The following is a 144,179-nucleotide window of genomic DNA, read 5'->3' as shown; positions in this document are numbered from 1 at the left end:
AGAACCTCTATGGAACTTGCTAAGGGATCGTTTTTGTATTAGCAATGGGCCACGAATTCAACAAATTAAGAGTGCTCTGGTTGATTGTCGACAATCAAAAACAACTAGTGTGATTGATTATTTTGGTAAATCACAGGTGCTGTGGGATGAAATGCCTTCATATGAGCCCATCTTCGCTTCCTTTTACGGTGGCTACACTTGTGGTGGGTGTAAGTGTGACTTCCCTAAACTTCTCCAAAAACGTTTAGATGAAGAACACTTTCATCAATTTTTGTATGGAATTAATAAGGAACTCTATGGTACATTAAGATCGAATTTACGGTCCCAATATCCTTTTCGTACTTTGGATCGTGCTTATCAAACTCTTATTCAAGAGGAAAGGCTTCGCAATTCCTCTTGGGTGCAATCTAATCGTGATGATGTCTTGACTTTTGCCGTTTGAGCTGATGGGAATCGTCATGGGAATACTCCCTATAATGGTAGAGACAAGTCTCAATTAAAGTACTCCTATTGTGATCGATACGGTCATGATATTAAGAATTGCTTTTCTAAAATGGGTACCCCGTATGGGGGGGGGGGGGTATAGACCACGTACCCCTGGCAGGGGGTCGGGGCGTGGGCATGTAGCTCCCTCCCAGTAGCAACAACACATGGCAGGAGCTTCTGGTAGGGGTAAATGAGGAGCTGAAGTGAGGGCTGTAGCTACTAATAGCCCTGGAGCCTCATCTAGCAGCGGTGACGGAAATATCACCTCTCTTCCTAGTATGACAGCAGCACAATGGCAGCAATTTCTTGATATGGTTGGTAATGCTAAGGTTATTCCTGATGAGCGTTTGATTGGTGAGTCTCTTGAAACCTCTTGGATAATAGACACAGGAGCATCAAATCATGTTACCTGTAATCTGAAATTTTTGAGTGATGTGGTGGAAATCTCATCTTGTCCTATTGGTCCTCCAAAATCTCATTCAACAAAGCAAGGCCAAGTTCGTCTTACTCAAGGCTTAACTTTGCATAATGTTCTCTATGTCCCTCAATTAAATTGCAACCTAATTTCTGTAACCCAATTGATTGATGATAGTAAATGTGTTGTATAATTCACCAATAATTTGTGCGTTATACAAGACCCAAACTAGAGGACACTGATTGGAGCAGGTGAACGAAGGGACGGACTCTACTACTTTTGTGATGTACCAAAGGTTCGTGCTTTAGCTGTGGGTGATCATTCTACATCAGAATTATGGCATCAGCGTTTGGGACATCCTTCTGACAAAGTGGTGCAGTTGCTTCCCGTAGTTGGTAAATCTAGTACTATTTTGGATAAAGCATGTGATGTATGCCATAAGGCAAAACAAACAAGAGATCCTTTTCCTATTAGTCATAGTAAAGCCTCTACAATTTTTGAGATGATACATTGATGTGATCTTTGAAGACCGTACACCACTCCCTCTTCTTGTGGTGCACGTTACTTTTTTACTCTTGTGGATGATTTTTCTAGAGCTGTCTAGGTTATTCTAGCTGTTGATTGATAAAATGGAAGTATATAAGATGTTTGTTGCCTTTTTTGCAATGATTGAAACACAGTTTAATGCACAATTGAAATTTGTTCGAAGTGATAATGGCACAGAATTTAATTGTATGAAAGATTATTTTGTTGAAAAAGGAAATATTTTTCAAACATCGATCTTGTGTAGGGACCCCACAACAAAAATGGTAGAGTGGAGAGAAAACACCATCATATTTTGAGTGTGGGGAGGGCTTTGCGATTTCAAGGTAATCTGCCTATTGATTTTTGGGGTGAATGTATTTTAGGTGCCGGTTACTTGATTAATAGACCGCCTTCTAGTGTTCTTAATTATAAAACCCCATATGAGATTTTGTTTGGTGCACCCCCTTCTTATAATAAATTACGTGTTTTTGGATGCTTGTGATATGCCCTTAACCAACGAGCTAAGGGTGATAATTTTGCTAGTAGGAGCCGGAAATGTATTTTTGTTGGATATCCTCATAGTAAGAAAGGTTGGAAATTATATTATCTTGAACGTAATGAGTTTTTTTTTTCACGTGATGTAAAGTTCTATGAGACAGAATTTCCTTATTTTCATGCTCTTAACCAAGATTCTTCTCCTAGTGTGGTTAATGTGTCATTTGGTGAACTTGATGATGATTTTGCTTATGAAATGCATAGTTATTAAAATGGGGATATACCTTCGCATGAGAACTCTCCAGATCATGACCCACGTGAGGTAGTTATGCACAATGACCCAATGTTGGATGAGGATGTTGATGTTGGTAGTCCACATGGTAGTTCACATGCTCGGGGTGTTGAAGTAGCAAGTGGGTCTACCACTACGGAGGTTTCAGTAGATAGTGAGGGGGAGGTTGTGGCTAGTGAACTGTGTAATGTAGATGGGCCGAGTGAGCAGAGTTTGGGGCGTGGTTTTCGTCCTAAAAAGCCATCGATATTATTGCGTGATTTTGTGACACATACGGTACAAAAGTTGAGTCCTTCCCAATGTTCACCCGCGCCCTCTCCATCCTCAGGTATGCCTTATCCTATAGCATATTTTGTGAATTATGACCATTTTTTGTGGGACATCGGAAATTTCTTGCATCTATGACTACAGGTATTGAGCCACGATCCTGTACGGAGGCTGTGAAAGATCCGAGTTGGAGAGAAGCAATGAAAAAGGAAATAAGAGCTCTAGAAGATAATGGCACATGGACTTTGGAGACTTTACCCCCTGGAAACGGGCTCTTGGTTGTCGATGGGTGTATAAGGTAAAATTTAACTCAGATGGTAGTATTAAGCGACTCAAGGCTAGATTGGTTATTTTTGGTAATCATCAAGTTGTAGGAATTGATTATACAGATACTACTTTTGCCCCGATGACAAAGATGACCACAGTTCGTGCCTTTTTAGCTGTTGCTACAGCTAAAAATTAGGAGTTGTATCAAATGGATGTTAATAATGCCTTCTTGCATGGTGATCTTTCAGAAGAGGTGTGCATGAAATTGCCCTCGGGTTTTGAGGCGACTCAACCAGGACGTGTGTGTAGATTGCAAAAATCCTTTTATGGCCTTAAACAGGACCCTCGTTGTTGGTTTGCAAAACTAGCAGCTTCCTCGAAGAATTATGGTTTTCAACAATCATGCTCTGAATACTCCTTATTTACCTTTCATCAAGGTAAGATTCAGATTAATGTGCTTATTTTTGTTGACGACTTGATTATATCTAGGAACAATTTTGCTGCACTTTTATCCTTTAAGTAAGTATCTCAGTGATTGTTTTCATATGAAAGATCTTGGTGTTTTGAAATATTTTTTGGGGATTGAAGTTGCTAGAAGTGAGGAAGGGATTTTCTTGTGTCAACGGAAGTACACGCAATCTTGATACTATTTCAGAGAGTGGATTGCTAAGGGCTAAGCCCACGTCTTTTCCCATGGAGCAAAACCATCAACTGGCTCGCTCGACAAGTCCTCTTTTAGTAGATGTTGAATCTTATAGACGTTTGGTGGGACGTTTGATTTACTTATCCTTCACTCAACCAGACTTGGCTTATGCTATACATATTTTGTCTCAATGTTTACATGAACCACGTCATGATCATATGGATGCGGCAATGAGAGTAGTGCGACATTTGAAGGGTGCTCCGGGACAAGGTATTCTTCTTCGCTCTGATTGTGATTTACATTTATGTAGATGGTGTGACTCCGATTAGGCAAGTTGCCCTCTTACTCGTAGGTCTTTGTTCGGCTGGCTTGTGTTCCTTGGTCGGTCTCCTATATCATGGAAAACTGAGAAACAGGTAACTATTTCCCGCTCTTCCGCCGAGCCTGAGTATAGATCCATGGCAGCACTAACTTGTGACTTAAAATGGCTTAAGGGCCTACTTGATAGTCTTGGCGTCCAACACCCACGTGATATGAGTTTGTATTGTGACAGTAAGTCTGCATTGTATATTTCTCAAAATCTAATTTTTCACGAGCGCACAAAACACATTGAAGTAGATTGTCATTTTTTGTGCGATGCTATTATAGATGGTACTATCAGTCCCTCACATGTTCCTACAAATGCACAACTGGCGGATATTTTCACGAAGGCACTTGGTAAAAGACAGTTTGATTTTCTCCTTCACAATTTGGGCATTTGTAACCTTCATGCTCCAACTTGAGGGGAGGTGTTGGGATTAATATCTATATGTACATTGTAGGCCTAAGTAGTTAAGTTATGGGATTTATTGTTTTGTTTTACTTGTAATTAGTCAAAGCCCATACTCCAATATTTTAGCTTGTATATATTTTTGCTGAGTGGAATTACAACCCTAAGGGAATTACCATTCTCTACATCTGACCTACAAAGATGGGAGAGGTGTTCCTCTCCCAAAGAAACCTATAAGAATCCAGGTGGCACTTGTAATTCCACATCATAAACCCTTGGAGTCCTAACCTTTTGAACATCCGACTTCAGGTTGTCACTAATAAATTGATGTGCCATGTTGAAATTAGAGAAAAAGGTTCTGAAATAACCATTATTCCTGTTAAAAACCCACTTATTTTGCGTCACTCGCCCAAAGTGACCAAAGCATGGCAACAAATTTTTGAGTTCGACTATTACATTCTATCTAATCTTAAAATAGCAGGGTATATGTTTGAATCCATTGTTGTAGGGAAGTAGATCCAGTTGGTTTTTAAGAGTTTGGAATACCACAGTTATTCCAAGCATGCAGAGCTATAGAGCAATCCATAAGTTGATGGTGAGCATCTTCTAAATTCACACCATAGTAACCATATTCCATGAAACGTGCAATCTTCTAATTTAATCAAAAGGTTCCATTCACTGGAAAATCATTGATTGCCTTCCATAAAAAGATACTCTACTTAGGTGAAATATCCAAATGTCAACTGATCTTATAAAAACCAAACATTTTTTTCCTATGATACAACTTGCTCTAAGCTTCCATTTAGACTTGTAAGTAAGGCATTGCCAGATTTGTATATTTACCTAAAGGAGGTTGGTGCCTATAAAGAAAGTCATCATGTTCCTAATCCGACAAGTCAACTGTGAACGCCTTTTGTGCACTATCCCACTCAAAACGTACCCTAACAAGTCTCGCATTCATGGTATGAGAGGGTTGATTAATAAAATAAAAAATAGTCCATCTTGCACTCTACCGTAGATTTTGATTAGATTTGACCACCAGAATAGTACCATGAACCCAATGCAAACTACTAGCTAAAATGTTCCTTCCATAACCAATCTTCGAAGTAAAACCCTTGCTAATTTTATAAGTGAGGTTATGCATATTATGTTGGACCCACGAAAAAAAAGAAGGGGTTTGTTAATATCCCGTACACAACAGACATGTATAGTTAACATTGTAGACCTTAGAAGCTAGAAGTTGTGGATTATTATGCATCCTGACCCGTGAACCTGTTTAATTAGCAAGCCATCATTATTGTATACACTCACTGAGCGATTCTTAGACCTCCCATGCCTTTAGGAAGTTGAACCTTTTGTCTATTCACCCAATGAACACCTTTGTCACCTTTTTTAACTCACCATAACCTAGTGATAAGGGGAACCAACTTATTTGCAATTGACAGTGGTAATTTGAAAGATTTCAGAATATGCGAAGAGAAACCCAAGAGAACAGAGTTGATGAGAGTTAACTTTGCGCTTTCACATAGTTTGCATTGCGCTCATGAGATAATCTTCTTTTTAATTTGTTCAAAAAGGTAGACGAAATGTTGAGTCTTTTTCCTTGTACTTCCTCTGTTCCCATTTGTTTTACATTTCTATTTAGGGTGTTCCTTTTTATTCTTTACATTTAGGACCTTTCCTTTTTAAGTCATTGTTTTTGGACAAAATTACCCTTGCTTTATAATATAAATACTCAATTGTCCTTCACTTTTCATGTGCAAATGTACTATTTATTATAATATTTTAATGGGTTTTTGATACTCATTATTACTTTCTCTCTCATCTCTCTTTTACTTTCTTCCTATTTTCTTTACCCCACATGTACAATATTCCTTTTTTAACTATACTTGTACTTTCAATGATTGATTTATGTCAATTAATCTCAACTTTACATAATTTCTTAACAGCCGCGCATAATTCCAAACGTAAATAACAAAAGAGAACGGTGGGAGTAAGATCTTCTAGAACCCTCGATGCTTCTGAATGTTATCAACCACTACAAATCTCATAATTTCATTAAAAGATTCTACCAAGTCTAGTGAAACTGAAGGGGTAAATTTAATCAAGGACTTGCTGAAATTTAATTTGTTGACCTGAAACCTTTCCAAACCTAGAAAGGATATCTGCTATAGTAATACAGGAATCCGTGTCGATTTTGAAAAAGAACACAGCATCATCCGCAAAGCAGAGATGCGATATAGACGATGCTCTTCTTGAAACTTTTAACTCCCTTTAGAGTCTTGATGTCTTTTGCTAAGGTAAGCCTAAGAGACAAAACATCCATTTAGAACAAAAGTAAGTAAGGTATTAGAGAGTCACCTTGCCTTAAACCACATATCGGTACGAAAGAATCTGAAGCCTTCCCATTCATAAGGGCTCAGAAAGAGACTATAGAAATGCATTGGGAGATTCGTTGTAACTATTTAACCGGGAAGCCATAAGTTTGCAGGGTGTTTAGAAGAAAGACCAAGTCCACCATGCCATAGACTTTTGAAATAGGGAATTTTGACTTTTACCAACAAAAAAAAATCAAAAAATTGTTTTTACCACCAAAACTTCTAAAACTTTTATTTTACCACAAAAAAAAAATTCTAAAAATTGTTTTTTACCACCTAACGTCAAAAAACCGTAAAATCAAAAGGTTTGAAAAAAAAAATTCTTTGAATTTCGTGCGTAAAATATGTTCTTCATAGGTTTAGGGAGGGCATTTTAGGCCTATGGGACCAATTTGAGGTCAGAAATGACAAAATAATGATCGCAGATGCCTCATTTTGAGTGTTTCACGCAAATCAAAATATTGCTAAACATACAAAACGAGATATTTCCGATCATTTTTGTCAATTCTGACATTAAATTAGTCTCAAAGGACCAAAATTTCCCTCAAAACCCCTAAAGACTATGTGTTTGTCATGAAAATCGAAAAATTTAAAAATTCTTATATATATATATATATATATATATATATATATATATATATATATATATATATATATATATATACACTTATGTGTAATATTGATGATTGGATAACCACTATAACATCGACTAAGTAATACTTGTAACACTGATAAGTAACCCCTTTTTAATTTATGAAGCAACCCCGTGATGGCCGGCGATCATGGGTTACTTCGTCATTGTTATAGGGTTACTCGATCAATGTTAAAGGAGTTACTTCATTAGTTTTATAATGGTTACTCAATCAGTATTACGCGGGTTACTCGAAAAATGTTACAGAGATTATTTTGTTATTTTATAAGTGGCTGCACCATGTGGCCAGCCGCACAAAAAACACACTGGATCAAATCAAATTATTCAAATAAATCAATAAAATATTTCAATAAGGAAATGTGATTACATGATACATCTAATATAGGAATCTGTAGACACCCATTTGTGTCTCCCCAAAACCAAACCCAGTGATGAATGCCTTTCACGTCGAACCATAATCGAATGAGGTGAAAGTGTGGAAAAGTCAAGTGTTGCGGTTAGTTTTTATTAAAATCCTTCTTTTGGTTTTCGAAAACCCACTCTATTTTATAAAAAACGTCCAATCCAGTTTAGTTTGGTCGACGATAAGGGTCCAATAATGGTGTAGTTGGACGGGGCTTTAAAAGACCTTTCCAACGATATATTATAAGCCCAATTCCGATGAATAATGAGGAATATATGGCCAAAATACTAAACTGGGCCCAAACCGGATTTTACCTACGACCCAATGATCATGAGGAGGGTCCAAAGATTTAATCCTATTCCTAAACTAATTAGGATTGATTAGAATCTTCTATAAGTTTCTAAAATATCTTAATTATCCTTTTTTGAAAAGATAAGATCATGGAATTTGAATTTAAATAAAACTTTCTTTTTTAAAAACTTTCCTAATTCTATTCAAATTTTTTAAAAAAGCCGGTGTTCATTAATTTAATGAATGGCGGAATTTTCGGACAAGCAACAACTACAATTTAGTGGGGATGCACGTGCGGTGTAATGATTGCTAAAATTGAATAAAGAAATAGAACTTTCTCTCTCCTCAATTTTCTCTCTTCATTCAAACACTATAGCTTTCTCTCTCCTCGTTTTTCTCTCTCTAAAAACCAGTTAACTGGCGATTTCAAGCGTGTTCTCTCTCCTCCATTGTTGCTTTTCGAGCTTTTTCTCTCTTTTCTTTCACTTGTGAAGTTGTTTATCGCTTAATTCTGGTTCGTTTACTTATTTTTTTTTGAGATTTTTGTTAGTTTAAATTGTTTTGGTTCTTCGATTTTTAGGTTTTTTGATTTTGATTTTGTTTTCGTTTTTTGTAGTGTTTGTTTCAGCAATGGTGAAGAAGATTACAAAGAAGGCTGTAGATGCTGAAGAAGGTGTGTTTATTTAAATTTTTCATCATTTTTTCGAATTTTCAATTGAATTTTCGCTTATATATGTCGAATTAGTAGTGCATGTTATTTTTTATAGTTTTCTGTTGATTTATTATGCATATTATGATAATTGAATTTCAATTTTGAAGTTATTATGTTTAATTTTGCTTTATTTTATTGTTCATTGTGATAATTGGTTCAAAATTTGTTATATATGTGTTGTGGTGTTGTTATATGTTAAACAAATTTTGCATGTTTGTTTTCAGAAGTTTTATTCATTATTCTTCAAATTTTGTATGTTAGGTTTAGTTAGATTATGAGAATAGTATGCATATCTGCATTGTGTTTGTGTATATGTGTTTGAGTACCAGTAATATGTGCATTGTGCATTGTGCATTGTGCATTGTGTGCGAGTAATATATACATATGTTATTTATATGCATGACAAAGGTTACTTTATGCTGTTAAAAGGGTCACTTTATGCTGTTAAAAGGGTCACTTTATTCTGTTAAAAGGGTCGCGTTTTTATTTAAAAGGGTTACTTGTTGTAGTTTAAAGGGTGACTTTATGCAGTGAAAAGGGTCACTTTATATAGTTAAAAGGGTCACTTTATGCTTGTTAAAGGGTTACTTTTTAGTTAAAAGGGTTACTTGTTGTATTTTAAGGGTGACTTTATGCAGTTAAAAGGGTCACTTTATTCATTTAAAAGGGTCACTTTTTGCATTTAAAAGGATTTTTATGCATATATTCTGAATTTTTCCATGAGTAATTTGTGAATTTGTAATTTATGGTTATCCTCTATATTAATTAGATATAGGTGGTTCAATAGGTGGATATCGTTATAAATCGCCTTCAAGGGGAAAAGCAATGGGTAAAGAGCCTGCTAAAAAGAACAAGACAGTTCCTGAGAAGGACAAACCAGAGTCTAAAACTGTGAAGGCTAAAACTGTTCCTAAGAAGGCCAAAGCAGAGCCTCAGAAGGTTAAAGCAGCTCCTAAGAAGTCTAAAATTGTATCTGAGAAGGCCAAAGCAGATTCTGAATTGCAAGTGGTTTCTGATTCTGATTCTGATACTGTTGTGTAAGTATAAATGTTTTTTGTTTTGCATTTTTTAATTATATATATCATGATTCTGATTCTGATTCTGATATTGTTTTACTTATATTATTATTATTTAGGGAAAAAAGACCCTTGATTGCAAGGTGCAGACCACACACATTGGAATTAATGATGAGTACTTTTAGTCCTAATCAACAAAAAGCTGTTGAAGAAATAGGTTTTGGTGGTTTATTACATCTGAAATTGAAAACTTTGAATCGTCAAATGCTACATTGGCTGGTTGAACACTTTAATGGTGGTAGCTGCATGTTCACTATTGCTGCTGGTAAAGAGTTTGTAGTTACTAAAAACGATATATGCGATGTCTTTGGCTTGCCTATGAGTGAGATTGCTGTTCCTGAACTTCAGAAGAATCCTGAAGAAGGTAGTGTAGATAAACGTATCATTCAGTCATGGAGACTTGATTATGGTCTTACTGAGAAGCAACCTCTGCATTTATCAAAAGTGGAGTCTAGGATGGTTGATTTAGATGATGGTGGGGAAGAATTCAAGAGATGTTTTGTGCTTCATGCTATGTCTAGCTTATTAGCTCCTACTACTAATAGGACTGTTTCATTGAAGTTGCTGAAGGCTGTGGAAAATGTTGATGAAATCAAAACATTTGATTGGTGTTCATATGTTTTGAAAAAATTAAAGAAGGCTGTTGTGAAGTATAAGAATGATGAAAATGCTCAAAATGTAAGTGGTTGTTTACTAGCTTTGCAAATTATGTATTTTCATCGATTAAATTTCCAAGGAGAAAAGGAAAGTAGTACCCTTCCTTTGATTCAACATTGGACTGATGCGAAGATTAAGAAGCGGATCAATTTGGAGATTAAAGCTGGTGATTTTGGGCAGGGACCATTGGATACCCTTACATATCCTGTTTCACAGCCTGAAGTTAGGGATCCTGTTGTTAAGCAAACTTGTGGTCAAGGGGCTTCTACAAGTGGTAGAAGTAGCTGCATTCTTGCATTTGATCTTCCAAAAAATGTGATGACTGATGATGAAATTAAAGAAATTTCAACTAATGTAAGTGTTCTTTTTTTTATTTAGTTATTATCTCTTTATATGCACTAAAGTTACCCTTTATGTGCACTAAAGTTACCCTTTTTGTGCACTAAAGTTACCCTAAATATTCAGTTATAAGGGTTACTTTATGCATTTAAAAGGGTAACTTTATGCATAATAAAGGGTAACTTTATGCATTTAAAAGGGTAACTTTATGCATATATCATGAATTTTCATTTTGTTTTTATTTTTATTTGTTACATTTGTATAGTTTCTTATTGGTTCATATGTTTGCAGGCTGTTCATGAAACATTTCTTTTGGTCAAAAGAAATATGGATGTATTATTGTTGGTTCTGTCACAGGGTTTTCAAGCCTTGAGTGATATGATTGCTTCTCGCAGAACTGAATCATTATCCTCTGATGATGCTGTTGTATTTTCTCAAACTCAACAGCTACTCTCTGATCCTCATTACCTGAAGCTTTTAGATGGTTTAATTGAGGAGTGTAACAAGATGAAGTCTGTTCATGAAATGTTTCGTGATTTTTATGAACCTGAAGGTCATAACAATGATGTTCCTGAAAATGAACCTGCAGAAGATTTGAATTTGAATAGGTCTGAGGATGATGTCAATGGTAAAGGAAAAAGTGTTTTGATGAATAGGTCTGAGGATGATGCTGGGCCTTCTGTAGCAAATGCTTCTAGACGTATCGTCAGAGGCAATAAATCTTTTTGCTCACTCGACTGTGGGCCAGTAGGTGTGGATGTTCCTTTTCTTACTCTGTTTTTGAGGGCTAATGCTCGGATTTTCAAGAATTTGCCTAAGTTACATTTGGAAATTCTTGATTATTGTTTACTGAAGGATGATTCAATGATGAGGAAGTTAAGTGTCATTTTTTATGATAATTATATTTTTATATGTTTTTTTTCCTTTATTTTTTTTAATGCTTATCTTATTTTTTATTGTTGCAGTGAGAACCTTGTTACTATTGGGATGAATTTTTTAATTCCAAGAGAAGACATGGTATCCCTGGTAGCTCCACTTAGAATTAGATGGTGCATCATTGATTGCTACTGTCTGTATTTGAACGAGAAGGCATGTTTTGATTCTGGTCCTCGAAAATTCTTCTTTGGTGTGAGGCAAAGTGTAAGTAATTTGATTTTTTTTTATATTTAGTAATTATCTCTTTATATGCACTAAAGTTACCCTTTATGTGCACAAAAGTTACCCTTTATGTGCACTAAAGTTATTATCTCTTTATATAAACAAGTTCTCATACTTTTAATAGTTTGCATTCTTGCATGTTTGTGAAAACATTGGCAAAGGTGAAGTTTCACAAGCTGTTAATGATTTGCACGATTTATGGGAAGGTTGGGTGAGCTATGAGAATCCTGAATGTGATATTATGGATGCTGAACTGGTATATTTCATGATAAATTACTATCAAAACTTTAAAAAAGTTCTGTTTTGTGTTAATCTGTCTAAATCAGTGTTTTAATTTTTTCTGTTTCAGATCTATTTTCCTGTTCTTATTGAGAATCACTACATTTTGTTTGTTATTGATCATACAAAAGAGGTGGTATATTATCTTGACAATATTATCTGGCGTGATGATGCTCTTGAATATACCAAAGAATTGTCTTCACACTTGGTATGTTTATGTTGATTCATTGTTATGTTTCTGTTTACTTATTGTTTCCATTAAATTTTTTTTTTCTTTTTTCTTGTTTTTATTTTATTCTAAACTTTTATATTTTATGTCAGTGTGATCAAATGGGTGTTTTTCTCGGAAAAAGAAATCATCCAAAGAGTTCTCAGCTACCTTCTTATAGGTTTCAAATTGTTGAGTTGGAATGGAAAAAAGAAAAAGTTGACAATTTGGACTGTGGGGTGTTTGTCATGTATCACATGCTCCATTTTGTTGGCGAATCGTTCAAATTAAATGAACTGAAAACAGTAATTATTCATCTATTTTGTATGTAGTTTTTCCCTTTCTAATGCTTTTATTAATTACATATTGATAAGTTTTTTTTTCTGTTGTGAGATTATTGGGAGAAAATTTCTGCGAGGTGAGATCTGTACGACACTGGTGCTGTGTGATTTGAATGAATCTAGGAATGATGTGTTGTCAGAATTAGAGAAGTTCAATGAGAAGAAGAAAGATCCTGCTTATTGCCAGGGAATTGAAATGAGAAGAAAGGATGCAATTGCTGCAAAGAAGAAGAAAGAAAATGAATAAAGAAAAATGGCAGCTGAAGCAGAAGCAAAGGCAGAGGCAGACGAAGAGAACCCCAAAGGAAAAAGGGCAAAAAAGAAGACAGACAAGTACACTCCTTCTAAAGGGTGAAATGATTGTTAGAAGCAAAGGTTGATTAGGTCTAGGAGTATTTTTTGAACAATGAAAAAACTTAATGTTTGTGCATATACATCAAGTTAAATGATGTAATTAAACTTAGTGGATAGTTTTTGGTTCTTTTGGAATACTGATGTATGTGCATACATTAAGTAATTTGAAAGGTTCTTGTGTATGTTTTTTTGGGGTCACTTTTGTGCATAAAAAGGGTTACTTTGTAGCATAAAAAGGGTTACTTTTTATACTTGATAAGGTATACTTTTTTGGGTAGATAGGGTAACTTTTATGCATGAAAAGGGTAACTTTTATTGACAAAAGAGGTAACTTTTATTACCAGAAAGGGTAACTATTAACAAAGAAAAGGTTGATTTAGTGGATAGAAAGGATAAGGTATACTTTTTTAGGTAGATAGAGTAACTTTTATGCATGAAAAGGGTAACTTTTATTGACAAAAGGGGTAACTTTTATTACCAGAAAGGGTAACTTTTAGTGGATAGAAAGGATAAATTTTATGCATGAAAAGGGTCACTTTTATTCATGAAAAGGGTTACTTTTATACGTTAAAAGGGTAACATAAGTTGATGTTTCCAATAATTAAACATCTGCTAATAAAAGTGTCAATCACATTTTCATTAAACTTGTCATAGAGTAAAAAAAACAAAAGAAAAATTGTTTAACAATACAAGGTATATTAATTTCGAAAAAAAAATGTTCTAAAAAAGATCTTAAAAGAGTCGTAAGTTAGGTGTCTTTGATCCAAATTCTGAATTTGGAGGTGGCAATGCTGGTTTTCTTTTTCTCTTGCTTTTTTCAAGTCCTCCTTTTTATCTCTTGCTTCTTCCTTTTGTTACAGCCCTTTTAGGATCAAGTATTTGTGGTACACTTGTGCTTGTACTCGATGCTGAAGAAACGTCAGTATTGCTTTGAGTGCTGTCTGCCACATCAGGAATGTTAGAAGCAGCTTATGCACTTTCTTTCTGAGCAGCACTAGCAAGTAAGTCTTCCACCATTTTAAGACTGTTTCTGAAGCTTTCTTCCATAAATGCTCTTGTCTCTTCATTTTCTTGACTTTTTAAGATTAGATTGTAGAATTTCCTCATCATTGTTTGCCTCCATGGAATATATTGTTGTTTAGGATCCTGATTCTTCAACCTATCCCATGCCTCTGTTTTTGCAAACTTAGTCCATCTTTTTGAAACATACTTATCTGGTATTCTTGTTACTGAATGCAAATGTAGAATTCTGATGCAATGATAATATAACCATCCAGATGCTTCAAAATTTTTGCAAGTGCACCATACAGTCTGGCTCTCATGTATATAGTTTACTTGATGTGCAAACCATGGCTTGTCTTCTAGTGTTACTTGATAAAGTAGGCATTCTTCATTACTGCCTAACATCTGAACAGTTGTTGCCATTGAGTATCCAAACTCCTCTTCAAAATCTCTAAAGAGTGATAAAGTGAAAACCTGTACATCAAAATCATGTAGGTTCATTTAAATTGCCATATATTAGGTGTAATTTATGTAGTTGTCAGTTAACTTTTTACCTGTGCAGCATGCTTTAGCATTCCAGACAGAGGCAATGAAGTGAATGCTATTGACTTGCTACAGGTAAACTCATCATATTTCTCTGTGCTTCTCCAACGATTGGTTGTCTTCTTAAATATGGTATAAAATTCTGTCAAAGTAGTTGCTTTACTTGCTCTGAATCCTATAGCATGATTAGTGCTTTCACTCCTTTGTGACGATAAGATTCCTGCTGAAAAGAAATCTCTACTAAGGGCAGGACACCATTTGTCTTTCAACTCATACACTCTTTTGTACCAAGAGTGTTCTGTCAACTCATATTTCTGCAACATTGCCTGCCACTTTTCTTCGAATTCTTGTTCTGTCATACATATCTTTAAGCACTGGTTGAATGCAAATTTGAATTCTTTGTCTTTTTTAAGAGCTCCAAATCTGGTTATGGCATTTTGCTCCAAATGCCATATACAAAATCTATGCCTTGTATTAGGAATCACCTGCATTGAAAATAAAGGGGTCACTTTATGCTGTTAAAAGGGTTACTTTATGCACTAAAAAGGGTAACATTATGCAGCTAAAAGGGTAACTTTTATGTGAAAAGAAAAACTTTATTGTCAGATCTCAAATCTGTAAGATGTCAATATAAATCTTTTACCTCCAGAATTGCATTTGCCATTGCTTGGTCCTGGTCAGTGAATATTGAAGTTGGTTTTCTATCCTCCATAGCTTTGAAGAAGGTTTGTAATAACCACACAAATGAATCTGTCGTTTCATCCCCAATAAAAGCACATGCAAACATACAATTATGCCAGTGGTTATTTATGCCAACAAATGGAGCACATATAAGATTATATCTGTTGGTTCTGTATGTTGTATCAAAGACAAGAACATCTCCATATATCCAATAGTCTTCTAGCATCATTGAATCTCTCCAAAAGATATTGCAAATTCTTCCTTCTTTGTCAAACTTCACTCTAAAAAAGAAGTTTAGATCCTCTGATTGTTCTTGACTTAAAATGTTCACTAAAGTTTGAGCATCTCCAGCCTCAATTTGTTCCATTCTTAACCTTGAGCAGAAATTCAGGTGATCTACAACACTATGGCCTACATGTTGTTCTCCTCCAGCCTCTGTAGCCATGTAATAGTAAGTGTCCATCGTAGTTAGACCTGAAGATTTCATTGTTTTGATTGCTTCAGCTTTTTCCTCTGTCATTTTTCTTTTAGAACGATGCAAATATTGCCACTGTGGCTTTGTTAGCTCGTGGTTATGCTGAATAACATGAGACACCACCTCAAACTGTCCTTCTTTATTCACTTTTGCTCTTATGCATGCCTTGCAATTTGATCTTGTAATGGCTACTTGTCTTGGCTTTCTTGCTTTTACATTTACATCCTCTTCATCAACCATTTCAACTAACTTTGTTTTCTTCTGACCTGAATGTCTCTTTCCCTCAGCAGAACACACATAGTTTTTCTCAGTTACTATTTTTGTGTGTTGTTTGAATCTAGTTGTATGTTTTCTTATTGAAAACCCCAGTATAGCAGCATGTTTTTCATACAATTCCAAAATTTCTTCAAAATTTTCTCTTACCACACCAACAAATGATCCTCTAAGATCTAAACCAGAAGCATCAATTGGATTTGTATTTGTTATTTAATACAAACAAATCAGATAATAACCACAGACAGCATAAAAAAAGGGTAACATTCGTGTGAAAATAGGGTAACTTTTATGCATGAAAAAGGTAACATTTAGGCATTCAAAGGGTTACTTTTTGCATACAATCTGGATTTTCAGCATACAATCTGAGTGTAACATTTGTGCATAAATAGGGTCACTTTTAAGCATGAAAAGGGTAACATTTAGTCATTCAAAGGGTTACTTTTTGCATACAATCTGAATTTTCAGCATACAATCTGAGTGTAACATTTGTGCATAAATAGGGTCACTTTTAAGCATGAAAAGGGTAACATTTAGGCATTCAAAGGGTTACTTTTTGCATGCAATCTCAAAAGTTCTGCATTCAATCTGAGGGTAACATTTAGGCATAAGTACGGTCACGTTTATGCATAAAAAGGGTAACAATTATGTATTCAAAGGGTTCTTTTTTGCATACAATCTCAAAAATTTATAGAAATTACCTTCAGTTGCATTTGTTTTGGTTGTTTGTTCTGAATTTGAATCAATTGATTTATCAGGAACCACTTGATTTTCAGCATTGTGAATTGCGTCTTCTGCATTCTCAATTGCTTCATTTGCATTATCAATTGCTTCATCTGCATTGTCTGGATGGTTGAATATTGGTACGAATTCATCTCCAAAACAATAAGTTTCTTCTTCTTCTATAATCGATCGATTTAAAACGATTTCAAATTCAGTCTCAATTTGCCTCTGTTTTTGTAGCAATTCGTGAATGAGATTGCTGCAATTTGTTGTATCGAAAGTCGAATTCTCCATTGATGATCGATTTCTGCAATTTGTAAGTTTTCTCACCTTTTTTCTCCTCGATTGATGATCGAATTCTTCTATTTGTGCGTTTTCTCACCTTTTTTCTCCTCGATTGATGATCGATTTCTACAATTTTTGCATTTTCTAACCTTTTTTCTCCTCGATTGATGATCGTTTTCTGCAATTTTTGCGATTTCTCACTTTCTCTCTCCTCAATGGATGATCGAGAGCTGCGTTTTCTCACTTTCTCTCTCCTCCATTGTTGTTCTGCGTTTTTTTGATTTTTAGGTATAAAATTCCGCGATTTAAAAAAAAACAATAAATAAGTTGCACGTGAGAAAAACCCGATGTACAGTAAAAATACTGTACACCGGGTACATGCAAATGGAATTGTGATTTTAAAGATGTTCAAAGATAGTCAGATATTATTTTCGTGCCTCATATTTTTTTATCCAAATTTTATATGGTTGGATAGATCTTGAAATTATCTTTCCAATGATATATTATAATAATAAATCTGAGCTATAACGAAAAAGATATTAAAGGAATACGAAACTCTATCCAAAACTGACACCCTTCCACTATTTCGGCCATATCTTTTTATCTACAAAATATTTTAATCTAATTCTAATTTCATTAGAAATTATACTTCAAGAGCTTTCCAACGACATATTATATGACTTATTTGGACTTCTGGATCAAAAGATATGATAAAAAAAAATCTGCAAAAACTGTTTCTGTCGCCAAACGACAGGTTTGTCGCCTCGCGACAGACTCTGTCGCCTCGCGACAAGATAAATTTCTGGCGACAGGTCTAGTTTTCTGGCGACATAGTGGAGTTTTATTCCTTATCAAATTCTATGATTTTCCGGACTGTTTTCCTATAAATAGGGTCTCAAACCTTTGTTTTTATTCATCAACTTTTATCAACTCTCAATCAACTCTCATCAAGAATTACTTAATTCTTATTCTCTCTCTCTCTTTCTAAACCAACCTTTTTACAAAACACAATTCCGCATTCATAAGACTTAGAGTCACTTAGCCAAGTTCGAAGTTGCCTTCGCCCTAGACGTGTAAGGTTTGATATTTCTGAGGGTTTGGTCCAAATCTAGGCAAAACTTTATTTAATTTGATTTCAATTTAATTATTTAATTGTTCTTTATTATTTTCATTGAAGTTTACTAACTTGTATATTTTGTTATTAGAAAGAGGTACGAGGCTTCAAAGTAAGTAGATTAGCTTACTCCCTATTTTATTAACAATGTAGAAAGCATGCTTATTGTTGTTTAATATTCCTAGTATCATGTTAGGATGTATTTAATTCCTAGTATCATGTTAGGATGTTATTTTATGCTTTCTAGTATCATGTTTAGGGTGCCTTTTATTATTTCTAATATCATGTTAGTACCATGTTAGGTTTAAAGCTTTGATCTTTAATGCTTAGTGACATGCTAGGATTTGTTATTAATCTTGTTAGTATCATGCCTAGGATCTTGCTATTATTATTAAGCTTTATTATTATTATGATTATAATGTTACCTTATTATTATGTTGCTTGATATATTTTATTGTTATTGCTTGATCACACCTTTTATGCTTGTTAAAGGGAATTTGTACTTGAAATCACGCTTAATAAGATAATTAATAATTTGGTTTAGGCTAATGTGATTTTAATTCAAGTGATCGCCAATAATAGAATTGTTTGTGCATTAATATTCAACCAACATAGATTAAACAGGTTAGGATTAACATAATGTTTGTATGTTATTCGAAAAGCGCACATGAATACGAGCAGAACGAAGTAGAGGCCTATTTTATAGGGCGGGTCCTTTCTTTTGTAGATTGGATTCATACCCTCATCCCCGAACCCTGTTTGGTTCAAGACCTTATGGAGTTGATGGTCCTTTTGGATTGTCTTTTGGGTTTACAAGTTCCTAAAACTTGTTGGCGACTCTTTTGCTCTCTTTTCCTTCCCTTTGGAACGCCACCATACTTTAGTGTATGATCACAGTGGGGTTCAAGTTTGGGATCGTAATGCTTGAAATATTCCCTACAGGATCAAATCAATTTAATCCTATAATCAATAAAATCTTTTAATAAAGGAAATGCAATTACATGATACATCCAATATTAGGATCAAATCAATTTATTTCTATAAATCAATAAAATCTTTTAATTAAGGAAATGTGATTACATGATACATCTAATATATTAGGATTAAATAAAATTAATCCTATAAATCAATAAAATATTTTATCAAAGGAAATTTGACTAACATTATAAGCAAATCATATCAATCATACTGTTCAGTAGTAGGATTTTTTTTTTATCATTTATGATATTAATGTTATGTATTATCTATTAATTATTACTACCACCGTTAACATTTAGTTGCAACTTTGTAATATTTTATATATATCTCTTAAATAATACCCCAAAGTTGCAACTAAAATTTAATGGAGGTAGTAATATTATTAATTTAATTAATTATCATTTATTATTTCTTAGTTTTTTTTAATTACTAATTTTGTTAATTAGAGCAGAGCATACCTGTATATGGTGGCTGAACTAAATTGGATACACAACAATAAAGCCCTATTCTTTTGAGCTTCTGGGTAGGGCAGAGCTGAATAAGGTTAGAGAAGAGAAGATTTCAGTAGAGCATAGCAGAGCTTCCAACTAGTGGCAGATGCAAGGCTATTTAGTGGGGTCCCTCGACCCCATTAGAATGTAAAAGAAAAACAATTCTAATCACTTTTTTTTCTATAGCTTTTTTTATATTTTAAATCAAATAATCTCATTAAAATTTATCAAATGTATTTTCACTCTGTTACATAGTTTTTCTAAACCCCCCACCGCTTCCAACATACTGTACAACAGATTTCAGCAAGGCTGAGCAGAGCATATTTAAGCAAAGTAGAGTAGGGCAGAGCAAGCAAAGTAGAGCTAAGCAAGGCGGAGCAGGATTACTTAAAAGAACAGTGCCTAAAAGTGGTAATTGGTGAGAATTCGATCAGGACATAACTTCACAAAACTAAATGATTACAACAGATAAATCAAAACAGATTCGATCTAGTTTTATAGTAATCTATATAATACTCTACTAGGTTAGTCTCATGAGATGCACGATTTTACAATAAGAAATGGATTATAGTTCTTTAGCTCATATTGAGAGAAGACAACCACTTCCTCTGTTTCCTTATTACTTTCTAATTAAATATGAAAATACAATTTCCAAACGTCCATTGTTTTCGTATTTAATTAGAAAAGATTAATTAAATATATTATTAACTATTTTTAACAACTACTCGTAAATAACTAAATAACATAATATGCATAGAAAATTCAAGTTAAAAATTCAAATTGAATGCTTTGTATATTTTCAAAGCAATGTTAAATGGGGTAGCTCAAATGAAAAAAAAAAAAAAAATATATGATATGATAATCATCCTTGCATTTTGGCAGGTTAAAAATTAAATGAGAAAGTGACACGCAAACACTAATGACATAAGCTATTGTTATTTTAGTAATAACTAGTTCTTTTGCCCGAGCAATGCTCGGATATTCACAAGTAAAAAAATAATAGGGAAATTCTCATTGGTAGCCTCGTACTTTTGCTTATTTCCATTGGTAGCCACTTTTTATATAAATTATCTTTGGTAGCCTTAAACTTTTAAAATTTTACTTCCGTAGCCATATTTACTATAAACCGTTAAGTGGGTGTTAAAATTTAACTAAAGTAATTTTAATTTAATATTTTTTGTTTTAAAAAAATAAGTTTTTAAATCCAAATCAAACCCACTAAATAAAAATTCAAAATTTTCACAAAATATCACTCACACCACTAAATAAAAACAAAGAGTTCGAGATCATTTATCATTACCAATGGGAACAAGATCCAAATTCTTATCAAAACAAAAAACATGAACCCTACTCCCAACTCCCAGCATCAAAGATCACAGCATATCAATTACCACGGTACCACCAACCATAACAGGACTACAAGTCTTCATCTTCCTAAGAGAGAACCCTTAATCAGTGGGACCCGACATCATATACAGAACAAACGAGATCAGCAAAAGGGGCAATGTAATGACAAGAATTATACCCTTATTACGGTAAATCTTGTCAGAAAAAGACTCTTGATCTTGATGATACTTGTTTTTCTTAAGCATTTTGTCGAACGAGTGGTGTGCGTCTTGTAAATGGGGTTGATCAGATGATGATGGGGAAGTTGATGAGTTAAACTTTTTTACAGGGGCTGGGGTTTTTGAGAATTAAGGCTGGGGTATCGGGAATTGGGCTTGGGTTGTCGGGAATTGGGCGCCGGTGGGAGGGGAAGCTTGGGCACCGGCGCCGTCGCCGGCAGTGGAGGTGGAGACGGGATGGGGTGGCTGATCTGGTTAGGGGAAAGTTGTTTTATTTTTATTTTTTTAACATTAATTTTTTTATGATATAACTAACCTTAGTTAAGTATTTTTTAATTATTATAAAACTAATCTCGGTTAAACTTAACAGTCATTTAACAGATTTAGCTAAATATGGCTACGGAAGTAAAATTTTAAAAGTATGAGGCTACCAAATATAATTCATATAAAAAGTGGCTACCAATGGAAATAAGCAAAAGTACGAGGCTACCAATGAGAATTTCCCTTATATTACTATAAGTTTGTACGGAGCATTTATTGTTTATAGATTGAGTATACAATTAATATTTTATTTAATTGAAGTTGTTATTGTTTTATTATTTAGGCTGTATAATCTTTTTTTTTTTTATCAATTATCTTACTTCCTCTGTTTTTTTTTTATTATTGCACCACTTGCCTTTTATGGAACTTTCACAAATATTGCACCATATCCATTTAAAGGAAACAAAATGTCTCTTTTCACACTGCAAATACCTAATACGCCCTTACTTTTAACACTTGATTCTTTAGTTTATACATCCTTCGTTCTGTTAATATTGCAACAATGGACTTTTTGCACTATTCATCACTCTTGTTTGACCATATAATATGATTTATACGTTAAGCAAAATATATTCATGTGGGATCTTGTTGTATTCGTCTCATAAAATACTTTCACAATATCAACTTTTTATAATTTTTACTCTTACACAATTATAGATGTTTAGCATATAAAATGTGCATAGGGATGCGTAATTTCCTCCTTGTTGCAATATTAATAGAACAGAGGAAGTACGTATTCACGTAGTTAATGATGTACTTCTACCCTTCTCTCTCTTTCTTTTTTCCACTGCCAAAAATATTGTGCCGAACCGACATGGTGCGATAATAAAAGAGCAGAGGAAGTGTTATTTTTACAGATAAAAAAAATTTGCTGGAAAAATTTTAATGTGGACGCGAGCACTCGACACATGTAGTTTTGGGATAATCTTGGTGATTACTTTAGTATGTAGTATACTAGATTAGCCCCGTGTGATGCACGACATTAAAAAAATTCTTTGAAATATGTAATATATATTTTATGTGTTCATATTACTTAATTACCTCATATAAGAAACATAGAGTATATATTTTATGTATATATTTTATGAAGCATAAGGGCCGGGAAAGAAACATTAGATATAGATAGTTGGTGATAGAAAGAAAATAAATAAATTAAACAGTATAAATAAATTGATAGGAGATGAAATTAAATTTGAAATTTAAAACCAAAGAAAAATATAATGACATCGTATTTTATTTAGGTGGAAATTTTTTTATTATAAAGCTGACATGTGGACAAAATGATGTTAGTGAGTGATAATTATAGATAGATTGATTATAGATACTAAACTCTATGTTATCATTTATTTTATTTTTTGGATTTTTACATGAATATTAATTTTTGTAGGAGTGTTAACATTTATATGTGGCTGAGATTACTTATTCAAGGGTTAGTTATTCTGAGGTTACTTATTCAGGGGTTATTCAGCTGGTCTGGGCTTTGGGGTTACTTCTTCAAGGGTTACTTACTCAGGGGTTACTCGTTCGATGAGGAATTACTTGGGCGGTTAGGGGTTACTCTCACACAATAAATGCGCTAACCGACTTAGTAACCCCAAAATAAGTAATCCTTAACCGACTGAATAACCCCTAAATAAGTAATCCGTGAATAAGTAACCCCAACCAAACGTGCTAAGTGACTGGGTAACCCAAGAATAAGTAACTCTAACCCCTGAATAAGTAAACCTGAACACAAGGTGTAGCCAATTACTAAGAAAAAACACCGATTATCTAATTATTTATTGTTATGCATATTTTTCTACCAACTTCAAATAAATTAACAAACTTTATTATTTATTTATTTGTAATTGACTATTGACTTACATTTATATGGAGACTTCACTATTTCAATTACTTTTCCGAAAGGGATTTTCGGTTGCTTAGGACTTCAGTTTACCAAAGTATTATAATGATAAAATTCATCTATTATTAACTACTGAATTTGTGTAAAAAATATAAATAAAAAAAAAAATTACTGAATTGTGGATGATCAGCCAATTGAATTGTTTAAAGACTTGAGTGATGGTGTTAAAACATGGATCAAATCACATTTAAGAATTTTTTTTAAGCTCCGTATATCACTATATGGCTAATAAAATTTAATATATCTTACTTTCCTTACCTTAGAAAAAAAAAACATATCTAATATATATACTTATATATGAGTTAAGGTCAAATACGGTCCCTAAACTAACGTATTTATAGTATTTTAGTCCCTCAACTATTGAGTGAGGCAAATTGGTCACTCAACCACCAAGGAGTACTATTTTCGGCTAAATAGTTTAGGGACCTTGCCTAGTCATCAATAGTTTAGGGACTATTTAAAATTATGTGGCAATATTTTTTTTTTCGACAAAGTGGTAAAATTTAATTATTATTTTATTATAATAGTTTAATGACTTGTAAAATCTAGGAAGCTAACATCAGGTGAAAGTAAGGGCCTGTTCATATTTACTGAATTGAGCTGAACTGATTGGAGCTTAACTGAACTGAACTGAACTGAATTGAGCTGAAATGAATATTTTATGTGAGAGGGAAATTAAGAGCTGAACTGAACTGAACTGAACTGATTGGAGCTGAACTGAACTGAAATTAAGTAAATGTGAACATGCCCTAAATTTATCCTCAATTTCATCATATTTTAATCTTTTTTCAGATTAAAAAAATTTAAAGATTGATAAACTCAAAAAATTCATGCTATTTATATCACAGTTCCTAATTGATGTAATTATATGTGTAGGTACTTGGTATTTGAATTCGTAATGCACTCGCACAAATTTTTTGAGCATATGAACTTTTTTTAATGATCAACAACAATACTAAAAACATACTTCAACAATTTTGTTTTTTATAATTACTTTTTTTTTTACATAACAAATTTTTGGATAATTTGTTGTACAAATATGTTGATACATTAAATGCAAATCCTTAAACTTTTAACTGATTTAATTTTTCACCATTTTTTTAATGTAATTATTAGGGAAGTCCCTAAACTATTGATGATTAGGCAGGGTCCCTAAACTATTGATGACTAGGCAGGGTCCCTAAACTATTTGGCTGGAAATAGTACTCCTAGCTTGGTGGTTGAGGGACTAATTTGTCTCACTCATTAGTTGATGGACTAAAATGCTACAAATACGTTAGTTTAGGACCGTATTGACATTGACTCACTTATATATTGTTATGAAGTATTATTTTTCCCCCGCAACAACAATTAGGAGGGGAATGTAACCTAACTACTCAAATTGATCCCTAGCTAAATTCGAATTAGCCCTAAGGGCGAAGCGGGTGAAACACCAAAAAAATATATTATTACTATTTTTGCATCAAAAGTAAATATATATTGTCACTATATACTAGTCTAGTCTTGCTGAGGCTAAAGGTACATATAACTATCTCCAAAATGATATACTCCGTATACATAGCAAAAACAAATAAATAAATAAAATAAAATAAACTTCACAATTTTACATCCACACAAGTTTTTTCCAAGTGGCTAGGTTTTATATACACCAATTAAAGAAATGTGTTGTTTAAATAATCTTAAACTAAGTATTTAATTAATATAGTATTCAAAAAGAAAAAAAAAAATTGATAAGCATCACTTTGAGATTCTGCCTAATTTACTAAGGATTGGAGCTGAGCTGAATTTACTAATTAACAAATAAAATGATAAAGTGATAAACCTCATGTGCATACTTTATATATAATCCGGTTATTAGGTTAAAAGCCATAAATGTGAACCATACATACTGCAAAATACATTCTATCACTCTCATTTTTTCACAACTAACTAACTAAAAGATAAAGCTATATCAAATGTTAAAATATTAATATTAATTTTAAAGACTTAATCTTTATTTTAGTCACACTCATTCACTCTATAAATACCCCTTAAGCTTCCTTCCAAACATCACACAACACATCCACACAAAAGAGAAAAAATAACCCTCATTCACTAACCAAAAAGAATGAAGATAATCGTTGCATTTCTCCTAACTCTTTTGGTGGCACAGTCAGCATTTGCCCTTGAACAAAAGCAAACTCAAGCTGCAAATCCTGAATGGGGGTTTGGCCGGCCTCAGTTCGGTTTCCCTGGGGTTAAGTTCCCAATTCCTGGTGCGCCAAGCTCTAGTCCTGGCTTCCCTGCATTCCCACACCCTGGCCCCGAGTTTAAGTTCCCATTCCCTGGTGCACCAAGCTCTGGCTTCCCTGCATTCCCACATCCTGGCCCCGGGTTTAAGTTCCCATTCCCTGGTGCACCAAGCTCTGGTCCCGGCCTCCCTTCATTTCCATTCCCACACCCTGGCCCCGGGTTTAAGTTCCCATTTCCTGGTGCACCAAGCTCCGGTCATCTCCCTTCATTTCCATTCCCACACCCTGGCCCCGAATTAAAGTTCCCATTTCCTGGTGCACCAAGCTCCGGTCATCTCCCTTCATTTCCATTCCCACACCCCGGCCCTGGGTTTAAGTTCCCATTCCCTGGTGCACCAAGCTCCGGTCATCTCCCTTCATTTCCATTCCCACACCCCGGCCCTGGGTTTAAGTTCCCATCTCCTGGTGCACCAAGCTCCGGTCCTCTCCCTTCATTTCCATTCCCACACCCTGGCCCCAAGTTTAAGTTCCCATTTCCCGGTGCACCAAGCTCTGGTCACGGCTTCCCTTCATTTCCATTCCCACACCCTAAATTCCCCATCTTCCCATGGCCCGGTGCACCAAGCTCTAGTCCAACCTCTGAAGATGTTGTGTCCGACGCTTCTTCCTTGAAGAATCTACAAGAACTTCTTAAGAAAGACAAGATTTCTTTCAATGCTGAATTTTGGTCAGGGCTTGAGAAAATCCAGAATTCACTTGTTCAGGCTCTTGTTAATGCTGAGTGCTCTAGTGCTACTCGTTCAACTATTGCTCATTAAGTATAGATTAGTATATATTTAATTAATTTACGATTTATTAGAGAGATTTGAATAAGCTTGTTAATACTATGACTCGTAGTACGATTAATTAGTAAGTTTGAAATAGTTACGTACCTTAATTAGGCCATTGTCGTCCTTAGTAGTAGTTCTTAAGGTTGCTTGTTTATTATTGAGTGCTATTTATTACTCCCTCCGTCCCTAAATTACATTCCTCCTTTCTATTTTTGGTATTTCAAAATTACATTCCTCCTTTCAAAATTTTCAATTAGGAGCATGTGATTGATCCTTTTTTTTTTGCAAAGGATTGATGACATGTCATGAGTAATAACTATTCTATCTTTGTACTTCCCATTGCATTATCTAATTATTGTTATTTGTCTTATTCTTCCCTCCTTAATACCCGTGTAAATTTCTAAAGAGAAATGTAATTTAGGGACGGAGGGAGTAGCATTATAATGATTTTTTGTTTCTTTTAGTATGATATTATTATTTCTTAATTATTAGTATTGTTTAATTTGTTTACAGATTAAGTTGCATTTATTCTTTAGCCTCGAAATGATGTTTCTCCGCATTGCTAAAGCAGTAATACCAATACAAACGAACTTAAAACATACGAGTATATTTTTGACTTTCTAAATGATATTATTCCATTATATTATGAAATGGAGGTAGTATTTACATTTAACATAGCTTTCCATGAATATAATGACCATTAAGAGAATCTATTTAAAATATAGCATGATTTATGAGATGATTAAAGTTATACTCTCAAATTTAGACTAATGTAATTACTAATTAGCTTTAATTAATAAGGTATTATAAGTCCCAAACATATCCAAAATCAATTTCAATAAACTTAATTGAGTTATTAGTTAAGTTTAAATAAGTTCCAATAAGTTAAACCACATTCCCGCTAAACAATTCTACTCGATTTATATGAAGTAAATTTGGAGCAAAAATGGAGCCATCACCTTTCCCCTAGAAATATAGACGAGTAATTATGGTTAGTGTCCCTTAAGTGGTTAATTTTATACACAATAAACCTTATAATAATCCCCCATTATTTTTCTTTAATGGCTTGCTCTCTTCATATAAAATTAAAGTGTTCTTGTCTAATATTATTATTTCTAACCTAGTCCGGTAAATTTTTTTTATTTTTTTTTTTTTTTTTTTTTGGGTGAAGACCTAGTCCGGTATGATAAATTGGTTAATATATTTATCTTTTCACACATCTATATCTTAGTCGATTGATTAAAAAGAACAACCACGCTCATCAAATTCATTATTTCTTATAGGGATATCATAATATAAATTTGACATTATCTTAATGTTTGTTTTATTATAGACTAAGGCCGTGCTCTCTTCAATTCATTTTTTTGTCAAATTGAAATTATTTTATTGAACTACTCAATCAATGGTTAGTCAGTATTATAGGGGTTAGTTGCACACTAAATACACTAATTGGTTTTTACTGAAATTATTTTTATAAAACTGAACTTATTTTACTGAATAGTATATAACTTCATAGAATAATAATAATAATAATCATACAGTAACAATTTTACTTTTGTATTATTTATATACTTACTTTAACTATATTGTTTACCTATATATAAAAACATAAGTTTTAATGTACTCCGTAACACATATTATTGAATTAGTCTTTCTATATGTTTTTAGTTTTTTTTTTTTGGGTGAAACCGAGGGGCAAGCCCCATACAAGAACAAAATAAATAAATAAAATAAAATAAAAAACAAACGAACGAAATAAAAACCAGCAAAAACTACAAAGAAAACTACTAGATAACAATGGTCTCCTCAACTCGGCACCTTACGAGGAGTCGCCACCCCAACCAAATCCTCCAATAAAACGTCACAAAGATCCACCAAGATCAGATCAGCTTTTGCTCTAGAGTTGTACCAAAATTTGCCAACCCACATTGTTCGATTTACTATAACAGTGTTTGACCACGATGCTCCATCCCTCTCTAGCCATAAGGGACTTACATTTGCGGATAATGTTGATATAAGGAGAGTTGTGTTAGGGCCTATATATATTGTGTATATTATGTATAGCTAATGGGCCAATCTTATGTGCCCTAATCTCTTGTTAGGTTGTATAAATATACTTGCTCATACTCTCATAGAAGCTACGGAAAATTATTTCGTCACATGGTATCGGAGCCTCTATACTCTACACACTTTCTCTACTAAAAATCTCTGAATTTTTTTTCTCTACTCTAATTCACTACACGATTGTTTGAGATGACTAATGATGGCAAACTCAATCCTTCTTCTCCTTTTTATCTTGGTGCCGGCGATCAACCCAGGAACTTGATCACACATGTAGTTTTGAATGGTGATAATACGGTTTCATTGATGGAATAATATCTAAACCCTCGGAGAAAAAGAAGTCTCTTGATTAGGAGACGGTTAATTGGATTATGGTTTCTTCAATCTTATGGCTGTCGATCCTAAGCTTGCGGCATCTTTTCCCTATTTCGAAGAAGCCAGGAAGCTCTAGACATACTTGGAGAAGAGATTATGTGAAGCAAACGGCCCTCAACTTCAAAAACTCTAGAATGCTATCACCGATTCCAAGCAGCCTTAATCCATGAGCATCGAGAATTATTATACTACACTTATGGGCCTCTTTGATGATTTGAATTGTCTCAAACCCCCTCATGGCTGTGAATACAGCAATTGTACTTGCAATGTAGCCGAAAAAATATGAACTTGATAAGGAAGAAGAAAAATTGCATCAATTTTTTATTGGTGTTTATGATGATAAGTATGTTGTGGTGAGGACAAATTTGCTATCTTAGCAGCCCCCTACGACTCTAGATCGAGCTTATCACGCATTTCTTCAAGAAGAACACTCTTGTGGCATTGCTCAAGGCATGGTGCATAAGGAGAAGGAAGAAGCTGATCATGTATTTGCTGCTGCCTCTTTGGGACAGCAATCTTCCATGCACATCAGCAGGTCTTCTGCACCCCTTGTTGTTGCTGCTGCCTCTTTAGATCACGGCAAGCGTGCGGTTGAGGCTTATACCGTAGGCACTACTCTTGGTGACACTCTCTCTACCTCTTTGCCTTCGCATGAAACACTATTTAACTTATCTGCTTTACAACCTGAGCATGTCCGTGCTTTAATGACAATGGTTAATAATCAAAACCAAGATAAGATGAGTAGTGAGCCCCTTTCCTTGTCTTGGATTATTGACACCGGCGCATTACACCATGCTACCGGTGATGACACTTGCTTGTTTGATGAAAATTTCATTCAACCGTGCCCAGTTAGATTTCCTGATGGTGCTAACGCCCTTGCTACAAAGGAGGGGCGTGTGTATTTGGCTGAGGATATTATTCTTGATCATGTTTTATTTGTTCCTCAACTAACTTGCAATCTAATTTCGGTTTCTAAGATGATTGATGATTTTCACTGTTTTGTCCAATTCACTGGTTCTTTATGTTCTATACAGGACCAACACTCGAGGAGCTTGATTGGAGGTGGTGAATGGATAGATGGACTATACTACTTTTGGTGGGTTCTTAAAGTGTGTGCGGTGACACATCCGATTTTTTCAACATTCGAGCTATGGCATCGTCGTATTGGGGCATCTGTCAGACAAGATTGTCAATTTAGTACCTGTTGTAAGTGCTAGTTCTAGTAGCAATATTTTAAATAAACCATTTGAAGTTTGTCTGCAAGCTAAATACTCTCGAGATAGTTTCCCCAATAGTGATAGTAGGGCTAGTCGTATTTTTGAGATGATACATTGTGATTTATGGGGGTTTTATAAGACGCCATCTACTTGTGGCGCTCATTATTTTTTAACTATTGTTGATGATTTTTCACGTAGTGTTAAGATTTATTTATTGAATGACAAAACTAAAGTTTATTCTTCTTTTTTGTCTTTCTTTGCTATGGTTAAATGTCAATTTGATTTCAATATTAATTGTGTGCGGAGTGACAATGGTACAGAATTCAAACCCATTGTCCCATATTTTAATGACATGACAATGGCATTCTCTTTCAAACCTCTTGTGTTGATACACCTCAGCAAAATGGTCGGGTATAGCGTAAACACCAACATATATTAAATGTGAGTCGTGCATTGATGCTTCAAGGCAATTTGCCGATTACCTTTTGGGCGGGTGTGTGTCCTTGGGGCGGGTTATCTCATTAATCGTACTCTTGCTTCTTTGCTAGCTAATAAAACTCCGTATGAAATTCTCTTTGCTAAACCACCAAATTTTGATGAATTGCGTGTCTTTGTGTGTTTGTGTTTTGTTCATAACCAAAAAGAAAAGTGTGACAAATTTGCACCTAGGAGTAGAAAATGTGTTTTTGTGGGTTACCCTCATGGCAAGAATGATTGGAAATTGTATGATTTAGAAACCGACGAAATTTTTGTCTCTCATGATGTCAAGTTTCATGAGAATGTTTTTCCATTTATGACTAATAATGGGAAGTCGAGTGATACTACTGTGGGTCTTAATGGGGTGTCAATTGACAATTTTGGGGTTGATAGCGATTTTTTAGATGATTTGGAATATGTTTTGGAGGTTGGTGAGGAGTCTCTTGTGCCTGAAACTCTGGCTAGCCCTGACCACAGCATCCCCGTGGCAACAACAACTTTCCCGTGGTTCCTCCTGTTGGGTTTCGTGATGTTCGACACCACACTAGTAGAAAAAACTAAATGGGAAGCCCCAAATGGCAAGCGGTTATTGAATTCCGCTTCCAATAACACCAAAAAAAAAAAAAAAAAAAAAAAAAAAAAAAGAAAAAGCAAATGACAAGCGGTTTTGGGGTGAACCGCTTGCCAAAATGTAAATGGCAAGCAGTTTGATCATTGAACCGCTTGCCATTTACATTTTGGTAAGCGGTTCACCCAAATACCGCTTGCCATTCCTTAAAAAAAAAAACCCTACCTTCACATTCTCACGCCTCCCTCTATTTCTCACTCTCTCTCCTCTCATATCAGAATTTATCACTCCTCTCCATTTCTCATCTATTTCCTCTCCATTTCTCACTTTTTCACTCTCTCACGCCTCCCTCCCTCTCACTCTCCTCTCTCCATTTCTCAAGCCTCCCCTCATTTTCGAGCAAAAATCCGAACCAAAAATCGAGCTTTTTCAAGTTACTTGGTGGTGGTGGTGATAGGAGTACATGCGAGCCAAATTCGAACCTTAATTTCAAGTAAAAATCGGGGTTATACCCAAATTAATGGTTTTAAGGTCAAGTTCAACCATAAAAACTCTAGATCTAGGGTTTTTATGGTCGAATTTGGCCTTATATAACCAATTTCAAGGCTAAATATGGTGGATTGTGTTGGAATTCTAGGTAAGTTATTGTTTTAATTTTGTTTTCGAATTTTTTGTGGTTGGTGGTGGTGGTTTTAGTCGTGGGTTTTGTGGTGGTTGTGAGTTTTGTGGTGGTTGTGGGTTTTAAAAATCGGGGTTGTAGTCTTGGGTTTTGTGGTGGTTGTATTGGCGGGTTTTAATTTCCAGATCTAAGGGTTTTCGTGGGATTGGTTGTTGTGTTGGTGGTCCTGGTTTTCGTGGGTTGGTGGTGGTGGTCGTGGACGTGGTTTTTGCGGGATTGTTGGTGGTCGTGGGTTGGTGGTGGTGGTCGTAGTTGTGGGTATGCCGAGTTGGTGGTGGTAGTGGTATTGGTGGGTTTTGTGGGTTTTAATTAATTTCAAATTTCACGATCTATTTGCATGTATAAATTTTTTGAGCTACTTTTTTAATTGTTCCAGGTGGCGTCAGTTGCGGTGGTGGGTTGATGGCGTCGATTGTGGTGGCGGTGGTGGGCTGGTGGCGTCGATTGTGGTGGTGGCGATGGCAGTGCGTGTGGTTGATTGTGGTGGCAGTTCATCACTTTGTATTAATTTTTTTGAATATGTATTTTTGATGAACATGTAATATTACAACAATTAATTAATGAAAATATTAAATTTTTTATATATATTTTGATTGTTTATCAATTTAAGTGAAAAAAACCCAAAAAAAAAAAAAAAATTATTTTTTATAGCCCAAATGGGTAGCGGGTTTGGCGTCAAAACCGCAGCCCTTTCTCTTCAAATGGCAAGCGGATCTGAACCGCTTGCCAATTAAATGGACATTATTGGAAAGCTCCCCAAGAGGGAGCGGTTCAAAACCGCTTGCCATTGGGGGGTTTGAACCGCTTGCCATTTTGTTTTTTCTACTAGTGCCACGCGGAACTAAAACCTATCCCTAAGACCCGCACATAAATTAAAGCAACTAAAAGATGCATATTAATTAACAATATAATTGATAACATAAATAATTAACAAGAAATGGAAAGATGAAATCACCCTCGAAGCGTGCTTCTCTCACTAAGAGCTCTTACTTGAAAGCTAGCTGAGCTTCGCACTTGCAAGAACCTCTGACGACTTAAACCCTCAAGACTGACCCGTACGGCCCCTACCCCGGAGCTTAGCCGGGGCTAGACCAAGAAACTTACAGTATTAAGAGCGAAAGTATTCACGCCTTTGGTGATTCTTTCAAGCTCACAAATCAAAGTGGATTTTCTCAATTCCCAAGGTTGGGTATTTACAGAGAAAATCCCTTGAACATTTCTCTCTTCCATCAATGTGGGAGAGTTTGTAAAATCCCCTTTTCCAATTTAATTTAAACCACAAATAAAGAAAAAAGGCCAAAACAATCAACAATCAACAAGTGTGACAATATGACAAAGGGACTAGGTGAGGACCACAAGGAGGACTACAAGGCCTCCTTGTTCCCCAAGCTTCCCCTCAAGAAAACCAGCCCCAACAACAATGCGCCACGCGGCACCAACCTGATGCTTGGCCATGCCTTCCAGCATGTGCGTGTGCGAGGATTTCCCAGCAGCCGCGCCAGCACGCACAGCACACAGCCCGGGTGTGCGCGCAAGCCCAGCAAGCATTGCTTGCTTGTGCGGGCTGCTATGCGTGCAGCACTAGTAGCAGCAAGCAAGGCCCAACATGATTTTGGCCTACTAGCGCTACTAGCTTGCTAGCATACTAGCTGCGTGCATTACGCGCCAACATGGCTACCATGCCCGCACCAGCCAGCTAGCAAGCGCTGCTAGCTTGGCATGGTGTGGTTGTCATGCTAAGTCACGTACGACCGTACCCTTAGCCCTCAAAGTGCTTGGGGCATTCCAAGGCTAAGGCGGTACTTGCAACTTCTTGATTGCTTAATTTTACCGTCGCGTCGTTTCCTAAATCCGACTCGACTTGAGACTCTCAGTTTCGACGCTCCTAGCTCGATATCTGACGTCTATGCTCATATTACTTTAACGACTCATTAATTCCTTAAGATTAATTCGTCGTATCGGATTGAATAATTGATTGGGTGTGACCCGTTGAGTTCAGTCAAGATTAAGTTGTAATATTAATTATACATTAATATTACTAATCGGAAGTGGCCTCCAGCTAGGCATTCCGATCACTTGTCCTCACTAAATAATTGGCCTTCTAATAATTCTGAACCCTCTATCGGAATAATACACTTGTTCGAAGGAAACCATTCCAATCACCTCTTGCCACAGCCACTAATCACAGCAGCCCGGCCGCGGCCCACTTGCGGCTTCTAGTGCTGACTGCAACTCCCTTGCGAAGTCTTCTGCTACTACTACTGTTTCAACAAGCCATGTGATGTGGCTGCTCCGAACTTCACTGACTCTTCTTCTCTTGTGTTGGACCGTAGTTAACGTCCAAGGCAAGCTCCGGGGTGGCACTGCGATTATGTGGCACACATTATTTCTTTACTGAGTCCATCCATCTCCCAATGTTCATCATCTACTCCAAGATCCTCAGGTACTCCCTATCCTTTAGCACATTTTGTGAATTGTGATAAATTTTCAGTACGACACCGTGTAATTATTGCAGCTATAGATACGGCTGTTGAGCCTAGTAATTTCAAGGAGGCCATGCATATTTAGGGGTGAAGAGAGGCGATGCAAAAAGAAATATCTGCATGGGAAAACAATGAAACATGGGAGATTGAAAATTTTACTCTGCATAAAAAAGCTCTTGGGTGTAGATGGGTTTACAGTCAAGCTAAGCTTAATTCCGATGGCACACTTGAGAGATTGAAGGCTCATCTTGGTATATTTTGTAATCATCAGGTTGAGAGTATCGATTATAACGAGACTTTTGCTCCCGTTGCTAAAATAATAATCGTTCGTGCTTTTCTTGTTGTTGCTACTACTAAGAATATGAAATTGCATCAAATGGATGTCCACAATGCATTCCTTCACGGTGATCTTGATGAGGAGATTCATATGAAGCCTCCTCCTTGGTTTCATGGCATTCAACCTAGTATGGTGTGTTGTCTTCGGAGGTCTTTGCATGGTCTTCGACAAGCACCTCGCTGTTGGTTTTCTAAATTGGTCACATCTATTAAAAGGTACGGGTTTTTACAATCGTACTCTGACTAAGCTACTCTCTACTTACTCTGAATACTGGGGCTATTCAACTTAGTTTTCTGGAGTATGTTGATGATATAATTATCTCTAGTAATGATTCTTCTACAATTTCAACATTCAAATCATATTTGAGTGATTGCTTTCATATGAAAGATTTGGGTGTGTTGAAGTACTTTCTTGGTATTGAGGTTGCACGGAGTCTAGAAGGCAAATTTTTATGTCAACGGAAATATACACTTAATATTATTGCAGATTCTAGTTTGCTAGGGGCACGTCCGGGAGGTACTCCTATTCAGCAGAATCATACTCTGGCTAAATCAGAGTCACCTCTTATTTCTGATCCTGAAATGTATCGGCGGCTTGTGGGTCGTTTGATTTATTTGTCTTTTACTAGACCTGATTTAGCTTATACGGTTCATATCTTATCTCAATTTATGCAACAACCACGACAGGATCATTGGGAGGCCACCATTCATACAGTGTGGTACTTGAAAGGAGGTACGGGTCAAGGAATCCTATTGAGTTCAGATTGTAACTTACATTTGACAGGTTGGTGTGACTCGGATTGGGCTAGTTATCCTTTTTTGATGAGACATTCGCTTTCTGGTTGGTGTGTGTTTCTTGGTGGATCCCCTATTTCTTAGAAGACTAAGAAGCAAGATATTATTGTTTCTAAATCTTCTACAGAGACAAAGTATCGTTCGATGTCTAAAATCACTGATGAGATGAAATGGTTGAAGGCTCTACTTCACAGTTTAGTAGTCTCGCATCTACATACAATGAGCTTGTTTTGTGATAGTCAATCAGCGTTATATATCGCCCTAAATCCGGTCTTCCATGAACGTACTAAGCATACTGAAGTTTATTATCATTATGTTACGGAAGTTTATCTTATGTGAAGACAACTGATCAACTCGCAGATATATTCATCAAGGCCTTAAGTATAAAATACTTGGCAAATTGGGCTTTTTTGGTTTGCATGCTCCAACTTGAGGGGGGTGTTAGGGCCTATATATATTGTGTATATTATGTATAGCTAATGGGACTATCTTATGTGCCCTAATCTCTTGTTAGGTTGTACCACCGTTGTATAAATATACTTGCTCATACTCTAATAGAAACTACGAAAAATTATTTTGTGACAAGTTGGGTGGAGTATCCTCACTCAACAGACGAACAACTTCAAAATCTACTCGAACATATACCTGCCTATATCCTCCATTCCATGCGATAGCCAACCCACAAAGAACAACTAATAATTTAGCCCTTGTACAAGTACACTTCCCAAAATTCATAGCAAAGTTTTCATGGATTATGGTTTTACTATGTTAACCTATGTGTTTTTATTATGTTAACCTTTTATACTTTTTATAAATATATACAAGAGTAAATATGGATATTTTGACATTAAGCATCTACAATAGCTATCATTTTAGGAATTATCTCCTTCAATATATTTCTATATTACCTTTAAAAACATCTTTTCTAAGAATTTGATTTGTGTAGACACCTACTTTTGGCCTCTTGTCCCGAAAAGGAAGTGCGATGATGTTACAAAAACCTGTTCTTCATGCTAGATCAAATTTTAATTGTTTATGGACTATGAAAAGCATTATGAAGTAAGTTAAAACCTATATTTGAGATCAAGTTATCTTAGATCCTTGTCCGATTACTAATTAGGCCTAAAACGTGTTCATACATGTTTAAATTTGATTAGTAACAGACCCAAATGCGTCAAATGCAATGATTAGATTCAATGGAACCTATATTGTTGAAAACCGAGCCAAACAGATAAACCAAATATCAAATTCCCATCCAAGTCCAATACAGAAGGATAGACCTTTCAAAGAGCTTTCCAACGGTATATTATAAGCCCAATTCCGAGCCAAAACGAAGAAGTTATGATCAATACTATACACTAAACCGGGCTCAAAACCGACACTCTTGCACTCCAACGGCCATAACTTTTGATCCATAACATATTTTAACCTAATTCTAACTGCATTGGAAATCAGACATCCAGAGCTTTCTAATGATATCTTACACGCCTAAATCCTACTTTGCAATCAAAAGTTATGGAAGTTTTAAAAACGCATTTTTGTATAACACAAACCGCAAACCAGCGCAACTCAATAAGTTGCGCGGGCCTGGCGCGAGCGACTCATTGAGATGCGCGCGGCACCCCAGCGGAACTCAGAGAGTTGCGCGCGCCACCTGACGCCGCAACTCTAAAACCCTAAACCTAGATTCCTACGCCTATAAAAAGTAGTCTTCGTTCAGCACTAAACACACAGAAAAATCAGAATTCTAAAGCCTAGCATTCTTAAAACCCTAATCTCTCAAGTTCTCTTACTATCTGTAGGCGTCGTTTGAAGTGCGCCTACGTTAAAGCATGTTGTGAATATGCTTGGCACTCATAGGAAGTGGGAATTGACATATACGATAAGGGACACGATTAGGGACAAAGAAAGTAGGGAGCCGCCAACAAGTTTTTAAGGAACTTGTAAACTGTTCATGGATCATAAAAGGCAACCATGAATAGGGACAACGAAGGCAACAACGATTGACACGTGAAGGTTACACCCCATTCATAATCCATGAGATTACTAACTCCATATGGTTCGGAACCACAAAAGGAGGATCGGGGATGATGGTACGAAATGAGTCATGGAGTCACATTCGTCTGTATTGGCCTCTACTCGATTCTTATTGTGAAAAATATTCTTGCGATCTCAAAGGCATACAAACAAAATATTCAATTCGCTCCAAACTATTATTAAGCTAAACTTGTTGAATATTAATGCAACACATAATTCTAAAATATTCATGATCACTTGATTTAATAACAAGATTAAAGGAACCTAAACCGGTCGTCCAAATTATCTTATTAGTCGTGATTTTCAATTACATATTCCCTTTTAAACATGCAATATCGTAATCAATAAATAATAATAGAATAGACATTAATATTGGAAGCAATTCAACAATAATAGCGTTAGTCCAATCAAATAATAATAACCCTAATCATGTTACTAGCAATAAGAACAAAATAAGTAATTAAATTAATTACTCACATTTCGCGCGTTCCTTTAAATTGCTACATCATGAATAAATTGTTAGTAACTTCAATAAATATAAAACAAATTGAAATAATTAAATTAAATTAAAGTAGAGTTGATTTGGTCCAAACCCTCAGTTATTTGTACTTTTCATGCCTTGGTTTAAGGACGTAACCTCGGGTGTTGTATGGACTCCTTGGAGTGCTTAAGGGAAGAATAGGGTTTAAGAATATAGGTTTATAAGGTTTAGAGAAAGAGAGAGAGAAAATGATCTCTGGTGTAAAAGAGAGGAAGAGAGAATGATTTGGTGCCCCGAACTGCAGAAAGGGGGGTCCTATTTATAGGGAAAATGAGCAGAGGGAACGCACGGAACCCTAAAATGCGGATAAAAACCCTAAAAATTCCACCGCAACACGGCAGAAGGCACCGTGACACGGTGCCTGGTACCGTCAGACGGGACAAGTTCCCATGACACGGTGGGCAGCTATGTGACGCAGGAACCATTTAAGGTACGGGGAACCAGAAAAGACACGGAATTGCTCCGTGTCACACCAAAGGCACCGTGTCGCGGGCAATCCCTGTGACACGGTGGACAAATGCCGTGACGCGGGATTTATTTAGGGTACGAGGAACGCAGAAAGGACACGAAATTGTCTTGTGTCACAGCAAAGGCACCGTGTCACGGGGAATCCCACCGTCAGACGGGGCAAACTCCCGTGACACGGTGCTTTTGCACTGTGCGTGGTGATTCCAGGTTTTTTCCCATTTTTAAAATCATCATAACTTTCGATCTGTATCTCGGAATAAGTCATATAATATATCATTGGAAATCTTATCAAGTCTACTTTCCAACCCAATTAGAATCAGGTCAAAATGATTTGTAGATTTTAAGATATGGCCATTTTAGTGGAAGGGTGACGGTTTTGGGCCGAGTTTAGTGTTTTGCTCATATCTTTTTCGTTATAGCTTGGAATTGGGCTTATGATATATGGTTGGAAAGCTTATTAAAATTCCTATCCGACAAAATAATAATTGGATCAAAATTATATAGCCATAAAATCATTTCAGCTCAGTTTTGCAATGTAGTTACGAAAAGTGGAAAATAGGTTATGGTTTAGGGAAATGAGCTAGGAAATGGATTGGTTTATGAAATGTATTGGATAGAACATAGATTTAAGCACTCCAAAGATTAAAAACTCAACCCGACCAATAATGATGGTGAAAAGTGTTCATCATCGGGTTTGGTTTTGGGGAGACATTTTCAGGTGTCTACACTATCATACTACTTTTCCTTCTTTCTTCCCAATTAACTACTATTCAACCCTAATCCATCCATTGAAACTCTTGAAGGTACGAAGAAGAAAAAAATTCCATAAACGCATAAGACGGAGATTTAGCATAAAAGAAGAACGGTTAGTTTCCTGAGCACTTAGATAAATCACTTTTCTTTTATTGTTTAAATAACTTTAATTGATAAATTAGTGTTGTTTGATCACTTTAAACAAACTTTTAATTAATTAATTCACATAGTACTCTTTCGTTAATAAAGACTATAATTTGAATATATAATTGTTGCTTTATCACTTAAGACAAGGCGAATATTGTTTATTTCTTGTTTTCTTCACGAATTTCATTAAATAAGAATAACGACTTTTGCAATGTAATTCCTACATGATTAACGTATGTAAATAAAATCAACTAACTTATTCTTAGGTATCACGTTGCGTATATTGTTTGGTGATGAAATTGTGAAAAAAGAAGAGCTAGTAGAGGCCGCACTAGGGCTAGAATAGCGATTCCTCCCTGAAAGAAACGTTATTTTAGTACCCTCGCTCCCGAACTCATTTCTGGTTTATGTAGACCAATTTGGGCATGGGTAAACTTACGATTCGTGCTAATTATTCCATGAACTCCACATGGAAGAAAGGCATGAACGATTTCCTAAAACTCATTGGCGACTCCCTACTTGTTTCTTATAAAAAAGCGTGATGACAAGATCAATTCTAATTCAAGGTCTCCCAAATAGTCATGAATTCAAATTCTAATACACCCTAACAAGTGTAAAGTCCTAGGCTTTTAAAGGGCCATGGGCATTTAAGGAGAAGGATCCCCTACGATGGGAACACCCTCCTTACAGTGGCGACTCCACTAGGGACTTAGAGGTTACAAGATTAGTTCTTAGTTATAGTCCAAGGTTTCCAACACCAGGTTACCTATGGGTTGTAACGATGTCTAACTTGGATAATCTCTAGTTAGAGAGCGAGACTTGAACGCAAAATATCTTCCTTTTCACAAAAGTAAAAACCAAACAAGCAACATTGCATCATGCATAACAGCATAAGCATAGCACACTTTAACCATTGGGGATTGGCTCATTGATTAGGGGCTGCCAACACTAAGCTTCTATCCCGAAATCAATAACAATCATCCCACCCATATCGCCAACAAAATGTTGGGAGGGCTATGTCATGGGTCAACACGTTGAGTGATTGATTCGTGCATCGTCTCTTAAAATATGGTACCCTTGGACACCCAAGCCTTGACCTTAGAATAACATTGTATGCTTTAACGGTTCCTTTTATCTGATTATGTGACTACATGAATATGTGCTAAGAATCATCCTTCTTATAATCAACTAAATACACTCTCTTGAGCCATATTTTTTTAATCTCCCTCCTCTTCTGCTATTTTATCTTTTAAATTAAAGCAAACATATACAAGTAGAATCCATATTAAATTTGGGGTGACACATCACTAGCTCTAGCTTAGAGAGAAACTATCTCTTATTTTAGAAGCTCTATTTACAAACTCTAAATTAAACACTCTCATTTCTTACATAAGAATTAAGCTCTCAAAATTTCTCTACTTAAAAACCCTCCATTATTAATGCTCTTATTGTTGCATACTACCTCCTTTCTTTTTAGTTGACACGTATTCCTTTTTAGGAAGTTTCTTTTTAGTTGACACGTTTCCTTTTTAGGTAAATTTTTTACCTTGAATTTACAAGCTACCCCACTTGCTTTTTTATTCTCTATCACTCTCTCTCTCCTCTCCTTAATATATGTGCCTAAATCAAACGTGTCAACTAAATAGAAACGGAGGAAGTATAATTTATTTGTTTGATGAAATGATGCACATATCTATACCTAGTATTTAAAAACTCTAACCACAAATTCATACTAAGCCACATGTCACCAATCACTCATATGCCACATGTCACCTTCCTTAATTTTTCAATAGAGTAAAATAAATAATGTTTTAAGTCTTTATGCATTCCAAGACTTGCAAATTTAAGTAATAAGAAAATGAAGAGTTCCATTTCTATCATGATAAACTAAAGTTAAACTAATTACATAGACAATAAAATAATATTTTCATCTCCTAAACTTAAAATATAACTTAAATCAATAAGTCATTTCATACCACGCAATATCTATGTATATATATATACCTAACTAAAATCCAAAACAACATCGACACATATAACATAAATATATATGCAACACATTTCAACAAAAATAACTAGCCCGTGCATCGAACGGGCTAAAATACTAGTTAAACATAAGGTATGGTGTACACTATCACTAGTGAATTTCCATGACGTGGGTCGGCTCTACGTGTTAAGCTGTTAACCAAACACAAGTGCAGTCAGCCGTCACTCGCCCGCCGGTCCCACCCCACTTAATATTGTTTAGGTATTTACTAATTTTACTTGATCTAATTTTGCAAACTTTAATTTAATAATTTGTTGCCAATAATTGCAAAAACCAACACCACAGATTTGACTTTCATGGCCACGTTGTTCATGCTTTCTCAAATATTTAATCACAATTTTTTTATCTTCCCAACAAAAATACAAATTACTCATAAAACCACCAATTTCCACCCACTTTCTTTCCTGTCATTATTCATCACTTTATAAACCAAAAACACACTTCCAATTTTTCTCATCAAAGCTACAAGCTAAAACACTCTCTAGAATCACTCTAAAACTCTTACTCCTAATTCCAGCACTTCAAAATCTAAGAATCTGCAAGATGAGGTATATGCAAAGATGTATCGAGGTCGTTCCGACACCGGCTTCTGATGTTCGGAGACAGAGGAAGTGTTCAAGTCCTCCAAAGTTAGAGACCATTTTTGAGGAAGATACTGCTCTTTTTGTTGATATGCCTAAAGGAGCTGTTTATCTTGTACGAATACCTGTTTAGATTTCACTCGTCACTTATACATTTTTACTATTATCTCGAGGTTTTAACTTTTAAGGGGTTAGATTTTATATGGTTGTATTTGATGTAGAAATGAATTGAAATTTTGGAAAATTCCAAATCAATGTTGATTTCTGTTCTGTAAACTGTAAGTTTATGTCATAGATATAGGATGATCTTAACCAATGTTGTACTAATGCTATAATGTGTATATAAAGAAATTTATGTTCCATCTCAACTTTCCACATTTTTTTTTCTTACTGTATTTCTTAACATGAAGAAAATTGCTTCTACTTATGTTAGCTTTACTCAGCGGACTCATAGCCAATCTGCAGCACGATTAACTTCACGAAAAATCAAGTTAGTGCACGACTCCCCTACAGGCCACAGTAACAAGACCTCTGGCCATCTCCATTCTCCAAGCCCCTTGCCAATGCCATAATTTCCCAACCGAAGTACTGAATACTAAAATTAACAACAATCTTATAACAAAATAACACCATCAAAATAGAAACTTCCTAATACAATATTAGTAATCAATAATCAAGGTGCAAGTTTCCCATATGTAACAATTGTAGCAAGCTCCATTAAATTTATGTTACTGTTTTATCTGATTTTAAGCAGGAATGACATTAAAGAACCAAGTTATGAAAATTTTCGATGTGTCGGTGGCAGAAGGATGGTCAGACAAATGTAATTAAGTGTAAAAGCAACCGATAATTAACTTCCTTTATCATTCAGGTATCATATTAGATCCCGACTAAACTATTACTCCCTCCGTCCCCTTTTGATAGTCTCTTTGGGCAAATTTTAGTCTCAAAATGTTCCCCCATTTGCTTTTTCCAACAACCATAAATATTAATTTTTTACCAAACTTCCCTCCAATTGTGCAAATTTATATTTTCCATGTAAATTTTGTTTTCCCATGTACTTTAATTACTTTCTCTCTCTACTTTTTTGCATACCAAATGTCAATTTATTTTTTCTCTCTCTACTTTTTTGCATACCAAATGTCAATTTATTTTTTCAATGTACTTTAATTATTCTTATTTGTGTTTATTAATTCCCGTAAAAAATGTCCATAAGGGACTATCAAAAGGGGACGGAGGTAGTATTAGTTTATTATTAGTTTGTTCACGTATCATATTAGATTTCGACTAATCTGAATAAAAATCGAGACCACAAAAAGACAATAATAGCAAATGATAGGTTGGCACCTGTCAGTACCTGACATTACACGCCTGCATACAGTACATACACTGTAGTGATTTTCCTGACGCGGATTCAGAATTCAGATCCACGTGTTAAAACAATCAACTTCATTGTTCACCCCACCAAAGATTGGCAACAGATTTGTTACACAGCTAACCAACATTTCCTTTTATTGAATTAAATTCATAATTTAAATCTTATTTGGCAGTTTTGTCACCAATAATTGCATAAAACAAAACCATCAATTTAAGCAACCAATTTCATTTTACTCGGTTAAGCAATTTGCCCGCGTTGTTGTTGCTTCTCAATAATTCACACTTTATAATTGTGCATAAATTATAACCACCACTTTCTTCCTACTATACTCATCACTTTATATATATACCCCCAAACAACACAAACTTGTTTTCCATAGCAAGCAAACACATCCATCCATCAATCTCTTTACTTCTCCAAGTCTAGTCTTGTTCATCGGTTTGGCGAATTATCCGAGTAAGAAAAAGCTCGAGTCGAGGAACACACAGTAAGTTCAGTGATGAGGCATATGCAAAACCACATCGAGGTTGTTCCAACAATTCGAAGAAGAATCAGGAAGTGTTCAACTCCCCCTAAATTGGAGACCATTTTCGAGGAAGACATTGTTGATGTTTATATGCCTAACGGAGTTGTTTATCTTTTACCCGTATTTATTTCACTCTTTACCTTTTATTTTCTCTCCAATTGCATTGTCGCTTGAGGATTATGAGTTCTTAGAAGTTACATAATAGATGCAGATATCAATGTATAAATTTAGTAATTTCAGATCAGCTTTTGATTATTATGCTGTAAAGTCATTCATAGATAATGCATTCACATATGAAATTTTAAAGTTTTGGCTATATCTTCGAGTCAATTAGCTTTTCGCTCAGCTTCAGTTTCATCAGGTAAAGTAAGAATCCATAACAAGCAGCGACAGTAGATTTCTGTTAATATTAGAAATATAATCTGTTTTGATTACAAAGTTGAGGTTTTTTCTTCCAATTCATTGGAATAAATGGAATTACGACATAGGGTAATTTACCTAGCTTCGGAATACTGCTTGAGTCTCAATAAACTATTGTAGGTCTCATTTAGCAGGTTGAAGAGGCATCACCAAGTCATATACTCATACTAAAGATTTCAATGTGATATTCAGTATAATTTTCACCATTAGCAAACATAAAACTGTGTTATCCAAAATGAATAGGAAATGTTCAGCTTGAAAAGCAACAATTGATTTCATGATTCTGTATTATAAAAAAAATAGTATGAGATCTAAGAGAAAAGGTCGACCAACAAAGCATCAACTATCAAGCGCTCATCCATAAATTAACACAATTCAATTACAGAATCATAAGATTTTATCAAAGCAGCTATTGCTAAGAAAGACATACATTCTATAACTAAGTTACAGCATTCAAACTAAAGCTCTAAAAGAGCTCATAAAACTATATAAAAAAAATTAATCCAAATGCAAAATTCCTAAATTCCAAATTGCCGCTATTGTTTCCGCTCAAAATTGGATCGATGAGCACATCTGATCATGCTCTGCAGCTCTACAGATTATATAATACTTACACAAATTTAGACTTATAAAGTAACAAAGCTATCCACTCACCATTATGCCACACTATGATTCTTCCATTTCTACAGCATTCGTCTCAGGAGAATCTTTTGTCGCCTGTGATTTTTTCAAAGCTGAAAAGCATAACAGGAAAACTTTAATTTTAAGAAAGCATGAAGATTCAGAAAGTACGACTAATGTACAAAAATTGTGCCAAATCTTCACATACATTCTAGTAGGTTACATTTCACCAAAATTATTTGTGCCCGTATTTGAGTATTGATCAAACAGAGCAGCAAACATGAAATTTTACTGGAATAAAACAAAGTGAACAATTCAAAATCCAACTTAACAGCTCAACTCTATCCCATCCATTGTCTCCTAGACCCCAAGGAAATCGCTTAGTTATACTTCATCCGTCCCCAAATGATAGTCCCTTATGGCCTATTTTTAGTCCCAAATTGATAGTCCCATTTGCTTTTTTCAAAGTACCATTAATATCAATTTTTTATCAAAATTTCCTCCAATTACAACAATATTTGTGCAAATTTAACTTTCCCATATAAATTTTGTTTTTCAATGTACTTTTATTACTTTCTCTCTCTACTATTTTACATACCCAATGTAAATTTATATTTTCAATGTATTTTACAACTTTTATTTAAGTTTCTTAATTCCCGTGATTTTTGCCCATAAGGGACTATCATTTGGGGACGGAGGGAGTATATTATTCCGTAGTAAGCAAGTAAAAGGGTTAAAAGTCTAATGAAGCAAACTCTACAATTTCTGAAACAGTAATAGATTGGTAACCGGTTAGCAAGTGGAGGATTCCTATCCTCAAATTGTCAGATTTCACTTAATTGAAGATTCAATTAACCATTAAATTGATCCAATTTGAAAGTAAAATGGTTATATTAAGACACAACACAACCCTCAAACCCAATTGTAAGTGAGTGCAGATTAATTATATAAAACTATAGAAGTGTTCAAGAAACAACTGAAATAACAACTTGCTCAAATAGATAGACTAAGGGCCTATTCTGCCTGAACTGAACTTAACTTATTGGAGCTGAACTTATTGGAGCTAAGCTGAACTGAATATTTTATGAGAGAAAGAAATTGAGATAAGAACTGATCTGAACTTATTGGAGCTGAAATGAAATGAACTGAACTGAAAATAAGCTAAAGAGAACAGGCCCCAACATGGTTTTCCTTTAATGAGTTCCTGAATTGCTGGCAGCTAAATAATTAGGCCTAGTGTTTTACATTCCACAGCTACAATCGATCCTTGTTACTGTATCCTTTTCCATTTCAGACACATTGTTACTGTTTGCATTATACACATTATTAATGCAACATGCCATCTACAAAGAGTAACAAGGGGCAGCTGGGTTTGTCAGGTATCATGGTAAGGTAAAAGCTGCATATTACGACCACTCCATGACTCCATCAGCTACCATATACAAAAAAACTTACACAATCACCACTAGAGCATCCTAGCAAGATATGCCAGCATATTTACCATAAGCCCACTACAGTTTCATGCCCCATCAAAACACAAGATTTGAGCACAATTGATAGCACCAGTCCTACATTTCTTAAATACTCAACAAAATTTTACATAGCTACTTCATCACCAACCATATTGCTCCTGGTTATTATTTCAAAAGGGTTTACGTACCTAAGCTAACAAATTCTGGTTCATCTATTGGTTTAACTAACAAAAACTTCACATTTTCAGTAACAGCTTCGAGTAATTTAATCTCCAATTCAAGCTAGGAAAAAGAAACTGTTAAAATGTGTGCCAACATATCCATTTTAGGCTGCCTCTTTATTTTTTGCTCCAAACTGAAATAAGCATTCCAAAAAATGACTCGATTACAATATGCATATAAAAAGATATACATGACAAAATGTGCATAAAGAGGGGAAAAGAATACTAAGGGTAAATGAAATTTATTTAATCACCAATGACAAAAATTATATGAAGCATTGAATCATCCTGACCACCGGATAAAATGGACCTAAGCAGTAAGCACCAGTTCTACCAAAAATAGTTGAGATGTTACTGATACAATGAAGGTTTTACTCATACAGACGAATAGTGAAGTGTTGATGGATCAGGAGGTATGCATCAAGTTCAGGCAGAAAAGGCCTTTGGTATCAACAACCACTGCCAGACATTAAATCATTCATTAGAGCACCACAGGGTCAGACAACTAAGTTCAAAGCAGGTAATCTATATGTAAGTTGATATTGCAGCAAATTTATACAGGGCTACAAAAGTTATCATCTCTTCCAGTACCAAATGGATGGTTTCCAGCCATGGAGCTTTAGATTTTCATTCTGGACTAAATTTGATCAGAATGTGTTGAACTTGAGCAGCAGGTGGTTTTAAAACTTTATGAAGAATGAACTACAAGATAACAAGCCAATAGGGATTCTTTTTTCCTTTGGAGTATTCTTTTTCTCCATTCAGCTCCTGTCATATTACTCGGTCATTTTTTAACAGACTAATATTATACTCAACTCAAACACATGATAGTTGGGTTCCTAGCAAACCTTCCCACGAAATAAATAAACTCCTTAGAAATGTTAATATTCAGGCTATGCAAGTTCTAAGCTATATCTTTCTAATGACATGTTGGTATAATATCACAATTACATTCTTTACAAAATACTACATACTCACTTAAGATATAAATCGGTATCATCCAAAAAAGGAATTATCTTTCCAACCTTCGATTTAACTATTTTGAAAATAGGAGCATAAAAGAAATTGACACGATATATGTTGGCGTATGAGACAGAGACAGGAAGTTGGCAGCAAACAAACTATTAGAAAATAAGCAAGTAAAAAGCACGAGGAAAAAACTCACATTTAATAGATGAACCAGCTAGACATGTTAGACGTGACTTTGTATTGGCCTCAGACAATGGCTTTGACTTTTCTTTGTTGGTAACACGGACATCCCAAACACGGATCACTCCATCTGAAGATGCAGAAGCCAATAAATAAGGATTTTCAGTAGCTCCAGAATTTCCATCCCTAGAGAGCACAACAATTCCTTTCACTCGGGACTTGTGTGCATCGTCTATGCTGTAGGCAACCTTCCCACTAACTGTGTCCCATGCTGTGATTGCACGGTCTTCACCACCAGTAAAAATAAGCCCGTTCTGCAAAAATTAGTTTGAAGCCATCAATCAAAAGTACACCTTAAGTAAAGCCTTATTTCCCCTATGCTAATTCTACAATCCATCCATTTTTTTAATAGTTGCTGGATCACAATTGAGACAGAACACTAATGTAACTTCAAGTGGAAAAAACAAAGACTTGGAGCTCAAATGTGTTATTGATTTTGAGCTTGGCTTGATCACCAATAACCCATCAACAAGAAACCAATCACAAATATATGAAATTCATACATTATTTATAGCAAAATAAAACCTTAGCTACAGTGACTCGTCCTAGAGTTTAAAATGTGACTGACATATTAACTGGAATTTAAGGGTGCTGAACAGATTAAAAAAGCCACTAAACATTGCTTCTTTTTAATCAACTTTCCAACTTCCCCACCTCAACACAAATAAACAGCACAATAATTAAAATTTCTGCATCCAAAAAACACACATTCTTTCAAAGTTAAGGTCCACATTTAAATAACTAGAAAGAATTTATCAACTTCACATATCATTTTTCCAAAACTCTATCATAGAACAAACTATAACATAATAACATAATCAATACTAATACCACAAAGCAGCTCAAAACTTGAACTTAAACAGGGGAGAAACACGAACCTCGCCGGGGGCGGCACAAAGAACACGCTTAGCACTATCAAATTCCCCAACAATCTTGGCATCTTCAGCCTCATGAAGAGTAATTTTTTCATCAGAAACCATAAAAAACCTACCCCCGCCAGAACAATACTCAACAATATTAGCTTCCTTCTCTAACCTACAAATAAAACTCCTCCTTCCTCTAACCAAATTAACCATTGCCAAGCAACAATCTCTCCCAACAGTCAACCCCAATTTCCCAGAAGGATGAACACACAAATCATTGATCCCCTTCTTATGAACCTGAATCGTCTTGAGAAGAACAAAAGGGTCAACATCGAAGATCGAGAAGGACCCATCATCGGAAGCAGCGAAGAGATTGCGAGGGAAAGAGGAGAGAGAAGGAGGGGTGAAGAAGGAGAGAGAGGTGACAGAAGTTTCGAGAAGGAGGGAGCCAAGTTCGGAGGAGGTTGCGAGGTCGTAGAGTTTGACGGTGTCGTCGCCGGCGGAAGAGGCGGCGACGAAGCCGGAGACGGCGACGGATTTGATGGGGGAAAGGTGGGCGGCGTAGGAGAATTGGGGATTTAGGGTTAGGGTTTGGTCGGATGAGGTGGATTTGGGTTGCCGGAGTTTGTAGCCCCAGATGAATTTTTCATAGGAACCGGCAATTAGAGACATTTTTAGCGATGTGTGTGGTGGATGTGCCGATGGCTGCCGGGGAGTTTATGGTGGGCTGTTGAGTGTTGACAGAGTGCAGGGGAAGAGGAAGGAAGAGTTTTTCTAAACCCCTAATTCAGGGTTTATGCCTTAAATGCTTGACCCAAAAACCTAAGGCCCTAAACATTTTTTTTTAAAAATAATAGTGATTATCTATTAATTAATCATCTCTAGTTCTTTGCTTGAGCAATGCTCGAATGTTCTTCTAAAGAAAAAAAAAAGGTTTGTTTATATTATCAAATTAATATAAACAAATTACGGTAATGTAGAGTACAGTACTTATGTTTGATTTTAGTTTGCTGCCATGTTATGAATTTGAAATTAAGTGAAAATCCTTTTTTAAAGTTTTTTTTTTTTTTTTGGTGAAAGAGAGGGGCAAAGCCCCTAAAAGAAACAAACTAGAAAAACACACACAAACCAACAGAAAGAAAGCAACAAACGAAAACAAAAAGCAAAACACCTACTATGAAGCTAACACAATGCCATAAGGGCACAGCTAGTTCACTTATTTTGTGGAACCATCCGAGGCAACGCAACTCCCCCCCAAATCCTCCAATAAAATGGTCTGAAGATCCCTATGGACCGCTTCAAAGAGAGTGAAATTTTGTGTTGCATTCACCCCATAATTTGCAAGCCAGTCAGCAGCTCGGTTGGCTTCGCGAAAGCAGTGAGTAATAGCAACCTCCCAATCCCTCTCGTAGATCAGGGCCTTGCATTTGCGCAGTATATGAATGTATGGATAATTAGGAGGTGTCTCATTCTCCAGCAGTCTAGCAACAACCTCCGAATCAATGGATAATTGGACCTTCCTATGTCCACCATCCCAGGCAACCATTAAACCTCTCATCACAGCCATGAGCTCAGCCTTAGTGCACGAGCATATGCCACAATTTAGAGCAAAGCATTCGAATAATTCTCCACTACTTCCTCTAATTATACCACCTGCTCCTGCAGCCCCGGGATTACCTTTAGATGCTCCATCAGTGTTCAATTTGACCCATCCTATATTAGGAGTTGTCCACCGAATATACATCATCTCCCTTTTGCGTTTACCTCTTGCTTGAGCCATCATAACACTGTTCTCCATAGCTTGCTTAATCAAGCCTACTCTTGCAAAAATAAAAGTCACCTGATCAATTGGGATGTTGGGTTCCGCATTAAAAGCTCTCTCATTCCTCAATCTCCATAACCACCAACGAGTAACTGCGAACACCCTTGGCCATTCTTCTCCCCTCACTTCATCTCCCTCAGCAATTTGTTCAAGAATCCAATTTGCAATCGGAGTAGAATCAGCAATGCCATCATCACGCACCCCAAGCTTACGCCAAATCATCCTTACTGCAGGACACAACTTGAGAATATGCTCTGTTGTCTCTTCAACTGCTCCGCACGCAAGGCACCTAGGATCTTCAGTGAGGTTGCGCACAAACCTGTTTCTATTAGTCATTTATCTGTCCTGAGTCGCAAGCCAAAGGAAGAATCTAATTCGTTGGGGAACTGGCAGCCTCCAAATGAAATTCCACCCTTGAAAACCATGAGTATCAACCTCCACTTCTTCTCGAATAATAGAGATGGCTGACTTAATTGGAAAGCCACCAGATGGGGTGCCTTTCCAAAATATTTCATCCACTGTCTCTTCATCATTAATCACTGAATGAGCTGCAATTTCACCTAGAATTCTCTCAGAAAAATAATCCGCAAACAATTCTAGCTTCCGACCTGTGTTACAATCCCACATTTCTTTGACCGTCATGTCTTGCATAGCTAAGGGAGGTTCACGGTTTGCAATCTCAATAAGGGGTTGCTCCGTCGCCCATCTATGATGCCAGAAGAAAGTCCTCGAGCCATTCCCAACTGCCATGTTAACCCCCTTTCGAACAATGTCAATGCTAGACAGAATACCCTTCCAAGTACTCGAAGCATTCGGTTTGTCTCGAAACATATCAAGGTCACACCTATTGTCACAATATTTTGCTCGCAACAATCTAGACCACAAGGCATCTGGTTCAGCTAGAATACGCCACCCAAGCTTCGCTAAGAAGGCTTTGTTTGCATCTCTCATCGAGTTGAAACCCAACCCACCACAATCTTTCGGCCTTGTGATGTTATCCCAGGAAACAAGATGTACCTTCCTTTGTCCATCTTTATCTCCCCACAAAAAATTCCTATTTTTCCTGTCTATCTCGTCACATGTTGATCTAGGAAGCTTGCAAGATTGCATCGTGTAAGACGGGATTGTACTCAATGTTTATTGAATCAGTGTTGCACGTCCTGCCATAGAGAGAGTTTTAATTTTCCATCCTGACAATTTATCATTTACCTTGTCGACAAGGTATTGATATTCTCTTTTAGAGGTCCTTCCGTTGATGGTCGGCACTCCCAAATATTTGCCAAAGTCAGCTGTTGCTTCCATCTCAAGGCATTCACAAACTCTATCTCTTATATCAAGGTTGGTGTTGTTTGAAAAATACACTTTTGATTTTTCAACACTAACTTTGCTTCCGGAAGCTTCACAGAATTGATCTAGGCAATGTTTCATGACCCGAGCTTGCTCAATCGAAGCCTCACAAAACAGAATCAAATCATCCGCAAAGGCTAAATTAGCAATTGGGGGTCCATTTCGACTAGCTCTCACCGGTTTCCAACACCCCAACCTAACTTCCCGATCTATCAAATGAGCCAATCGTTCCATGCAAATCACATAGATATACGGTGAAAGGGGATCTCCTTGTCGTATACCTCGTGAGGGACTAAAAGCTTCCATCGGTTCTCCATTCCAAAGGATTTTTAACTCCGCCGAAGTAATGCACTGCATAGTTATATCCACCATCAATTGCGGTAAACGAAGCTCCATAAGGGATTCTCTAATGAATTTCCTTCTTAACCTATCATACGCTTTCTCAAAATCGATTGTCACCGCCATATAGCCCACTTTTCCTTGCTTTCCCCTCATAGTATGCAGCATTTCTTGGACAATGATTACATTATCCGTAATTTGTCTTTTTGGCACGAAGCTACATTGAGTCGGGGCAATAAGAGTAGGAAGGATAGGTTTTAGCCGATTAACTATGACCTTGGTCACAATTTTGTAGGTTATATTACACAACCCTATCGGTCTAAAATGCTTAGCCGTTTCTGGAGTTTCAATCTTTGGAATTAAAACCAAAAAAGCATCATTTAATCCCTTAGGGAAGTCACGTCCTTCTAGCACATCTTTTACCATACGGACTAAGCTAGGACTCACAACCTCCCAAAATTTCTGATAGAATAAAGGTTGGAAGCCATCGGGTCCTGGCGCCTTATATGGTTTCATACTTTTCAAAGCCAACACCACCGCACTGGTGCTAAAAGGACGGCCCAAAGTTTCCAGATCCGAAGAATTAATTTCTGGAAAATAGTCATGTAATAGCTGCGTATTCACATGACCTTGCACCTCTTCTTGAAACAGATTCTTCCAGTAAGATAGGATTTCATGCTTCACTAAATTCGGATCAGAAATCCATTCACCATCATTATTCTTCAAGGTCTCGATACGGTTCCTTCTTCTTCGAATGATAGTCGAAAGGTGAAATTACCTCGTATTTCGATCTCCATCACAAATTGCATCGGCTCTCGATTTCTAGAACCAAAGTAATTCTTCAGCATTGAGAACATCTTCCATTTGTTGTTTCAACTCTGCTTCTAAACTCAACAGATGGGCTTGTCTTCCCTTCGATAACTCTTTTTGAATCCCCTCAAGCCTCGCCCAAAGCTCAGATTTTTTTCGAAAGATGTTGTAGAACTCCTCCTTACTCCATCTCTCAAGCTTATCCGCAAAAACATTCAAGAACGACACAACTGGAACATCATTCTACCAATTCGAACACACAAAATCCTCGAATTTCTGGTGCATTAACCACGCAGCTTGAAAACGAAATAGCTTCAAACTTCTTGGGATCGGAGCAAATCCCGAGGTACTGATTAAAATGGGGCAGTGATCCGAGGTTAGATTTGGTAAATTCCTAACAGCCCCTTCATCGAACCTTACTCTCCAAGCTTCATTCGAAAGACCTCTATCCAATCTTGCACTCTTAAAAGTGGCAGGGGTCAAGCCTCGAAACCAAGTATGGGCTGGGCCCGAGCACCCAAGATCAACGAGTTCATTGTTTTCAACCCAGTTCGAGAATTCCCTACATCTCCTTTGCATCTCATGGCCTCCATTACCATTTCTTTCTTCCATATTCATCGTTTCATTAAAGTCTCCTGCTAATAGCCACGGGCCATCATAAGAGTCTCGAATGCGCTCCAACTCTCTCCATAAGTCATTTCTCAAAATACTTCCCGGACTAGCATAGATAGCCGAGAATAGCCAAGGATCTTCTCCTGCCTTCTTCAATTCCACAGTCAGATGTTGTGAGTGCTCACCATATACTGAAACAGAGATTTTGTCCATCCTCCAAAATAGCCAAATCCCTCCACTAAAGCCTTGGGCTTCGACACGACGTTGGCCAGCGAAACCAATTTTATTACAAATTTGCTGTGCATTCGCACCACTCATATGAGTTTCAACCAAAACTAAGATTGTCGGATCATTAATTCTAACAAGTTCCTTAATGATAGACAATTTATTCCCTACTCCCTGAACATTCCAACTTAAAATTTTAATAGACATATTAAAACTATTAAAATTTGGATACCTATCACACACGTTCACAGACGTTAGACACCAAGCTTAGGAAAGCTTGTCGAAGGGCTTTCATAGGCCCCTCCGTCTCCATCGGCAGAAAGAAATTCACCATCATACTCGGGGGGTCGTGCTCCGGCTGGATATAGGTGTTGAATTGAATCGTTGCCTTGTTCGCCACTGGATGCACAGTTATTAGATATGGTCCCTCCGTCGGGTAATCCATAAACATCTCGAAGCTGGGGGGGATCCTCAACTCCATAGTTACTGGTACTTGACTTGGATTCATTGTTTCCAACTAGAGTCACACTCTTGAGATTTTCCTTCCCTTTACTGCCAATTAGCTTCGAATAAGGAGAAGCCGAGGCAGAATTTTTAAATTTGGACTTGGAAGAATTAATCACTCTATTTTTATTAGCCAAAGGCGGTCTATCATCTTTTCCAAACTTATCATTACTTAAATTTGGTAAGATAATATTCTCAAGATTATCTTTGGCAATATCTCCTAAGATATTATTATTATTTAATATCTTATCATGGACCAAATCAACATGGGTTTCCTTAACAGAATTAATTCCTTCCAAATCATCAAGATTTTCATCCTCTAACATATCATCTTCCTTATCAAAATTTTCCAAATTCAAAACAGAATTACCTCCTTCCACAAAATCCTCCTCCATTTGATTCTTTTCCGTATCCCTCTCGACACTTTCCCCAATTTTCTCATTATTCCCCAAGTTGTTACCCTTGCCAGCTGGCAGCTTTTTCCGGTGCACTTTTGCCTTCGAAGTAACCACTGCTTCTTGGTTGTTTCCGGCAGGCACATCCTCCGTGACTTCAATGTTATCTAGGAAATTAAACCTTGAACCTCCATTAGACCCATTCGAAACTTTATTCGAGACTTTCTTGAGAACATTCTGTCCCTTAGAACTTCCAGCCTGCTCACTTTGCTTCGATTTGCTCAGTTCTTGAACCTTCTTTAACCCATCATCTCTGTTCTTATTAGGGGCTCTTCTGGCTGGTTTCTGGACGATCATCCACGCCCCGTACTTATCCTTCACTTCCGGTCTGCTACCCTGAACTTGATTCTTATCAAAGATGCCTTGCTCTGTTCTATTCACAGGATTAGTCACATTTTCCTGAGCTACGTTCTGCTTGAATTTCTGACATTCATCCTCCTTATGTCCCAGACATCCACACTTAAAGCAAATCAATCTTAAGCCCTCATATTGGACTCTCCAGACCCTCCCATTCAGTTTGAATCTCGATAGCAATGGCTTCGTAAGATCAACCTCGATACAGAACCTTACATACTGTCCTCTGTCTTTGGACTCTGTATTTCGATCGATCTTAATGACTTTTCCAATATTCGATCCAATCTTTAACAAGAACTCTCTATCAAAATATTCAACCGAAAGTTGAGGAATGCGAACCCAAGCTGTCAATTTCTTTATAGGTTCTTCATCTGAAATAAAATTAGGAACCCATTTGCAGATAGTTAAGTAACTATCTCCAATCATCCACGGGCCTTCTGTCATAACGAATTCATAGTCCTCCATATTGCTGAATCTGACCAAATACCTCATAACTCATTCTTCTATCGAACAGTTTGATGATAATAGCATCCCTCCAAGGACGGCGCAACCTCATTTTCTCTTCTTTTGTCAAATAAATATTCGGGCAACTTTCATCATCCGAATCGCAATCCAAGGGAACATCATCATCCGATTCAAAATCATCATCATGAATGATGCCATCATACAAAGGATTCACACTCCTATCGAATCCCTTTGCCATTTGACTATAGGATACAGGGTTGTGGGGCCTAAACCCTAGCCCTCCTGTTTCAGGAACAAAAGACACCTCCTCCATCGTGGCATCTCCAGTGGATTGATTATCCATTCCATTTCCAGATTGATCTTGTGTCGATTGAACCCTTTTGAATTTCTTATTTGATCTTTGAAGGAGATCGTTTTCCTCGCTCGAAAGACTTTTCTCTCTATCGCCCTCTTTTTCTCTCATTCCGTTTACCTCTTTTGTCTATAAATCCTTTTTTAAAGTTGAAAACAAACAATACATAGATTCTAGGGAATATCCTGGCTATATATAAAGTGAAAGGGGTTTTGGATGATAAATTTCACTTTCCCAAAATACCCCTCTCATTTTTGTCTTTCTGTTTTTTTATTAAAAAAATAAAAATAAAATAAAAAATTATAATAAAAACAAAAAGCCTAACATTTGGAAAAAAAAAAAAAACTTCCATTTGAAAAAAAAGAGAGACTTAAACTTGATACATTCACAAGCACGAATTTTCTACGTCTCTTAACTTGTATATATAATACATTTTATAGATTAACGATTAAATTTTATATTTATTTATTTAAGTTTATTGTTCTATTTTTTAGGTTGATTATTTTGTATATTCTCTTTTTTTTTAATTTATTATTATTAGCTATTTTATGAAAGAAAAAAAAAGGAAAAAAAGGATTTTTGCAGAAATTTTTTAATGTGAGCACGACACGTGTACTTTGGGGATAATGCTGGTGATTACTTTAGTATATAGTATTGAATTAATTCGACCAAGGTGGCAATTCGATTCAATAAGTATAATATGGGTTTCGACTTTTGATTTGGTTTTGGGTTGATTTCATGTTATATTCAATGTATTTGCCGATATAATTACTCTATATTTGTTTTACTCTAATATATGCGTCTAACTCATACAATGAGTACAAGTAAAATTATTTGTATACCCTTTGAATGTTGTAGTATGTTCATCAATTTATGCAAACAAACAGTGTGTACATGAAGTAGAAAAAACTTAGAACGCTGATAAAAACAAACCTTTTGTAAAAATGTAAGTTATTTATAATTTAATTAGTAGGGACGTAAATTGTAGCCTTACAATTAATATTAGTATATTTTTTTTTACAACAAAGATAGCATAAAACAAACAACGAACGAGCTAGTCTTCTCTTACAGATATAGTAGTCAGGCCATGAGCACTAGTGAACTTTTTTTATATATTTATTTTGAATAGAGCACTAGTTAAAGAAGAAACATAACCTTGGTACATGACATTATGAATATTATACATTAGCCTTTTCTTGGATGATTGAAGACATATGGTAGAAGGGGAACAATTTTCAACTACTAGGGCAGCTAATAACTCGCTTTGTGCTCACACCATAGCCAGCCATGTTCGGAGAGCTCTTTCGATTTGGCCTTATGTTACAACTATCTGTATTGCCAGCATTCACGAGGGGAGATGGGTAAACAAATATATTTAAAGGATAAATGTTCGCACACTATGTTTAAGAGTTAAAAAAAAAAACAATTTTCATTAATAAGGACATATAAGTAAATAAAGTAAATAAACATATTAAAGGCTTTAATTGTCCAAATACTATTCATAAAGTTATCTTAAACTTTTTAAAAGGTTATGACGAGACATCAACTCAGAACCACTTGGTCAAGGTTAGAGAGAATAGAGGGATTTAGCTTCCTTCTTTGGAATCTTCTTCTACGGTGCGAAGATATCATGACTATTTCCCATTCCCGGCCCTAAAACTCTTCCTCCTTAAATTTTTGATTTTAACTTGAGGTTGGACAAAACCTGGCTACAATCTTGAAGAACCTCTGTCCCAATTTTGTTCTATCAAGGTCATCCATTTGATTGTTTTGTTGAAAGAGAGGGGGATTTGATTCTTGCACTTTTACACGAACTAGATGAAGATGTCTCAATTGCTCTTATATTTACAAGTGATCCCAATTTTGAGTCAAAATAACTAAGAAACTCCCCGTAGCTCAACAATTAATGCTCTACATATATGCTCCCTAACAAAATGATAATCAATTTTAATATGCATGCTTCAATCAACTAGGTTACATCGCAAAATAAGGCACGAAACATGTTTACAATATACATGACAAGTCCTAACTCAACTGGCATGCAACAAGTCTAAATAGTGTCCAATACTGTGTACGCAGCAAAATAATACTACACTTCTGTGGAATCCTTGGAAACTATGGATTGTTTCTTTAAGCGCCAAAAATTAAGATTGTCCTCGAGATAAGTAGCATAATCCTTGGAAAAACGACAGCTATCAAGGCAACTTGCCCAATTTACATCTAAGTATGCAATCATAATGAATATATTCTTTGAAGGGCAAAGCTATATTTCAAAGTTTAAAGCATTTTGCGAGTACTTATATACTATACTTTATAGTCAATTACTGCAAATCACCAACCATAAAATGAAATATGAGATACTCAATTGGATAAGGAATATAGTGTATCAATTTTTAGCTTCCTTTATGCATCACTTAGAACATACACCTACCACTTCTTACCTATCTTTATCCATTAAAACTAAGTTGCACTCATTTTTTTAACAATCCTGTATAATATTTGTACTTTCATCATGTATTTGACAGGCATACCACATTTGATTAGGTTAATATTTTGAGATAGACAAATAGAGGGATTAATAACAATTCCCGATCAAGAGATCACTCTGCACATACATCCAAAAAACTTAAAACGCTATTGTGACAAACCTTTTGTACTTCAAAAGATGTTCTATTACCATATATTTGGAAATCACTAGTACTATTGACTTGACTCCCAAATAAAGGAACGGGGGAATTAATTAAAGGGCAATCGAACCGAAGTTGCGGGCAGCATACTACATACTGGCAACTGGCTTAACTGTGGTAAGTTCGAAGTTGGTGAACTCCTTACTCTGCTTAACCACCCTATTAGGGTTTGTAAAACCCTCTCAATTTCACCAATTTTTCCCCCAAAAATCAACCTCTACTTTCTCAAACTATACGAATTACACCTCTTTCTGTGTAATTCTCATCTTAATTTCTAGTTTTGTTGATTGAAATTTTGTAGGAAATTGGAAAAAATGGCTGCAAGAGATGGTTATCGTATTTTTATCGGAGGATTAGGTTGGAATACTTCGCAAAGGCACTTAGAAGATGCATTTATTCGTTATGGCAAAATCCTTGATTGTTTGGTAATTGCTAACAACTCGCCTTTTTGTTTCTTTAATGGTTTATTTTATTTTATTTTATTTTATTTTATTTGATTGTAATTGTTTATTAGCAATTTTGCCTCGCAATTGTGATTTATACCTAAATTATTGTTTCGTAGTTCATTATGTTTAGCTTATTTTGGTTGATTATTGTGAATTAGTGGATGTATGAACTTATTTGGGCCAGAAACTATAGATAAATATCGGGTTATGAGTCTCGAACACGAGTTTTAGGCATATTGTTGGCTGTTTGATTACAAAAATTTATGTCAAATTGGTGAGGATAATCTTTCTGTCTGTTGGGTTTGTGGAGTGATGATTGGAATGCAACTGTTGTTAAGTTTCGTTGAACTTGTCCGAACCGCAAAAAAACTCACTTTGGACGTGCTTACTAGATATAGTTTTCCAATTTTATAACTTTGTACAAGTGGTTGGAAAGATTGTAATTGGTACAAGCTAGGTCTATGTGTGAATACTTGGATATAAGGGAAACTATGTTCTGATTTTGGTTGATTTAATTTTGGAAATTAGGCTTTTCGTTTATTTTATGTAGGTAATTGCATCGGTATTGTTCATTCAGGCTTTTCTTGTAAGTACAAGTAACTGATGCATTGCATTGAATGTATGTCTAATATTAATTGAAATTTTCTGATATTTATTAGAGGTATCTACTGAAATGAGAATTTAATAACTCCAGAAATGCTTTTGTGATTTAATTTGCATTTAGAAGTTGAAGCATAACATAGATAGATACCATAAAAGCAGGTGACCAGCTGAGGGTCCAATCATATGGTTTTTTGGGCCATGTATGGATAATTTGTTTCGTCATTTGACTCTATTTTTCATCCTAACTTGTCAATTGTTATGTATTCGTACAATGAAATTAGATTGTTGAACTGAACTATGATCTTATGAGTTATGAATGAAATGTATTCTGATCCTATGTAGTTTGTACAAGAATTTGGCTGGTTCCATTAAGAAACTTTCAGTATTGGTTCAGTTGCCTATACTATACTTCGAGGCTTGTGAGAAAACGAATGGGAACCAACCTCTGTTCTTTTTTACATGAAAACTCTCTACCTGATCTGAGCTTATCTTCAATTATGAATTGAACATGGTAATCTTCATTTGAATTTACCTCTTTTAAAGATGAGAATAATAGAGCATTTGTGGGGTTAGTTTATACTGCCCAAAGATTGTGTTATGCTTGTTTGTAGATGTGAATATTAGATAGATGTTACAGGTCCATTCACATATTCATTATAGTTGCAACTCTTGTCCCCTAATGCCGTAGATTTTCGTGTCTTTGTTGCATTATGTTTTATACAGAATGGTGAAGTGATAAATTTGTTTTATACACGATTTATGACATAAATCTCATAGATTTTCAATATGATTTTCATAGAGAAGGAAAAAAGTGGGTTGGTTAAGCGACAATCAGTTCTGTTTCAAATTATAAAACACCCTTTCATTATTTTAAATCTGTAATGTATGATTTATGGTAACTTGTGAACCGGATGCTCATGTAACTAGCGAATTATGATCTCACGGTAATGTGAGATTTGATTTGAACTTTATCTTAACTTGTCTTAGATCATCTCGAGTGTGCTACTTTTATATCTGAAATCTTTAGATTTATGTAGCATGATATATCAATATATTGTGATCCCTTCATTAAGTAGTTTGTTATTTTTACTGAATATTTGGACATGCTGTTTGATTTTTCATTTGTAAGTGTTAGGTAGTACAGGCTGGTTGTCACTGAGTTATGTTCTCATTTATTTGTAAATATATGTGAACCATGCAAAATAAAACCTCTGCATTGGTGATTCTTTTCTTAGACATCAAACTATTACTTGGCTCTTATATTGTATTGTGTCTAGTATACCCCTTTTACATGTGCTATCATATTGAACCATTGGCTATCAGCTTTATCAAATGGGTGTTATAAGATAGAACCTATTATAAAATTAGTGCACAACTGCACATTGTCGTTTGGTTGCTTTTTCTCCTTTGTCCTTGTAGAGGTTTCTATTTGAACCTTGTTCACTTTGGTATAATGTCATCAAGAGCAAGTATAGCTTATGTCAAAATGGGTGGGAGGCTCGGGAAACTGGAAGAAGCTGGAATTTTTCTCACACGTGCTCCACTTTTCAATCCTTCGGCAAGGATCTAATTAGGAAATGGAAAGCGGAATTTCTTCTGGGAGTTGTTGGTTGCCATTATGTGTCCGTTATCCACTGCTATTCTGTTTATCTTCTCTACATGGTGTTTCAGAGTCTGCATTTTATCGTGGCAGCATATGGGATTTGCAATTTTGAAGAAATACCTATGAGCAAGAACTAGAGGAGCTTGCTTATGTGTGTAACCACTTAATTTTTGAGTATTGAAAGTAGCATATATTTGGGTATGGATGGAAAATCTTTTACTAGGCAAGAGTTAGTGAGACTTAAAAAAATAAACAGAGAATCATGGTTTTTTCTTTGGTCATATAACACACATTATTGATTCTGTCTCGTGTTTGTAAGTATGCTTGTGTGCATGTGCGTGTGCGCCTGGTGCTTTTTTTTCCCCACCATAAAAGCATTTATTTTTTCTCTTTTAAAAAAAATTGTTTCTACTATGTACTAGTGCATGGCAAAATACAACATTTTTCAGTACTTGTGGAAATATTCAATTAATAAACTGATTTAGCATGTCAAGAATTGTGTGTGTGTTTTTTTAACCTTCATTCTGTGAGATGTGGGACAGTGAGACTGTGGGAGTATAAAGGGCATACATAAAAAATTAAATAAATAAATATCATTAGATTGGATGCTGACAATTGCATTTTTGCTAATATACTTTTATTTGATAGAAAGATGCACTATATGGATGTTAAATTTGTGAAGAAGACTATTGCAGAAAAATGCACTATATGGATGTTAAAGATGTGTTATATTTTGACTCTTCACTTCTTTAGTTGGCATAAATGTATGTGTGAATGGTTATGTGCAGAGATCCTAGAAAATTGGGTGGTTCTGGTCTCTGTTGATCGACTTGAAGCTCTACGATTTTGGGGGTTGTAGATTTTGTGCTTGTCTTGTGACCTTTGTCCATATATGATACAAGCTTTATGACTTAGCATTGCAAATATTTTGCCTTCTGTTATTCGGAGTATAAGAATTCAAGATACCTTTTTTATTTTTATTATGTTTATGCATAGTCATTTTTATTTGTCCCATGCTTTAATCTTATTGATGATTTTATTATTAAATTAACATAACTATAAATCTTGAATGTTATCAAGATGCTGGCAAACCAAAATTTTGCCTGTGTTTCAAGTTTATTCCAAATATTTAGGTTAACTACAATAAACATTTTGTAATGTTCGTAATATGATAAATACATTGTCATTTTAGGTGATGGTGGACAGGGAGACTGGCCGTCCTCGTGGATTTGGATTTATAACATATGCTGACCGCAGAGCCATGGAAGATGCCATAAGGGGTATGCATGGTAGAGAGTTGGATGGCCGGGTTATCTCAGTGAACAAAGCAGAGCCACGATTGGGAGCTGAAGATCCTTATGATGCTTATGGTGGAGATCGTAGATCAGGTGTTAGGGAGAGCTACAGAGGAGATAGACTAGGGGATCGATCTGACGAGTGCTTTAAGTGTGGTCGTGCAGGGCACTGGGCTAGGGATTGCCCTTCGAGCGGTGGTGGTGGTGGTGGTGGTGGCGGCAGGTATTCTTCACAATCTGATTTTGGTAGATCTGGTCTGCAGGGGGATCGTGATTATGATCGTTATTATGATCGTGCTGCTGGGGGGCGCTATGACAGTAGAGATCGTTTGGAGAACAGAGATGGGTATGGGTCCCGTGATCGCTACAGCACTGAAAGGTACCCGCCTGCTGGTGATCGTTTTGGAAGTGATAGATATGTGGATCGATATCCCCAAAATGGATATGGTCGGGATAGGGATTATGAAAGGGATGGAGGTGTTAGAGGCGGTGATAGGTATGCTGCTGGTGGACCAACTCGCTATGACAAAGGAAGCTTTAGAGACCGGGCTCATCCTTATGATGCTCCTCGGAGAAACAGCAGGCGTTGATATCATTGTTGGTTTTGCTCAAATGCTGTGCAAAGTGTTATTTATCTGAATTACTCAGTTTAGAGCTTTGTTTGCTAAGTTGCTGCAGAAATGTTGGATATCGTTTCCTATGCTTGGTTTACATCTGTTCAGATTCTGCCTAGATAAGCTGTGTGTTCTGCAGAGTTTTTTTTTTTCGACGTTTTTGGATAATTCAGCAGCATTTGATAGCAAAGATGCAACACATGGAAGCAGTTGAGTGTACTTCCAACACTTCTAGCTGTCAGCATTGACTGGTAAAACACAATTAATGTAGTTTTTCTGCCCATGACTGGATATTCTGCATCAGGAGTGTGTCTGAGATAGTTGAGACTCTTTTGTATCTTCTTTGAAATTGCTATTTCTATAGTATGCATGAGTAGCTGTCTTTTGAATTTGAAGTTGCAACTATTCCTGTTATGGCTATATTATATGGTGGCGAAGTATTAGCTCACAGTTGCTGCCACCAACATTTTCTGAAGGTGATGGCTGTGGTCCAATATTGTCATTGCTGCTGCCAGTTAGAGGGGAGGCAGAGGTTTTGACAGGCTTTTGCTTTATTCGTTTTTCAACGTGTATATATGTGAAGCTTTTGTGCAGCCAAGCTGATGAAAATCCTCTCTGGTAGTTAGTTTTTCACATTTTTGGCCTTCATTGCCCTTGTTATTCATTCATCAGTGGCGAACTTGCATACTGGCCTTATTATTTTGCTTCTAATGGCACGGGAGGAAATGGCCGCTGATAAGATCTGGGATTTGAGACAGCCTAGAAGTAAATACTGCTCTCAGTGTGACATGAGGAGTATTGGTGTTAAGGTTGATGAATTTGAATGTGCTTGCGTCAGAAAGTAAGAGTAGCAGCTATGATCTATGATGTCCCTGGGTCCGAGTTGGAGAAGTGACCCTTGGTCATTTTCTGGGGATAAAAAGCAGCATAAGATTTGTGGACTTTAGATTGGTAGCTGCAGGGGACAGGCAGCTGCTTGTTCTGTTTCTTATTTTTGCCGACCTATTAAGCATGTGATTGAAAAGCTTGGTTTGTCGCATTCAGTGGTGCCATGAATTTTTTGAGTATAGGAATATCGTTGCTGAGAAGCAGCAGTTATAGAGCCTTCCTTATGGGTCCGAAACAATCTTGAGGCCTTTTTTACTCAGATTGCTCTTTTATAACCCAAGAAGCTGAGACCCTTTTTGTGTTTAGGATCAATAATCTGTAGAACTTATTAGTAGACCGGTAGGAGTATTTACTGGGAGACTACTTGAGTACAGAATTATAATGTTTTAGTAGAATGTAAGAATAGATAGGTTTGCACATGGATCAGTTTGATTTCTTTTGGCGGGCGTAGATCAATTTTTTGGAGCTTCTTCAAGTAGCACATTAAGCAGCTTTCTGTGTGTTCTTAATTTCTTATATTCAACAATCTAAATGTCCCTCTAGAACACTGGTGTGATATGATGTCGTAATGACCCAATAAAATACGGTGAGAATCAATGTTTAGTCGCGGTCAATTCGTGACTTGGTAGTTGGTACTCAATTATACTCAAGCTTATAGATCACATTCTTTTTATTTGATTCTTTCATCCTTCAAGAAATGCATACAAAGTTGTATAGCACACTTGGGGCGGTGTGGAACTGAAAGTAGGGATGGCTAGGGTTATCTCTCGTCCTGCTTTCATCTCACCCTTCTATGACCTCCATCTTTACAATTTCTTTCTGACCCAAATATGTAATGCTAGGTTCAATCTCTACTAGGAATACTTTAAGAATAGAAACTCCCTTACTCTCATTCTCAAAGTGTCTAGCCTGCTAACTCAGGCCGAATTGAGTTATGAGAATAAAACCTCACTAATACACTTTTCACTCTTCTTTGCCAACGATGTTTTACTTTTTTTAGCCACTTGTCTTCTTTTGCATGTTGTCTCTGTTTTCAATTTTTCTTTGGCCCTGCTTGGTAGTAAGCTTATTGGGGGTATATTAGCTTATTGGGGGTATACTAGCTTATTTGACTAACTTTAGCTGATTGACTAGTCAAACAAGCTAATACAAGTGTTTGGTAGTAAGCTTATTGAAAGAGCTTATTCCACTAAATAAGCTCTTTTTGAAAAAGCTCACTTTAGGAGCTTTTTCAATTAACTTATTCATTAATTATTGTGAAATGTCACTTATAACCTCATTTAATTTAAAATCCTATCTAAACTACCTACCCCACAATTAGCTTATTGGTCCTTTCACATACTCAATCACCTTTAAGATATCAGCTATTTACCAAACACTTGTATATAATCAGTTAATACAATAAGTTAGTCAAATCAGTTAATAAAATCAGCTAGTCAAAATCAGCTAACTCAATCAATTTTAGCTTTTAGTTTTCTCCCAAACAGAGCTTTTTTTTTTTTTTTTTTTTTCAACTTGCACATGGTACGAACATGGCCATCCCCTACCGAACAGGCGTCTGTCATTCCTTGCATTTAGGGTTGGTAGGTAAGAGTTAGGATATGAAAGCATTACAATTGTACTGTCACACCATATTTGACTTACATTTGACTTTCTAAAGTAGGATCTAATCCTAAAGATTCCTTGGAATCATTTCCACTTTCCACGTGAGAGGTGGTTGTGCTTGTGTGTAAAATATGTATGGGTGTCCGTGCATGTCACGTGTATTAACAAGGCTATATCAGTATGTCTATGTTACATGCCTCGGGAACGGGTGTCGGATACGAGCACGTATCCAAGTGTCCGATTTGACAAGTTTCAAAATTTTAGGACACGAGGACTCTGCTTGATATTTGGACACGAGTACAGGAACATGTCAATACGTCACTTAAATTTATATAAATATAAATTATATATTATAAAACCTTTAAATACTTCATTATGTCTACTCCTATTTTTTTTTTTTTTTTTTAATTCTTTCCTCGATAAATTCTCCTAATAAATGAGAACCTTCTTATCTCCATCTTCTCTATAATAATGGTGGTTTTTGAACAATATACTTTTATCTTTCATGTTTCTTCTCTTTTTTCCTCTCCACTCCAAGTGCACATTGAAGGATTGGACACGTGTCATGTGTCTGTATCCGTGAAATGTCCTGTCGACATGAATACTTCGTGATATTAGCCGTGCATAGCAGTATGCCAGTATGTCACTCACAAAACCAACATTTAATAAGCCTCCTCTCCCTCCATGCTCTGAGTAACTTCTCATTGATTGAGTGGAATCAAATTTGGAGTCTAATTTACAAGTCATGAGATTCACGAGACTATGGCAGTAATGAGTCCCGATGTTTATGACACATCAGTGGTCACAATTTTCGGTGGTGATAGAAACTGTTAAAATCGTGAACTAGATCGTAGGAAACTACAGTATTATTTAAATTTAGTTAATGATCTAGATCTCATGTAGACTTGTTACTTAACTGGAATCAGTACAATACCATTTAGGATGGCTTATAAATAACTTAAGGATTACTTATAATCCATTTGTATACATAGGCCTTATTTGGCAATTGGCTATTGACTGTTGGCTGCTGGCTGTTTAACTTGGCTTGTTTGACTGGTCGTTATTTGGCTGTTTGTAGTGGTTGTTTGACTATTTATTGCATGTAAACATGTTTGGTAAAATCAGCTGTTAGATATTGGCTGTAACTATGCAAAACAACCTTAAAGGGCATTATTATGTATTCTTATACATTTATTATCAGTATTATTAATTACTAATACAAAATAACTACTAATTTATATTTACTTATTATTAATTATAAAATACTAGTTATTAAGTACTAATTACTAATTATTAAGCACTTATTATTAATTACATATTACTAACAATTGTTAATTACTAGTAATTAATAATTAAGTACTAATAATTACTAATTACGGAGTACTAACTATTAATTTTTAAGTACTTATAACTACTAATTTACTAATTATTAAATAATTATTATTATTAATTACTAATAATAGATTATTAATTACTAATTATAAATTATTAATTAATAATTTTTTATTACTAATTACTAATTATAAATTATTAATTAATAAGTATTGATTATGAATTACTAATTATAAATTATTAACTATTGATTATTGATTATTAATTACTAATTATAAATTATTAATTACTAATTATTAATAATTAATTATTAATTACTGATTATTAATTATTAATTATAGATTAATAATTATTAATTATTAATTACTGATTATCAATTACTAATTACAAATTAATAATTAATTATTAATTAATTATCAATTACTAATTGCTGATTATTAATTATTAATTACTAATTACTGATTATTAATAGTTATTAATTATTAATTATAAGTAATTTGTTTGATAAAAAGCCAAAAGCCAAAACCCAAAACCAAAAAGCTTTTTTGTCTTTGGCGGAATAGCCGGCTTTTTCACCTAGCTGAAAAGCCATTTACCAAACAAGTATTTTGGCTGTTTGATCAAAAGAAAAAGCCAAAAGCCAACCAAAAAGTCAGCTAAAAGCCATTTACCAAATAAGGCCGTTTTTTCCTTTTTGGGATTTCAAAAGTGCGTTTCATAATCGGCATCATCAGCAAATCACTATCAAAACTCATAAAAATCTGAATAGATAGGACTCAAAAACTAGCTCCTCAATATGATAACACCTATCTTGTTCCGTGTACGTTAAGGGGGTTTTTTTCGTGCATTTTATCAGTTTTGCTCACTCGAAGAATATTAAATGAATAAAACTAATAAAATGGGGGTCGGGGATCTTTCGTAGGTATTAGGTACATGAAAACAACAAAGAATTTGAAGACAAACATGTAAAAAAAATCATTTTCCCATATATTGCATGCACAACAAAACAATATACAAGCAAAGCATAGTCAGCAGGATGCATGCCTTTGGCCAAGAACCTTTCTACCTCTCCTTCCAAAAAAGAGAAGAAAAAGAAACATAATATTTTGAGCAATGGCACTACATCTTCCCCCCTCCTACTTTTACGCATGAAATTACTTTCTCTGAGGCTAATCGACTAATCCTAATCGTCTCTGCTCTCTATCTCTATCTCCTTCATGGCTTCATCCATCCGTAGCTCTCTTCTTCCCTGCTACTTAAGCTTACATGAACTAATGAACTATACATCAAGTCAGAACACAGTAGGTAATGGTAAGATTGGTAATGCTTTACAAGTAAAATACAACACTAGTGTATATGTACAGATTCCAAGGCATGCCTTTAGGCAAAAAGATGATGAATACCCATTATTCCCAGCCCATTAATGTGTTCCATACCCTCTCTTCAATTTTATTCCTAGAAACTGATAAGCAGTCCCCTTCCTGGAGCAAGAACCGGTAAACTTCACATTCACGATGCTCAATGACATGCCTCACGATCTCAGCCTGGAAAATTGCAAGTAAATGCTTTTGTCAGTGATCTGAATATGGTCTATGAAGAAAACACAAGTTTTGAGAACCTTTTGCGTGCTATCGGTGAGTAATACCCCACCCCCAATACCTTCCTGTGTTTTTATTATTCATACAATAATCAAGACTTGTTCTCTACACTAGTCAACACTACTTCCTCTTAGATGTAAAAAGGCAAGGGTACATAGCTAAACTTAAGATGTATGAACAAGATGAATGAATATGATCAAAGTGAGTACCGAGAAGATGCATAAATTCAGCATTTTCAGAGCAAGGGTGACATCGTAGAAGACTCCAGGCCTCCCCCTTCCAGATATCTCCACTGGATTTGCAACCAGTAACTCTGTATCAGGGCCACGGCTGACAACAGCAACTCTAAGTGGTCGAGCTAGTTCTATCAACAGACGAGAGCGCAAAGCGTTTTGCTTGCTAGGGTCAACTATCTTCTTTCCATCAGCTTGCATAATGAATAAATCAATCTCGCAGTTCTTTTTCTGCTTCATGGTGCCTCGTCCATAAGAGATCTATTAACCAAAATAATAAATTATACTATTATATATCCATCAGTAATTTTTAACATTACTCTAGCTCCAATCCAATTTGTTATGTACTCCCTGCAGTCCATTACATGATCTATATCTGTTGTTTAAAAAGAAATAACAGGCACTAAATCTTTTATTTAGATTTAAAAGCTAAATCAGCAATATTGCATATTCAAACAAAATTATACGGAGTAGTATGTTAATATTTCTATATAACATATAATATGAAATGAGAAAAGTTAGCCAAGTTGTCACAACTCACAATATTTATTCACAAGGAGTAAGAAGCATTTGTTTTACCTGGATGTTATAATCCTTGAATGTACGCATCAGGTCATAAAGAAGACCTCTATAATCTCGGCAAGCAATTTGGACAAGAGTATGAGAAGGACTAAGAGTGTTATCTATAGTGACGGATACACAGTTGGTAAGACCAGTTCCATTGCAGTATTTATCGGGTATCTCAGAGTGAAAAGTGTCGTCCGTGATTGCAGAAGGAAGAAGTGGAGATGCTTGTGAGCAGGCAGTAACTTCTAAGCTGACCTTTTCTATGTCACACATCACTTCATCTCCAAGAGTCTCTCTTAAATGATCTTTGGTATCCTCTTGTCTCTTTTTTGTATGCAGTAGTTCCCTGCACATTAATTTACAATTACGTTTGCTTTGATTATTTAAGAGCTCCAAATAACAGATAAACAAGATAGTCACTAGCTTTTAAAAATATTTTATAAAGCATAATAGAATAGTGGTAGTTATTGAGTAATACATCAGTAAAAGAACAGGCAAACAGGATAGTTTATGAGCCGTTTTAGGCGAGTAAACATCAAAAATCAAACAAAATGAAGTGAAGTCCTCCAAACCTGGTGTCTGTAATAAAAAAGAGGTCCAACACTTTCCCATCTGGAGTTGTGGATACCTTCACTCTCTGTATATTGAGCTCGAGCTCACACAAAATCTCAGTGACATCTTCCATGAAACAATCAGATATAAAAGTTAGAGAATAGCACCACTCATGTCAAAGAACAATAAATACAATTACCATCAGAAATTCAGAATAGTGAGAACACCATTGAACTAACACTAACAAGTATCTCTATATCAGAGCCACAAGGGCATTACAAATAACAAATGGGGGAGTGGGGATTTGAACCTGCCACCTATCGTACACAAGCCTTTAGCCTTTACCACTAGGCCAAGACCTCATAAGCCTACGACCTCTATAATCCATATTGATTAGACACTGACACATTGTGCCTTATGGAAAAGCTCATGCTACATATTTTTAATGCAACAAACTCAAGAATTAAGGTTGGAAATCAAAAATCCAACTTAAACTAAACTGAAATACTTGATCAATTGGACAACTGATCACCAAATTGAAAATTAGGACTTCTACATTGTATTAGACCAAAAAAAATTCTCATAAAGCTGCGATCATCACTTTTTCGCTCTAAATCTCAGGCATATGTAGATAATACAAACCAAGGACCCATGACTCTATCCATGATCCACCTACCAACAACACAATTACACAAACATATCACAAAATTTACAAAGAAAATCGAATAAAAGCAGAATAAAAATTGCTGCAAAGCAATTTGTCCAGCAACATCAGACTGTATTACCAATTAATTTCGAAATCAGACAAACAAAAAATAAAGATGTACCATGTAATAGCCCTCTTCTATCATGGCAGCATAACTTCAATAAAAACACATCAGGAGGTTTAGGAGGCTGCAACAACTCAGCTCTGTAATAAGAAATCCCAGAAGCTGAAAAACAAGAAGGGCATGCTGCAACCAATCTCTTCTTCACCAAACCCCATTTTGTTGTTGGTTTCCCCATCACCCATAACACTATGTAGCACCATTTTCCATCTGTTGCAAAATCTTCATCAAAAAATAATAAAGATTAATTAGAAACCCAAAACAAAACTTTGATTTGATCTAGCAACAATAAAACAACACATTAGCATTTACTTACAAAAACCCCTGAAAAAAAAAAAAAAATCATTTGCACTAAACTTAATTGGAAATTAGAAATATTAATTTTCTCAATAAGAAATACTCAAAATGCAATGTATTTATTTGACATTTCAAAACACTTGGAAACTGAAAAAAGTCACAATCTATTTTTTCTTAATAAAAATACAAAATTCCCCCCCAAATAAATCAAACTATAAATTACCCATGAAGAAATTTATTAAATATGACCCAAAAACCACAATATTTAGTCAAATTAAGACAATATTAAAGATTATAAAAATACAAAAATAAAAATAAATAAATAAATAAACACTTTATTATTATTCATGGATTTAAAGGACTTACCAACTCTTGTAATACAGAATCCAAAGAAGAGGAGGATGCGGCAAAGATCACAACCTAAACCAAGTTTATCAGGGCAATTAACAGTAATTACAGTTGGGTCTCCTTCTTTCTCTGGTGCCTTTAAAATCACAACATCATCTTGTAATATACCCATAATTTTCTCCCACTACTTAGAAATTATCAAGTATTTAAGCAAAAATATGTAAATTTCTTAATTAATGGGTTAATACCTAATAAATTGATAAGGATAGAGAAGATAACATAAAAGTTGTCTACTTTGAGAGAAGCCTATTAGCCTAAGAGAGGGGGCTGCAAATGAGGAAACAAACATGTGCTGTAAACTTGTAGGGGGATTGAGAAAGAGAAAGGGAGAAAGTGGGCTGCTACTTTTTCTTGTAATTTACTTAGTTTAATCTTTGAAGCTTGCTTGATTGTGACACTCTCTATGTTTAGTGTTGTTCCATTTTCAAAATTTGAATATTCAGAAATGATTTGGTCTGAATTTTATTTTTTTTTTTCATTCATTTATTTCCATTCATTTTGGAAAGTGATGCAAATATTGATAAGGTTAATTGGAAAATATATGAAGTTTGGAAGTAAATACTCCTTTCATTCTAAAAATTATTTGGTTATATGGTCTATAGTACTACTGGTTATACTTCATCCATATTTTATTATGAAGTATTTGTTTTATTTATCCTAAATACGTATATCGATGCAAATCTTTGATCAGTTGCATTCTTTTGTTTTTTTGAATGATCAGTAACATATTTAATCATCAATAAATGTTAGTGTATAGCAATTGAAAATTAACAATCTATTTATTGAGACGATTTTAACAAGTACCCACAAGTAGGGCTGCAAACGATCCGAGTTGAGTCGAGTTTTAGTTTGTTCTAAAAAAGCTTGATAAGAAAATTTAGTGTTCGAGCTTGAACGAGCTTTCAAAAATCTTGTTCAAGCTTGGCTCGTAAGGATTTGGCATGTTCGAACTTTGTTCACAAACGTGCTTATTTGTATTTCGAGTTTAAGGTCAAACTAGAACGAACTTTATTCAATAAACGAGCCCAGTGTATCATTAAACTTTTAAATTTAATGTATCTACTTAATTTTATATGAGAAGTTTTCATTTTTTCTATAGTAAAAAGGTGATCCTAAAGTTTTCATGCTTATATAAGATGTAATAATTTGTAAATTTAATAATTTATAATTTTTACAAATAAATATGAGTAAAAGATATATAAATAAACTAAAGTAGTTTTAAATGTAATAGAGATTTTTTGAGCTTGAGCAAGCTTTGACCGAGTTATAATCGAACGTGAACATAAATGTGCATAAACGAGTTGTTCACGAACATTTTTGAGCCGAACATGTTGTTCGAGCTTTGTTCATTTATTTGATGAGCTTAAGATTTTTGTTCAAGCTTGTTTGTTACTTAATAAACGAGTTTTGACCGAGCTTTGACCGACTTTGTTCGTGAATAATTCATCAACGTATCGGCTCATTTACATCCATACCCACAAGGGTATTTTTTTTTCCCCCTTACATATACATTTCAAATATTAAAGTCACATAGTGCAAAAAGTGCAAATGAAGCAAGTAAATAAAATACTCCCATTTTTAAATACTTGCTCCATTTTTCACTGTTGACCGTTTTTAAATAATTGCTTTATATCCTTATTTGGAAAACTTTTACAATATTTAGGACTCATTTGGTTGCAATGGGAATTAACTTCCCAATGGTAATTTCCAATTCATGGGAAATTATTTCCCTCCTCAAATTCCTAGGAAGTTGCTTTGGTTTGTTTGGTTAGCATTTGCAAATTTTTGGTTAACCAAACAACACTCCATCAATGTATTTCCTACTCCCTCCGTCCCAAAAAGAACGACTCATTTGGGTTGATTATGCGGGTATTAAGTAAGTTAAGTAAAAAAAAGTAAAAGTATATTGGAAAGATAAATTTACATGGAGTTTGTAAAAAACTAGAGAGAGAAAGTAATAAAATAACATGAAAAATCAAATTTTTATATGGAGAAGCTAATTTTGCACAAATATTGTAGCAAATTGGTGGGTGTTTTAATGCAAATGGGTCATTCTTTTTGGGACAAAGTTTTGGCCAAATGGGTCGTTCTTTTTGGGACGGAGGGAGTAGTAATTTTCAGTGCCTACATGATATTGATGCAACCAAACAAGGCCTTAATCCATTCCTCTCAACTAGTGGACCCAACATAAATCATATTTTATTAATTATATATTCTCTCTACTTCAATTCTCTCAAATACTTTTGCTTTTTACAATTTTTTTTAATTTTTTCACATATCCCACTACCACCATATTTTATTACTTTCTCCAATTTCTTCCAAAACTCCGCATATGGAGAAATGGAGCAAATATTTAAAAAAGGAGGGAGTACAACGAAAGGGAGTAACCTGGGGTATCACGCTGGACTACACACTAATTAGTACTCCCTCCGTTTTTAAATACTTGCTCCACTTTTCTTTTTCAGTCGTTTTTAAATACTTGCTCCATTTCTTTATTTGGAAAACTTTTACAATATTTAATTATTTTCTCTCACCTAGTGGATCCAACATATATTCTTTCTCTTTCAATTCTCTCCACTACTTTTACTTTATACAATTTTTTATTCTTCCAACCACCCCACTACCACCATATTTATTACTTTCTTCAATTTCTCTTAAAACTCCACGCATGGAGAAGGAGCAAGTATTTAAAAACGGAGGGAGTAGTACTCTGTAATAAAATATTTTAAATTTAATATGAGCATATTGCATATACGGAGAAATTCATACGATAGAATTTCCAAGAAGATATATCCTTAGCAAACACGTGTTATCTAAGGTTGTATAATTATTACTCCCTCCGTTTTTAAATACTTGCGCCACTTTATTTTTCTTGTCGTTTTTAAATACTTGCTCCATTTCCTTTCTTGAAAAACTTTTACAATATTTAATTCATTTATCACATTTAGTGGACCCAATATAATATTCTCTCTCCTACTATTCTTCCACTACTTTTGTTTTTTTTAATATTTTTTATTTTCTCAACTACCCCACTATCTCCATATCTTATTACTTTTTCCAATTTCTCATAAAACTCCGGGCATAACGGAGGTATTTTTTTCCCGAGTGATCAAATGTACTCCAATTCTTCAAATTTAAGTGAAGGAAAGAAAATGATGTGTGAAATACGAAGTACTCCCTCCCGTTTTTTTTTTTATATGCATCACTTTCCTTTTATGGGTGTTTTTTTTATATGCATCACTTTTATATTTGGTAAAGTTATACTATATTTTATTATTTCTCTCTCTTACTTTAAACCCCACTCAAATTATTTAATCATTTCTCTTTGTACTATGTACCCACTTAAATAATAAAATATTTATTCTCTCTCTCGTACTTCTCTTTCATGGTCCCCATTATACTTTTATTATAATAATTTATTCACCCACTCACAGTATAATATTTATCTCCTAAAACTATGTGCATTCCCAAGTGATGCATATAAAAAAAACGGAGGGAAGTGCTGTCAAATTTCAAACCGAAACCGTTTAACTGTCCGAAACGAATCGACCTAAATGAGAACCGAACCGATTAATTAAAAACCGTTTTTATTTAAACCGAAAATCGGCCCGAACCGTATGTGAATAAACCCAAAACCGAACCGATCCAAATAACGTTGCACCATATAAGAACCGAACCCGTTAATGAACCGAACCAGTTTTAAACCGAACTGAAATCAAACCGAACCGAAAAAGAACCGAACTGTTTCTAACCCGAAACCGCTTTCAACCCAAAACCGTATGAACCGGGATAAAAACCGTTTACACCGAACCGTTAACAACCCGCAACCCGTTTGCACCGAACTGTTTATAACCGAACCATTTATAAACCGAACTATTTACAAACCGAATCGTTTATGAACCGGATCGCTTATAAACGAATCGGCTACAAATTGCTTACTATAAAGAGAATATTAAAATCAAGTAAAAAGGTGTTTTAAATGAAATTTAATTGTGCACACATGTTTACTACTGATCGAGCATTAAAGAACCGAACTAGTTATAAAGTGAGCCGATAAAGAACCGAACTAGTTATAAACTAAACCGAAAAAGAGCCGAACCAGTCATAAACTGAACCGAAAAAGAACCGAACTAGTTATAAACTGAACCGAAAAAGAACCGAACTGTTTCTAACCCAAACCGTTCCCAACCCGAAACTGTTTGAACCGAGATAAAAACCATTTACACCGAACCGTTAACAAACCGCAACCTGTCTGCACCGAACCGTTTAAAACCCAAAACTGTTTACAACCCGAACCGAATTAAAAACCGTTCAAGAATAAACCGAAACCGAATCGAACCGATAACTATTTTAATCGAGCTGAAACCGACCCGCGAAATACTTAAACCGATTTCAAACTGACCCGATTTAATACCAAACCAATATCAAACCGAACCGAACCTGAACTGTCAAACCGTTTTGACAGTGCTAGGAGCGAGTAATAGAAATGAAGAGAGTGGGAGGGCTCATCCATATTTTGGAGGACAGTAAAGTAAAATTTGTTTGTTTAGGCGTTGTTGTGTCAAGTTTTCAACTTCCAACTGTAGGTAGTTGGACTATGACCAGTTGACCAATAGGACTCATCAAAGTGTTGTTTGTCCATCAAATTTTAGGATTTTTAACACGCAATTTCCATTTTCTTGACGCGGTTGGTACGAGGCCTACGAGCATATTATTATCGTGACATGACTAGATGACATGTTATTTTACTCTTTCCGTTTCGTAATAATTGCAACAATTTAAATTTTGTATTATTTATATGTCCATCAAATTTTAGGATTTTTAACACGCAATTTCCATTTTCTTGACGCGGTTGGTACGAGGCCTACGAGCATATTATTATCGTGACATGACCAGATGACATGTTATTTTACTCTTTCCATTTCGTAATAATTGCAACACTTTAAATTTTGTATTATTTATATGCTTATTTTTTTATTATGATTTATATCAACATATATATAAAAAGTTGTATATCAGCATGTGTATTAGTCAAATTGTTATAATTATTATGAAATGGATGAAGTATGTTATAATTGTAATTTACTCATGTCATATTTATATAAATAAAAAAAGGGAAATTCTACATAATACCCCTTAGGTATTGACTATTCCACGTTGTGCTCCTCCTTTGAAAAGTTTCATGCTGTAACCTCAAGGTCCCAAAAGTGATTAAAATGTACCCTTGTCGTTACTCCTCCGTTACATGTTGCCGTTAGTGGGGTCCACATTACACTAATTTATTTTTTTCTCTCGATTTTCGTGTTAAAAAATGTCTCATTAAAGGTTTAGGGGTTATTTTAGTTCTAAGGGATCCAAATTGAGTTCGAATTTGCAAAAAAATAACATAAAAGCCCCATTTTATGAATTTTAAATTTAATTATGGGAATTCGAATTCACAAAACGAGGCTTTTACATTATTTTTTTGCAAAATCCGAGCTCAATTTGGGTCCTTCAAGGCTAAAATGACCCCTAAAACCTTTAATGGGACTTTTTTTAGCCCGAAAATCGAGGAAAAAAATAAAATAGGTGTAAAGTTGGCCCCACTAACGGCAACATGTAACGGAAGGATAATGGCAGGGGTACAGCTTAATCACTTTTGGAACCTTGAGGTTACATCGTGGAACTTTTCAAAGGGATGGGTACAATGTGGAATAGTCAATACCTCAGGGGTATTTTGTAGAATTTCCCATAAAAAATTATTTTTTTTAATTAAATATAGTGAAATTAGCATGCATGGCACGACAACTAGTTTAGTCTATAATAATTGATACATTTTGACTTTATTTTCACTATTTATATACCGTACTAAATTTGACTATAGGTTAGTTGATTTAAATCTTTGGAGTTAATACCCAAGACCGGGATTTAAATCTCTTTTACATCATTGTTCTTGTGTCTCTTTTTATACCATAAAATATAAGAGTGCACCATGAAATTTAAGAGTGCTAAACTCTCGATGAATTCTATCTCCACCTTGAAATAGCCATAACGGTAGAGTAATTAAAGCTATTTTATTTTGACCGCATAAAAAAATGTATACCTGGCTTGATTGCCTAGACCCATGAGGTTGCATGATGAGCAAATCTCTGCATTCCAACATCAAACTAATTAACCTAAACACATAATCATAACTCAAGCAAGTATACACTGATAAATGATAATAATATTAGCACGATTTTCATACTCCAGTCGCAAACCCAAGTGAGAAGTTGACAAGCTTAGAGCCTATACTATGTTTGGATAACAAAAGTGAAGGGAAAGTAAAGGGAAGGAAAAAGAGTGAAAGGAAAGGGAGGTGAGGGAAGGGAGAAGGTGACCTTCCATTTTGCTCTCAAATCTCTCCAACAATCGAGGGATTTGGTTTATTAAAAGGGGAAGGAAAATGGATCCTTCCAATTCCCTCCCCTTTCTTCCTTGCATTAGATATCCAAACAAAGGATAATGCACCCCTGACCCCTCCTTTTCTCTTCTCTTCCTTTCCCTCAATTCTCTCTATCCAAACATTGTATTAAACACTATTTGTCCTCGACTCTATGGCAAATGTGGTAGCATAAGAGATCTACGAATTTAATATTACCAACACCAACAGCACTTAAATATCACAAATATGTAGCATAGACTTCAATATTACATATCCATAGCTCTGAAGATTCAACATACATGAAATGATAGGCAGCTTAGACAACTTACGGAGTACAGAGTAATAGATAAGTACAAAAGGAAGCGATTCATCTAAGTCTAAATGCTCGATTTTATTATATTGGCAAAATATATGAAGTACTCCAAATTCCACCTTCTATCAATTCCATTGCCATTGATCCTCTCCATTATTCTGCATCAATCTGACAAACAGGAAATAACATGAAAAAAGGTCAGTGCAAGTGAATTTCCCATTTAGCTGAAGGCATAATCTGACTGTCAAAATAGCTCCAAGCTTCAAAAAGAAACTTCTCCAGCTAACCACTCGCATTTGCGAGTTAAAGGATGTGTTCATATAGTAAGTAGGCCGGTCTCTTAATGATTAAAATGCGCTCATCTTATATGAGAATTTATGTTTCCCCATATCAATATTACAGACTCCAAACCTCCAACAGACCATCAAGCAAAGACAGAAATGTACAGAGTAAAGATTCGTACAATAAATACATATTACACACATATGTCTTACTGCATTATAACTATCTGTAAGATAATTGGATTCAAACATGACTATTTGAGAGATCAAAGGCGCCAAGGGGGCAAGGAGGATTGCAGCAAAGAGGAATATTTCACTCAAACCAATATTGATATTAGAATTTCTAGTAACTTAGCACAAGTATTAGTCCAAAAAAAAAAAGGTCACAATCACTGAATCACCCTGATACATGTTTCCAGAGTTGCAACAAAAAATTAAGGCCTTGAAAAATTTGAATGAAGCCAAAATAAGGTAAAATGCCAAACCTGAAGTCTAAAAATTGGTCAGAAAAGAAAAGGAAAAGTCTAAATTGTAATCAATTAACGTCAGTTAAAAGGGTATATCACTATATCACATGAAATTAAAATCTTAAAATGTTTTCCTAACAAGTTGTTTTTGTAAATTGTAATAAGCAATTTCTTTTTTGTTCCTTTCTATGACTATTGACTTATATGATATGATCATTTAAGACATACTGAGTATTAAAAAAATTTCCATGGAAAATCTTACTTTCTCCTCTAGAGCAACCAAATGCTCTAGAATTAACTATTAAGAATAAAAACATGTTCAATCCAACAACAGTCACCCCATGATAATTCTCATCTTCAGACAAGACGATATGTTAATTATGAACTTTGACAGCAAGATAATTGTACTTGTAGTAGAAATATCAAGAACACCAACCAACAAAAAGAGCAAAATGCATTAATAAAACTAGCTTTCGAATCAGTTAATTTTCTTACCCACTTCACCCATCATCTTCAGCATCATTGTGATCAAAGTTAAGATTATTATCTTTAACATCATCATCTTCAATAACATCACCTAATATTGGTTCTCCCTCGCTGAAAAGTCCTAAACTTTCCTCATAAGAAGCCAAATAGCATTCTCTAAGTGGCTCTGTAACCACTCCTAATTCCTCCATTTTTTCACCAATTATCTGAGCAGAAAGCATTATATTATCTCTAACTTTGAAATTCTCAAAAGCACGAAACCTCGCCCTAATATTTTCTATGGTGACATCTTGGTTGTCCCAAAACAACTCATATTTTTTCGTTAACATTAAAATATCCCTGTTTTTTCTGATACTTATTGCTGGCATAATTGGACGCAAGGTCGGATGATTATATGTAAACAACTTAGTCCATGAATCCGCAACACCATACTCTTTCATCACCCATATTTGACCACAACTTGAATTCACTTGAATTAAAGCAAGCATGTCCCAACAAACTCTACTGATCAATTTCCTAAAATTAGATTTAGACCCTTCTAAAGAAGCTGGTAACTTCACCTCACCAAAACACTCATCCACCAAATCAAAAGTCACAATGGCACTTAAACCACGGTTAAGCCGGTCATGCCCCATCCAATGTATAGCGCCTTTGAAGAAACATTGCGTAGATTGTTGCATTTGAAGTAAATGGTTAGGACTCGAGTTCTCAATGTATCTCCATGACCCAGCACTCACAGAGTAAACCTCCACAAGAACAGGTGCTTCCTCAACCAAGCCAATTCGATGAATGTAAACGACCCTAATGATCTTATAATCGTTGGCAAGCTCATTAAACCCGAACCCTAAACACACATTATTAAACCTGCCATGAGTCGTGTACATGACATTCGGATTGGGGACATGTATGTATTTCCTTATGGAAGGATTCCACAGATAAATGATATAATTTGTTGCACTAGAGTTGCAAGTCAAGCAAATAACACCATTACAAGAATCCACAATTCTATAAAAATCAGAATCATAACATTTCATAGGCAAATTCTTCACCTTAAAATCCTTAACATTTAAAGAATTGTCATCTGGGTGTAACCAGAAATATTCATTGATCCTTTTGATGTCTTTTCCTATTGAATCAGTGTGGTACTTGAGAAAAACAAATGGATTTTGTTTGGATTTGTTGGTGTGAGCAGCTATGAAATCGGGGCTAGTTATGAAAGATTTTAGGGTTTTGCAAGTACAAATGCAAATTACAAGGGTTTTGACAGGCAATCTTAACAAAATGTTGAGCAATAATTCATAAATCAAGCAATCAAACATGTTTGCTACAATCAAATTATCAAGAAATTTTATGAATAACAAGGAGAAGATTAGGGAATTGCCTGAATTTCCGGTGGAAACTGCTACAGAGAAGGGGCTGAATGAAAGCTGGCTGTTGGTGGCAGAGAAAGGGTTTAAGTGTGATGTCTTTTCTTTTATATGTGTCGGGTTTAGTTGGGCTGGGTCATTTTCCGTATCAATAGTGCTAAATTATTGGGTTGGATCAAAGTGTAGATCGGTTCACTTTGGATTTGGTCGGGTCAGTTTTTAGCATCTCGACTTTCGGGTTTTATCAATCCTTTCCTAGTAATTCTTGCTTCATGATTTTGCTACCAACATTAATATTTTCCAATGCATTGAAATAATTTATGTTAGTCCAAATTCAGTCCTTACATGTAGGCATGTAGCAATCTCAGACTATATTAAGTTAATATCTTAGGCAATCAAAGCTATGTTTGTTGCAGCTGAATACTTTGAAGAGACTTTATATGGAATTTTACTGTGTTTGAATTACCTCACAGGCTTGAGAAAACTGACCATTTTGGAAGATTTTCTGTCTGGTTAGAAAAACGGCCGGCGAAATTTCCTCCCGAGTAGTATAGCCTAGAGGAGACATTAAGCTTGATGATTCTTGAGAGTAGTAGCTAGTAACTGAAACAAATTAAGTTAGTTCACATAAAATTAAGTCATCAGATATTTGTTGTGTTTACATAATTGCATGCTTCCTTCTGCACCTAAGAGGAAGTATTAGTATATACCAGTATGGGGCATTGGAGGCAAACCGGCAAATTCCAGAATATTAACAGTAAATCCGCTTATCTCTACTACTAGTTTGGGCAAGGAATTAAATATACCTCAAACTAATTGCAGAAATAGCATTTAAATAGACAACTTCAAGACAACAATTAAAGAACAATGAAGATATCAAATTTCCAAATTTTCTTTGCTTTGAAATAAATCTCCACATTACATTTATCATTCTTTTTCAAGTCTATCTTGTGTGTTAACTGTTTAATGCTGCAAGCTGAAAGAAGTTTTACAATCAACAATTTAACAGCATTCAAAAGTATGTATAAAGTGATTGGTTTACATGTCACAAAATAGTAGGATATAAATGACCCGAGCTGGATAGATCAGGTTTATGAACACATTGTCTTCAAGCTTAGATGTCCACCCTACACAATTTCAGCCTTGCAGGGATTATCAGTGCAGCGGCAAACAGGTCTACCAGCTGCTTCCCAACCATTGAAGCCACGTTCTAGAACCATTACATTTTTTATTCCAGCATCTAGAGTTGCTTCAGCAAGATATTCTGACAGCCTCCGTGCACATTTTGGGCCACGAACCTAAAGACCATATAAGACCAATAGATCATTATTCATTAATCAGCCGGTCTGACACCTACGCTTGAAGAATGAAGAATACCAGCAGACAATTTTAAGATGGTAAAATGTCTAGATCATCTTATGGATAGTAGATATGGAAACAAAGTCACTATACAGATCAAGCCACTCCCACCTTATCTTTTTGACTAAACTTCCTATACTGCCACATTCAACATTGATGGTCTATATTACTATCCAAGTAAGTAGCATGCCCTATTTGGTTAACTTCCTTCCATCTCCCCTTCACCATTATTTTCTATTACATTACTCCATTGAGACATCCAAAATAGACAGGAGCAGTACTCTGAATAAATAAAATAAAACAAATTTCAAGCTAACTAAAGAACAGGCTCTCTTCAACTTTTTTCATAAATTTATTACTTATTCTTGTCGGAATCAGATTATGTTAGAAAAGACTAGACCACACCAGAACTTTTATTTTACATTTACTTAATACTATAATTGCGTTGAAACAAAAATTATGAAAATTACATATTTGCAAAATGCGCGTCGAGATGAATCTTACAAAATCCAAATATGACTGAAAAATACAATACACTAGATAAGAAATAAGGTCAATGCCAGCCTACAAACACTAGTAATTATGTAAATACCAACTTAAAAGTGCCATGTTCTGTTTTGTATCATAAAGGCAATTCAAGGTTCTTCTTTTATTGTTTGAGAAGGGGGAAGCCAAATTCTAAAATTAACTTATATGTGCATGATCTGAAAATCTTGTGCAACTCTTGCCAACATACCAAGCCTACAGACTCAAATAGACAATTTTGTATATAGTACGTGGTGTAGTACTGTAGTGTCACGGTGTCACCCACCCCAAGATATTCCTAGGAGGGTTAGGACAGGGGATGGTGCCAGGAGGAAACAAGAGTCATATCCCATAGCCTGCCCAGATAATATGCCGCCACTCACAGGCCACAGCCCACCAATAAGTCAATAACAGGATATGTGTATATGAGAATCACACGTATATTCCTTGTTAATAGATCAGTATGGCCCATGCGAGGAGCATAAAATGATTGAACATCCAGGGGACAAAATCTGATAATCAACACCATAGCATAATAGCTTTACATAGTTTACAATCAGAATGAAGGGATCAGATTATACTGTCAAGGAATATATGAGGTGTTACTATAAGTGGACCAATAATCTGGCTTCAAATATACTTCCTCCGTTTCTTTATAGTTGCAACACACACTTTATCACGGTATTTAAGAAAAGTGGACCTCACATGTTATAATACACATAAAATGGGGTTAAAAGGTTGTTCAGAGTATAATTAAGTGGGCCATGTGCTTTAATTAAAGGTAATAGTACAATTTTCACCATAAAAACCTTCCTTTAATGGAGTGTTGCAACTATTGTGGCATTTCCATTTTAAGGAAGTGTTGCAACTATAAAAAAACTGAGGAAGTATTGTCTAATGTATAAACTCAGCATGGTTATGTACTCATTACACTTGTTCTCTCTATTTAATGCCCCCCATCTATGGAACACAGAAGCCAAGTATTTTACAGCAACTGTTTTAATTGTCACTACTAGAAAAAGGGTCTAGTATCAGAAAATTTAGAATCAGTAAATTTTTCCAATAATACAAGATTTAATAGTATCGGATAATTTTTCTTCGACACTACTTCTTGGGTTTTGCCTCAAACTCAATATTAGACTGTACTATAGAGTCCGAAATATTAGTGTCTGATACTACTCGTAGTATCAGAAATATTCCGACACTTATAGGTTTTTTTACTATCATAATTAATTCTGTTACAAATAGGCACCTATAGTAACAAATTATTCCGATACTAAAGCCCATTAGTACATTTAATGAAAAATTTACAAACTTGGCGATGGCAGTACATAAAAATTTTAGGGAAAATTCAAAAAAAATTCATCTCTAAAATTTTGCCTCGGTAATGTAACCAAAACCAAATTCAAAATGAAGAAAGATCCTTCCTCTTTCCTCTCAATTCACCAGTAAAAATAAAATAAAATAAAAAAATAAAAAAATAAAAAATAAATAAAAAAAAAAACAAACAAAAAAACTTATGAGCAGTTGAGCATTCTTAGCTCCTTCCTCCATTTCATGAAAGGCTAGGGTTTACACCAAAACCCAATTTGCTCAAATTCACGAACTACTCATTATGCTCGAAGTTTAGATCATTTTCTGAAAAACAATATTTGCTGCTCATACTATTACTCAATTTATGCATCAAATGGGATTTGCTACTCAACTTCTACGGTTCTACCAAAATCTCAACTAATATTGGCTGGTGGTATTTGGTAAGTTGACTCACTAATTTACTTAGAATTCTATTTACTTTAAACTTATTGGGTCAGAAATCGTTCAGTATATATAAACTTCGTAAAATAGGCATAACTGGAGTTTCTTGATTAATTCCATTGTTAAGGGCAACAAAACTCTGTCGAAAAGTTTGATATATTTTAGCATAACATTGAAAAAAAATGAGCAATATTATTGGTTTGGGCTAATACTAGAACTTTGGAATAAAAATTCAATGAGGAATTTTTTTTATCTATTTGAGTTTCAATTCAGAATTGAATTTGGATATTGGAAATGATAAGATTGAGTAAATAAATTCGTCATTGCTAGAAATGTGTTTTTTTTTGCTGTTTTGAGCTTCAAATTTGCTGCGGGTTGGATGAATTTGAATGAAAAATACATAGTATTACTAGAGACGTGTAATTGTTGCTGAGTATAGTGTTGGCTAGTGCAAAGACAAATTTTATATTCATTGTTAAAGGCTGAAGGTGGGTTAGATTTGATTAGTTTTTTCTATTATCTATTGCCACTATTGGTTTATCTCAAACTTCAATGTCTCATGAAATAGAGATAAGTTCATTGAATTTTGGTACTTAGTTATCTCCTTATTTCCTATATATGTTTTGGATTTTTTATAAATATCTTAAAGAAACTTGCCAAATTTTGGTGCAGATAATAAAGGAGGGGATCAAATGAGGTTTAGTTTAAGCTTTAAGGAGTAAGTGTGGGAGGAAGGAGCAAATGAAGGAAAGAATGTACGAACAACCTTCCCCTGCTAATGACTATAAATTGGGTAAGCCATGGTATTGAGGTATACAATATTACTTATACTTCTTATTTAATGGTATTTTGTTTGATACATTATAAAGTATTCAGGTAATTGTGTTTTTTTTTTTTTTTTGGAGAAATGTTATTGGGTACTGGGTTTAAGTTACTTGTTTGGAGACTTTGGACTGTGATTATTGTTATTGTGCTTTTGAAATTACTTTCTTTTTATGTACTAGGGTAACATATCTTTGAGTTGTTAAAATGGTAAACGATGGTTTGAGTTTTGCGTGCTTAAGCTACTAGATTGGAGACTTTGGGTCGTGATTATTGTTGTTGTGCCTTTGAATTTACTTTCTTTTTATGTACTTAGGTAACATATCTTTGAGTTGTTAAATGATAAACGATGGTTTGAGTTTCAGGTGTCTGTCATTTTTTGATCTATTTGTGAAGTGTAATCATACTTATAGTGTAAATCGCTAATAAAGGATACAAGATAGTAATCCTTGATATTAATTGGGTAATTCTCATGTATAATTCACTCATCGTTTGTTAGATAACATAAGGAGTTTAACCGGTTCATTACATTTTTAATGTGACACACTATTCTAGTTGTCATTAATAATTCCCGTGATCCACCTGTTTTGTAATCTGCCTAATCTCATGCTTCTACTCGCTCACATCCGAGTCTTTGAGATGGTGGTTAATTTAGTATCTTGTGTTTTACTCGTATAGGCTACTTTTTGCTTCAATCTTTTGAATATCAAATGTTGTGTTTTGTGTGTGGGTTTGTGGGTTAATGTAGAAATCATTGCTGCTCAGACTTTTCAGTTCAACTATTGTATTTGGCATTTGGAAATGACAAACATTAATCCTAAGATACAATATATGATTTAAGATATATAGATAACGATAAAAATTGATTTAAGGTTAATAAGCAATTTTAAAGTTAATTTGCAATTTTTTTTTTTTGTAGCGGAAATTTTATTGGATTTAAATAGCTTTAATTTGTTGTTTTAAGTTTTTCTTGATCAAATTGATATGCAATATTGAATTTTTCTCACTAACTTTGTTATGTCTGCTATTATTCTGATTGAATCAGCTTAATTTGTTTTTTTGGGTTTGTGCTGTATGTGAGTCGTTAGGATCTTAATTGATACAATTTAATTTTTGTATGTTATTTTTTACACAAAACTTTGGAGAGTTTGGACCTTGGCCTTTTGGCTTTAATATAGGTTAGTGAAGTTGACCCTAAGATATAAAGTTGTCTAGAAAAAATAGCAACAACATCTTGTGCATTTATTCTTGAAGCTTATGCTCTGTTTATCTGATAACCTGTCAATGTTGGAGATAATATGTTTTCAGTACCTGGGATTCCTTATTTAATTAATAAAATGCTTCAAATAAGCCATGTTGGCTGGGTTGCATACAACTTTCTGTGTAATTCACTAGTACATCAGTTGTATAGCTTTGCAGGTTATTGGACTTGTTCATTTAGATTTCTCTCGATTAGGGTGCTTACTCGGAAATCGTGGAGGGGGTTGTAATAGACCAGAGTTCGCTCACAGAAATTAAGCACAATTAACACTAATTTAAAGCGAAAGCTTGAGTGTTAAATTGATAATGACTTTCGAATTACAAACTAAGAAGGATAACTATAGCTTTAGACTGTACATCTTGAGGTAGCTTGAGGCTACTACTCTCATAAGAACTCACTAAACTCACTCAATTTTCTGGATTATTCAACTACTAAGCTTACTACTACATTTATACTCAAGCTTCTAAGGAACAATTAGCCTTCATGTGACTACTTAAACAACATAGCTAAACCAACCTAAAACATTGCTACCGCTTGTTGCTTGCTTTCCCTAACTTCTCCTTAATGAGTTTTGTCACTTTGCTCTTTGTTGCTTGTTGACTCAAGTTTCCCTTTTCGTTGCTTCTGCTGACCCCTTCTCATCGGTTGCCGCATCTTGACTGTTGACCTTCGTGTGGTGATCCATTAAAGGGGTTCTATTGATCTAGTGACTTTGACAACTCACTACTCATATAAAACTAAGAAATGGTTGTGTAGATAAGAAAGGTGTGGGTTTCAACTCTGTATTAACCTGTAGCTTTTAAATTCTAAATAAAGAAAAGGTGTGAGCAATTTACTTAAATTAGTTGATTCATTTGATTCACCTTTGGACCTTCATTAATGATTGCCTTAATCTGGCCTAATTATTTACAGTAAAAACCACCATCATCGGTTTGTAAAATATAATGAGAAGCTTTCATTGCATGATGCTTAAGATTAAGTCATAATTGGAGGCTCATACATGTAACGCTTTTTCTTTTTTTCTGTGAGCAGATTAACTTTGTAATGGTCTAGACTCTCGAATGTCCAAGCTTGAAGATTGTTGATGCCTGTGTATTGAGACAAGTGTATATCTTGAATAGAGGTGGTGATAATGTACAATGCACTTTTTTAAGAGATGTAAAGTGCACTTTGTATTACAAGCATGCAGACACCAATTTTTTGTACTTTAAGTATCAACTACATTATGAGAATTATGGATAGATATAAAATGAAATTCTTTTGTACAAGAATTTTAATTAAGTAATTAATTTTAAATCATACACTTGTATATATTAGTCAAACATGATTCTTTAGTTAATAACAATATTAAAGACATTGATACTAAAGAGTCTTCAATATTTGAACATTCCAATACAAGAGTACTTTTGTTAATTGAAGTCTATCTTTAGTATCGGAAAATTTTAATACTAAAGGGATTATCTGAAGCTAGGGAAAACTATTGTAACAGTAATTTCAGACTCTATAGTGATTATTTGGTATCAAAAACCAATCTGATACCAAAGATCTAACTCTTTTGTACCGTTTATTTCCAACACCACAATATACATATAGTAGCGGAAGATTTATAATACCAAATGATATGATAGTTGTATCGAAATTTCTGTTACTAATTATCCGATATTTCTGATACTAAAGGTACCCCCTTTTAGTATCGGTTTGAAGAATAGATACCAACATATTTAGCCACATAGGTACTAGTATCGGTTCAATGTCGGAAAATATTTCTAATACTAATGACCTTTGGTATCATTAGTATATATCTTGAAAATTGGAAATATTTTTATATGTCAAAAAAAAATGGAAAGATTTCAAAAGGAAATTGACAGCCACAAAACTTAATACAGAGTAGCACATAACATATGATGCCTTATTAATACCTTGATTATACTCACCATTAATACCTTGTTTATACTCACCATTACCCTTCCATATTGGCAATATCTATCTTTCCTTCACTCGTCTAGAATCCCTATTGTCATTTTCTCTTTTATTACCTGAAAACCTCCTAACTTAATATAGAATAACACAGAAAATACGAATCTAACTAATTAAATACCTTATTTTTACTCACTATTTTCCATCCATGTTAAATCCAACCATTCTCCTTCCTTCATTCACTTTACTTCCTTTGTAGATACAATGACATATCACTCCCTTTCTGATGTATAATCAAATCAGTGCTAATTGTCCTTTCCCTTTATGCAATGTAGCCTTAATATAGCAAGATTCTTTCAAGTTATTCCCCAAAACTATTACGAGTAGAGTGGAATGTCTAACACAGTGGACCCAAATCCCTCAACAAAATATAAGTGCCAAGAGATTGTAACCTAACAAATGCATGCTAGGTCAAGGTAAGCTACCGAAAATTCAAAGGATTGCAAATTAGCTGCTCTAATGATCATGATTAGGCAATTTGGACTTGCAAAACAAATTGATGGGATAAAGACCAAAGGTAGAGCCAAGTCCCAAGATTCATACATGAAAAGTATGTCATCAACTCATAAAATTGGTAAACCTTCCGCCCGCCTTAGTAACCTCAAGCCAAGGGAAACTAATCCCTCTAAAGTGTTTCATAACTCATAGCATTGTAATTACGCATAATTGGATTTGTTTAACATAACCAATTATGATCGAATTAGACGAGGCAAATGCTATAGCTACTAAATCATCAAACCGAGATGGCAATAGGGTTTTTTTAAGGATTTTTTGACTTTTGCTACCTGTGAAACAACTCGATTTCAATTTTGCTACCCATCAAAACTTTTATTTTATTTTACTACCTAACATATGCACTTTTTTTCAATTTTGCTACCCATTAACGGAATCTGTAAGAATTCCGTTAAGTTTATAATTTTTTTTTTAAAAAAATAATAATAAATTCAAAATTAAACAAAAAAAAAAAAGCCACCCCTCAACCGCCACCTATTCTCTCCCCCCTGCCGGCGGCCGGCACCCAGAGTTTCGGCCGGCGCCGGCGCACGAACCCACCCCCTCCCTACGCAGCCCCCCTTCTCCCCCACCCCTACGCAGCCCCGACCCCCTTTCCCTACGCAGCCCCGACCCCATGAACCAAAACCACCCCCCTTTCCCCTTCCCTCACCGGAATCCGCCCCCAGCCTCGTTTCCCCTCACCGAAATCGACCCCCCCCCCTTCCCCTACCGTTTTCGGCCTCCCCTAACCCTAAACCACCACCCCAAAACCACCAAAAACGAATTTAGGGTTTCGTTTTGGGGTGGTGGTTTAGGGTTAGGGGAGGCCGAAAACGATAGGGGAAGGGGAGGGGGGTCGATTTCGGTGGGGGGAAATGGGGGTGGGGCGGATTCCGGTGGAGGGAGGGAAAATAAGGTGGATTTCGGTTTGGGGTGGTGGTCGGGGCAGCGAGAACGGGGGGGAAAGGGAAGGGGGCTGCGTAGGGTGGGGGGAAGGGAGGGGAATGGGTTTGCGCCGGCGCCGGCCGAAGCTCTGAGCGCCGGCCGCCGGCAGTGGGGGGGGAGGGAAGGGGTGGCGGGTTAGGGGAGGGGTGGCTGGTTTGAGGCATTTAGGGTGGCTAAGGAGGGAGTGGTGGCCGGAAGGTGGTAATGAGGGTGGCTTGATCTCACTAACGGAATTATAAACGGATTCCGTTAACTGGTAGCGAAATTTAAAAAACGGGATTTGATAGGTAGTAAAATAAAATAAAAGTTTTCATGGGTAGCAAAAGTGAAATCGCGTTTTTAACGGGTAGCAAAAGTCAATTTTTCCTTTTTTTAATTAGTGTCACAAACACTACCAAAAAAAAGCTACAACATCAATAACCCATGAATAATTGCATTCAAAAACAATAATCATATAATAATAGCTGATAAATAATGCTATAATAATTCACCAAAAATTCCCACAATTATTAACACAAATCAATAATAATTACCTGGCTAAGAGCACAGTGGAAGATGAGGGTATCTTTGCCTTGAACTTGTTGAACAAGATTAGGGATTTTATCCAAGAAAGTATCGCTAGCAAAATGAAGGGATCCAGCAATATGACCATCATAAATTCTCTCATCGTCCCTGCAATTGAATATACAAAATCAAGAATACTATCACAATTGTTCGACATTCGAAAGCGATTGGATGGAAATGGAGGAGAGAGAGAAAAGGGTGTTACCGAACGTCAACAATGGCGATGTTGGGGCGTTGTTTGATGGAGAAGAGCTGTGAGCCGGTGATGTAGGAGATTGAGCGCGCCATAGCTACTTTCACAAATTCCACTCTGCCCCTTTTTTATTCTTTTGGTTTACCTTTCTATATCAAGTTATCAACACTAGGTAGCTAAAAGTCGAATCTGGTCAATAAAGTTTTGTTCGTTGTTGGCTAATTAGTCAAACGGAGTTCTTCACTGTGTATGATCATTAATTCATTAAATATATACTTATGGGTTGGAAGGGGGGGGATTTGACCTTTCTATCCCCATCCCCATCCCCACCTAACATTTTCATTTTTATCCTCGCGATGGGTCCAAATTCAGCTCTGTCCCATCCCAGCGAGTATAATTCCGAAATCATATCGCCCCACCTCTTACTTAGATATCTACATCCACCTAATCCCCATCCAAGATATGTCTAATCTTCGCCTTCTAAATACAACATTATGCGACGGACTAGTGTGATGCACAAGAAAATAAGGTCAAATGATTGTTTGATTGATAAAGCTTAAAGTTTGCGAAATAACGTCAATAGCTTTGGGCCATTACTCTCCAAGTTCTTACTATAATTTTTCTGGATAAACTTCTTTGTTCTAGACCACTACTACTTATACTACTACTACATTGCAAGGGCCGGGAACAAGGCCTTAATTGCTACAAGTACTACTCGTCTTCAATCTAATTTACCACAGAAACAAACAAATAGCCAATGTTGCTTGTCTGCTTTTTTTAACGGTCCTCTATCTAACCATGTGGTGGTCACGGCTTGTTGTTGTTGTTGGTGTTAGGGGTGAGCAAAAATTCCGGGTACCCGGTTCCAGAACTGGAATTGGTTTGGACCCGGTGGGTCTGGACCCGGAACTGGTTTAACTGGATCCAAGTCCAATTCCAAAAATACGGACCCGGTTAAAACTGGTTCCAATTCCAAGTACTGGATTTTTGGACCCGGTACCCACTGGGTACCCGATTAAATCAGGTGTATGTATTAGAATTGAGCATTTTAGTAAAGAAAAATTAAAAAAATTTCACAGCCCGTGTAATATTAGGCCCAATCCCAAACATAAACCCTTAAAACTCTCAATCTCCATCGCTCTATATTCTCATGCACTCTCTCTCTTGTTTTCTCTCATTTTTTCCTTCCTCTTGCTTCAATTTTCCACTACTCTAAAACTATAATTTCTCTCTCTTTAATTTTATTACTTTTTCATCCTTGTATCTTCTTTCTTTTTGTTTCACTTGTTTTGATAGTATGAGATTATGAGGGATTAATTTCTTTTTTATTTCCAACACATTTAGATATGAAAGGGAATGGCGATATGAAATATACTCTTTGTGGGTTCTTGATTTACTGATTGAATTTGTAATTGCTTGCTAATTTTTGATGTGACAATAAAATCTAGCAAGAAATTTAAGCCAATATAGTTGTTGTCGTTGAGAAACCGGGTACCCGGTTTTGGAACTGGTTCCCACCAATTCCGGGACCAATTCCATAATTGTTGGACCTGGTTAAAACCAATTCCAAGACCAGTTCCATAATCTCGAACCCGGTACTAACCAGGTCCATTGTTTTTGACCGGGTACCCGGTCTTGCTCCCCCCTAGTTGGTGTTGCTGCTGCTGCTTCTTGTGTAGCCTGCTATATGTTAATAAAGTAGGAGGTAGTGGTGGGTTCGTTGCACATTACTACATACTTATAATTACTATGAGTACTTTATTTTACTTATTTTTTTTAAAAAAAAAAATATAGGTAGATAGTATGGGGCAAATACAAATTAAAGCGAGACAAGTGGGACGGGATGGGTATGCAATGGGGTGGGTGGGGGCGAGTACAACCTAAAATCCACCCTTGCCCCATCACCCATGGAAGATATGGTTTTTATACCCATACCCGCGCCCCATCACCACCAACCCAAGACCCATTAGGGTGAGGACAAAGCAGGTCTCCTAATTGACTCACCCCATTGTCATCTCTAACCTATTGGGTATGAGCGCAAAACTCAAATATGGAGGAGTGATAGTCGCTAATAGGTACGGATGCCCTTGTCCAATACCGGGGGCATAATCGACATTTCCACATTGAGGGACAAAAACTTTATTAATAATACCAAGTGGATTGGCTGTAAACAAGAACTTCATCAGAATATTCGTTAAATATTCTTTGATTTTTTAATTATTTGAACTTAAGATAATGTTTTCAAGATATTATTTAAACTTAAGATAATTTTTCAATTTTATTCAAACAAAACTTGAGGCACAAATCATGTATTTTGCACGCCCGGACCACAAACTAATATATATTATAAAACCAAATATCAAGTATTTTGAACGCCAACTGAGGACTTTTTTCCTCTTCACCATGAGGAATCCAACCTTTCTTGTTGTTAAAAAGATACTTTTTGCATTATCAACAATAAGAGCATGAAACTCTTGTTGGGAGACTCACCTACCATAAGCCAAGTGTGCTACCCGAGTCGGATCCAGATGTAATCGAAGCTAAGCTCCGGTGAACCGGGTGGGCAACCTTAAAAAAAACAATAAGAGCATGAATATTGGAGAGGATATATGTCCTCTTGTACGGTACTTTTGCTGATTTGGAGTAATCCTCTTTGATGTTAGGTAGTGTAGAGGATCCTCAAAGGGAAGAAGATTCTCATTCATACTCATCTGGTGAAGGATTATTCACCTCGTCCTTTGTGCCAAGAGGATGGAGCAAAAACTAACTGTTTGAGCAATTTTGTTTCACAAACGGCAACGTTTTGCTCAGAAAAAAAAAAAAGAAATTGAAAACTTACTGACATATAGCAGAAACTTGAAAGTAGCAAAAGCAAGTGTAAGGGCTAGAATTTCAATTTGGTCTCCAATTGCTTGACAAGTGTCAACCTTTTATTTGTTTATTTTATACATAATTTTACTAGCTCAAAATATTTATAACGGTAATTAGTGAAAAACGGTAACTTATTTTTAAAAACTGATTTCACCAACGACTTTATTTTTTTTTTCTCTATAAAATGAACCTAATTTTGGCCATTTTTTATGCACTTTAATTTTTTTACCTTTTTCACTCCTTTCTCTTTTTCATCTCTTTTTATAATTTTCTTTTGTAATGGATGGAAATAATCATAATTATGGAAGAAATATTAATTTTCCAAATTCTCAATACAATTCAAACACTCCCCCTTTTGATCCAAATATATTCAATAATCCACAATTTTAAGCTGCTTTGCAATGGTTTGGTAGCCACCAAAGACCTATAAACCCGAATTATACATCCCAAATTCCTCACCAATTTCATGGGGTTCATCTTCACAAAATGTCCCATCATTTCCCATGTCCCAACATTTTACCCAACCCATGGATCAATCTCCAAGAGTAAATGTTAGTAGCACTGCTTCTCCAATAGAAGATGTGCGAGAAGCGCAACATCTAGAAGATCTCGATGATGATGTTGTTGACATTATTGGAGAAGACCCCAATGATTAAAAAGCTATTTCATGGAGTATAGCTGAGAATAAGGCGCTTGTTTCAGGCTACATCAATGCCGGTGAGAATGTTACCATAAATACAAAACGAACTAAAGCCGGTTTATGGGCTGCAATTGGGAAGTTATACGAAGAGGCACGGGTAGAGAACCTTGAAGAGATAAAAGAACGGACCATTAAGTCCATGCAACAACGTTGGGATTTTATCAACAAATGGGTTATGGCGTACATTTATATCCTACGGCACCCGAAAAGTGGAAACTCAGGCGGAGACGCTGTCCAAAGTGCCCATGAGTATATTATGCAAAACTCAATCATGGAAAACACTTTACTTTGATGCATTGTTTTGAAACAATGCAAAATTTTCCTAAATAGGACCCACATATGGTCCAACAGCTTCCTTTGGAGAGCGAGGGAAGTGTGAAACGATCCGAACCAGAATCTCCAAGTGTGGGTGCTGGAAGAAAGCGGCCTCTGGGTATAAAAAAATCAAAGAGTTTAGCTGCAGAAAGTAGTAATTCTTCTACATCGATAAACCTTGAAGCTTTCAACACAACTCTTGACGAAACTAGTGATAAGCGGCTTGATCAAGGAGAACGAATGATCGACTTGATAAGTAAAAGGAGCGAAGATAGGAAAAAGCTAAAGGAGGAGGAGATGAAATTCAGTATGTTACGTTCATTGATGGCAAAACCCATCCTCAATGAATTTGAAGTCAAAATGTACAAGAAGCTTAGAGAGGAGTTTAGTAACAGGTTTTTTTTAGAGATATTAGTTAAGTACTAGTTATTTTTTATGTATTAAGTATTTAATCTTTTAGTTTCTGTATCAAGAGTTTATCTTTTATCTAACAACATTATGTTTAAGATTTGTTGTAGTATTTAAGATGTAATCGTACGTAGTAGTAATTTTAATCGTTTGTATTTTTATTTGATATTAGATGTTGTAATCTTATGTGTTGGAGTAATAATATTATGTTTCTTTTTTTTTAAAAAAAAAAAAAGCATGTAATTTTCTATCTTATCTACCAAAAATCTTATTCCTCTGCTAAAAATCTTATCTTTTGTTAAAAAATCTCATTTTATCTACCAATAAATCTTATCTTATCTGCCACAAAATCTAACCTTATCTACCAAAAATCTTATCCCTCTGCTAAAAATCTTATCCTCTGTTAAAAAATCTCATTTTATCTGTTTAAATCTTATCCACTCTTTAAAAAATCTTATCTTCTGCTAGAAAATCATATCTTCTGGTAAAAATCTTATCTTACCAGATTGCAAATTATATTTTGTAACTTTTATCTCAATTGCCTATAAATTGACCTATTTCACTTACAACACTTCCACTATCACAACTACAACTACATTTTAATTATTTTAAAATGAGTAGTAATTCAAATTCTTTCACTTCTAGTGATGAAATCTATGACTACACGTTGCTTGATTTTATTGACGAAATCGGCAACAACAAATCATAGAAGATGCATTGAGATATGTGGTTAACACCACCATGCAACAACAAGAAGAAGATGTTCCACGTCAGAGAAAACGAAGGGAAGTTATACCACGTAATCGTGAAGCAGCACATGATCAGTTGGTTGCTGACTATTTTAGCGAACAACCATTGTATGGTGATGATAAGTTTCGGCGTAGGTTTCGCATGCGGAAACCTCTATTTATGAAGATGGTGAACCAACTAAGTGAAACTGATTCTTCCAGCAACATCCAGATGCTAGTATGTGTAGACACCCATTTGTGTCTCCCCAAAACCAAACCCAGTGATGAATGTCTTTCACGTCGAACCATAATCGAATGAGGTGAAAGTGTGGAAAAGTCAAGTGTTGCGGTTTAGTTTTATTTAAAATTCTCTTCTCTCTGTTTTCGAAAATAACTCTATTTATCAAAAATAGCCAAACCAGTTTAGTTTGGTCCATAATTAAGGTCAAATAATAGTGTAGTTGGATGGGGCTCGAAGAGAAGAGACCTTTCCAACGATATATTATAAGCCCAATTCCAATGAATATTGAGGAAGTTATGGCCAAAATACTAAACTGGGCCCGGTTAATTATTTTACATACGACCCAATGATCTAGAGGAGGGCCCAATGATAATTATTATTCCTAAAATTATTAGGATTAATTATAACTTTCTAGAAGTTTCTAGAAGGTTCCTTTTAATTCTAATATTATTAGATTTAATAATTATTTATTTTAAGATGGACTTTTATTTGGAATAAAATATTATTATTTTATTTTATTATCATTATTATTATTATTATTATCTTTGAAAACACGTTTTTATCTTCTGTACGGATTCCGTAGATCAAGTTGATTAAAAATCGGATTCCGCGTGGAAAAAGCACGTCTAAGTCAGACTGTCGCCAAACGACAAGTCTGTCGCCTCGCGACAGACACTGTCGTATCGCGACATAGTGAATTTCTGGCGACATCGTGTAGTTTTATTCCATATCAAATTCCATACTTTTCCGGACTATTTTCCTATAAATAGGGTCCTCGACCTCCGTTTTTATTCATCAACAACAATCAACTCTCATTAAGAATTACTTAATTCTTATTCTCTCTCTCTTTCTAAACTAGCTTTTATTAAACACAATATTCCGCATACACAAGATTTAGAATCATCTAGCCAAGTTCGAAGTTGCCTTCGCCCTAGACGTGCAAGGTTTAATATTTTCTGAGGGTTTGGTCCCAAATCCAGTCTAAACTTTTTAACTCTTTCTTTCAATTATTTAATTTAATTCTTTAATCTTTATTATTTTCATTGAAGTACTAACGCGTGTATTTTGTTATTAGAAAGAGGTACGAGGCTTCAAAGTATGTAATCTTATTACTCTCTTTCAATGTAGAAAGCATGTTTATTTTTAATATTCCTAGTATCATGTTAGGATGTTATTTATTGCTTTCCCCAGTATCATGTTTAGGGTGTCTTTACTCTTTTCTAATATCATGTTAGTACCATGTTAAAATTAAAGCTTTAATCTTTAATGCTTAGTGACATGCTAGGATTTGTTATTAATCTTGTTAGTATCATGCCTAGGATCTTGCTATTATTATTAAGCTTTATTATGCCTTAACATGATTTTGATTATCATTATGATGATGATTATTATGATTATTTTTTGCTTATTATTATGTTGCTTGATATATATTTTATTGTTATTGCTTGATCACGCCTTTTATGCTTGTTAAAGGGAATTTGTACCTGAAATCACGCTTAATAAGATAATTAATAATTTGGTTTAGGCTAATATGATTTTAATTCAAGTGATCGCCAATAATAGATTTATTTGTGCATTAATATTCAACCAACATAGATTAAACAGGTTTAGGATTAATCTATTGTTTGCATGTTAGTCAGAAAGCGCACATGAATACGAGTAGAACAAAGTAGAGGCCTATTTTATAGGGCGGGTCCTTTCTTTTGTAGATTGGATTCGTACCCTCATCCCCGAACCCTGTTTGGTTCAAGACCTTATGGAGTTGACGATCTCCTGGATCGTTTTGGGTTTACAAGTTCCTAAAACTTGTTGGCGACTCTTTTGCTCTCTTTTCCTTCCCTTTGGAACGCCACCATACTTAAGTGTATGATCACAGTGGGGTTCAAGCTTGGGATCATAATGCTTGAAATATTCCCTACAATATGCGTTTGGGTGCTTCTCCAATTCAAAAGTGCACAACGGCTATAAGGATGTTAGCATATGGATGCGCAACTGATCAAGTTGACGAGTACCTCAAGCTTGGGGCAACTACAGCTAGACATTGTATCACGCACTAATTCGTTGACAGAGTGATTCGTGAATTCTCAGCAGAATACTTGAGGAAACCAACCCCTAAAGATATGAATCGCCTTCTAAGAGAAGGAGAGGAAAGAGGTTTTCCGGGTATGTTGGGAAGTATCGATTGCATGCATTGGGAGTGGAAAAATTGTCCAGCGGGGTGGAAAGGGGTGTATCAAGGGCGATAAAAAAGGCGACGGTTATCTTAGAAGTTTTTGCGTCTTGTGATTTGTGGACATGGCATGCCTTTTCTGTAACACCTGGATCCTGCAACGATATTTTAAATGTCCTTCAACGTTCACGCGTCTTTGACGACATTTTAAATGGTCGTGCTCCACTTACAATCAAGGGTATTATCTCACAGATGGGATCTACCCAAAATGGGCAACATTTATAGTTGCAATAACTGCACCGCAAACCCCTAAACAACGATTGTTTACTACCAAACAAGAGAGTATTAGAAAAGATGTAGAACGTGCATTTGGAGTGTTGCAAGCTCGATTTCCCATTATAAGACGTCCTGCTTTGGCATGGAGTGTCGAAATGTTGTGGAAAATTGTTATGGCGTGTATTATCATGCACAATATGATCGTAGAAGATGAACGCGAAAGTTATCTTAACTATTGGGATCCTAATGAGTTTGCTATTGAACAACCCGAGTATTTAGCAGGGACCTTCAAACCGAAGAGCAACGACTTTCACCGTAACCCCGCACTACCAAAATCCTAATCTAACCACATTAATGGCAACACCAGAAAATCTCCACGATAAACAAACTCATATGTCACTTAAACAAGATTTGGTAGAACATTTGTGGGCAAGATTTGGGCATACTAGTAATTGGTAAGGAAAAAGGAGGAAATTTAGTTATTTGTCTTTAATTTCTTGTATTTGTTTTACTTTAGTGTATCAATTAGTGTTTTTATTCCTAATTCCATGTGTTATTGTAAACCACCTTCAAGAGGATAGATATCCTCTCCAATATTCACGCTCTAAAAGATGAAACCAAAAAGTGTTTTTTAAATAAAAGCGCCATAGTAAAATTCATACATGTAATCTCTTCTTCTCACTTTCAAATCATTTAATCCAAAAATATTACAAAGAATAAAAAATAAAAAATAAAAATATAAAAACGTGTGCTTGGAGTGGCAGAAATTAGAAAATATTTGACAATGCTACTGTAAGCCCTGTTCACTTGGCTGCGGCATATGTGAAATGGTGGCTGATCATGGTGAGTATGCAGTGCTGCTAGCGAAACCCACGCAGGTACAATAGGTTTCTTCAGCTAGTGCTTGGTGCTGCCCTTCAGAGTGAAGTGTGATGATCAACTGTGATGCGCATACAGGGGCTGTAACAGGGTTGGGGGTGGTCGTCAGAGACCACACTGGTACTGTTGTGTTGGCTGCACTTAGCAGGTTGGCGGGCTGATGTTGTAGAGGCAGCAACTTGCTTATATGGAGTGCAATTGGCTCTCATGTTTGGTTACACTAATGTCCATGTGGAATGTCATGCTAGTCATGTGGTCAGTGGAGTGATGAAGAATGCTGTGGGCTTCTCCCCTTTTTATCTATTTTTTTAGGGAGATTGTTAAGATGTTAAAGTTTTTTTTTTCTTTTTTTCATGTAAAGAGGGCGGGTAACACTCTAACTCACCTAGTAGCTAGATGGGATAGTAATGATTGTAAGTAATACGTTTGTTTTAGTCCGCTCCCACAAAGTTTACAAACTTTGACGAAACATGATTTAATTTAATAAAATCCCGTCCGATTTGTCTCAAAAAAAATGTTTGATCAAATCCTCAAGGAACAGTACAAACACACTACTCGTCTAGTCCTCTAAAACCTTGGCCGGGGGAAGTGAGGAGATAAACCAAAATAAACGGCGTACAACCGCCAAAAGTTTAAAAAAAAAGCGCCGTGTTTTATCTCACTTCAACCGTTTCAAAACCATAAACCCTTATTTAGGAGTTACCAAACCCAGAAACCCCTAATTTCCCTTGAATTTATCTATCAATCCATCTAAAACCCAGACACCCTTGTTTCAATTATCCATCAATCAATCAATTCATCTAAACCCTAATTTATCTACCATGCCAAGAAGAGGCCCAAGACGCAATTATACTGAAATCGACCCCTTCACAGACGATGATGATGACGTCAATATCGGCGGGGATGACATCATCTTCATAGGGGACGATGACGATGACGATGACGAGGATGAGGATGAGGACGAGGACGAGGACGAGGACGAGGACGAGGATGAGGATGATGGCGAAGCGGCGGAGGAGGAGGAGGTGAGAAGGGTTACTTTGCCGCCTCTTTCTGAAGCTGCGGCGGCGGGGTCTACGGTTTCAAGAATTGAGGAGAGGGAGAAGGAGACGGTGAAATTGGTTCCGGATTCGAGTGGAGGATGTGGTGAAGGAGAGGATAGTCAGAAATTGGAGTGGAATAGAGAGGATGTTGAGGGTTTGTTTTGTCCTATTTGTATGGAGCCTTGGACTGCTTCCGGCGAACATCAACCTAGGTCTTTCTCTTTCTTTTTCTTGCTGTTCATTGTTTTACAATTAGGATTTTGCAATTTAATTGTGTACAATTGTTTGGATTTGCTGAATTTGATTTTTTTTTTTTTTTTTTTTTTTTTGATGTCCTGGTATCAGTGTTGATATGATGTTTCGGCTTTTTCGTTCAATAAGTGTGTGTAAATTTGAGGAGTTGTTGATAATGTTGTTTACAATACAGTAACAATATGGTATTTAGGCCCTTTAGAATGCTTAGAGCTGATGTAATAGCTGTTTGTTGAAAATTTTGTACATCGGAGATAGCTTCCTAGTTATAAGGTTGTACTTATTAGACCGCTTTACACCCTCCATTGGGGAGCTTCTTTTAGAGGTATTGGATAATTGTTGATGATGTACATTACCGATGAAATAAATTGCATTGGGTAAATTGTGAAATTTTGTGTTGAATTATCTCTACATTAGGACTAGCCTAAATTTTATACAGATGAGGAAATTACAGTTTTTATTCTATGATGATCACATAACAGTTCGGCTCCATTAAATTTTTGATTTTCACATGTCCAAATTTTAAATTTCTACTACTTAATTATACGGTTAAATTACAATTTGGAGTGATATATGGAGTTTGGTTTTGGCACATTATGACATTTTGGAAAGGTACAGGTATATGTTGCCTTGACTGTAAGTAATTTAGATTGGTAGTGTTTGCTTAACAATACAATTATTTATTACATCAATGATGTGATTAATTTTGTATTGTTGTAAGTATATGGGACACGAGCTGTTTTTAACTAGGGAGGTAGGGAAACCAGATTGGCCGTCAATTTTGTGAAATATAGGGTAGTCAGTGCCCAATTTTTGGGGAAATGTGACCCATCTAGGGCACTAGTATTTATCATGGGGTGTTTATTACTTCCTTCACAGTATGAGGAACTTCTCTTTGGGATTTAAAATTTGGTTGAGACTTATGATGGCGGAACATGGAGGTTGATAATGTTGCCAGCTCAATTGGCGTGGTCTGGCTAATTGTCTTATCTGCGTTTAGTGTTCAGATTTCTATGTTTACTGTCTACATTTTCTTTGGCAAGCTTTTTATAACTACTAAAAGGTAAAATTGATAACATGATTAACACTGAGATTGTAGCTTTAATATGTTACATTCATGTGCAACTTCATGCTTGGAATGACGGGTTTGACTTGCCACAATCCCTCTGCTTCAGGATGATCACTGAGTTTTTGGAGTTACCCTCCTCAGGGAACCTGTAGTTGATCACGAGCCCTTGAGCTGGCAGGAAGAATTGTTTCAACTTTCAAGAGGCATCCTCTATAATAATTGCTCTTAGAAGCAATGATCGACCCTTGCGACTGTGCATTTTACTAAACTACTAAGCGAGAGTAATCAAGTTTATGTGAAAGGATCTCTTCAAATTTTTTCATGTTCTTTTTGTGACAGTTATGAATACCATTGTTTGAAGTCAGACAACTTTATGGCTAGTCTATAAAGAATTCACATCCATCATTCACTAGGGTGTCTCTTTAATTCTATGCGAGTGTTATGTAAATGTGTGTTCCTGCTTGCTTTTTGGTATGATGTAGCATCACCTGCTTGGTTGTAACTGATGGTTCATATGGATACAAGGAATGCAGTTGTCTTACTTGTGGCCATTTATTCGGAATGTCTTGCATCAAGAAGTGGCTTGGACAACGAAAAAACTCTGGAAAGGTACTTAGTTGATAATGATGGGATATTCTAAAACTTAAACACGAGTCTTATAAATTAGCAAAAAATTAAAATAACGATGATGCTTCCTTTTTGAACTTAGTTATCTTCCTCGTCTTTATAGTGTCCACAATGCAACAAGAAGTGTACATTGAAGGATGTTCGGAGGATTTATGGATCACGGGTTGTTGTAGTTGACGAAGAATCACAAAAGGTATTCTAAGACAATTTGTTGTGTACTATTATTGGATCTTCTTAAGAAGTTTTCTGAAACACTAATACACTATGCCTTTTTTGTTTTTCCCTATAGCGTATACGATATCTCGAGGCTAAATGCGATTCTCTTAAGAAAAAGGTATGGATTTTCACTTTGAGTTTACTGATTGCATGGCATGTTTCATGTGTCTCTTTATCGCTAGCTTTTCATTACCATATATGACTTGGTGTTCATTGTTTTGTTGCCATATTTTTGACCAATTTCTTTCATACTTGTATCTTAAAAATATGGTAGCTTGTTCCTTCGGTTTGATTAAGGCAAGTTTAAAGATGATATTATTGCTGTTTTTTTGTTTGTTTGACTTAGAGATTGTTACCCTAATTTATGAATAAAATTCAATTCCCCAACCGCTCGTGTATGAATATAGCATAACTTGAAAATATGGGTCTAACCCCCAGGATGATGATGATAAGTTGATTTCCATGTAGGCGTTGTTCTCTTCACTTTTTTTTTTTTTTTTTTTTTTTTTTTTTTTTTTTTTTTTTTGCTGAAATTGTACTGAACTGAAATCAATACAATTGAGAAATAAGCAAGTTAATTAAAGTAGAGTAATTATAGGGTCAAGATAATTTCTGATACCATGCTGAAATGCATGATCTTAGATACTAAGATGAGATAAGCTACTGATTACTAGGATAATAAGCATTAAAACATGACATAGACAAAACCGTACCTAACAATCCCAAAATAATAGGAAAAAAACCCATTGCATACCTACTGTACTATTAGATTCGTATAAAAAATGTATGAAAATGAGAGCATAAAAGAACCATTAATAATTCATCATATTAGTACCTGGAGCATCTAACAACAATAGCAAGTATTTTAGATCCACTTAGATTGACAAAAAATATAAAATATGAAGTCTAAAATTAATAGTGTAGCATATGCTAGTTGTAGCAATGATATGATCTACAACTAAAACCAACTAATCAAAGCACCAAACTTATAATACTAATCTACCAAGAACGAAGCAGACTAAATGCAACTGCCGTTCTCTGCTGTCATCGACAAAGAAAACCAAATTGAAAAACTAAAATCCTAAAATTATTTTCTGATTGTGTTGCATGAGTTGTATGTGTTGCCTCATAGGTAGGGGTGATTTTTATATCCTAAAAGTAGTAGGGTAGAATGGAAGAAGGATTAAAAAAGATACTTAAGATTTGTTTCATCTCTTGGATCTTTTGAGATTCTGATATTATTGAAATGAAAATCTCGTTTGATTTTCTAGGAGGAGGCAGTAGAAGGAGTTGATTTGAAGAGATAAGGTTGAATCAATGAATCCTTTTGCTTGGTTAATCTTTTTGACTTGTGTATGCTGTGTGGAATTGAAATTTATTATTTTTGTTAACATTTGTAGTAATTGCTGGCTCTAAAAGAATAGTTGGCCGAGGTGAGTAGTACACTTGGACTTTGGGGGTATGTACCCCCAGGCTTGGGATCTCCATATATCACAAACCAAACTCATATTAATAAGATCTAATTAAGCCCAATAACTAATGAGAATTTATTTAAATAGATGGACCTTAATAATATAAGTACTCCAAAAACCTAAATAAAGAACATGAAAGTTATTCAAATTTCAAATGACTCAAATAAGGGATAAAAGTGTATCTGATGCACTACAGTGGATTTGTGTATCCTATATTCCCTCTTTGTAATGTAGTTTATTTTGATCTTGCTGGGAAGACAATGTATTTGTTAAGAGAATAAATTGTTTTCATATAGTGATGGTTTTTTTTTGTTTGGTCAGGACGAAGAATGGCGTAAAAAGGAAGCTGAGTGGCGTATGAAAGTGTTAGTATTGCAGAAGAAAGATGTAGAGATAAGTCAGAAATTACAGCAACTTCAGGAGGTGTAGATGTAGATTGAGTTTTTACTTCATGGTCTATTATTTCATGCCATGAATCGAGTGTCTACTATATGCTTAATCAGAATTAATGGCCTGCTGTTCTGGATTCTGGAATGCTGCTGTATCTATAATATATCATTTGATTCATTTCAACGGCCGTAAATAACCTTGTACAAAGAAGTCCAGAAATTATTTCTAGCTCTAATAATTCGTGCTTAAAAGTGTAAAATCTATTTTTCATGGAGAAAAGCTCTCATTTTTCTGCATTACTCATATGAATATTTTTTTTTTTTGGCTGATGTGCGTTTAATTTAATTGGGACCCTCATATCAATCTAATTTATGTACTTCCAGAGGGAGGATTTTCTTCAACGTACAGTGACTGAGTTAGGAAATAAATCATTGGTTTTGGATGCTGCTACTGATGGGATTCAACTGCAATCATCTAGAGGTAATCATCCTTTGGAGTGATGAGTTTTCTTTTCTGAGCCATCAGTTGGTAGGTTTATGTGCTGCAGAAGTATTTTCTTTTTACTGAGTAATGCTTTATGTCACTGACTAAGATATATGTACAATAAGTTCCTCATTTTCTTATTATTAATTGTGGTGTTCTGCAGGTGTCAACGTTGGATTAACTCAAAGTCAAGTATCTTCTTATACATTTAAATTACAGGTTTGCTGCAATACATTTACCAATAAAGTAGTTTTTCTGTCTATGTTGTTTTGCAATATCAAGGCATTGATCCCATGTAAAAGACGACAAGGTGCATCTATGATTTTTTATGTCTAGATCTAACTCTTCCTTTGTAATGAGATATAAGGTGCATTGTCAAAGTATTGGGAGACATTCCTTGGAGAAGTCAGATTTTGTGATATAGGATTATAAGAAGTGTTTATTCTCTTTATTGCACCTGAAATTTAGTGTTGTCCCCAGTAGTCAGCTATCACTTAGTAACATCTTGCAGCTTTGCTCCTGGGACTCACACAAAAATGTCATCCAACCAATGCTGATTCAATGGCTATTGTTCTTGCTACTTTGCTTGTATGCAGTGTTTGCTTTCTCTTAAATGGAATTTAGGAATGGTGTTTTGAATCAATACTTATGGTATACTATTCTGTCCTGTACATGTCATATTGAAAGTTTTCTTAGCAGGACTCAGGCTGGCCTTAGGATTCAAATTTGTGATTTAGTTTGTCCTCGAGAATGACTGAAATTTATTTGTCCATAACAATAGACTTGTGATCACCTCATGTCACTTTATTGTAAGCAAAGGTTCATGTATTTTCTAGCATTAGAAGCTTACGATTAGGTGTTATTTTTGTCATGTTTGTTTTTTTAGCTGCTGGATAGCATGCTTATACAATTTTCTTTTAAATAATTTTTTTAACAAGATGCTATTTTTACATTAGAAAGAACCTTTCTCCGTCTTTTGTGTTGTATCATTCCAATAAGCTTATTGATATGAATCTGGTATGGGACACTGAAGACTTTGGTCAACTATAGTGGGATCAAATTTACTAGGCAGAATACTGATATGAACATTTAATATCTGTTGATTTACCCTGTTCTAAGCTATGCTTCTAAATACCCATTGGGGATTGCATATAACCTATACCTGTCCATCCTGTTTTTTTAGGAGTGGGATCAAGACTGGATTTATTTGAAATGCTCCTGCCTTAAAAGATTTTCTTAAATGAGATGATACATAGGATCAGGTGATTTATTTGAAGTGCTCCTGCCTTAAAAAATTGAGTTTAATGAGATTTATAAAATCTTCTAACGTTGTTTGCATAAGTTTTAGCATGAAAGGAGAAGTAAGGGGAAAGGAGAGGTGGGGTAAATTTAGTGAGAGGGAGGTTTTGGGATAAAAAGAGTTGGATGGATTGGGAGGAGAGGGAGAGGAAGTCCATTTCCCATGTTTAAAAGGGATTTTTTCTTCCCTGTTTTTCTATAATAAACATAAAGAAATTTTGACTTTTACCACCTTCAAATAACCACTTAGGGCCTGTTCTCTTACGTTGAAATTCAATTCAGCTCAGTCACTTCAGCTCCTAATTTCCTTCTCTTATAAAATATTCATTGCAGTTCAGCTGAGTTCAGTCAATGAGAACAGGCCCTTAATTGAATTTACCACCTCCAAAAAAAAAGATTTACTTTACTACCAACAAAATTTCCAAAAATTCGATTTTACCACCAACTAACGGCTTCCGTCCACGAATCCATTAGTAGGGCCCACCTTTTTGACGTTTCTTCTTCATCTTTACCGATCTTCCATGTAAACCAACCAGCAACGAAATCAACTACCTCGGTTGGTCGGAATTTCATGTGGGACTAAGGAGGGGCCGAAATTTGGTGTGTGGGTTAGGGAGGTGGTCGGAGTTAGGTGGTGGTTAGGGTTTTAGGCTAGGAAGCTCGGACCGGGTACGGGTGTCGGACTCGGGTATGGGTCCAAGTGTCAGACTCGGAATATTATAAAATTAAGGATCCGTGGACACGTTTTAAAAGAGTCCATATTTTAAATTTGGACTCAGGGACACGGCAATTTAAAAAATATTAGAGTTGAAGGTAAGTAAAAATAGGTCAAAGTAGAAGTTTAGAGTAGTACTTATTGTTCAGCTTTTAAAAAAAATATAAAAGTAGTACTGTAAAAAAGAAAAGAAAGAAACAGTAAATAAGATTATAAGTCACGTGAGTTTTCCACCCACCTCCACATTCACTATTTCAATTTTCAAGACTGCCTACCCCACCCACGTTAAAAAAAAATAATAAAAGAAAACAGAAATTGCAGTTGAAGTTGAATGGTCGAGAACTCGAGACTCAAAGAACCAGTTTTCAGTCGCCGGCAAAGAAATCCAGCAACTTCTGGGTGTCAAACGGCTCGTTTTTCACTTTCGATCAAAAACCCTAAGGTTAGGCTCTTGGTTTGGTGAATCTGTCCTTCTATTTTAGATCTAGGGTTCACAATTGGCGAGTCCACTTTTTCACGCAAGGGTCCGACCCAGATTTCGTGTCCGCACCCGGGTCGCGTCGTGTCGACACTGGTACGGCTGGGTGTTTGGCCGAGTCCGAGCTTCGCAGGTTTTAGGAGTGCGAAATTTGGTGGTGGTTAGGGTTTTAGGAGTGCGAAATTTGGTGGTGGCTAGGGTTTTTAGAGTGGTCGGAATTAGAAGGGGCTTTATGGGTGGTCGGGATTTGGTGGCTAGGCATTAATACCCAAAACCAAAACTAACACCCGAAAACTGAGAAGACAAATCACCAACAACAGGATTACAAATCGATTATCATCAACATTTCTACAAACTAAAGCAATTAATCCATTACAACACCCACAAATCGAAACCTCAAAACCAGAAAAAGAACCGGGTAAATCAAACCTTGTCAAATCGTTTTTAGCATCAAGCTCAGAACCCCACTTCAATGGAGTCGATTCCAGGTGACTTCCATAGTTGTGGCTAAGATGACGACGGTCAGAGGAGAGAGAATGAGCGAGATGAAGTCCTTTTAAATGGGTGCTGCTGATTAAGGAATGCCTTGGAAACGCATTTGAAGCGAAGTAGTGATTTAGTGGGTAATCGGGTAAGAATGGAGGTGATTAACTCCATTGGAAGAGACGCCATTGTTGTGGATTTCGAGAAAACAGAGCAAAAATAAATAAAAATTGGTGGAAAGGTGGTTGTGGCTGTGCGGTGCGGTGGTGGGGCTGGTCGTAGCGGTTAGGTGGTGGGGGCTGGTCGTACCGGTTAGGTGGTGGGGCTGGTCGTAGCCGGTCCGACGGTGGGGTCCCGACGGTGGCAGCAACACCGGTTGATTGATGGGGATTTTTTATTTTTTTTTTTAATTTTTTTTAAAACTTACCCAATAATATGGCGACACGTGTGCAAGGTAGGCCCCACTAATGGATCTGTGGACGGAATCCGTTAGTTGGAGGTGATTGGTGGTAGAACTGATGTTTTATTTTTTTATGAGGTGGTAAAGTAAATCTTTTTTTTTTGGAGGTGGTAAATTCAATAGAGTCGTTATTTGAAAGTGGTAAAAATCAAAATTTTTTAAACATAAACCATAACAGTAATATAATGTGCCCTTTTGCACTGCAAAATTGTGCAATAGCTATTTAGCTACGTTGTTCAGTTATTTATCAGCACATATTAATGTCTGCAGCAAGAATGGCCAGTAGATGGAGCACGACACTTTGATGTGGATGATACTGGTCAGATTTTGATTGTTGCACGAAGACCGAATAGGATTGGTGATCCCCATATTCTCACCAAAGTATGTTTTTGCCCTTCTTTCTTGCAATTTGCTTGAGGTGAATAAAGTTTTGCCAAACTAACTTTACTCTGTTGTTCTGCAGATGAGTTTAGTTTCCCCTCGTGAGCAAGATAACATTTTACTTCCTTCATCAGTCAACGCAGTCAGAGACTTGCGTGTATCTTCATTTGCCAGACTTGCACTATTGGCTTCAAAGAAACTGTCTGTTTTAAGGTGGGGGTGAACTTATAATGCAAAATTTTCTCCCAATTGACTATACTCTGGAAACATGCTATTTTCTTGTTAGAGCATGTTGACCTTTTTATAAATGAAAAATGTTCTGTTGCATGAAAGCTGTAATTTTTGTTATTCTTAGTATGTAGCAATTCTGAAAAGATAGAGTAAAAGAAGTCCCTCTCTCACTAATGTCTTATTAATTTCTTGTTTTTTTTTCCCTTCAGCATGGAAAGCAACAATGTTGTCCTCAACTATGATTTACCGGTACACTTTCTTTACTTTATATGTTTTAATGATCACGTGAACACCTTCTTATTTTCCTCATCTCTTACAGTCACTGTAGTATATGGTGGTCACTCAAACTTGGGTTTTTGTGGCCATAGTAGATTTACAAGATCATTTTCTATATTGCCCTCCCCCTAGGATTCTATTACACCTATACTTCTATAAATTGTTTTTTTGGACTTCAATTTAAATATAACCTATATTTTGCTTATTCATCTAAGATTTATTCACATTATTAAATATTGAGTTATGTTCCTATGTCAAAATGACTTTCATGGAATATTGGAAAGGGATTTAATCCTAATCGTCCATTGAAATTGTCATGTCTTGGCTAGTTACCCTAGATTCTAGATCATTTTGATTTTTATACTGGAAGGATCATTCTAGTGATTGTTAAATTGTTGTTTTCTATTTTTGACCATGTATTGGTTCCTGTGGATTGGGTTAATAAAAGCTTGAACAAGGTATTAAACTTGAGGGATGGTTGAAAAAGAATTCTCTATTTTACCTTCTATGTTTCTGAATAGACTGAAATCTGAATTTTTTAATTTTAATTTAATTTATTGTTATTTATTTATTTATTTATTTATTTTTTCCTGTAATTGAAGGTTCTTAAATTATGGGTCCAAATATTTTATGTAGGTCTCATAAAACTTCTCGTTTTGTCTACGCACTAAAATATAAAACAATCATTTTGGTGACATGAAAACTATTTCATTACTAGAACCATAATTCCCACCATTAGAAAGAATAAACTTTATAAAACTGCTGTCATTGTTGGCTTGTTTCCTTTTTATTGATAAATATGTCAATAATAAGACTGTCAAAAGAAGAGAGTAGAATAATATAAAATCCAATAGCTGCCTTTTTCTTTGAATCTTAAGAGAGTAAGTCGGGATTTAAGCATGTACTAGATTAGTTTAGAATGCTATCTATTTCCATAGTTTTCAACTGCAAGGTAGGGGTGTGGCTAGAATGTTACTCCCTTCGTCCCACAATATAGTTCCTATTTTCCTATTTTGGAGACCCAAAATAGGATATAATTGTTGTTCTTATTTCTATTTTTGGATAGTATGTAAAGACCATTATACCCTATTTTTTTTTAACTTTATTCATTAAACTTCCTAATTTACCCTTAAATTATCCACTTGCATTGTACTTTTTTCCACTTTCTCTCTCTAACTTTTGTCTATAATTGTATTTTTCACCTTTTTCCCCTTAAATTATCCACTTGCCTTGTACTTTTGTCTAGTTTTTTCCCACTTTTAATGTACCTTTTCCATTTCTCCTCCCATTTCGTAAATACTGTGGGAAAAAAAACACAATCGGAACTATATTATGGGACGAGGGAGTAGATTTTTAATTTGTTTCTCTTTTATCACAGTAGTCAAATTATTCATTTGTTTTTCTTTTAAAAAGTTGGCCTAAGATCAATGGTCATATTTTGCAGTTCCTTCCCTATGGTCCACATTTTTACAGTCCTAAATTATGGTGTCCCTTGAACAAATATAGGGGGACTTTTCTTTTGTTTATGATTGGCTGCCATCTCTTATAATGTAAGATGCTGGTCTTTTATGCATCTCTAGTTTGTGTCTTGCACTATTGCATTGGGTCATAGTCAATTGATTATTGGTAATGATTAGTAATTGTGTTTATGATTTTTGTTCCAATATATTTTCTTTTCTTTATTTATTTATTCTGGCACTGATTCATATATTTTTGATTAATTCTTAGGCTGCTGCTTGGTCTTGCTCATGGGATAGTAACAGTTCACATTATGTTTATGCTGGATTACAGGTTTTACCTCTTACCAATGATTGTTCATTTTTATACTGATACTATTATTGATTTTGTATCATTGCCTGTATGCTTCTTGCTAGAGTGGTGTTCTTTCCTCCTTTGTTGGCTGTTTTCATGTTTTTTTTTTTCCTAGGAAAGGCTGTTTGATGACGATGAACAAAGGCTGTGATTTTTTTTTTAAAAGATAAATGAACTATATTTCTTTGCTTTAGCCTATGTAATCTCAGGGCTTTTTTTTCATCAAGACTTCGGAATTCAATTTCTTCACTTTCCCTTCACTCACTTAGTGTATATATATATATATATATATAGAGGGATCCGGTGAGAATAGGCCCATATGTGAGAATTTGTATTTATATGAGAACTGATCTTAAATTTTGAACATGTGAGTACAAATTTAGAACATAAGAGTAAAAATTTAGAACATGTGACTCAAATTAAAATTAAGAACATATGAGTAATAATTTAGAACATCAAGGTGAGTAATATGTTTAGAACATCTTATTTAAGAATTAGAACAAGTGACTAAATATTTAATAAATTTGCTTTATGAAATTTTAAACATGAGTAAAATTTAGATCATCTGATTTAAGATTTTGAACGTGTGAATAAAAATTTAGAATAAATTGATATAGAATATAAAACATGTGAGTAAAAAATTTAGAATATACGAGTAAAAAATAGAACATACGCTTTAAAATCTGGAACATATAATTAAAAATCTTAGAACACACGTTTTAAAATTTAAAACATACAAGTTAAAATTTTGGAACAAGTTTTTTAAAATTTATAATATCAAACTTAACTAATTTATGGTTTAGAACATGTGAGTACTAAATTAGAACATTTGATTTAATTTAGAACACCTAAGTAAAAGTTTAGAACATCAGATTTAAAATTTAGAACATAAGAGTTAAAATTTAGAACATAAAGAGTGTTCTCACATGAGAAAAATTCTCACATAAGATAAATTCTCACGAGAGCCTCCCCCTATATATATATATATATATATATAGGGGAGGGATCCGGTGAGAATAGGTCCATATGTGAGAAAACATACTTATATGAAAACTTATTTTAAATTTAGAACATGTGAGTAAAAATTTAGAACAGATGAGTAAGAATTTAGAACATATCATAAAAATTCTAAACATATGATTTAAAATTTCATAACTCATGATTTAAAAATTTGAACACGTGAGTAATAATTTAGAACTTCTACGCGAGTAATAATTAGAGCATTTGATTAAGGATTTACAATGCGTGATTAAAAATTTAAAAAGCCTGATTTGAAATTTCGAATATTTGAATAAATTTTAGAACATCTGATTTAAGATTTAGAACATGTGAATAAAAATTAAGAACACCAGATTTCAAACTTAAAACATATGAGTAACATTTAGAACATGTGAGCAAAAGTTTTGGAACATACTAGTAATACTTTAAAACACATGATTAAAAAATTTAGAACATACGAAGTATAAAGTTAAAATTTAAAACAAAGTTAAAATTTAGAACAAATAATTTAAGATTTAGAACATGTGAGTAATGTTTTAAAACATTTGATTTAACTCATTTAAGATTTAGAACACATATATTAAAATTTAGAACATCTGGTTTAAAATTTAGAACATACGAGTAAATAGAACATGAGAGTGTTCTCACATATGAAAGATTTCTCATATAAAGAGGAATTCTCACATGAGCCTTCCCCTAAGATTTTCTCACATAAAGAGGAATTCTCACATGAGCCTTCCCTATATATATATATATATAGGGGAGGGATCCGGTGAGAATAGGCCCATATGTGAGAATTTGTATTTATATGAGAACTGATCTTAAATTTAGAACATGTGAGTACAAATTTAGAACATAAGAGTAAAAATTTAGAACATGTGACTCAAATTAAAATTTTGAACATATGAGTAATAATTTAGAACATCAGTGTGAGTAATATGTTTAGAACATCTTATTTAAGAATTAGAACAAGTGACTAAATATTTAGCAAATTTGCTTTATGAAATTTTAAACATGAGTAAAATTTAGATCATCTGATTTAAGATTATGAACATGTGAATAAAAATTTAGAATAAATTGATATGGAATATAGAATATGTGAGTAAAAAATTTAGAATATACGAGTAAAAAATAGAACATACGCTTTAAAATCTGGAACATATAATTAAAAATCTTAGAACACACGTTTTAAAATTTAGAACATACAAGTTAAAATTTTGGAACAAGTTTTTTAAAATTTATAATATCAAACTTAACTACTTTATGGTTTAGAACATGTGAGTACTAAATTAGAACATTTGATTTAATTTAGAACACCTAAGGAAAAGTTTAGTACATCAGATTTAAAATTTAGAACATAAGAGTTATAATTTAGAACATAAAGAGTGTTCTCACATAAGAAAAATTCTCACATAAGATAAATTCTCACGAGAGCCTCCCCCTATATATATATATATATATATATATATATATATATATATATATATATATATATATATATATATATATATATTCTATCTACAAATCTATTATTTGAGCTAACGTGTTTTCTGTTTTTTATATGTATACTGTTCTTATTGAGCACTGTTCCCATCAGTTTCAGAATTATTCTCTAGGAATCAAACTCTTGAGAATTATGCATACAATTAATCAATAAGCAGTGGAACCCAGGAAGGAAAGCATTAAAGGGAATAGTTTAAATATCGTTTATCAACTAGAACAAGCCTAAAGCAACACCAAATCCAGTTTAATCTAATACCAATGATATCTAGCTCCAAATTTGATTTGTAAAATTTGTGCCGTGAATGGATATTAATCCAACTGTAAACCCTCATTTGATCTTTAATTTGAACCATATTCACTTCAGCATCTTTGCCAAACATTATATTATGTCTTTCTGAATTTATTTGTTTATTTAGTTTTGTTTATTAATTTGTGCAGAATGGCATGCTTTTAGTGTTCGATTTGAGACAAACTGGAAAGCCTATGGAATCGAGGAATGGACTTACCTGCAAGCCCATTCATTCCATATGCTGTCTATTAGAGGACGCTCCAGATCACATAGGAGCTAAGAAACTCCTTACTGGCTCTTCAATTGGCTTGTGTGAGTGGAGTATTGGTGGTGAATATAAAGAGTATGTTTTCTTGTTCTGCTTAGCTGTTGAGGCTCTAACCATACTTGTTTGTCGTACTTTGATTATTTTTTATTAAATTTCCCATTAATCTATCCAAATTGTGAATCACTACAGATTTAAATAGGGATGGAGTGGATTCAATGAATTCAAAAGCTTTTGTAGTATCTTGTTTCTTAGAAAGAAATGGATTTAAAGGATTTTGATTTGTGAAACTTATTTTATACTTTGATCATATTGGCAGATCTATTAAAATTTGGTTTCCTTGACAAATAAAAAGTACCTAAGAAATAATTATTTTGTGTGAATTCTGAATTCCATGAGTAAGCAATTTCTCTATTCTTGTAGTTGTTCAGTGGACCAGAGTGATCTACCTTCTTGCTGCTAATTATGTGGTTTTCATGACTATTTATCCAAGCCTTATTGATGTAAAATCTCTTTGTGGTTTCAAGACTTCCTGTAGCAAAGTAGAGTGCATATGATCTTAAATCTATTGCTTATGGTAACTTGGAAATAGGGAATTAGTCTATGAACATATTATTTTAATTTCTTGTTCACCACTTTATAAATACAATAGATGATATTTTACATATTGTCATTTCATGCCAGGCTCTTGTTTTGGGCTTTTCCTAAATGCATTTATCTGATGTACAAGTTTGGTTGGTGAGATCATATATACTGTTTTCTGTGTCCTTGATTAATATTAATGTAACAATATGTGTATGTGTATAAAGCTCAATAAATGTCCTTAATAACTTTCCTAAATACGAAAAGTAATAAATCACTAAATCATGTCAAGCAAAGAAATTTTAGAGCCTAAATTATCCTCTTAGAATAAATTTTTTATCCTAAGCTTGTTGTCTTCCTTATCATCAAATTTGTCTTCAGGGGAGGGTTGTATATAGTGTTGATTTTAACATATTTCTTAGATGAATAGGGCTGTTTATTGTATTGATTTTAAGATATTTATTAGAAAGAATATGATTTCACCAGCAATTTAAGACTTATTTAGTTATCTCCCGAACAAAAATGATAATTTCATTTTTTTTTCAATGAATCTCTCTCTCTAACATCAGTTCTAACCCCCCTTTTACAACCACCGGTTCACCAACCCCAATATCTCTTGCCTCGCCAATCTTCTCTCACCTCCCTCGAGGCCAACCCAACTACTGCTCCTCGTCTCCCTTGCTGCTACCAACTATTACTCATTCCCTTCCCTTGGCATTCTGTCTTTTTCCTCAGTCCTCACTGCCAACAATTCCTTGTTTGACTCGTCCATGTCGAAGATGATGGGTGGGATGGAGATCTATTAGCCAATTTGTTGTAATTTGTATGAGTCGAGGTGAGTTGTGGTTGACTAAGCAATAGGAGAAAGAGATGGCCTTAATTTTAGATGGTAACCAATCAACGGGGCTCATGAAAACCATAGTTCATTACTTAGTTTGTGGGAGAAAGTGATGAGCAGTGGACAAATTTGCAGTGGCGGTGGTGTACTAAACAAAGGTGAGGGTGGGGGTGGGGTTGCTGGTTAGAGATGAAGGTAGAAAAGGGCAAGAATAGGATTAGGTGGGTTAGGGCATTTTCTATCTAACCTCTCCTTAATATGTGCGCATAAATGAAGTGTGTTAATTAATAATGAAATGGAGAAAGTATGTATTTTTCAACATTGTTAGTTAACAAGTATATGCTTAAATGCCTTGCATTTATTTATAGGAAACTTAGAACTGAGCTTGTGCAACACTTGATGTAGTTGTGATAACTGTTCTTTGGAATCAAACACCTTCTAAATTCCATTTTTTTGAACATCTTCTATTTACAACAGGAGTTTGAATTATGGTAGAGCTGCATTGACTAGCCGCTTTGTCATGCTAGTTTGTATTTGGTTTGTTTAGCTCCTTGAACGGGATACATTCTTTTCTTGAAACCATGTGATATGCAATAATGAATATGACAAGTCATGAAATATTGGTGGTCTGAAGCTCATTTTATCGTTCCAAGTGAGCTATGATACCATTCATTGGGCTTTAAGGGCTCTGTACTCAGTATTATTAGCAATTTGAGTGATAACAATATTTTAGATGCATAGTAGGGTTCAGTATAATTACTGTAATAGGATGCACTTGGGAAGTAATTAGTTGAAAAATCATGATCTTTGAAAGAAAAATGGTGCAGATTAGAGTCCTTTAGGATTCCTCATTTTTGATTGAAAAAAGAGAATGTAGAATTGGTTATATTTAGATAAGAATCTATTAAAAAAAAACATCTTGATGATTTCCCTGGTATCGTTTTTGGCTGTACCAAAGACTGAAAATACATGAGCCAACGACTTATATAAGCCTAGCCAGATTTATGTATGTAATCAATCATACAAAGACTGAAAATACATGAGCCAACGACTTATATAAGCCTAGCCAGATTTACAAATGTATGTTTTATGTGTGCATCTTAAATTATTTTTTACATGAAATATTTGAAAAAAATTATATCATTACACCAACTTTTTCCACCGACTTCATGCCCATTCTCAATGACTCATAATTTAGGCTTAGATGACTCTTATGTATAACCATTGATCTATCAAACAATTGCCTCTACCCCATTAACTAAGGTGCCACTTGCCATTATTGTGAATTTGTTAGTTACCTTTTTCTTTTCTTTCTTTTATTTATTTATTTATTTATTTATTTTTTTTTTTTTTGTGATTGAAATCTGTTTAGAAAATCTATTGAGATAAACAAAGTCTAAGTAGTTTTGTGAATGTGGAAGTGGAAACATTGAAACTACTTGATGTGGTCTTGTACTTTCTGCTAACCGACTAATTCTCCTTATTACTCTCATTCGCCTTTACTCTATGGCAAGTATTTTTTGCTATACTGAAGTCTACTTCCATTTCCCATGTATACCAGGGCTAAGTTAGATTTGCATGCTTTTGTAATCTTGCTGACATAAATCATGAATGTATTTTTAAATTCATGCATCTGAAGTATCTTCATATTTTGTATACTAATTGTTTTAACTTCATTTCTAAGACTCTAAGAGTTGCCCATTCTAGGTAGGCTCCAAGTTTAAACTGAGTACGTTTGTAAAATGGCTCAGCTTTTGGTACTTCCATGTCCAGGGCATGTACTGCAATGTTAACGTCTTGCTGTACTTGTTGATGGACAACTTTCAACTCTTTAGTCAATGCAATCACTGATTATGAACTGTGGACCAGTTTTCAGTTGCCGACTTTTGTCTTATCCCATTTGCTGAGTTACATGAAATATCTCATATTGATGTTCTTACAATGCATCCTCTATGGCAAGTATGTGTTTTTCTTCATTGGTTTTTTATACCATTCATTAATTCCTCTATAAATTGTATTAATGGGTTTTGAATTGTATTGTGATAAACAATCTTGAGGGTAGATTGCAATGTCATGGATCGTGAATAATTACATTAGGCGAGTAGAATCTACAAAATATCGTCATTGTTCCTTACTTCCTTTACAACCTTTACATATCAATCCATTTTCATTTATACATTTCACTATGCTTTTTAATTTCTCCTGTCTTGTATTTGCTTTATATGTATGAAATTGTGTTGGGGCTTTGGGGAAGTTGTGGTAGTTGTAGCATGCATAATAGTTTTGAAGCAAACCTCATGGAAATTGGCGTTTCTGTTTGCAGAGTAATGGGTTGCTTTGATGTGAAATTTGTCTTTAAGTTATTGTCTTGTCACTTTAAAAGTTGTTTTTATTCCTGTAATGATGTATTTGGGCCTGTCCTTGCTCTCTGTGTGAAATCAAGTGCAAGTTTTAGTTTTATTTCATACGTAGTATGTTTTATTATGTATTTGTGTGTAATGTTATTGTGTTTGGTTCTTCCCCGGGTTATGGCCACAACCAAGATAAATCTTGTAGATACTTATGAGTGATTAAATGGACAGTAATAATCAGTATTGAATGTGTGTGCCAGCCTGCCTGGGTGGTTATTGTTAAAATTTTTGCCATTCCTGTTCTCTTTTTTCTTTTGCTGAGATCTGTCATCTATATAGTTTGCTGATATTTGTTAACTGGTATCTTGTTTTGATTTCTTCAGGCCATCCTTAGTTGCAGAAACAGCAAATCAAGGAGTTTGCATATCAGTTGCTCACTGCCCCAGCAGTGATAATATTGTGGCAACATTTCGACCAAAAGTGGAGATGCCTGATAATTATAGCATTTCTCAAGTCACACAAGGTCCTGCGCCTGCCATGGGGCACCATCTTCATGGTTCTCATGTCTTTTTGCAGAGAGTAAATTCTAGATATCAAAGGTTTGGAACAACACTTGCATATGTACCCAGCATTCGACTTCCAAAATCTACCATTATAGAATTGGGGGATGGCACCCCTGTGTTCGCATGTGGCAATGAAGCAACGTCAAATCTGGTCTTGCAAGAATTGCCCTCATTAAAAATTGTTCAGTCTCTCCAATCCCATGATCCTATCCGTGATGTGAAGTACACTACCTGCACTAAACCAAATCTACTTTGCTTGAGTCAAGACAGGATACAGTTCTTCTCTAAATAACTATCTTGAGAAAGGTAAGTAGGAACCCCTGAATTTTCATTGTCTAGCTCTCTTCTGCCACCATCCCATAAATAATAAACCTATTGAACTCTTATTTTACTCATAATTCATTGCTTGACCATGTTTTTATAGCTTACTCCTCCCTTTTTAAAACATGTTTAATGATACCATCTGTCATTTTGTATATTATGATATTACAATTTTAAAAACAAATCATTTGTTTCGATAACAATTCGTTGTGTACAATTGAGACAAATCCTGGGTATTAAGCTTGCAAGATAAATTTGTTGGTGACTAAAGTCTAGATATAAAACTGTGGTCAAGCTTTATGATGCGATCTGCTATCATTGTGACCCATGATGAACTTGAATAATATGTGCTTAGTGCAACATTAATCTTGATTTCACTAATGCAGGCATTTATTCAGAGATTCAAGTGGTATTTTGAAGCAAGTTTTTTGAAGAGCAAAGGATAGTAAGGCCGGGCTTCTTAGAGCTTAGCTTATTTATGTAGGGTTGGGATATCATATTGTAAATCATCGCATGTACAAAAGCACCGCTGGTTTAGCAAGTAGGTATGCACAGGCCTGATTATCGGGCAAATTAGGAAATTTTGCGTAAATAGGTTGTAGATTATTTATGAGAAGTTTGTTACTTCGTATTATAAACTGACCAGGCAGGTAACAACAATGATCGACAAGTTTAGATATCTCATACAATCTGGTTGTAGCATTGTACTTCAAGTCTTGGCTATAAGCTGCCACAGTGACATTCATAAGCTACACAGCTACGAAGCACGACTCATAAGTTGATAAAAGTAATGGCGGACTCAGGTGGGTCCAAAATATAGTGCAACATAAGGGGGCATTTGGTATAACAAAGGGTAAGGGAAGAGTTTAAGAAAGGGAACCAAGGAGAATGAAAACCAAAACGCTTAGATTTAGCCCATTTATGCAGCTTGTTTTAAAATAAGAATGAGAATTTCACGACCATTACCCTTCCCTTCAACCACTGCCACCAGTCTTCCACCATTCAACCACCCCTCCCTATTGCTGCCTTTGTCGTGCCCTTGTCAGCTGTCACTGCCACTGCTCCCCTATCCCTTTTCATTCATTTTTTTTTTTTTTTTTTTGACAAAGTTCAGAAGTTGGTTGTCTAAAGCAATGCTGGTGCAGGTTGCTGCAGAGGGGTGGTGTTTAAGAGGTTGGTTTTGGACGATATTGATCATTGATGGGTGGTATGGTTGCGCATGTTAATTTCAAGTATTTGTTTTTATTATTGATTAAATATTTAATAATTAGATTGGACTTTGACTTGTCATGATGCGATTGGTTTAAGGTGCATACTATGTGTGAATGTGGCTAAGGTTTATCTAGTAGTGGTATGGTACAAAGTTTGCCCCGGGTGTGGGTTTGCTAAGCTCAGAGCTGTTTTTAGAAACTTTTTGCTATTGACAAGGTAATGTCTTCTGTAATTTTAGTGGGGTTGTTTAATCCATCAGTTACTTTAAAGATCATTTTGACTCCCACGTACTCTTTCAATGAAAGCCAATTAAATTTAAATTAATTTAATTGGTTTCCTGGTTCAAGGTATTATATGAAAATCAAACGTTATGATAGCAAAATCAATTCAAGTGGATGGGTGGGTTTGTTTAGTCATTTAGGGAAAGTTGCAAGAAACTATAAAGGAAAGGTGATATTTATTTGCCATCAGGAGATCGAAAGCCTACTTGCCACCCTTGCGAAGTTGGGGCAAAGATATGGAATTGAGAAGGTTATTTTTAAGTCCTACTGTGAACAACTTTTATCTCGTTTCTCTAAGGGACCTCCTTATCTCACTAACTTAGGGTTTTGGGGTATGAAACCTGGAGATGTGTGGTGAGTGGAGCTGTGGGTTTTTTGAAACTTTGTGAGCGAGTGCAAAAGATATAACACAGCTGTGTGAGTGTGTGTGTGTGTGTGTTTGGGGGGGGGGGGGGTGGTGGTAAGATCAAGTGGTCAACATGGTTGTAGCAAATGGGAGCTGCCTGGTGATGGTTCTGTGAAGGTGAACTTCGATGCTGCCTTGTTGGCTGGAATTGGTGTAGGCCTTGAAGTTGTAATTCGTGATGGGGTTGCCAGGGTGCTGGCTGCTGGTGTGAAACGAGTTCCTGCAGGTGATGTTCCTGTCATTCTTGCTGAAGCAATGGCAGCAAGATATGGTGTTTTGATTGCAAAACAACTCCAGTTTGGCAGAGTGGTAGATCTCCTCTTGACTTGGTTATTGAAGATATTAAGGAAATAGGGAAAGGATTTACTAGTTTTAGCACTATCCATATTAAACGTTGCGGTAATGCTACTGCTCACTATGCTGCTAGACTTTCCTCGTGTTGGTTCAAATTTTGTATTTCTTGACTTTATCCTTCAAGGTTTATTAGCCTTGGCGGAGCTTGATTTGGCTTAAATAATTTTGTTAACCTTTTGGTGTTGTCTTTTATTTATGTACTTTTATTAGTAGTGTAGTGTTTCTTGGTTAAATATTTGTTGAGGTGGAAATTTTGTTGCCATTATTTTGCTAGGCTTACTACTTTTGGGAATGATTCAAGTATGGTGTAATCATGCTCCTAAGGAAGTAGATTCATATGTAGCCATGGACATTTTGTTGGATGAATGATCTTGAGCTATTCCTAGCTCCAAAATACCTCGTTTCTTTTTATCATAAATTAAAAAAATAAAAAAAATAGGCCAAGAGCTAAAGTATTCATTTATCATAAATAATAAAAATAATAATACTATTTTTTTTTTTTGGTGAACAAAATAATAATACTATAAATAAACGAAGGAAGTAGTATTTCATAACTTCTTGGTTTTTGGACCTTGCTTATGGAGTTTGTTTGGCAATGACATTTAACAACATACTGATTACATAGGAAAAGAGTGGGGGAAACTAAAGGAGCAAGATTGTTGTTTTAGAAAGGGATCGGATTTGTATTTTGATTTTTTGAGATATACTAACGCTTTAGTGATAAATAGAGTTGTATATGGGTGGAACTACCTAAAACTCTAAAAGCTCGGTAAGTTTGATCCATTTAGACCCTGTTCACTTCATCTTATTTTTGCTGAACTGAAATTATTTTTACTGAATTTAAATTATTTTTACTGAACTTAAATTATTTTTACTGAACTGAATTTTTTTTTTTTGCTGAACTCAAATTATTTTTGCTAAACTGAAATTATTTTTGCTGCACTGAACTTATTTTTATTGAACTGAAATTAAATTTACTAAACTCAAATTAATTTTGCTGAACTGAAATTATATTTTTAGAATATCATTTTTTAAGGTGAAATGAACAGAACCTAGAAGGGTAAACTTGGGCAACTCTTTTATAAAATACTAGGGAGGTTATAGGGTCTGTTCACTTCAGCTTAATTTCAGTTTAGTTCAGTTCAGTTCAACTCCAATCAGTTTAGTTTAGTTCAGTTCAGTTCAGTCCATCTCCTAATTTCCTTCTCTCATAAAATGTTCATTTCAGCTCTATTTAGTTCAGTTCAGTTCTCTTCAGGCAAGTTCAGCTTCAATCAGTTCAGTTCAGTTCAGCTCCAAACAGTTCAGTTTAGCTCCAATCTATTAAGTTCACCTCAGTTTAGTAAATGTGAACATACCCATAATCATGTTGATTATATATAGTGAACAAATCAAAATTATTTCAACTTGAAAGACTGTGATGGGGTGGGCTTGCCCCTTGTTCCCAACAATAAAAAAATATATAAAAAGGATATAATAATGTGATGCGTTTCACTACGTATTTATTGCTGATTTGTAGATTTATGAAAGGAACTTCGATTAGACCATATAGTCTTCACCTATCATCTACTTAATTTTAATTTTAATTTAAATTATAAACTTAAAATCTATCTATAATTCCTGCCTTTTTTTCTATCTATCTTTTTTTCTTTTTCTTTTTTTTTTTCCATATATTTATTATTTTTCCTTTGGTTAAACCACAATAATTATAATAATTTCTTTCCATATTTAAGGTAAACAATATAATTAGAACAAGATTTGTAAGGACAACGGTGTATAATCATTCTTTTCTTTTTCTCCAAGTGTATTAATTTTGGCAATAAAGTCTATTTCTATTAGAGAAGAAGGTATTTTAATACTCCAACACATTTATATTTTTTTTACGCAATAACATATATAAATGTATATTCTTTAATTTTCTACTCTTCATATTAATAATATCATGTGTCAAAATTTTGTGCAAAAATATTTTCTACAAAGAAAATTATAGTAATATAATACGTACAATCTTAACTAATCAATAAAAAAAATACTCCATATAATTTGTCAGGAATACAAACTTTCCTTCCCTACTTCAACATAATAATGTTTGCAATAACCTATAAAAAGAATTAATTAAACATATGTTCTTATATTAGTAAACATGTATACATACTACGCATATGTTATTGCATGGACCTGGTTCACAATAATATTATTGTGGACCCGAGGTCTATACACACGCAACTGATATTATATTGAATATAGTGACCCTCATTTTTAATATAGTAACCTTATTTTTAACTTAGTAACTTTTATTAAAACTAGTACAACGTTTAATAATATTGTAAACTTGAAATACGACGATATTACCCTAATTTTGACATAGTGGCCTTTATTATTCATATTGACCAATATATAAAATGTTTCATTAAAAAAACTAACCACTTAGGCCTATATATTGCCAAAATGACTTTTATTTCAACATAGTGACCTTTTTTATAATTATAGTGACCCTTTTTTTTGTTAATAAAACAACCATAGTTTCTCTAATGTTAGTGGTCCACAATAAATTAGTGTGAACCAGGTCCATTTAAGAATTTTCAGAAAACTAAATAATTCTAAATAAAAAATGGGTTATTATCACATAGCTAATAAAATAAAATCAAATAAATTTGCATAAAAGTATGTTAACAAATTAGGGGCAAGTGGTATATCCATCAATCCATGTATGTGTGTATTGTATGGGTACTAATTCATTTTTATAAGGGGTAGTATAAAACCTCATAGTCCATAAATTTCTTTGATTTTATTTTATTTGTTAAATCTTTTGCATCAATAATCTTGACGTCTTTGGCATGAATATAAATTCAAATTCCAGCTATTTAGTTTCCTTTAAAATGTACTTCGTAATTTTTTTGTTCATTATTAATGCAACACAATTTATGATAAAATTTAGTAAAATCGTGCATGGCACGGGATTTAAGCTAGTTATTTACTAAAAAACATTATAGTTGTTCTTTGTTTAATTAGATACAATGTTCTATTCACCTTATTCAAATAATATTTAGTAAAAATTATTTCTGTTTACTAGAAATAATTTCAATTCAGAAAAAATAAGTTTTGTAGTAAAAAAAAAAAATATTGTAATCAGTAAAATAAATAACTTTAAAGACCAAACACAATAGAGTGGGAATAAAATAAGTTTTAGGCCAAGTTCTCTTCAATTATTTTTGCTAAACTAAACTTACTGGACATAATTTTTTGCCAGATTAAAAGTATTTTTTTATTGTATTTAAATCATTTTTATTGATTTAAAATTACTTTAATTGAATTTAAACTTGCTTTACTAATTTATTATTATATTAATATGCATTTTACCCTTAATGATTTTTTACTAATGAAAAAGTACAAGTATTTCTAATAATCTTTGAAATTGTGCCTAAAAAATAAATTCATGCGGGCTAGTATTAAAGTGGATAATATCATTCTAATGTGGGGTAGAGTATTAGAGTGTGCGTGCCCGAGCCCAACAAAATTATTTTTATCGAACTGAAACTTATTTTTGCCAAACTTAACTCGTTTTTCCTAAACTATAATTATTACTCTGTAATACTGTGCTTAAATTATTTTTACTAATTTTTTTTACTGCTTCTCTCTATTATATTTGTTCTTTGCAACTACTGATTTTAATTGAGTAATTAAAACTTATTAGTGCTGAATTTAATTAATTTATTTTTATTGAATAAAATTTGAATAAGGTTAAGAATTAGACATAAGTGATTTGTTTTATACTTCTATTCGGTGGTAGAGTTTTAGGTAGCAGTTAGCATTTTGACTACTATCTCCATTTCATATTATTTGCAGCTTAGGGGTATTATTTGCGAGATATAAAATATTCAAAAGTTACAAATAATATGAAATAGAGGTAGTATATTTTCATAAATGTTTTTTTTTTTAAAAAATCATAATATGCGGTCAAATAAAAGTAATGAACAATATGCAAAAGTTCAATTGTTGTAATATTACTAGAACGGAGGAAGTATATGATATTGGGTTGGGCTAGCCTCTTCGTGGCATGACACAATTCAACATGAAAAAAATGTGGCACAAGCATGAAACAAGCATGATATCTTGCGTTCAAGGCCATGGCCATGGGCCAGTCTTAGGCCGCATCTTTATTCGAATAGAACGCACAACCAACATGGTAAAGCACACAAAAGTGAGTGAAAATCATTTAAGGCATGCAAGATAACGTGGTTGCACGGGGACTTGGATCGTGTTTGAGATGCACTTATGAAAAAAATGGCACCACAACACATAGCTACTAATTAAGCTTGACTATATGGCATTCTTATGTGGGCTCGATTCAAGGTATAATCAGATTCAATCTACAACCATCTTTACCCACAATTAGTATACTCATTATAGCATATATACAATACATTAGCTTTCATTAAATTAAAATCTAAAATAATATACATGTTTAACCATATGTAAATTAAATTATTAACACTTAATACATGTCATCTATCTATGTGTCACTATGACTTGGAAAGTCATGGTGTCGCGCAGATCAAATCTTTAGTTCTTCACAAACACATTAGATGAATAGATGATCCTAATTACAAACTTTAATTCGATCATGTCAAATGAGCTGCAGATCAAGTAAATCTTCACAAACACAAAAGAAGATGATCAAATTACAAGCATTACAAATAAATATGTCTTATAAGCAAAGTAAAAATGATACGAGTACTTGATAAAAATTAAATCAATGGATATGCATGTGATCTTAATGTCATGTAATAATATAATTATAAGAAGATACCCAGACCAAAGGTGGCCCTTATCTCCATGATTTCATATATAATGGCTACAGAATTGAAGTACATAAGAAACAACAGATTGATAAGGAAAGCTCAATGATAATATATAAGTTGATTGGTAGATGAAGAGCAGTTATCATTTGTGACATTCAATTATATGATATGAATATATGATCTGCACAAACATAATCAACAAATCTATCCAAATTTCTTGTAAAATGACAGAAACATTGATGCTATGTAACAATGGCTAACAAGTAACAACACATGGCATGGGTGTTTTTTGGCTGACATATACTAATTAATGTTATTGGTTGTTTTTGAAGAATCCAATCTCTTATTATTTCTTTCTCAAGGAATCTTCCTTTTTAAGTCAACTTCAATGTATATTATTGTCCTTTAGAATTCTTTCTAAAGGATAATGTCCATGATCTACGTGTTGGGAATGTGAACCATAAGTTAGGATTTGGATTGGACAATTGTACGTATGATATATGGTATGAGTTTACTGTACAACTACGTATGACTATCTTACTCGTTAGATTATCATAACTCATTAGTTTGTTGTAACCCATGCTACTATATACTCTCTTTGTTCTAGTTTAGTTTTTACATGTATGATGTATATCATGACACACAATATTCTCGATAAGTTGTGTTAATTTGATTATTAATTGTGATTCCATTGAAATAAAATGTTCCTAAACAAACTTATATTATGTGGTACGTGAAGTTTTCCTCATTTAATTGAGTCTTGTATTACGAGTACATGTGTTAATTTAGAAGCATGAATTATAGAAGATCGATTTGAACTAACAACCTTAATGCACTAAGATATTACCTTATTACACATAACGTAGTACATGTTATTCTTTCAAAATTTAAAATAGATAATAAGGATGTGAGTAATAATAATTAATTAATCAGTAACTCGAGACATCGTGTCCAAGCCTAAAATTTAAAAATTTTATTAGAAAGGTACATGTGGTTATTGATTATTGAAGATAATAAAGTATTTTTTTAACTGATTGTGTAAAAGTATTGGATATTATGTTTTTGGTGATTGAACTAGAAATGCATTGAAAATACAAAATAGTAGTCTTTTCCAAGATAGAATTGTCACATAAAAAAAAAAAAAAAAAAAAAAATGTAAAAACAAATGTTATATAAATGAAAAGAGGAAGGGCAAAAACTAATCTGCTGGGAGTTATCTATGATGGTTTAAAACTACTTTCTTCTTTCTTTTTTACTAAACCGCTTTAACTTTTACACTATTTACCAACCCACCTTTAACCTTTTTTGTCAATCGTATGTAAGGAAAAATATGTTTATGTGAAATTTTGTTAGAATCATCTAAATATATAACTTTTATAATTTTTACTTAAAGAGAATTAAAGTTATTGATAATTAAAGTTATTGATAATTAAAGTTGTGTATCGACAAGCGTGATAAATAAAAAGGTCCAGTAAAAAAGAACGAGGAAGTATGAAATATGAGTTCTTTGGTCATTAGTTAGTTTGTTGTGTTTGATACTTTGATTTGTCTCCTTTTGTTTTCTTGATGTGGTTTAACATCTATCCTACATTATTACGACAAACTATAGTCAATATTTGTGATATGTGGGATTTATCCCAAACGTAAGCTAGGATGGATCAACTTCGATTCTTGAACCATTTTCGTGCATTAGTTACCATATTACCCTTTGTAGTACTGTTTTCTACATTTAGCATGGGAAACTAAAAGGCGATTCAAGGCAAAAACGCCAAAAGACAAGGCCAATTCTATAAAGGATAGCTTATGATTTCCTTTTATGATGTTTTGTTTAGGTAAAGACCTAAAGTACTTAGATTTCCCTCAACGTAATCGATATTGATCACTTTTTTTTTTTTTTTTGGATGTTTCAAAATATGGGTGGTGAATTAGTTGAATTTTTATTGGATGTGTATGATAAGATCTAGATTATTCCGAAGCTAATTAGATACGAGTAGTAAGTACTGGACCCTAAATCTTGCTGCTTATACCTTAGAAATCCAATGAGAGAATGCGGGAAAATCTACTCGCCCGGACCAGCCTGCGATTTGGCAAAATGAACTAAGTTAACTACCTCAGGGGTGGTCTCATGATTAAGTCAGTGAATTAGTCTTTTTGGTTTCATTTCATGTACCAGTATTCGATTTTCTTCTAAAACTATTATTGACCTTTTTAATTTTATTTTTAGTTTTTTATTAGTGACATGATAAAGTAATGTCTATATACATTATTTTACATTTTTAAAATATTAAATTCTTAAACAATTTATAACTACGTATAAAAGTTACACAATTTATGACTAACTTTACCATTTAGGGGGGTTTTTTCTGCGTGGTTGGCCATACGATGTAACCGGGGTTACTCGATTTACTCGGTCGTCAGGAGTTACTCGAGTTACCCATAACCGATTAACCTCTCAAGTAATCCCTGACCGATTAACCTCTCAAGTAACCCCTTATCGATTAACCTCTCAAGTAACCCCTGACAGGAAAAACCCTAACCAAGTAATTCCTGACCCAACCCCTCAAATAACCCCTGACCGAATCCCTCAAGTAACCCTTCACCGAGCAACTTGAGTAATCCTTAACCGAATAACTCAAGTAACCCCTAAGCGAATAACTCGAGTAACCCCCTAGTGCGCACTCGGCCAACCACTTATAGAAATTTGTATACCATGTACTGTATCATGGCGTACAAAAAAAAAAAGAAGGTATTGTGTCAGTCCGGACTGACAAAAGATGTTTCGTTAGTCCGGACCGACAAAAAATGCGGATTTTTGATATCCTTAATTGGCGGGATGATATCATCTATTGGTTTGATGATATCCTCTATTGGCTGGATTATATCCTTTACTAATTGGATGATTTTTTTTTTTTTTTTTTTTTTTTTTTTTTTTTTTTTTGTGGTGCAAGAGAGGGGCTATATGATATTCTTTATTGGATATATGACATCCTTTATTAGCTGTATGATAGATGATATCTTCTATTGGCTGAATGATATCCTCTATTGCCTGAATGATATCCTCTACTAACTGGATGATATCCTTAATTGGCTATATGATATCTTTTATTGGGTGGATGATATACTTATTTACTGAATGATAACCTATATTGGCTGGATGATATCCTCTATTGGCTAAACGATATCCTTTATTGCAGGGCCGTTGCAATGGTTTTTGGGGCCCTATCCTAAAAAAAATATGCGCCCTTCAAAATTTGAAAATATACAAATTTTTACTTTTTTTTAATCTATTATTGGCTTATCTAATTTTTGTCTTGCTGATTTGCCTTTTGTATCCTCAATCAAACAACTATCCAATTTATCAAATTTTATGAATTCCCATTTCTCCATTTTATATTCTTTAGTAAAAAAAGCCTCAAAATTAAATTTTAAATCGGTGTAATTATGGTCGAATCATTATAAGTAATTCTTATCGACCAAAGCATACATAAAAAATGTACCCAAGTACAAAGATTGGCCCTTACATAGTAGACAATATCGTGTACACCATGCCGACACAACTTATTTACAGTGCTATTCATTGTGAAATTATTGATGTACTCTAATGTACGTACGATCATCATTCTAACACCAATTTTAATGAATAAAAGTATTTGTCGGTAATCAAGAAACGTTTTCTCATAAACTTGTGTATGGGGTGTACAAATTACAAAGAAACGGCCGTACACAAAAGAAATATTTGGTGCATTATTAAAATTTCATACAAAGTGTATAAAATACAGTTGATGCAACGAACTTATGTGGTAGAGTAGAATATAGGTTTTCAAAAAAAAAATGTGGTAGAATATAGGAAATACATATTGATTGATTGATTACAAAATTCACATTTCTAACGATGTAACCAACATTCTGGTGTGAGTGAGTGATCTCTTTTACGGTCCCTGCAATAGTCGTAGAACATGTAGTGTCTTTGAACCCATGTCATGACGTAATATTGCTTACGTGTAAGGCCGCCAGAGCGATAGGGAGAGACGGAAACCGGGCGGCAATGGAGGGGAGCGTAGGCAGAGCAACCACCAGCTTTGAAATTGGTGAATTGACCTACAAATGGTTGATAACTATAATTTGCTTTGTATTTACCATTTTCAGTTGCCCATGATGAGGCATCCCATATTGAGCCATACACCCACATTGGCCTTAGTGGGAATGTGGCGTCACTTTTCCTTTGATATCTTCTTATGGGAACATCATCTACCAAAAATCTGTGCACAATAATGGGAGAAAAACAAAATGATTCTTGTGCATGTAGTGAAAAATGAACTTTATGTACTACATGCATATTCACTATCATAATTAAGTTGGATCAACACAAGTTGCATGTGATGTTATAAATAGATTGATAGAGGTGATTTTAATTCGGGTCACTAGGTTGGGTTCAAGTGGGGTCTAGTTCGAGTTTGAGTCATGCTAATTATTATGCCAATCAAATGTTAGATTAGGTTACTTTCAGGTTAGGTCAGGTTGGGTCTAGTCAGGTTGTGTTAATTTTTAACACTTTTAACTAGGACATAAAATTTTAAAAAAAAACTGATTTCTACTTATCAAATTGACTTTTACTTCACACAATTAAATATTGGATGTACGTATTTACTAGATTTTTACTAAATCTAATTAAATATCCCAACTTATTAGACCTTTTTATAATTTACTTTCATTGTAAATTGAATTACTTGGTTAATCATTTCTAACCCTTATCAAACACTTATTCCAATCCAACTTATTTTTTCTATATGTATCTTACCTTAACTACTTAATGTTTTCAAATAAAGTGAAAATATGCTGAACAAAACAAATGACCATTAATTTGCTAGTATTATTCAATATGCATGCACCTATCTTTTCAACAACACACATCAATTGAATTGTTTAGTCTTAAGAGAAGACTCTTGCGGTTTCCTTTGAAAAAAATTTAAAGAGAATCATTGTACATTAAAATACTTAGCATAAATTAGTCAAGACTAAATATAAAATTTTTATTGATCAAAAATCGACTTAATCAAATTGATATTTAGTGATGAAAAATTGAAAATAGATCGTGGTCTCTGATTCACTAGTTTTTCACTTTGAACCTATTAATTCATCTATAAACATCATTCATCATATCAGAGAGATTTATTGTACGTATAATAGTATTATAGTACAAATTGAAGCTATCAAAAACAGAAAAAAGAGTGAAAACAATAGTTACTCCTTAATAACTCCAATTAAGAGTTGCCCCTAAATTCCAGCTAGATCCCAACCACCAAAAACAAAGGAATTGTGACGAATGCAAAAGTCAGAAAAAGAAAATTAAAAAAACAATAGACTCCATAATCTAATCAATGCAATTATTCTTTTTTTTTTTTGATTGAAATCAATGCAATTATTCTTAGTACAAAATAATAAAAATAATGCAAATATCCTAGTTATAACAATAACTCTATTTTTAGGAAGGAGCGGTGATATATTTATAGTATGAAAAGTAAAAATAAACTCACATGATTTCTTTAGGGCTCCAAAAAATGGCATAATGATGAAATCCCTTAGTTGGATCAAACCAAAGATGGAATTTCATTTCTCTTCCAATAATATTGCCATCTCCACTTCCTCTTATGTACACATTTGTTTGTAACACATAAGGTTTTCCAAAGGTTGTCCCTAAGAATTCCATGTCTACCTCATCGTGGTGCCCTGGATGCGCCTCGTTGTTGGAAAGCTGCAAATACATACCATCATCTCGTCACAATTATACTAATTTAGATGTCATGTTACTAGTTCAAATTATATGAAGATTAAAATTTGGACCGAATATAGGATGGGTGTAATAGTTTGATCTTTATATTGATATTGATATTGTTCATGATCTGATTTGGGCCACCCTTGCATTACACCATTCAACTGTTTTTAACTATTGCATTCATTATGTCGGATGCCTAGGATGAAATAAATATGCTCAATGATCTAGCTAGTCAATAATGTAGTACGGAGTATAATTATTATTATTATTGTTATTGTTATTGTTATTATTATTATTATTATTAGTGAAAAGGTCAGTATAACTATTTTGAATTAATAAATTTAAGCAGCAATTGAATTGAGACACCAAAGGGTATCCAACTATCCACTATATCAGTACACGCGTGAGTGTTTAAAAAAACACATATATTATACGAAGTACTTCGTATGTATTATAAGTGTATAAGTGTATAACGCATATGCAGCACACGCCGAGCCAAGCATATACATGAGTATACGACTAATATGAAGCACAACATGTCCCTTGGTCGTACGAGTAGCTCATAATTGCAACTAGACATATACGTATATACACGATTTTAATACCTCATTTTTAGACAAAATTATCAAACAAATACAATAATAGACTTAGTAAATCAAGTAACGTACTCGGTAACAATAATGAATAGTACGTACGTGTAACATTATAAAATAAAAAAATCTTAACTTATGTGGAAATAGACTGATAATTGTACTACGTACTTCTTAGTACAACTTATTTAAATCTAACTTTAATTTTATATAAAAATAAGAAATATCTAGAAAATAAAAAAAATATTTAAACCGACAGAATTATATATATGAAATGGAATTTCCAAATCAGAAATTAATCTTTGTAGGTTGTTTAATTTGTCGTGGAACGGCTCATGATTAAGCTTATAGTGGATATTTATTTTGTGGGTATAAGAATTTTAATTTTATATTTTTGATGGGTGGATGTACGTAAAACAAGTTGGTATGGACTAAAGCAAGAATCTTAATCTAATTTGTACGTATTACAAATTACAAAGGGGACCAAACCAATCCTCAAAATAAAAATAAATAAGTTAATTTCAATAAACTTAATTTATTAAAAGTGAATTAGTATATATAATTTGACACTTGTGACTTTGTAAGTGATGAGAATTCCGTAAATTGACAAAATGACAAATATAATACCAACAAAATCAAAGTTTATTGTGTGATAAAGTAGTCCCACTTAGATTGTGATGTTTAAGGAGTTGCATTAACAATAATTATCAATAATGCAGCTAGCAATCAATTATTAAGCAAGTTTTAGTAAGTTGAATAATCTTACATAAAATGCTGTTATTACTCCAGCAGTATACCCTTGTTGCAACTTGATTGATGTTCCAAAATACCCGGATCTAAACGGGCGAACCGACTTGAACCCGCTTCCTATATGTAGCAAATATATATAGCATAATAATTATTAGAAATAAATTTCAAAATATGTTAATTAATTCCTTTGCTCAAATTTAGTTGTCACTCAACAAAATAAATTACTTTGTTAATAAGGAGTAATGAAAATTATAATGTAGTAGCACAAAACAAATATGACGGAACATAAAGTAGTGTATATAAATGCAATCATATATAGACGTGTCTAGTGCAATATTCGTTTCATGTCATATGTAATTCCTAGCTTATTGCAGATAACTATATGCTAACATAAGCTATAAACAGTGCTCGTGAACAAAATTAGATTTTCTATCAATTATTTGTCACGTTAATAGTTCAAATGCATTATTTAACATGACTAAAAAATAAGAAATTAAAAAACATAGACATAGAAATAGAAGGGTCGTCATATATATAGAGACGATGAACATGTATCATGTATAGAGAAGAATTAGAATCACCTGAAGTTCGATCAAGCCATATAGTCAAAGCATGTTGGTCAAGCCTTTGATGTTGAGGACCCCATAAATTTCTATAACCTTTCCAAAATCTAAAAGACCTAAACTTCTTACTAGGATAGTAACCAGGAGATGGTGGCCATGATGAACCAATGCTATTGGTACAATGGACCAAAAATACAAGGCAAAAGAAGAAGAATTTCTCAATAATCATACTATTATTAGAATTATATTGTTTATAAATGAGAGAGAATAATATATGTTGAAAGAATTGTATATTGTTTATAAAAATGAGAATGAAGATTTTGATATGATTTGGTTCTTGTTATTTGAGTGTATAAATATGGAGTGAGTGTGCGTGTGAGTGGGAGTGAGATGTCGGTGTGTGTGTGAGTAGTAATGAAAAAGCATGGCCGCAAGCTTATAGACCATATAAATCAATGTGAAGTTTTGGCAGGCCCCATCTTAGACAAATTATGACAAGATGAATAGTTTTATTTATGTAAGCATTCATACTCGGTAATGCTGAGTGGCTGAGCCTATTAGATTCCGACCAATCTGAATTCGAGCCTACTCGTATTTTAATTTGAGTAAAAACTCTCCTAGTGCATATAGATTCGTTTTTAAGTATTGAAAACGTGACCGTGGCTAAGTTAGAACATCTCCCTTACCAGCAAATCCAAACACTTATTGGTTGATTCTCGCAACACATGCAGATTCGTTCCCAAGTATTGAAAATGAGATCGACCAGGACTAAGCTGAAAGCCTGGAACAACTCTCTTATCAACTGATCCAAATACCTATTGACTGATCGGATAAATAGGTAAACAAATGATTATTTCTGTTTCTTTCAATGGATAATTGGAAGGTACGGACATCTTAGACAAAATTATGTCATGTGATCTTTTCTTGATTTCATTTTCAACTCTAGATTGGTGAATTCAATTTTGGATGATACTTGGTATGGCACATATATTATACTGGCTTAGTAATTGTCACGCCAATGATACATCCGTGCGTAGTATGCTTGGATTGGGGGGGTGATCCGGCGATGTGTGGTGTGTAAGTGACTAACTGACTAAAGTGTAATTGTATATGTTGATGCTGATGATGCAAGAGCGATACCGGTGTCTAACTATCTATCCTACACCCGAGTGTAAATACATCATCTCCCTTCTTCACATTTATATAGTGTATAGCAGCATGTGGAGATGATACAAATCATACAATTGTTATATCTTATATGAGTGGGTGTTAAAATTATCCCATACAGAATACCTCCTACGTTCTATAGTCCAACTTTGCATTTATGACGATATATGAGTCTAACCTTCTACATAGAAAGTATATAATTGAACATTACTCCGTTATAAATATCATTATTATTATTAGACTTCAATAAGTATGTACGAGTATTAAAAAAACATTTCACATGATACCAATTGGGTTTCATATAATAGTGCATCTAGGCGCACAGGGCCTATGTATTTGGCATGCAAATAGGAGGGTAATTTGGGTTTCGGTGGTACATTTTCTCTCTTGTTTCAATACAGTGGTACATTTTTGTGTACTTCTATACATGTATAATGTACCATTAAAGTATATGTTGTTTGAGTAGTACTTTGTATGTACTATTATGCATGTAGTTGTACTTTTTGCTATCATGTTTTCCACCATCAGGTTCCCATTACTTACAAAAATGTCATCCTGTTTGCATCCTAAATATATAGGGCCTATGCGCAATATATCTCCTTCTTAAAATACTTATAAATCCTATCCAATGTTATTCACTTACTCGTATTATATAAATAGTGAGAGAAGTCAAATATGCTAACAATTATAGAACAAAGGTAGTATGAAAGATTATACTCCATCCATCCCAAATTTCCAAAATAATGGCAATACGGCAATACCTGAGTTTTCAAAATCGAAATTTGTATAATATGACCTTATATCTTAAGGAATTACGATTATACTAAGAGCTTGTTCACATTTATTTAATTTCAGTTCTATTCAGTTACGTTCAGCTCCAATTAGTTCAGTTCAGTTCAGTTTAGTTCAGCTCCAATCAATTCATTTCAGCTCCTAATTTCCTTCTCTCATAAAGTATTCATTTCAACTCAGTTTAGTTCATTTAAGCTCCAATCAGTTCAGTTCAGTTTAGCTCCAATCAGTTCAGTTCAGTTCAGTTCAGTGTAGCTCAGTTCAGTAAATGTGAACAGACCCTAAGATAAACATATCAATTGTGTTTTTTTTTTAGGAAAATCATATGTTGTCTTAATTCATCTGATTTAATGTAAATTTTAATCATATTTTAAGTATTAATCTATATTGATATGTAATTGAAAACATTAATGATGAAAGATATGTCTCATAGATCGTGCAAGGTCAAATGTTACTAGTTTGGAAATAGAATAAACTACTTGGTATTTGAGAGAAATTAAAGAGCTTGCCTAAAATGTGAGTATTAGACATTTTAGCATTTATTTGAGTTTGGTGTATATTATGGGCTAAAATTATTTTATAATGGGCTGAAATTTCGATACAGTGGTTATTAGTGTATTGGGCTCTAAGTCTTTTAACAATGAAAAACTTTTACGCATTAGTGGTGTTCTGGTGGATCTACACGTTGTCAATTCTCCATGTTTTTGTTTCCAGTAGGATATTTCGAAATTATTAAATTTATCATAAACCCTAGCCTCCTCTCTCTCTTCTCTCTCCTAAACGTTAGCCTTCATTGTCAATTTAAATAGGCTTCCATCAGATTTCACCGGTGGAAAATCCCAATCTTCATTTTCTTTTAAGTTTTTTAATTTGTTTCTTAGGTTACAATAATCTCTCCCTCGAAAGAAAGGGTTTATTTCCTTCGAAAAACAAGGTTTTTTCGATCTCCTTCGAAAGACAGGGTTTTTTCGATCTTCTTCGAACGACAAGGTTTTATTTGTGTTTAATTTGGTCTCTGGTTGTGCGGGGCTACTATTGATTATGGCTCGGATCCGGGTTACGGAATCAACACAAGAATTTTCTTTCTCACAAAATTGCGAAGCGGCGACGGATCCACTCAAAAGTTGTATGAGACAACGAACCGAGAATGTGCCGAATTATTATATTTATGTATTTGGATTCTTAGCCATTCCCCGATTAATTCTTGTTTGATTTTGTTAAATTCGTTTTCATTATCGTTATTATTTGTCAATTGTAGATGTTGTATGGCTATTATTAATGAAATTTAATGTCCTTTAGGACTTCTTTCAAAAAAAAAAATAAAGAATAAAATAGGATATTTCTTGCAAGAGGTGTAGTTGGAGAGTAGTCTTAAGAGGTCACTTGCCTCGTACATGGTTGGGTCAACGCGGGAAACATGGTCAAACCCTCTTTCCGTCCAAAGGTGTGGCATTGTAAAGAAATTTTTGATTTAGGTGTATCATTGCAAAAAAAAAAAAAAAAAAAAAAAAAAAAAAAAATAAATAAATAAATAAATAAATTATAAGGAGATTTCTTGCAAAAAATTGCTTATACAAAAACATCAAGTGTTGCCTTCTTTGTCCTAAGTAAAATATGAACAAGTTTCCAGCATTGTCACAAGTTAAATAAATCAAAGTTTCCGGCAACTAATCAATGCAAACTTGCAAATAATAGCATTGCAAATAGTTTTCAAATTACACAACATTAAAAGGTTCAAATAGTTTCAAGTTATCATGCAAGGACGCTTTTCTTACCAATTCTAACAATTATTACTCGTCTCAACACCCGTGACTAAGGGTGTTCGATTCGTCCAATATCCACTGTTCCACATATCAAAATAACTTCTTTTTTTTTTACAGCTGAGAAAAAGGGAAATTAATCCCCACAGACCATACAATTACTAATACTGAAACAGTGGAAGTTAAACAAGAGATTCCTAATATTGCTGAGCTTTTCTCATGCATGAAGAGCTCCTGAAAGATCTCCCTGCAACCATTTAGCAAGCCTGGTGTCAGGAGCATAAACTTGTAAGTGCCATAGGTGTTGGCTCAGCACCTCCTTAATTCCTCTCAGTGTTGTATCAACCATACAATTCACTCTGTCTGCAAAGGACTCTCCCCTTGGTAAATGCTGTCATCAGGACGTGTGAGCATCCAAAGCCATTGTATGTTGTTCCTGCAATTTGTTTTCTTTATCTCAAGGATAGTTGGGCTGCACTCGCTGCTTCCTGCCATTAAATTGACCATCATGTTGTGTTGTTGCAGCTTCCTGCTATCATCTCTTGCTTCGAACCCTGGTGGGCAGTCTTCATCTGAGCCTGCATCTTCTGCACACATCTCACGGTTGCTAGTGTTTCTACAAGCAATTACCTTGTGATCCATTCTCTTAATCGTAGCCCATGCGTTTTGTCTATTCTTCCTGAAAACCAGGTTGTTCCTAACCTCCCAAATACTCTCTAAACCAGCTAGGAGCAAGAAGTAGCTCTCTTCTAAACCCCTAACCTTGTCACACATAATTCTCTGCCAATTGTGGATCCAATTTGAAATTGAGATGTTAATCTGGTGATTAACATTGATACCCAGCAGCCCCTCCAGACATGACTAGCAAAGAAGCAATCCCGAAATAGGTGCTCCAATTGTGCTCACTCTTTTCTTTATTATTACACAGTAGACAATGGTGGTATGTACCCAAAAATATATAGAAAATTTGCGAGGAAGGTTCTTTTATGAGGTCGACCTTGTGTGGAAGGTCATTTTATGAAAAAGGCGGTATTTTTTTAATATTTTTTGTGGTAATTTCAAAAAGAGGGTTATTAGTGAGTGATAAAATACAAAATAACAGGATATTAAACAGTTATTAATACTGACATGATACTAAGAATCAAAATCCTCCATAAACATGATACCACCACGCATAAATATAATAAAATTAATTAACTATGACTTTGAAACCTTAGCTTGTAAGTACATCACGAATAGAATATTAGTAAACTTCGATAAATTAAAAAATCAAAGTAAATTAGATTTTGGGCCTGTTCTACTCACGGGATGTGAATGAGTTTTAACTTTACTTAAAACTTACAAATTACTTTTTTTAGGAAAAAACTCACAAATTATAACTTTATTCATCGTCTTTTGACTATTAAAAATGGCTTATAATTGTGTAATCAAATTATCTAATTGCATGATCAATAACGTAACTCACATAAAACAACCAAAATATCAAACCCTTGTTATATTTTATACTTTTACATCAAATATAATATAATACTCTTCTTTGCCAGATCTATTTCTCTTAGAGTGCGCTGAATTTCTTGAATATAATGGTGCAATGACATGCAAGCAATATTATACTATGGAATTTCCATATTATTCTAACATGAAACTCTTTTTTTTTTTTTTTTTGACAAATTCAAGGCAGCCTCAAACTTTTGCTTTTTAATCATATCTTCATTATAATGAAAAAATTTACATAGAATTTTGAGAGGTATTTCTCTACTTGTTGGAACTTAGGTGATGTGAAAAAAGCTTTAAAGAAAATTTGTATTTATATCAGAGAGTAATTAATAAATTATTTATAAGATGGAGTATAAATACTGAAGTATAAATTTATTGAAATAAAGTAGAAATGAGTTTGAAACCCTTAGAATTTATACCTTTCACACTGTCTTCCTGATATGATGATGTTGTGGTCTATGTCTGCTTTAATTTGTTGATTTCCATGATATTGCAATGTCGCCATAAGTGAATAGTATCTAGCTTATGACTTGGCATTTTGTAGGTGGGATAATTATATCAAGCGTTTGCATATCCAATGAGAGTAACATATTTTTTTATTGATAAAAATATCGACATAGCCATATAATCAAACGCGTACTTGGTTAATTTATATTCATAAAATCCATCATCATGGAGAAGTGTACATACTAAGACTAAAAATACATCCTCCAATTGAGCCAAAAGCAATTTAACTAATTGAGCATAAATCAAGTAATTGGCTTAATTTAGGAACCAATGAAAGTCTTTATGTCATAGCCACTTACTTCATACATGAAAAAAAATCGTTATACCATAGAGCGAGGACACCACCTTTCCTTTCTTTATTATTATTATCTGTCGTCATACCTCACCCTCTTTCATTTCCCCTCACGATATGTGGAGCACATTCACTAAAGTGTTAATTATATGCTTGCTGCTAAAGAATCTGTTGAATGTATAATAAGGGTATAGTTCCCATAAACCTCCAATTAATTCATTATTGCACTTCGATTTCATTTATTGTTAGACAATTATTCTACCTTTCTCAAGCTCTTTCTATGTTAAGAGGCTTAATCAAGTCAAAACGAGAAAATACAAGTTGATTTTCATAATAAACAAATAAGTATTTATTTAGGGACATTTTTATAAATAAGTCAACAACTTTTAGTAAATACGGGCCCTATAAATGTTGACTTATTTACAAAAATGTCATATTTACTAGAATATTTTGTTGATTTATTTACAGAAATGGTACTAGATAAACGGTTTTTGTTTATCACAATGATTAACTGAGGCTTCCTCGTCAAAAACCTATCTAAACCAGAATATTTAGGTCCAAAACAATTTGAATTAGAATTTTACTAGTTTAGTCACCAGACTCACCACTACAAGAAAATTGGAGTTTTGAATCAACCAAGATACAATCCTACTCTTAATGAAACTTTCTATTTGGTATAGAAAAGAAAGTTATATGACAAATGGAATTGGTGTAATAACAAGGTATACTGTAACACTCCTTAAGTCCACAAACTTTTGCACATGTTTTAAATGGTAAATAAAATCAAATAATAATGGGATTTGGTTTATTAAAGGTGAATGTTGAAAAGTAAAAAAATGGAGTTTAATGGATTAAAAGTGAATAAATTAAAAAATGAAGAAAATAGGGTTGGGTACTTGAGTGGTTAAAAAATGAATAAGTGAATAAACAAGGTTAATAGGAATTTGTATAAGGATAGAGAGAAAACTTTATTTATATCCAGTACAAAACTACTCTTATGAATAGTGTTATACCAATTCTACCCTTTAAAATGTGTATTTACATTTATACCCTCATTAATTATGTACAAGTTTCTTAAATGAATAGTGATTGGACAATTATACCATCTAAAATGTTAATTTACTTATTTGCCCTCATTAATGATAATTATCTCTTTATTTTATCTATTAAAAATAATGTGTGGACATTTATACCCTTAAAATATTTCTTTTTATATTTTCTCTCATTATGCTGCTAATAACTAAAATTTTAATATATGTTCAAAGGAAAATAGATTACGGATATGACTAACTATACCGCGCGCATCGCGCGCGTTAGCTGCCCTAGTTTATATAAAAGTGCCAATTGTAGAAAAATAGGTAAGCACTAAGAAGCAATGATGGCTTACAAACAACTAACTCAATTTTTATTTAATGATATTGCATTGACTTTAAGCATGGATTTGTGAAGTCAATATATTAAAATTATACTACATACTTTGTATATTGTTTTGTCATTTGCCTTTATTCTTTTTAAATAAAGAATTAAATGAAGGCACTTATATTTAACTATTTTCAATAGGATGGTGAAGTAAATTTGACTTTGGATTAACAACATCATTTTCAAATAAAATAGAAATTGGTCCACTGGCCAGTGGCAGATCTAGAAAAAATGTTTAACGGGGTCAAAATGCATTTGATAAATTTAAGGAAAAATTGGCCGCAACAACACCAACTATGACAAAGGTGCGTGTAGCAGCACAACCTTTCAAGGGTGCACTCAACATCACAAACTATGCACTTGGGTGCACATAACAACATAAATGACATTGGCAAAATGTAGATTTCTTCTAAAAGTGAAATCTTAAATATTTTTAATGCCTTTTTGTTTAAAAATATTTTTGATTAATTTCATTCTACTTAATTTTCCATTTTCCATCACATGTAATTAAATAACCATTAAATTGAATTATTTCAAAAAGTTTTCGCCATTATTTTCTATCGTTTGTTTCTTCAATTACTTTTTTTACATCTCATGTGATGATTGGCTTAGTTTCCTCTTCCATTATAATTAATTTTTTCCCTTTAAATTAATTCTCTCTTAACCTCCACAATTTAAGTGTTGTACATCAAAAACAAAAAAATCAATTTGACATATCCTAAAATCCAACTCTAAAATTATTTTTTGAATTAAGTATTTGAAATCACTTTGTGGGTTTTGATATTAGTATTTAGAAAGTTACCTATGTATCCTGAAATCTTGTAGAATAAAGGTATTTAAATGATTTTATTTTTTATTTTTTATTTTTTATTTTATTTATCAATTTAGTATTTAACTAGGTGGAAAGGGATAGGAAACTAAGTCAATCATGTGAGATCGATATTAGAAATAGTAATTGGAGAAGCGAACAAAGGAAAATAATAGCACAATTTTTTTTTTAAGGAATCCGCTTAATATAATGGTGGAGGTCAAGAAATGCTTAAATGAAAAAAATAAAATAAAAGGTAAGGCTAATTTAGTTACGCATGATGGAAAATCATATATGTTTAAATAATGTTTAAACAATTATATAAAATAATAAAGATTCCACTTTTTTCCATGCAACCTTAGTTCATTAGTGTCATTTATGCTAATATGTGCACCCAATTACATAGTTTGTGCTGTAAACCGCACCCTTAAAAGGTTGTGCTGTTACACGCACCTTTATCATAGTTGGTGTTGTTGCGGCCAATTTTTCCTAAATTTAATGGGGTCATTCTATTAAAAATATAGGCAATTTTTATATAAAAAAATAATTTAATAAGAATTTTTTTTTAAAATATTCAAGTGGGGTAAAGGGACCCCACTATAAGCCCTTGCATCCGCCACTGCCTCTGGCGTACGCTTAAAAAAGGGTAATTAAGATTCTTCATATTTGATTTTTTTTACAGTTGAAGGGGTGTTTCATGGAAGTATTGGGCATGACCCAAATTTTAACAAGCCCATTATTTTGATGGAGTATTTATTCATGTTCTAGAAGCTTCCGAATACATGTAGTATGAGTGTCCTCATTTCTCTAGATTTTCCTATTAACTTGTATCATGCAAGCCACTAAAATGATCTAAAGAATTCTTGACATTAGAAGTAACTAGAAATATGGTTCGTGAATTTTCTTGAACATCATGGATACAAGAATGATGGAGGAATTTTTGGAATCTTCTGGTCATTTCTTTCAACCTACTATACTATAAATATATGTCATGGGCATTCAATATAATACATACACATACACACACAAGAATCCATACCTATAAACACATAAGTCTCTCCTTATATATTTCTTCCTATCTACCTTTTCTCTACTAAGAATCCACTATTCTAATTTTGTACTACTCCATTATGAGTTCTATAGATAGAGATTGCTTATAATATTCGTCCTTTCAAGGGTTCTTGTACTTTTCTATGTTCATATAGTGAATTATTTTGATTTTGGTCGTTTGTGGGTTTTATTTTTTAATTTTATTATAATTTTACCCATGTTAAATATTGTGTCCATTTCTTAACTACTTATCCTGTATTTATCTTTCTCCTAATAATTTTTTCAATCTCTACATCTCTAATTTGCTTTCGATACGCATTCACCAACCCTGGTTTATGAGATATTAAAGGATGAGGCAAGTGACAATAGTTATGACATAAGGGATGATGGAGTTTCGATACGCATTCACCAACCCTGCTTTAGGAGATAGTAAAGGATGAGGCAAGTGACAATGGTTATGACATAAGGGAGGATGGAGAGTTAAAAATCAAAATTTTAGTTCATTTATTAATATTTTTTTAAAAAAAAGTTCTGTAAAACATGTGGCACTTTAAACCACTTAACTTTGTCAATTAAATTTATTATTTGAAAACGACTCCCTTTATTTGAGACTATTTGAATCCAGCCCCATTCACAAACTCTTGCCCAAGGTTACGGACACCGTATCTATCATACATCCACCAACGCTCTTTCCTTTTCATGGTGACAAATTCTACAACACTATGACAAATAAATCACATTAATCATTCACAATCAACTTGTATGCATTACAATCATGGCATAAGATACACATGTTAGTTATTATTATAAACTTGGAATCATTCACACTCAAATAAGGGACAATTTGGCAGAATACATAACATGATAACTCTATGCAATCAAAATCAGAAAACCTTTATTTAATAAAAAAAAACCCAAAATTTCACTTTGTTTCATGACAGACTGGCAATTCACATCAATCAGCAAAGTAAACAACATAGAAACAAACCCAAATTAGAGAAACAAAAACCCTTTTAAAAACAACAAATTCATAACACAACATAAAGTTCAACAAAGTTGATCAATTAATACCCATAAATCTATAATATTATTAAAATCCAATGGATTAACATATCGATGACATGTATCATACTTTGACATCATAACATTTATGACATAGCGCCACATGGATGATGACATGACAACACATTAGTATTTGGATTAGATTTGAACCATTACATCCCTTGAAATTCCCAACTTTTCATTACCACTATTTTGCAATCAATGTCACACTATTACTTAATTAACATTCATATATGAATTGTAACTTTTCATTAAGCATTACATGTAATTCCTTACTTAATTGTAAAACAAATACTACTGCAGCTCTCTTTCTATCCCCAGCTAATTTTACCATTTTAATTTTATTATTTAAACTTAA

General features: G+C 34.4%; 10 protein-coding genes and 1 long non-coding RNA gene across 12 annotated transcripts in view; 5 read left to right on the top strand and 6 right to left on the bottom strand.

Moving 5' to 3' along the window:
* Positions 1-442, top strand: part of LOC145617003 (uncharacterized) — a 630-nt gene extending 188 nt beyond the window's left edge. The window contains exon 1 of the mRNA XM_081671711.1: positions 1-442. This exon is cut by the window's left edge and continues 188 nt beyond it. Within this exon, the coding sequence (XP_081527837.1) occupies positions 1-442 (442 nt within the window).
* A 44,208-nt stretch (positions 443-44,650) lies between these two features.
* Positions 44,651-49,473, bottom strand: LOC145618197 (uncharacterized). Of its 2 annotated transcripts, none has more exons than XM_081672979.1 (3): positions 48,713-49,473; positions 47,791-48,088; positions 44,651-45,045 (listed from the first exon to the last, which is right to left on the bottom strand). In XM_081672979.1, exons 1-3 carry the CDS (start codon positions 49,367-49,369, stop codon positions 44,978-44,980), a joined length of 1,023 nt encoding a protein of 340 aa, XP_081529105.1. In that variant the 5' UTR covers positions 49,370-49,473; the 3' UTR covers positions 44,651-44,977. The 2 variants fall into 2 exon arrangements, with proteins under 2 accessions (XP_081529105.1, XP_081529106.1); XM_081672980.1 differs by lacking the exon at positions 44,651-45,045 and adding an exon at positions 46,683-47,084.
* A 3,785-nt stretch (positions 49,474-53,258) lies between these two features.
* On the bottom strand, positions 53,259-55,609 carry LOC145617001 (uncharacterized). The gene is made up of 2 exons (XM_081671710.1): positions 54,113-55,609; positions 53,259-54,026 (listed from the first exon to the last, which is right to left on the bottom strand). Exons 1-2 carry the CDS (start codon positions 55,607-55,609, stop codon positions 53,259-53,261), a joined length of 2,265 nt encoding a protein of 754 aa, XP_081527836.1.
* Positions 55,610-58,704: 3,095 nt separating this feature from the next.
* LOC145618409 (glycine-rich RNA-binding protein RZ1C-like) lies at positions 58,705-64,537 on the top strand. Its single transcript, XM_081673181.1, has 3 exons — positions 58,705-58,786; positions 58,971-59,094; positions 62,514-64,537. Exons 2-3 carry the CDS (start codon positions 58,984-58,986, stop codon positions 63,204-63,206), a joined length of 804 nt encoding a protein of 267 aa, XP_081529307.1. The 5' UTR covers positions 58,705-58,786; positions 58,971-58,983; the 3' UTR covers positions 63,207-64,537.
* Positions 64,538-68,021: 3,484 nt separating this feature from the next.
* On the bottom strand, positions 68,022-71,945 carry LOC145617269 (ACT domain-containing protein ACR10-like). The gene is made up of 6 exons (XM_081671967.1): positions 71,496-71,945; positions 70,833-71,054; positions 70,026-70,131; positions 69,466-69,799; positions 68,863-69,147; positions 68,022-68,599 (listed from the first exon to the last, which is right to left on the bottom strand). Exons 1-6 carry the CDS (start codon positions 71,647-71,649, stop codon positions 68,462-68,464), a joined length of 1,239 nt encoding a protein of 412 aa, XP_081528093.1. The 5' UTR covers positions 71,650-71,945; the 3' UTR covers positions 68,022-68,461.
* Positions 71,946-78,176: 6,231 nt separating this feature from the next.
* Positions 78,177-80,910, bottom strand: LOC145617534 (F-box/kelch-repeat protein At3g06240-like). Its single transcript, XM_081672245.1, has 2 exons — positions 79,497-80,910; positions 78,177-78,421 (listed from the first exon to the last, which is right to left on the bottom strand). The coding sequence occupies exon 1, from the start codon at positions 80,804-80,806 to the stop codon at positions 79,502-79,504; it is 1,305 nt and encodes a 434-aa protein (XP_081528371.1). The 5' UTR covers positions 80,807-80,910; the 3' UTR covers positions 78,177-78,421; positions 79,497-79,501.
* Positions 80,911-81,728: 818 nt separating this feature from the next.
* Positions 81,729-90,921, bottom strand: LOC145617535 (dual specificity phosphatase Cdc25-like). Its single transcript, XM_081672246.1, has 3 exons — positions 90,763-90,921; positions 90,527-90,665; positions 81,729-82,152 (listed from the first exon to the last, which is right to left on the bottom strand). Exons 1-3 carry the CDS (start codon positions 90,843-90,845, stop codon positions 81,982-81,984), a joined length of 393 nt encoding a protein of 130 aa, XP_081528372.1. The 5' UTR covers positions 90,846-90,921; the 3' UTR covers positions 81,729-81,981.
* LOC145618628 (uncharacterized) lies at positions 84,281-87,746 on the top strand. The gene is made up of 3 exons (XR_014107957.1): positions 84,281-84,492; positions 85,166-85,286; positions 87,609-87,746. It is a non-coding gene; the product is annotated as an uncharacterized LOC145618628 (long non-coding RNA).
* Positions 90,922-95,785: 4,864 nt separating the features above from the next.
* On the top strand, positions 95,786-99,759 carry LOC145617000 (uncharacterized). The gene is made up of 6 exons (XM_081671709.1): positions 95,786-96,010; positions 97,966-98,056; positions 98,102-98,176; positions 98,436-98,774; positions 99,487-99,617; positions 99,700-99,759. The coding sequence occupies exons 1-6, from the start codon at positions 95,786-95,788 to the stop codon at positions 99,757-99,759; spliced, it is 921 nt and encodes a 306-aa protein (XP_081527835.1).
* Positions 99,300-119,425, top strand: LOC145617065 (uncharacterized). Its single transcript, XM_081671762.1, has 14 exons — positions 99,300-100,593; positions 102,236-102,311; positions 102,433-102,522; positions 102,619-102,663; positions 104,339-104,440; positions 104,791-104,887; positions 105,054-105,109; positions 108,596-108,706; positions 108,789-108,919; positions 109,147-109,186; positions 110,942-111,004; positions 113,966-114,159; positions 118,236-118,721; positions 119,123-119,425. The coding sequence occupies exons 1-13, from the start codon at positions 100,160-100,162 to the stop codon at positions 118,705-118,707; spliced, it is 1,911 nt and encodes a 636-aa protein (XP_081527888.1). The 5' UTR covers positions 99,300-100,159; the 3' UTR covers positions 118,708-118,721; positions 119,123-119,425.
* Positions 119,426-129,450: 10,025 nt separating this feature from the next.
* Positions 129,451-133,863, bottom strand: LOC145617538 (putative xyloglucan endotransglucosylase/hydrolase protein 32). The gene is made up of 4 exons (XM_081672248.1): positions 133,486-133,863; positions 132,921-133,021; positions 131,326-131,543; positions 129,451-130,050 (listed from the first exon to the last, which is right to left on the bottom strand). Exons 1-4 carry the CDS (start codon positions 133,694-133,696, stop codon positions 129,678-129,680), a joined length of 903 nt encoding a protein of 300 aa, XP_081528374.1. The 5' UTR covers positions 133,697-133,863; the 3' UTR covers positions 129,451-129,677.
* Positions 133,864-144,179: the final 10,316 nt, after the last annotated feature.

This window comes from Chenopodium album, chromosome 26 (assembly GCF_948465745.1).
Source record: "Chenopodium album chromosome 26, dcCheAlbu1.1, whole genome shotgun sequence".
Lineage (NCBI taxonomy): Eukaryota > Viridiplantae > Streptophyta > Magnoliopsida > Caryophyllales > Amaranthaceae > Chenopodium > Chenopodium album.
The sequence above is the reverse complement of the archived record's forward strand: the minus strand, read 5'-3'. Positions and strand labels throughout refer to the sequence as shown.

Excerpts from the sequence above, each read along its gene's own strand:
- LOC145617001 (XM_081671710.1), bottom strand. The coding sequence starts at position 55,609 with ATGACAGAAGGCCCGTGGATGATTGGAGATAGTTACTTAACTATCTGC. Across the intron at positions 54,027-54,112 it reads CAAGCTTTCCTAAGCTTGGT|GGAGTAGGGAATAAATTGTC; the intron begins GTCTAACGTCTG and ends TGGAATGTTCAG.
- LOC145617065 (XM_081671762.1), top strand. The coding sequence starts at position 100,160 with ATGCCAAGAAGAGGCCCAAGACGCAATTATACTGAAATCGACCCCTTC. Across the intron at positions 102,664-104,338 it reads GCGATTCTCTTAAGAAAAAG|GACGAAGAATGGCGTAAAAA; the intron begins GTATGGATTTTC and ends TTGTTTGGTCAG. Across the intron at positions 114,160-118,235 it reads ATTGGTGGTGAATATAAAGA|GCCATCCTTAGTTGCAGAAA; the intron begins GTATGTTTTCTT and ends TGATTTCTTCAG.
- LOC145617269 (XM_081671967.1), bottom strand. The coding sequence starts at position 71,649 with ATGGGTATATTACAAGATGATGTTGTGATTTTAAAGGCACCAGAGAAA. Across the intron at positions 71,055-71,495 it reads ATTCTGTATTACAAGAGTTG|ATTTTGCAACAGATGGAAAA; the intron begins GTAAGTCCTTTA and ends TTTTTGATGAAG. Across the intron at positions 69,800-70,025 it reads TTTTTTATTACAGACACCAG|GGAACTACTGCATACAAAAA; the intron begins GTTTGGAGGACT and ends ATTAATGTGCAG.
- LOC145617535 (XM_081672246.1), bottom strand. The coding sequence starts at position 90,845 with ATGGCGCGCTCAATCTCCTACATCACCGGCTCACAGCTCTTCTCCATC. Across the intron at positions 90,666-90,762 it reads ATCGCCATTGTTGACGTTCG|GGACGATGAGAGAATTTATG; the intron begins GTAACACCCTTT and ends ATTCAATTGCAG. Across the intron at positions 82,153-90,526 it reads TCCACTGTGCTCTTAGCCAG|GTTCGTGGCCCAAAATGTGC; the intron begins GTAATTATTATT and ends TATGGTCTTTAG.
- LOC145618197 (XM_081672979.1), bottom strand. The coding sequence starts at position 49,369 with ATGTCTCTAATTGCCGGTTCCTATGAAAAATTCATCTGGGGCTACAAA. Across the intron at positions 48,089-48,712 it reads TTTGTGCCGCCCCCGGCGAG|AACGGGCTTATTTTTACTGG; the intron begins GTTCGTGTTTCT and ends TAATTTTTGCAG. Across the intron at positions 45,046-47,790 it reads AGCTGGTTCATCTATTAAAT|CTTTGAAAAAATCACAGGCG; the intron begins GTGAGTTTTTTC and ends TATGCTTTTCAG.
- LOC145617000 (XM_081671709.1), top strand. The coding sequence starts at position 95,786 with ATGCAACAACAAGAAGAAGATGTTCCACGTCAGAGAAAACGAAGGGAA. Across the intron at positions 96,011-97,965 it reads CCAGCAACATCCAGATGCTA|TGCACAACGGCTATAAGGAT; the intron begins GTATGTGTAGAC and ends CCAATTCAAAAG. Across the intron at positions 98,775-99,486 it reads GAAGAGCAACGACTTTCACC|GTTGGCGGGCTGATGTTGTA; the intron begins GTAACCCCGCAC and ends TGCACTTAGCAG.
- LOC145617534 (XM_081672245.1), bottom strand. The coding sequence starts at position 80,806 with ATGTTTGATTGCTTGATTTATGAATTATTGCTCAACATTTTGTTAAGA.
- LOC145618409 (XM_081673181.1), top strand. The coding sequence starts at position 58,984 with ATGGCTGCAAGAGATGGTTATCGTATTTTTATCGGAGGATTAGGTTGG. Across the intron at positions 59,095-62,513 it reads GCAAAATCCTTGATTGTTTG|GTGATGGTGGACAGGGAGAC; the intron begins GTAATTGCTAAC and ends TTGTCATTTTAG.
- LOC145617538 (XM_081672248.1), bottom strand. The coding sequence starts at position 133,696 with ATGATTATTGAGAAATTCTTCTTCTTTTGCCTTGTATTTTTGGTCCAT. Across the intron at positions 133,022-133,485 it reads ATGGCTTGATCGAACTTCAG|GAAGCGGGTTCAAGTCGGTT; the intron begins GTGATTCTAATT and ends TGCTACATATAG. Across the intron at positions 130,051-131,325 it reads TGGAGCCCTAAAGAAATCAT|ATTTTTGGTAGATGATGTTC; the intron begins GTGAGTTTATTT and ends TATTGTGCACAG.